This window comes from Barbatula barbatula (assembly GCF_947034865.1).
Source record: "Barbatula barbatula genome assembly, chromosome: 20".
Lineage (NCBI taxonomy): Eukaryota > Metazoa > Chordata > Actinopteri > Cypriniformes > Nemacheilidae > Barbatula > Barbatula barbatula.
This window is the reverse complement of record NC_136783.1, coordinates 6,438,311-6,582,489: the sequence shown is the minus strand read 5'-3', so window position 1 is coordinate 6,582,489 and position 144,179 is coordinate 6,438,311. Positions and strand designations below refer to the sequence as shown.

At 38.6% G+C, this 144,179-nt stretch overlaps 1 protein-coding gene across 1 annotated transcript; it reads left to right on the top strand.

Moving 5' to 3' along the window:
• Positions 1-48,840: 48,840 nt before the first annotated feature.
• Positions 48,841-126,148, top strand: adgrl2a (adhesion G protein-coupled receptor L2a). The gene is made up of 21 exons (XM_079483455.1): positions 48,841-48,948; positions 69,353-69,566; positions 76,231-76,340; positions 83,430-84,230; positions 93,863-94,156; positions 94,773-94,876; positions 95,372-95,557; positions 99,101-99,139; positions 101,168-101,351; positions 101,576-101,698; positions 102,782-102,987; positions 103,694-103,867; positions 104,828-105,037; positions 105,723-105,943; positions 107,420-107,486; positions 112,224-112,315; positions 117,001-117,169; positions 117,252-117,380; positions 118,633-118,729; positions 119,918-120,046; positions 123,911-126,148. The coding sequence occupies exons 1-21, from the start codon at positions 48,873-48,875 to the stop codon at positions 124,669-124,671; spliced, it is 4,386 nt and encodes a 1,461-aa protein (XP_079339581.1). The 5' UTR covers positions 48,841-48,872; the 3' UTR covers positions 124,672-126,148.
• The last annotated feature ends 18,031 nt before the right edge of the window (positions 126,149-144,179 follow it).

Below are 144,179 nucleotides of genomic sequence, written 5' to 3'. Positions count from 1 at the left end.
ATGCGCCTTTGCGGTGACAGACTCTCATTGAAATTCAGTGTTTCTTTGTCTTGTTCAATCATTTATTATTAATTCAATTATATTTCTTATTCAGACCGTGAGTGGCTCTAATCTGGGATATTATTGAGATTTTGAATTATTGAGAATACCATTAGATATCGCTCACCTTGGGGAAAGAATTTATCATCTTTGTGAGTTTTATGTTCATCCATTAAAAGTTCGTCATATTTGGAGATTTGGAAGCATTTACCCGGGGTAATGAAATCTTTATGCGGTCACAGTTTTGCGAAAAACGCATTTCAAGTTTTGCGGCTGGCGTGGAATTGGCAAGCGACACTTTTGAAAGTCTCGGGTGAAGGACAAAGAACGGCGACACGCAATGGACAAAATTTACTTCGGGAACCTGAAAAATAGCCTCTCCAGCCCCCAAAAGAAGTCCTCAGACGGCCCTTGTCTAAGCGGATTTGGACAATGATATCAGTTCTTTGAGTGCATTCTTGCTGACAGCCGTCTCCCCCTTTCCAAAACCACTTTTGTTCTCATTTTGGCACCCATGGCTGCTCTAAAGCCCTGGAGAAACATACTTATTTTATACCGTTCAGTCAAAAACCACATGTACAGCAAAGTAAGAATTGCACTGATGCTCAGACCTGCAGTGTTAGTGTGTTTTCCAAAACTCAACATTATCTCACAATGAACCCTCTTTACATTATTTTTCGTAATTTGGAAAATCCTTCAAACCTGCAGCTTCTGAAACAACTTTTTCGTCTGGTACAGCCCACCAACCACCTGCTTCCATTCTGGTTTGTAGCGGTAGAGTCATTTCCCGATGGATGAACCAAACAATCCAAACCAATTTTTCTCCCTGAAGATCATTTCACTCATCATATGATGAAATTAAAATGGCTTGTTATGATTGTTTCACGCTGACTTCAGTCTTACCTTCTCCGAAGATCATTTGACCTTCCCCTGATGTTGTGATGCATTCAGTTTCGTCGGAAAGATATTTAACAATCCGACGGCCTTAAACAAGTTTCAAAGACGAGTTGTTTAAGCGATATTATCAAGACGTTTTAAAATTCTTGGCACTCTCGCGTGTTTTCTCAGAGAGCGAGGTGAGATTTGGGACACTCATACTAATTTTCCCTCGCTGCAGATGAAAAGTGCGATTAGCTGGAGTAAAATGAAAATATTTCTCATCAACATTAAAAGAAGAGGAATAATTCAGGGATTTTGATATGGGCCAGAAAAGAATTAGAGCCGTGTCTGTCAGCGTGACTGATTTCGGCGTGTGCAAGAGGTCATCTTTCATTTCCAACCCAAAGAGATAAAGTTGGGAATATGACAGTCTCAATGGCGTTTAAATCAGGGATATATCTGTAATGGTGAAACGAATCACTGGAAGCAACACATTTGTCTCGGATGATGCGCTCCGGTGTCTTATTAATGAGATGTCTGCATTGGATGCCCATATTTATAATCGTCCTGCATGTGAATTATTATTGAATTCAATTCTATACAGGTGACATTGAAGAATACAAGAACAAAAACGTGATTTGTTTTATTGAAGCAATACAATATCACGAAATGAAGGGCTGTTTAAATATGAACCAGAAGAGCAAGCTTAAGGTTAAAAGATACACTGAAAGTACTCGGCCCATCCCTGCGCCCTGTGGCTTACAGTGTTCGTTAATATTGGTTCAGCTGGAGACTGCAGAACTGCAGAGAGCGCAGCCCAGCCCGCGTCCCGGAGCTCCAGCAATCCAGCGCTGCCTGTCACCACGGTGACTTCCTCCGGGCATGAAGACATGAGCTAATGGAGAAAGAGCGAGCTTACACTGTCTCAGGGGCCCTGTACACACACAGGGTGAAATAGAGGTTATGAAGCTTCTTAAATTTTTAACCGTGCAACCCCTCCAACGCTGTCATTAGGCAGATAACCTGTTAGGCTCGCGCCGATGAGTTAAAACGGGTAGAAGTTAGGAGCGAAGACAACTCCAATTTTTTGTTGCCTAGGCAATAAGGAATCTTCATTGAATGGGTACATAAAGGGCTATGGAAAAGAAATACCTTCCCACGTGAAGAAGAAAACGATGAATATTTTACATTGGTCGAATACAAAAGGGTTTGGTAAAACATTAAGTTGCCTCGTGGCCGTATCAAAGCTGGGCAAGGTGATCGCCTTTTGCTTAATTCACATGTAAGGAGGTGTAAATTGCTTAGAACAATATTGAGTTTACAATTTTCATAGTTGTTCTTTAATCAGATTTTTTCAAATGTGGGTGAAATGCATTCAAAACATGCAAAGCAGATTGATGGTTACGCAGAAATATGCATCTGTTAAAGAGAAATCTTCATTTATTGGATCACAAAATAAATGTCTGTCCATACAAGGACCGTCAATGGGGCCCAATGTTGTTTGGTCACCTTATTCTGCGGAAGAAAGAAAGTCATACAGGTTTGAAATGACGTTTGGGCTAATAAATGATATATATACTGTATACATATATTATTTGGTGAAGAATCCCTGTAAACAATATTTTAAAAAAGTATCTTAGGATGAAATTTATTTTATTTGAAAAATCCTTCAAGTGTGTGTCTGTAGCCGCACTGTAGCTCAGGTGTAACTGCATGCCGTAGGAATGATGACAGTCGCCGTCCGTGTGGTATATCTCCTGTCCTATTTCCTCAGACAGTCAACAGGAACAGCAGGAGACGAGCTCTTGTGTGAGCTCTTCCTGTACCGTGAACAGCCCGAGTTAATGCGATTTGAGCCATGTGAACTGTGTGTCCGCTTGTCTGCAGTTCTCTGGGTGTCGGCTAATGATGTGCTTTCGTTTCAGCTCGCATACGGAAACTGTAAAAAAGACAGAAACATTCTCACGGAAATAACAAGCCCTTAACATGACCGCACAAATGGTGTTCTTACTAACCAAAAAGTATAGGAATAAATTGCGACCATTTTGTTTAGTTGTGCAGTAGTATTATTAATAGTAGTAGTATTTGTATATAATAGGCTAGTAGTAATAGTAGTCATAAAAGTGCTCATTTTGCAATGTATTGATTGGATTACTGCACATTGTTTTTTCCTACGTGATCCTATTAGTGTTTGCATGGACAATCTTAACTCGTACATTGTTGAATGTTTACATAGACACCAATGCATACATAATACAATGTGATAAAAAACGGCACTGTATGTGCAAATGCTTTTCCTTCATGAATCACTTGAGGTTCATGGAATATTACATTTGAGGTTTATTGTAGTTAAAATAAATGAGAATAATTAGGTTTAACTGCATCACATTTATTTAACACTGTTAAGTGTTAAACATCAGGATGCTTTTATTTTGTTTCATATGATTTCTCAAGTATGATCAGGACTGTTGTGACACACACACACAGTCGGTTAATGAGTGAAACACACAATCACGTTACACATCAACAGTGTTTTAACTGATGTTTTTGCTTGTTGAGCTTTGATAGTATTAAATTCAACCATACAAAGAGAGAAAATGACTTTAATTAGTCCCATCTGGATTTCATTTATAAATAAATAAATTTGGTCTTTCGTAGAGAAAGATTCTCCATCATTTACTGATGAATGTGAGTGTGATATGGGATTGTGTCTGAGTCACCTTCAGCTCCAACAAATGACAATACGTAAAACTGAAATGTTTCCACAATATTAGGAAAGTCTGCGTTCACATTCGGTCCATCAACGGCAGCATCTCAACTCCAGTTCTAACCTTTTTTAAAGTTTTCACATACAGTACGTTTTCGATGGCTCAACGTTTTGCGTCGGTCCAAAAATCGACATGACGAATGAGATCACACCGGTTTCTCGGTCACCTCACGAAATTTACGCGATGACTCGAAGCGCAAAAGCCAACAGTCGGGTACCAGATCCGCTGTAACTTTCAGCTATTTAAAGTAACACCTGACAGCGAGTTGGAAAGTTTGTCGTCCTTGGTAGTCGCTTGGTTTCAAGGACTCGTTGTACATTAAACAGCAATGCCTGTGGGACTCTTTCTACGGCGTTCAGCGTGTGAACCTGCCTCCTCTTCGCTCCTTTAGTGTTTCTAATTAACGCTGATCACTCTTATACTTGCATACAAATACAGACTTAGATCGCTACCAAGACACGCACAAGCTGCTGCCATATGGCGCTGTCTGTCGTCCAGAAACGAGGCCAGCGGTCCTGTCTGAGTTTTCAAACTGGCCACAGATTGTTCGCAGCACCACTCTGCCCTGATCTACTCACTTACCCGTACCCGTGTGTCACCTTTCTCCGTTCATTTTCTTCTTCATTCAAGTTACTTGCATCAGACACGTGAACTTTGGTTGTTTTAGTTGTTTGTGATGTTGTCGTTCGGGGCCGACCACGCCGGACGCGTTCTTGCGATCCATCTGTGATGTTGTGTAACTGTCGGGGGTACCGTGTCTTGCTAATAACAATTTAGCTTTAAAAAAAATTGTCAAAATGCGTTCTGTTCATTTCCTTCATTTTTCTTCCTGCACTGTTAAAAAAACGTGTAAAAAACACATTTTCTGGCAGCTTGGGCACCGGAAAAATATTGTAAAAATTACACGTTTTTCATGTGGTGTTGTACATTTGCAGTCTTTTTCTGCAATTGAACATTTTCTGGAACTTTCTGGCAGCTGGGGCATCTGAAAAAAACCGTAAAAGAAATATTTTCACAGAAAATTACATGTTTCTCTTGAACATTTGTAGTCTTTTTCTGTTTTTGATAGTTATTTTACCGTATTACAGATATGGGAAAAAATCTGTATAAAAACAGTACAAATCTGTAAAATTACAGTTTTTAACATTACCTGTGAAACATCTGTTAACAAATAACAGTACATTTTAATAAAATAAATTTGTAATTGTTCTGACAAAAATTGGCACTCTAGGCCACTAAAGAGCATGTGTGACGAGAGCAAACTAACAAAGTGCCCAAATTAATTTGGTTTCATGGTCAACCTCTGCATCTCAAATCCCAATTCTTCCAGAGAGGGAGTTCTGCCGTCTACTGAGAGCGATACACATGTGCCCGATTCCCTATTTAACGGCATGGCGGACCACTGAGGTTTATTAATTGAATCAATGACAAATGAATAGATTTGTGTCGAGCAGAAGGACGAGAACCTGCGCTCAAGCCGATGGCCGGTCTTTTGTGGCTGGTTGAAGTAAGGTTGGTTTGGTCCACGGTTGTGAATTATTAATTCCTCTCCACAGCAAAAATGTTTGCTAAACAGCAAGGTCTCCTGCAGTTCAGTTCTTCTGCCTCACTGCTGTGGGACCCACGGGATACGTCGGACGTACATTTTCCAGCCGCGGACCGTGCTTCGAAACAGAGCCGATGCAAGCTGTGAGGATGCTCTTGGCTAAACTTAACTCTAGAAAGAAACTCAGACTGACAAAAAGACACCTTTGCTAAAAAATGGGCGAGACAAGTTGATAATTTGTTACATTTTAACATGTTTAGTGTCTAAATGTTTTTGGAAACATTTTACAACAAGGTTTTATTTGTTAATGCAGTAGCTAACATGAACTAACATATAAACAGCATTTATTCATCTTTTTGAAATAAATAAATGTCAGTATTTACTGATACAATTGTTTTTAAATCAGGAGTTATATCTGTTTACATTAGTTCATCAACCATGACTTAACATGCGGAAAACTATATTGTAGCAAATGCATTTACTAATGTTTACAAATGCAACCTTATTGTAAAAATAAATTGACAATATTTTCTAACCTGTGTGCTGTTTTATTTTTTGTTCGTGGGACAGTATGAAGGAATTCTACTTACATTTACTCTCTACTATTTTTATTACAATGACAGTTTATATTGGCCGGTTTGTCAAGCACCCGAGGGACATAAAGCCCCATAAGCAATGCTCTATAAAAGTTGACCAGATGATTTCTGTGTTCAATATATATATTGTACATACAGTACGGCTATGGTGCATATACCCCTTGCTAGATCTGCTGGATGTTCATCATTTAAACAAAAATAGATGATAAAAATTTAATTTTCCTTTTCATCTGCTGTACTGTCATAATATATTTTCAGAAAAAAAAGTAGACTCACATGCTCCACAAGACTAATAACAGGATTTACACAAATGGTGCTGAAGTTTACACCCCCAGGCTTTTATTACGGTCTGCAGCTTGACTGTTTTGTGATCAGTTGGTCATCAGTCCCTGTTTGTCCCGAGTTGTGTAGCTTGCCGTCAAAAAATCCATGTCTTTGCTCTCTTTTGCATGATATTGAGATTCAGTTTTTAACATCGATGAAAAAGAAGAGACTCATACACAAAGTTAAACTGAGACATGCATTGATGCTCAAGATGCAACACACTAAGAATATATCTATATATAAATAAATAAATGTCTGTAAGCTTTTTTTATCGCAGAATGGTTTGTATAAATACTTTTGTCTTGTGAGAAATATGTTATGTTTCTGAAGGGCAGCGCTAAATAATATGTTTCCCATAAGACATAATATTAACAATTTACCATATAACAACAATAAAAAAATTCACATTTTGTCTGTCATATATTTTTTTGACTCATCGATTTTCTCGCTGTGACTCAACAGCGTGTGTACGCAAATAGGGAGCGAGACACTCGGTTAACCCTCATTTACATCGTCCCACAAAGTCACGCCTTTTGCTCGTGAAAAATTTCGGCATTCGACTGAATCCAGGTCATGTGTAAAAATGTAAAAAATTCTGTCTTGCCTCCGTGCCCCCCCGAACCCCCACATGCTTTAATCATGAATTGTGGGATAGCGTTCAGTGGGGGAGACGTCACCGCGCCTCTCTCCGCTAGAGTCATGTGACGGCAACTTTGATCTGCTGGAGAAACGGGTGAAAGCTTGAGGAAAAAAATTACCAATGAGAGTGAGCGAGGGAAAAGAAAACATTGCCCCAGCCAATTATCAAGAGTTATGTTTTATTCAGGACCTGAGTTGGGCACCGTGAATCTCCTGTACATTTATGGCTGAAAAAATGAAATGCCTCTTTCATGCCGTCGAGTTCTTTTTCATTTATATTACACATTTTTACCGTTTTATAGTGAGAGGACGAGAACGGACGCTTTAATGTAGCTTCTGTTTTACGTGCTCTCAGAAATTCGCTACGTGGGATGCCGGATACATGTACGGAAGATGTTAATGTTGGAGAATATTATGAGAGCTACTTCATCAGAGATATTGTGTTTTGTGACTCATGGGCGTGGCCCGTCCGTCATTCACACTATGAATGATGGACAAGGTGAGCCCCCTCAACATACCGTACAAGCCCCCCTGCACCGGCTCTCTGCTCAATACTGTAATGATGAGTATCACACCGACAGATTTAATACAACATCATTCACTTTGTTTTTAAGAGACAGCCAATGCATCAAAGCAAACAGCCGAATGTAGTATAAAACTACAGGTGTGCTTTCTGTGAGAAACTATTGTCTCTTGAGTGCATTCAGTTCATTATCACCGCAGAGAAGGACAATCCATGACGTTTAAGCAATCCCGTCCAGATGTTTTCATATGTTGGATAATAGCTTGACCGAAATGTGTTTTTTTAATGCAATGTCTAGAGAGCAGTGTGGCCAATGGACCTATAAAATGCTGACTTTAAATATTTAACAGATAACACCTACATTTATGCATTTGATAGACTTACAGCGGATTGAATTATACTTTTTATCAGTATGCGTGTTCTCTGGGAATCAGACCTGTGAGTGTGCCAACATGCTCTGCCATTTCACGTTCAGGAACAAATCAGATGGTAATATGGTTGTATTTGTTAACATTAGTTAATACTTTAGCTAACATGAACTAAAAATGAAAGTTACAGCATTTATTAATTTCAGCACTTTCACTACATTTTTTAAATCAAAAGTTGTGAACCATATTTAATGCACCATTAACTAACATGATCAATTGTATTTGTATTAACTGACATTAACAAAGATTATTAGATGAAGTACTGCTCATTGTTAGCTAATGCATTTACTAATAATAAATAGTAGCGTTACCAATAAGACACACAACATAGTTTTTTTGTACATTTTGTCAAAAGGGTGTTCATTGGCCAAGTAGACATTACCATCAGTCAGCGCTGATAATAACAAAATACTCAAATATTGTGCAAAATTCCAGCCCTTATATCAGTGTATTATGTATGCGTGTTGTGGTGCAAAACATCAAATAATTTGTTTGTGTAATTATTTAAAAAAGCAATTTGACCAGTCTATTTCAAGTGCACGCAGGAACCACAAACAAATAGATAAAAGGCTGAACATGAAGTGTGAATGTGGGAGTTTTGTAACGGTAGCACAGCACTGAGATCATAGGTCTGGCATAAAGGTGGTGCTGCAACACTGCTTTCACATATGTGTGTGTGTCCAATACACACACACACACACTTCACACACTGGCTTCCACATGAATCCACACCCGCACATTCACTCGCTCACAGTGTGCTGCTAATGTCTTAATTTGGGAAATATTTAGTAAATGTTTCTGATTCATCTCTATTTCTATCGTTCTCTCTCCCTCTCATACACACAAGGGCGAGCTCAATGTACCATTGCAATAAAGCAGAAGAAGGAATTTGATCCGTGCGCTTAGTTTCATATGGAGCTCGCCCCTTAATGTGAGAATTGTCCGAATGTTTGGGATTGAATAACATCCGGGGTTTTTTATTTATAGTTAACCGATAAGTTGTTTAGACAAAGAAAAAGACATTCAGATAATCACATGACTTCACTGACTGTGAAAGAAAAAACCTCCAGCAGGGATTCTTTAACTTTTGAAAGGGTTGAGGATATAGAGCTCTCTGTGTGTAAACAAAACAAATCCACGTGAAAGAGCGGAGCAGGAATCCCTGTGTGATGAAGGCAACAGAATGATGAATGTGCAGTTCAGGTAGTGAGAAGATTGAGCGATCCTGTCAGCGCGCCATATGCTTACAATTTATTCCTGCAAACAGAGCGGCCGGTTGACACGAGCTCTCACAGAAGCTCCGTCGACTCACAGCCCCGCTGAAGCACTGTGACTGTGAAAATACTTCTGTGTTCATCAGGCAAAGTGATTCATGGTATTATATAAACAAATAACCTCTCTCGTAATGAACTGTGTATGAAAAGACTTCCCGAAGAAGGAAAAATAGCTCAAAAACTCGACAACAGTTTGAAGGGTAATCTGATTTATTTCCCTTAAAGATTAATTATTCATTAATTATGAATTAAGATATAATTATGAATGTAGCAGAGTAATTAATAAAACCAATATGGCTGCTTTGATGTTAATCTGTAATTAGAAAATACAATTGTTATGTTCATTATTTTTGTTTTTTTATCATGCTGTATGAAAATAGTTTAAATGAGGTATAAATGATGAAAATAATGATATTAACAGGGACCCTCCTCCTGTAACTTTTCTCCTGCTTGTCTGGTCAGAAAAATCATTGCAAGTGGAGGAAATATTTTACAAGGTTAGACAAACAGTGTGGTGTAATTTACGACGTCTTAGAAAGTCCCACATACATTTTTCCTCCTCAAAACCGACGCGTTGAACATAAATTCACAGTCCTTCCTATTCATGAAATACTCAGAGCCTATTTGCACAGACGCTGTGCGCAGCCGACTGTATTGAGCACAGAACTTAGATTTGCATAAAAACGTATTGTTCTGATTGTGAGATGTGCTCCACTTAAACCTGGCTTCAACATCTCAGAGGAGGAACATTCTTCTTCATAAGAGACACAAACACCATATTGCAAGTAAATCTGTTCGGTGTGGGCCGATATTGCCGCGCTCTGTTCAGAGCTGCACGGGACGCTGAAGTGAGGGAGAAGCAGCTGCGAGCTTTTGCCCTGATGTATCTGTTAGCATGTCCAATCGGGCTGAAAGCTTTAATTCTCCATGTCTTGAGATCCATCCGTTAACACTTTTCCTGCTGTCTGTGCCAGTGAATACAGATTTACGGACGGACAGACTGGCGTTTGCTTAAATCACGCTTGGACACCAGTTTCAAAAGACTTTTCGCTCGGTTTGTCATGTTGAAGTTTGGTTGCTCTGGCTATGACACTTTAAAAGCTGTTGACCTTGTCAGGGGTCATATCTCTGATTTGGCTAGCTTTTGTTTAATGGGTTTAAAAGTTGGTTCATTTGTTTGTTAGTCATAGTTTTGCCGACTTCTATTTGAAGAAAAATTTTCTGTCGAAAATATCTTCGGAGACAAATGTCACAAAAAAGTTAAAAACTATCGAAGTGTAAGCTAACAAACAAGAAGAAAGAGAAATGCTCGACGCAACGCATACATGCATTCAACAAGCCGCTATTTTTCTAAAGCTGCAATGCATTCTGGGAGTTGCAATACACTGACATTGTTGGCTATAATAGTATCCGTGTTAGACGAACGTGTTAGCGTGAATTAGCTAACATTTAAAATGATATTATGAGTTTGATCAATTTTATGTACTTTCAATGTATTTTGTTGACATCTGAAAAAGGCCTTGATGCCACACAAAAATGTAATTGCTTTATTTACGGTGTGTTGCTAAATTAAAAGGCCATTAGCGTACGCAGGTAGCAGCTCCTCTGAGAAAAGCACCAGCCCTAAATAACTGTGAGATTATTATTGTGATATTAGCGCAACGTTGCCGGGAACAGACAGCATAACCATTAACCAGAACCATCTTCAATTTTCACCACGCTTGCTTTAAGAATCACTGGATTGTTCAAGCATGAATTGTTAAAGACTGACGTTTCTTATCTAAAATCCACACAGTGGGGAAGCTCCTTTTTTAAATCTCATGCCTTGAACGCATCTACGGCGACAGATTTTATAGCGTATGAGGAAGAGTAGAAACAGATTAAGAAATGTTCCTCACCATTTGCTACTTTTCCAAGTTGTTAACTCTCTTGTCCCCGCAGGCCAGTATGACCAGCGAAGATAAACCTCTTTACAGGCCAAACTCAATTGGTTTTTATTATCGAAGATGTGATTTTAGTTTTTAAAGAGTCCAAGAAATCCAAGACCAATCTCTCTTTCTGTCTCTCTCTCTCTCTCTTCGTGTTATTGACAAAAAAAAAACACCTTTACTCAGTTAAAACTCACTTTATATTGTTATCCTATAGAATCTTCATATAAAATGTAATGGTTAGATGTTTTATTCTTTATTAAACTACAATTATGTCCTTCACTCTAGGAACAATTGATTTATTGAAATTAAATGTAGACGTTTGATTAAACGTGTCTATTCTTTATAACAGAGTTTTCATACCCGAAAAAATATGATTTGTATTTGTGCAATTCCAACCTTGCATATGTGAAATCTATAGCAAAATGTGAAATTTGATTGACGGCTAATATTACAGAGTAATATTAAAGCCGATTAAAAAACGAACACTATTATTACAAATCTGTCGGGTATCACAGTTTTAAAGTTGTATTCACATGACACGGTCACTCACAATAAACATTGAAACCTTAAACCAATGTACAGTTCCCTGTACAGTATTAATTCCAGTGACACCCTCACTCATTATTGACTGTTTATAAGTGTGGTAATCTCCAGCAAACAGCTCAATGACCTCATCTCCATTGTTTCTGAATTAAAATGCTTTGGTAATGACAGCTAATAAAGCTTCTCATCATGTAAAACAGTCCCTTTGCTGCGGTGCAAGAAATGGGCTTCCCTGTCACTTCTCTTCTCCATCACAACCTGGAAAAAACTTTTTATATCCTCCAAAAAATACATGACAGCAGCAATGGATACATAGATTGTTATTTCGTATTTACTTGTAACGTTAATGTTAATGTAGTCTCAGTACATGTTTTAATAAACTGAAGTTCTTTTGTTATTTTATAATTAAAAAAATACAATGTACACAATGCAAAGTTAAATCTAAAAGTCAAAGTTAAAAGCTTTTAATTTGTTATGGGTAAAAATGAGGCAGATAAAAAAGCTCTGATATAAAAAACAGTTAAGAAAAGTAGATGTGTGAAGTCCAGACATATTTTAAAATCCAAACAAACATATGATTGCAAATGTATGAAAAATCTAATTTCATTACCATAAAATAAAACTATCAAGATCTATAAATTGTTGTTTTGATTTGCTTTTTATTATGTGTTTATTTTGGATTCAGATGCGTCTCTCACATGGGAAACAAACACAGGCATTGAAACTGCTCACATTGAGCTTCTGGTGAATTTCTTTTGGTGTTAGCACTACAGTTGATTCTGTCACTTGATCATTTTACTGTGTATTTGACTGCTCGATACCTTTGAAAATCATCATCTTGCTGTTTTTGGGCCATTGTGCTCAATGCCTTTACAAAGACTTGTGTTCGCCTCCTAAATAAATAAATGCAAGCAACGTCAAGCGTTTCAGGAAAAAGGCTCGTAACTATTACATCTTGCTTTCTATAAGGGAAGAGATCTTAAGTTGGTGATTCCTCAAATTTAAAACCCAAGTCTTTCTAGTTGGAGACTTTTTCAGTGTATTCGAGGTGTCTAAGTGTGATCTTTTACGCGTAATGCACACATTTTTGTTGTTTCAGTCACCATCTACACCTGCTTCATGCATGTCAGGCTAGATCAGGCAATCCCAGAGGCAAAATAACCTTCCAAAACGTCCTCATAACTTTGTCATTGACTTTTAAGAGTTTACAATACATCATAAAACCAACAAAAACATCAGACAATATCATTACGACTCCATGCAAACGCTTGCATTTGTGGTTTTCTAAACGAACATTCTGACCTGTAGTCCCTGTAGTCCTCTTATTACAGAAAACACACACAGACACATGTTGTGATTTATATTAACACTTCGCACCCCGGCACCTGTCCATCCTCTGCTCCCGTAGCGTTAAGAAAGCCGTTTATCACGGCCGGTATAGAGGTCAGCCGGCGGGCCGCCCGCGAGAACTTCTCTCATCGGCAGGCTGCAATTAACACCTCGCTGTTCTCAAAGGTGCCACGGGCTGCGAGCGGAGAGCTGATGCTACTGTGGCTCTGAACCGGAGATACTGGCTTCAGTCCAGATCCTTTTTAACTGCTCTCCTAATGCTCTCAATGAAACCCGAGAGGTGAGGCAAAAATGAATTTCAGTCAGCTGGTCCATATCGCAGGAAAGAGCTTCTGGGCCAGGTCGTGTTGAGCGTATGATCTCGCTCTGTATAATATTAGTCATCGCTGACATCGTCCCAGATGTCGGGAGACCACCGCGGTGGGCATCTCACTGAAGAATTTGCTTCTGTCAATGATGCCAAGATATTTTTTGTTAACCGTTTCAGTCGTATCTATAAGTTCTTTGAAGGAGAGTGAGAGAGAGAAACTCATTAAGCCACAATAAATGAAAAGTAAAGGAAATTGGCATAATTTCCTTTAATCCCAGAAGTCCTCCATGCGTTTGGCTCATTATTAAATAATAATAAAAAAACACGAAAAGAAATATTGTGGCCCCTTTAAAAGAAATCAAGAATCGCAAGTCTACAGAGTGTGTTAATTTACTCTCACCCAGACGGCTGACCAATTGAATAGACGGTTAAATTATCTCCAGTGCCCGCCGCCCTCTCCCTTTCATCCAAATAATTGGTCATTTGAATAAACCAGAGAGACTTCACTAATTCACAACACGCTTCATCTTCATTGTGCGCTCTTCATATTCTACCTGAGTGGCTTTAGCCTCTTTTCTGGTAGATGGCAAAGTATTTAGTGCGGCTGAAGCCACAATTTAGACCACAAAATAGGTCGTAATGACTTTAAATATTTCCTGTTTTATTACACCGTGCAGGCCAAAGGCAACAACGCAGTTTACACCACTGTTAAAAAGCATCCCGTAAAAAAACGGTAATATTCTGACAGCTGGGGTGGTAAGAAAATATCGTAAAATAATATTAGTTGTTTTTCATGTTGTTATACACGCGACTTTTGGCTGTCTATTTCTGTAATTTGACATTTTTTACCATTTTTCTTCGAAAATACCAGAAAATGTTGTAAAATGAAACAGTGCATTGCTGTTAAATGACAGTTTTACAGTGAATGCTCACACATTCAATGTTGTAAAACTAGAAACACAAGCCGAGAACAAGCGAAATGTGTACTCCCTGCAAGAAATACGGCAACTAGCCTGAAGAAAAAACACAACATCTTTAGTCACCTCTAGTGAAATCTTCTTTGATTTATCTGGAGCCTTAAGCGCAGTTAGAGAAGGGAAACAGTCCAGCAAAATAGAGGAAAGATTCTTCCATTACACATTTTTTTTGCATTTTTAGTACTCGCAGTGCAAGCCAATGCTCTGTGCGTGGAGCTGCTTGCAGTCCACACAGAGCCCAGTGAAATGAGACTGGTCAGGTCTTAATGTAACCAACAAAAGCCGGATAAAAATCCATACAAACTCAATTAGGAATCAATTTGAGTTTGTGTCAGACAGTCTGGTGCCAACAGAGAGGCTTTTCTATTAGCTTATGCACTAGAAAAAAACTCCTTTCATTTAAATATTTCACATGGGTTGCCTAAGAGTATCTGATGCAAGGCACTTCTACCCCGCTTCCTCTGCCTGCCTCACGGGCCGACTCAAATACGGGGTATTTATAGAACAGGATGAGGACTATAATCAATTCCTTTCTTTATTTTTAAGAGTAGAGCCATTTCATCATGTTGCTACTACCATTTAAGTGATGCGGCCCCTGTCGACATGCACCTATTATATAGGGATAAGATGTTTCGTGACCTGCTGGAAAAGTCATAAAGAGATGGAGCCATTAGCAGAGAGCCGCAGTGCCGGGAGGTCGTGCCTGAGAGGTCTCCGGAACGAGGCCTAATCCGATTGGTCGGAGCCCTGAGCGACGGCGGTAAGTCCCCCCCCGCCGGAAGGCTCTCGCATGGCCCGCGAACTGATGTAAGACGCCGCTCGGGCTTAGAATAAAGAATGGCACGCTGATGAGCGTGTTATTTTAGTTGTTAACACATTCCTATGACTATGACGAATTGAAAGCAATCAGTAACGACGACAACAACACAACAGCCACCGAACTTTTCTCTCTCCAGATTAATGGGGCGAAAGAGCCGTGGGGAAAGCAGATAGAAACGTTAATTACGTTCTCTGTCTGGTGTGTGGAGTTGATTTCACAAATCTTGTTTGGGGGGTTATTTAGAAGCAGGTCTGGCAATCTGTTAAAGGGATAGTTCACACAAAAAAGGGCTTTCATAATTCACTCGCACGTAAACTGGTGCGCTGGTAGTTTTTTTGGAACACAAAAGAAGAGGTCTTTTGGGGAATTGTTACGCAGCTCTTGCCATGGAAAGACAGTTCATAGTCTCATCTCTGGTAATATCTTCAAAGGACAAAAACAAGCTTATAGCCATTGTAATAGGTGGTGATTTTATATGAATTCGGATGATGTGAATCGTACCTTCTTTAAAATGATTTTTGTGTTTTTTTTGTTTGAAAGAAGCCATAAATGTATACCATACAGTATGACTTGTGTAATCTGAAACTTCTTAGGTCAACTTTGACCCAACATGCTCAATTTTAGTGTATCTAGCACATACGTCATGATTTAAAAATGGTGTCAATCTCAATTTAAGGAATTTAGCTATTTGAATGTGTCATTTGTTCGTAAAAACTCAGGAATTTTAAAGACCTTGAATATAGTGCACAAGTCATTACAAACTAATTTCTATTTAATTTTGTGTGAACTTTTTGTCTTTTTAAAAGCATTTTGTGAGACAGGTACTGTGTAGAAATTCCGAAAAAATATATATAAACTTGCCGTTCTTTAAAGTGGCAGGTTTGTTGTCACATCAGCATAAGAGAGTTTTTGGTGAGTCACGTTCAGCAGTGGCTTGATTTCTTATCCCTTAAACATCCAACAGTGTGCTGACCTTTTATTTCTCCTTAATGTCTCACAAACCTTTACACCATTATTCTTCCAAGATTTCTCACCTGTTACGTTTTTCCTTCATTTATTTAATGCACTCAAGCATGCAGGAGGATCTTAAAAAACCCTCACTCTCAAAGGTCTGTTGTTGTTCTGTAGCGGGCTGTAATACAATATAACTGAGATCAGAAAGTGCTTGATGTTTATTGTACAGTTATGAGAAAAATTATGTTGATCTAAGGAGATTTAACAGTGGGCAAGGGCTACATAATGCAATGACAGAACGACAAAATGTCCTACTACTTGATGGTTTTTGGTGACAGTTGAATAGGACTGAAATACTGAATATATGGATAAGATCTTTTGTATCACTTGTAACATCACACTTGCATGGTACATTTATATTTATACTTATAAATTGGCAGACACTTTGTCCAAAGCAACCTACAGTGCATTCAAGCCATTCAATTTATCGCAATGCATGTTTCCTGGGAATCCAACCTGTGACCTTGGCGTACGAAGCTCCAAGCTATACAACCTACAGACAACCTATGACATTTTGTTACTTGTATGACAAGATCAGGTTCTTTATGATATGTGACTGCCACCAAGGACTTCATCATAACTCTATGTGGGCTAGCCGGCATAAAGTAAATAATCAAGTCGATTTTTTTTAAATAAGACCTGACTCGTGTTTGAAACGCTACACTAGGTGAGTGTTTCGTTTTAGCAGTGCTGGTTATTAATTTGCCATTCTGGTTCTTCTCCACAAACATCTCCCTTAGTCAACATCTACACAAGCTTCCTGCTCGCGCTCTGACAGTGATTGTTATAGACGTCCATTTCTCATTTTTCTGTATCACAAGGTCGGCTGTCACAGATCAGGTACTTTATCATTCGCTGACAGCCGCTTGTTATATCCGTTGAGTTATTTCAGTTTAGGAGGAGATGTGGCGCGTGCTTGTGTGCTTTACTGTAGAGTGTCATAACTGGGTTTCGCCATCTGGTATGGTGGCATTGAAGCTAGGGACGGGGGGATTTTTCAAACGGCCCGGAGAAATCACAAACTTATCATTCATTGATTAGATCTGTATAGATTGCAGCTGCAGTTTAACCTGTGGTATATGAAAGAATCCAGACTATTCTGCCTGTTCAGATAGAGCCAAAGTAGCATTACAGCAAGCAATGTGCAAACTCGCCTGCATGTTGTAGTATTGCATATTTACATTTTTGCATTTGGCAGAAGCTTTTATCCAAAATGACTAACATTGCATTGTTTAATACATTTGTTTCTGACTATGTGCAATCCCCTGGGATCGAACCCGTGACTTTGTCGTTGCTAGCACCAAGTATATTTTAATCATATGCTTCAGTTATCACTCTTGTGTTACTTTAAAAACATCCTGTAAACAAAGCATTTACAGTACGTTTCACTTTTGTGTAATGCCATCTAATACCATTAGTACGTAATGCTATAACAAAAGGATTAGTGTATTAACAACAGACAGATTAAATGTTGAGAGATCATCTTGGCTAATTATGTTAATATCAGTGTACAGAATACAGAGAGAGTCAGTATGTGGGAGTCTGCCTCAACTGAGTGTGTGAGATCATGATAGATCGATAAAAAAACAGGGTGAGTATAATGAGATTGCATTATGAGTGAATTTGGTGAGATCAGTTTGTTGAGATCAGAGTGACTTTGACATCACAGTGGTTATGGTCAAATCTGGATGTGTGTGTTTGGTTAGTATGGTGAGATTAGAGTGAGTATGGGATGCCGGAGAGAGTTTAGTAAAGTCAGGGGGACTATGGTGAGATGAGAGTGAGTTTGGTCAGGGTGATTGATGTGATGAGGAAAACGAAGGGGTTATAAAATTATGGCACCTTTTTCGTCACTTGACACAACAGTTTTGGCCGTTTTCTAGTTTGATAGCATTAATGTCAGTTTCTGCATGCTTTAGATTGCATTTTAGGAGATGGAATATTAACTTACTTGCAGTTATTCTTTAGCAGCTGAGCACGAGTTAAGTTTTACTTTCACAGCTTTAGTTTTGTGGTACTTGCAGCAACATCCCTACAACTTTGTCTGTACATTAAAACATCTGTGTCTTTTCTCCACATGATAATGCAGAAAGACCCTAAATTAACGGCTAACAGAAATGACAGATGCTGACATGTCTTACATGTGCACAGTACCTGGATGTAAGCGTTTTCAGACGTTTCAGTGTGGATGGTCAGCGTTTGGAAAAATATTGAAAACTGAGTTTGGCACATCAGACTGAGTTTGGGGAAATCAGATTTGGTCGAATCAGAGTGAGTTTGGTCGGATCAGAGTGATTTGGTCGGATCGGAGTGATTTGGTCAGATCAGTGTGAGTTTGGCGAGATCAGAGTGAGTTTGGTTGGATCAGAGTGAGTTTGGCAGGGTCAGAGTGAGTTTAGTCAGATCAGAGTGAGTTTGGTTGGATCAGAGTGAGTTTTGCAGGGTCAGAGTGAGTTTGGTCGAATCAGAGTGAGTTTGGTCAGATCAGAGTGAGTTTGGTTGGATCAGAGTGAGTTTGGTCGAATCAGAGTGAGTTTGGTCAGATCAGAGTGAGTTTGGTCAGATCAGAGTGAGTTTGGTCAGATCAGAGTGAGTTTGGTCAGATCAGAGTGAGTTTGGTCAGATCAGAGTGAGTTTGACGAGATCAGAGTGAGTTTAGTCAGATCAGAGTGAGTTTGGTCGAATCAGAGTGAGTTTGGTCAGATCAGAGTGAGTTTGGTTGGATCAGAGTGAGTTTGGGCGAATCAGAGTGAGTTTGGTAGGATCTGAGTGATTTTGGTCAGATCAGTGTGAGTTTGGCAAGGTCAGAGTGAGTTTGATGAGATCAGAGGGAGTTTGGTCGAATCAGAGTGAGTTTGGTCAGATCAGAGTGAGTTTGGTCGGATCAGAGTGAGTTTGGTCGGATCTGAGTGAGTTTGGTTGGATCAGAGTGAGTTTGGTCGGATCTGAGTGAGTTTGGCGAGATCAGAGTGAGTTTGGCAAGGTCAGAGTGAGTTTGATGAGATCAGAGGGAGTTTGGTCGAATCAGAGTGAGTTTGGTCAGATCAGAGTGAGTTTGGTCGGATCAGAGTGAGTTTGGTCGGATCTGAGTGATTTTGGCGAGATCAAATTGATTTTGGTCGGCTCAGAGTGAGTTTGGTCGGATCTGAGTGATTTTGGCGAGATCATATTGATTTTGGTCGGATCAGAGTGAGTTTGGTCGGATCAGAGTGAGTTTTGCAAGGTCATACTGATTTTGGTCGGATCAGAGTGAGTTTGGCGAGATCAGAGTGAGTTTTGCAAGGTCAGAGTGAGTTTTGCAAGGTCAGAGTGAGTTTGGTCAGATTATTAAAAAAAAGATTAGTTTTGTGAGTTCAGAGTGAGTGTGGTGAGCTCATAGTAAAAATGAAGAGATCAGAGCAGAGAATGGTGCATGAAGAAATCAGCTGAAGAATGGTGAGAGATCAGTTGGCATATGCAGGTAGTCATGGCACAAATAAAGAGAGATCAGCATGCATATGGGGAGATTAGTGTAAGTAATTATAAGAAAATTGCATTCAACGATCAGTCTGAGAATACAAAGATCAGTGTGGGTGTGGAAGAATCAATTCACACTGCCGCTAATCGGTTTCCTGATTCCTGAATCGTAGCTGCATATTGATCATGTCTTCAGCACGCTGAGACAGAATGTTGTATGCGAGTCTTTGATTACATTCAATAGACCATATGGCATTGCTTACACTGCTCCAAAGAACAGCCACTATTCCACGAGAGAGATAAAGAATCATAATACATTTAATTTGAAAGGTCCTTCAAGAGCTGTCAAGCGTGCACATAATTACGGCCATCGAGCAATTCCCAAAAATTATTTTTAATGAACAAGTCTTGAAATCAGGGCAATAATCTGTCACTTAATGCCCAAACCTTCGTAGAGCCGATCGCAAAATACGTAAGGCGTTGTGCTGAATGAGAGATAAAGAGAGCCGTGGATGAAATGCTTCCGAGCTGAGTGATGGTAAGGAAATGCAGCCGGGCTCCAGGGACCCTCTGCAAGACTTCATGATGGTTCGGGCTCCCAGTCACCTGAGCTCGGCTTCTGTCTGATACTAGAGAACTCTGCTGACAAGCAGTCACTCAGAGGTGCAACCAAGCCTTTCAACAGCTGCCCGACGGCAAGCCATAGAGAGAATATCTAGCCCGAAAGGGCCCCGATGCTTTTGTCAATAGACCAATTATTGTAACCCAATACGGATGTGAGTTTAATAATGGCTTCGTTGCTAATTGTGGCAGGCTGAAGTTTTCTGGAAAAGAAAGAGGGAAGCGGCTTTCATAGGATTTCTGTAAAATTAGTTAAATCATTTTCGGGCTTTCTGCTTCCTGGCATGTATAGGGGAGCCGTAACTGACAGAAATGAAAATCCTCTGAAATATGTACAGTGTCAAAGGAGTGACATTTCTTGGCTCCCGGCTTCACGTACAGCAGTTTCACATATCTGCAATATGACATTCTTTGGAAATACTATAGCAATGGTGCTCTACGTCAAAGACACGGGCGAATCTGTGAGAGCTAATTTATTCTGCGGGAATGACAATATGTTCCCTCAGATTTCTTATATTAACGTTGATAGCATTTCAGATTTCTATGGAACCCTGAAAAACCACCAGCGCAGCAATAGGTTTACCATTAGACGACGGTTCGAGTGAAACTGTGGGACTGGAGAGTGATGAGATTGGTTGTGTCGTTCGCCGAGTCCATTTCCTGACTTCGTTACCAATTGTAAACTAATTTATTCCCAGTAAAATAACTGCTGACTGCATGTGTTATTGAAACTAGTTTTTTCATTTACTTTATGCACAGGAGAATCTGCGCGGGCTTCAGTTTTAAAGATCGTCTAAGGTTATCTTCTGAAGGCCAGGCAAACACCTTCTCATGTAGAAATCCGTACTCTGAAACTATGACACTCAAAACCCAATTCCAACAAATCCCACCTAAGTAAATGAAGTAGAAAATAGCTTCTTATTCAATTTAAGCCAAATGAAGCAAAATTACTGAATGTTTAAACATAAAGTGCATTTCTGAGTGAAATAATACACAGTTCGTCACGCTGAATGAGAAGTGAACACGTACTGTTTTTCTGTACCGTGTGATGGGCTAACAAAGTTTGACTGGGACTCGGGCTCAGACGTGATTGGATGATTCTTTCTGTGGCGAAAAGTAGTCGGCCACCTCACTACGCTGTTTGGGATTTTGTTGACAGGGATAGCTCTCGCTCTTTCAGGCCATTGTATTGCCAAAGACACTCTGCAGTGGTAAATTAACATTAAAATCAACCCCAGCGAGGGCAGACTCCACGGTGCACTCGGCTCTTCCAATAATCCAATATATTCCAATGGAGTCGCTCGGCAGCTGTGAAGTCCAAGCAGCAGGGATGTCTTTCATGGAAAAATGAAGGTCTGTGTGATTTGGAGCTCTGAGGCGTACAGAGGTCATACTCTTTTGCTGAAGTTATATCCTCTGGCTGTGTGTACAACTGTCCTATGGTAGGTGGCAAATCTTCAAATGAGTTAAAGGCCACGGAGCCTTCTCACTGCAAATGTTTTTTCTCTTTGTTAACGGTTTAAATAAATCTCTGGTCTGGTTCCCGGACAACCGCAGGACGCCGGTTTCAGTACTCGCTGATATATGGTGACACAGCGCACATCGTTTTTATGCATCGTTTTTTAACCTTTGTTGTAATCGTAACGTCACTTTCAGGGCTGAAATATAATGACATTACAAACATTTGGACAAAATCTTAATTTGAATATATTTTAAATTTTGATGCACAACTTGTCCAGCGCAGTTTGTGTTAGGGAGATGAAAAATATCTCAAATTGTGTGGCTTGTTGAGAAGAGGTGTGCTATTACTCTTCTAAGCAAACAGTTTTATGATTTTTGCCTGCTGGGCAAAGAGATCTCATAGACTTACATTGTGAAGGGACCCATATCTAGAGACCGTAATATCTTGGGGGTGGGCTTTGTTGCCTTGGCCAATAAGCAACCAACCAGAACACCATAGCAACTGCATAGCAACACCCTGGCGACCACTCATTTTACATCAGCAAGCATCACTCACAATAAACCACTCAACCACTTTAATGGATACTTCACCCAAAAATAAAATTCTGTCATCATTTACTCACCCTCAAATTGTTCCAAATCTGTATAAATTAATTTGCAGCGATTTTAAGTTCTGGGATGTCATTGATTACCATAGTAGGAACAATTTAAAAGGTAGTCAAAGGTGCCACAGAACTTTCTACATTCTTCAAAATATAAAATTTTGTGTTCAATAGAACAGAAAAAAAACAATATACATTTTTTATACCATGGTAGTAAATGATGTCACGGATCTGAAAATTGAGAACTTTTTCCAAATATCTTTCTTTGTGTTCAGCAAAACAATAAGATTTGGAACATCTTGAAGAGGAGTAAATTATGACAAAATATGAATTTTTGGGCGAACTGTCCCTTTAAAATGTCTTTGTTCTCTGGAAATTTCAGCTTTTGTAAACTTGTGGAAAATTGTAAATGTGTTAAATGTCCCTTTTTTAAACTAAAAAGTGTAACATTTGAAAGAGATGCAGTCTTTATCGTATTAAATTTATTATCAGCATCACTTTCTTGCTTTAACTGTATTTGGGTTTATGCACTTTCAATTATATGACCTGAAACTTTAGCGCTATTGTTTTGCAGCTGGCCATGCAATGATATTTCTGTAAGGAAATTCAAAATGTAGTGTATTTTATTGAAACTTTAATATATTCAATAGTTCAAGTCTACTACAAACAGGCAAAAAGAAAGCTGCTTACACACGATTCAAATCAGACTGCATTTGCATGAACTTTCGGTCAACCGAACCTAACCAGACTCCAATTTTCTTTTAAATCAGGCCTTTGTTATGAATCATTCTGAATTCAGTCAAATTCACCCTTAAAATATAAAATATTTATATAAATTGTATAAAAATCACAGATACCCACCAAAATATTGACTCCCGGACAGCAATATTGACATTACAGAATTATCTGAAGCTATTTAAAATAATATCAAGACCATCCGAATTGTCAATCCCAGTACACTGTTTTGTGAAAAGTGTATTAGTGAATGTAAATAGGAAATTCTATTTTTATGCCACCCTGCTTCACTGTCCCGCGAGCTTCATGGGGTTACGTTGTTGGTAGGTAGTTAAGATGAGTTTAAACATTCATTTTATCCAATTTATGCATAACTGAGCACTCAAGGAATACATTTAGGACAATAATGTTTTATGGAAATAGGCTGTATGTGTTCAAAAAGTTTTATAATTATCATCTTTTATATGAGAAGTTCTCTTTAAATGAATGGAATTAATCAAGGGTACACAGCTGAACAGGGGATTGAGCATTTACAATTATGTATGATTATAAAACATTTTCCATCTTCTCTCAATTAAACATTCAGGCAATTATTTCTGAAGATTATTGACCTCAGAGGAGACCCGTAGTGTCACATTCACTTTGGACGACTAGCTTTCTTGAACTGGTCTCTCAGTTTGCAACAAAGGAACTGACCATGTTAACAAACAGAACATAACACAGTTATTTTTTACTGTAAATAGGTATTTAGTTTGTTTATTAATTAAATTAATTACTTGTATTTATACTTAATCAATTATACATTAAATGTTTGTTGGTTTGTTAAACTATCAAATTTGTGTGTAACAAAAATTGCTAGGAGTCTGTTTAGGGTGCAATTCTGACATATGTTAAACAATACATTTGTGTTTTAATAAGATATTGGACTGTATACAATGCATGAATATTACAGATTTATTACGGTTCTTTATCGAGTAACAAATTACTATACAAATGATAACTGTCTATATATATGTATATATACATTAGGGATGTAACAATATCAAAATCTCACCTTGCGATTATACCTCGGTATAAAGCCCATGGGATATTTTTTGCTATGTTTCTAATAACAAATGATGACTTGGAAATGTGCCGTAAGCATCCTCTTTTCTTTATCCTCTAATCATAACTGTAGCTAAGGGGTATGAGTTATAATGGGTCAATTGACCTAAAAATCAGTTTTATAAAATAAAACAATTGCACAGCGTGGACCTCTTTTATTTTTTTCTAACATTTTCTATGTTAGGCCCGGAAGACCTATCGATTCATACCCCGATAATATTGAGACAATTTTCTTTTCCGATAAAATGATGTCGATAGTATTGTTACAACCCTAATATATATATATATAAATATATATATATACAGTATATATAAATATATATATACACACACAGTATGTATAAATATATATACACACAGTATGTATATGTATATATATATATATATATATATATATATATATATATATATATATATATATTCTTATTACGCGCCTTCACCCTCTGGGGCTGAAACTGGCTTCCGTTCATTGCCAATTAAATGTACGAAACACGTTTTAATCTAAGTGTGTGGAGAGCTTACAATAACAGCAAATATTCAGAACAAAAGCAAATAGGTATATTATTAAATAAATTATGCTCATTTAGAGTTTCTATTGCATGGTTCTGGGACATTCCGGTCTATATTCATTCTAAAGATGAAATCTCGATTGTATAAACTTCAGATAATTATACAGTTTGGATAAGACGCAAAGTCCCTCCCAGCTTCCTAATGGGTTAGGGACAACGTTATTGCAGAATGTGGTTTTTGGCCTCTTGTGTAAATAGTATGAATTGGAGTCTCAGAGGTCATCGTACGGCAGTTGTATATGCTAATGTCTGGGCTATATTAATCTTAACTAGCGGACCTCAGAGAAGGGCCGAGCTGGATGTGCCTTTACTCCACATCTGTTTCTACTTGGCTGTGGATGTCTTCGCATGAAGCCCTCCAGTTCAGACGTAACACTGACTTTAAATTACAGTGACCTTAATAACAGTTGCTAAACCATTCAGCACTAGTTAGATTTGTTTCACAGATATTTATTTTAGCAGATATCGTGTTTCTGAGCGAGAGGCGGAGGGTTTGAGAGAAAATACAAAATCACAGTGTAATATAGTGACGAAGCTGTTGAAGGTTGTGTCAGCGTTACATGTGGGAGTCTGGCATTTGTTTGTATAAGTCGTCCTCTTTACAGGTCAGTTATTTGACATTTGTGTAATCCAGAAAGCCATGTGCTCATAAAATGAAGTACAATGTGAACGTCTTTTGAGGCCTGGGAGTTTTCTACTGTCTCTCCTGAGTAAACAGTGAAATTGGTAATGGCGATGAGATATTCGGGGGAGAGGACAGGAGGGGCTGCTTGATAGAGGTCTGAATGGATTAGACCGCTTTATTAAAAATATTTTTCTGCACGCTTTTATTTTTTGGTGTTACGTTTCTACTAAATATAGTTGAGGTCTCCATTTGTGTCTAAGGGGGACAAAATTTATAAAAAATGATTGTTGCGATTTTTCTTTTCTTTTATGCGGTTTAATGTTTTCATATTTTAGCATAAATCTTTTCCTCAACGTGTCAAAAATATTCTATTGAAAAATTAAAAGCAAATAAAAGAGGCAACAACACATGACACCGTAACCTAACACAACAAAAAATATTTTTAGATTGCTTGAGTGTCAAATAAATAAATGGATTTGAAATGGTTGTTTCAAAATAATAAAAGTAGAGGAAATAGAGTAAAATACAGAAACAAATACATATAAAAATCATATGTGTCTACTATTACATATCTATCTAAATAAGAACATTCCATAGACTTCTGTTTTTTATACACATCTTATGAATAATAGGACCTAACCCTCTGTATTGTTGATGATTGAGACCTTTTAGAAAACAGTTAAAGGGATCCTTCACACAATTGACTGATATAGTAGGAAAAATGCAATGGTAGTCAAAAGTGCCCTAGAACGGTTTGCTGTCACACATTCTTCAAAATATCTTCTTTTGTGTTCAGCAGAACAAAAGAAATGACAATGTATTTTTTTCTACTATGGGAGGGCAAAATCTATCTGGTTATAAGCATTCTTCCAAATATATTTCTCTGTGTTCATCAGAACAAAGACATTTATACAGATTTGGAACAACACGGAGGTGAGTAAATGATGACAGAATTTTCATTTTTGAGTGAAGTATCCCTTTAAATAAAAAAAGGAGGTACACATGCTAAAATAATTGATAAAGTTTAGGAGAAGGTGAACTGTCGCCATATAACGTCCTGTGAGCAGCCAGTAGTTGCTTTCTGCCGGTGCTCAGAATGTGAAATGAAGCACAATACTTAGTGTGACTGACAGCCACATTTACACCAGCAGCCCCTCATGTTTACTGCAATAAAATCAGTCCGGGGATGAAAAATCTGCTTCCCATATACAAAAATGTATAAACCATAGATTACAAAAACATGGAAATGTTTTTGAAGAAATGAAAAATCACACACATACAGACCAATGTAAATAAAACATGACAATATGTGTGGGTTGTTTTTATTTTTTCATGGGAATGTTTTTTATTTATTATTTTTTTTGCAGGGATATTTTATGTGCCTCTTCAACGTCAGAGAAACCAGGACCACTTCCTGATAATAATTAGAAAAGAATAGATTAGAATAATGTTACACAGCTTATACCTGCACACTAATCCTTATTTGTGCTACAATCCTATGATGTAGAAAGCAACTTAAATCAACCCGATTTCATTCTGAACGGATGAAATGTTGTTTTCATTATGTCAATCCTATTAGAAAACATCACAGTTCAGCTCAATTCATATTGATGCAAAATTGTAAGTCAGAAGTACAGATGACCTTTATTTTACATGTATTTCTTATTTCTGCACCGTACACAGAGGGATACTTACTTGTCTGCTCTGTTTAATATTATTGTAATTAGTGGTTATTATTATTATTATTATTATTTGTATTAGTAGTAGTGGTGGTGTTGGTGATAGTAAGAGTATTGTTGTTGTTTGCAGCAGCAGCCAGGTAAATATTTCAAGGTTCTCTGTTTTTGAAAGTGTATCTATTTATATCTATTTTTAAGACAGGAGAAACTCTTTCTATAGATTTTGTTGACGAATGCACCGTCCTTGTGTGGAGTCTATTGATTCTTTTAAACTGCACGTCGTTCATTTTCCTTATTTTTAAAGGTTGTTTTTAAGGTGATTTACTTCGGAATACATGTAATATTAATAGCAAAGCCCTAGCATTTAGTTTTCTTTTTGTGGAGACGCTACACTGCAGCATAATTCGATTAAAGCGGTGGTTTGTAACAGAAACTGTGTGCTTCTTGTGCGTGCATGCGCTCCAGCTTCATTGACTGCAATAATGCAACACACATGTGGGTTTACTCGGGCAAAACTAATGCATAAACATCAGAAAAATATCAGGATGACCTTTAGCACATCTGTTTTCTCTTTTGTTCCCCAAAATGGATCCATTACTATGTAAAGTTATGCGTATGAAAATACAAATGCGCGCTTTTACGCGGTAAGCTTCACCTGCTCCACGAGTGAACTGGAGAAATGTGCCCTGCTGTATTTGACAGAAATTTCTCTGGAAGGCTTTATTAAAGCCAGGTGTGGAGTGAAGGGTTTTCGTGTATTTTTTTTCTCCCGATCATATCCGAGGGAAAGTCCAACTGCGCGTTTCTCCTTTTCAACTCATCATTTTACTGCGCGTTGCGTTTCAGGGTCATACGCGCGTTCAGTCATTGGAAATTGCCTTTTGTTCTGAGGATTATCGGCACGGTTGCAACAGTCGCTCTTTCTGGTGCAGGCCAAGTTGAGGAGGAAAGGAAAATCTGCGCTTCTCTGCCTTTTCTTTTTGATGCGAGCTTGAATTACAGTGAGCAGATATCTGCAGTCATTGGCTGAGAGGCCGGCCTGCCCACAGCATGAGGGATCCACTCTGTCTTTGCTCAGTGTCCCAATAAGGGCCATGTAGCAGTTCAAATACAATGGAAAACGGCCAAAAGTGGTATACACTAAATAAATAATCCGATTTAAAGCTCTGCGTAATCGTCTTCCGCAAAAACCTTTGCTTAGGTCGGACTGATGATAATATGTTTACGTGATTATTTTCTCCGTGACTCCGGATCCGTTTAATCCATAGCTCCGGCTCCGGGATTTCCGCGCAGCCGCTTTCTCGTAGCTCAGCTCAGCGCGCACGGAGCCGCGGGCCGCTCTCTCTCCGGCTGGAGCGGAACTCAGCAACCCCAGCGAAGACGCGCACGGGACTGAGATAAATCAAGGGGACTGCCTTTGTGCATTTGTTCTTTCTTGCTTTGTTTTCGCTTGGTCTTTTTTTACCCAGCTGTCTTTCGCACAGGCCGCGTCCCCTCTTTCTCCTTCAGCAGGACGGACAGACTCTCTCTCTCTCTCTCTCTCTATCCCCGCATCCCTCCATCCAGGCGCGGCGGAGAGCAGAAGTGTGCGCTCGTCTGCGGGAATGTGACCGCTCGCTCTCAGATAAAGGCTCAGACGCGTCCCGTATGAGCGGAGCATGTGTGCGGCGTGCGCCGAGACGCGCTGCTCCCGAGCTTCTTATAATTAAAGTTTTCATCTGATTTTTGTTCAACCTCAATCCGTTCACTCACAAAAGGTAAGATGCTTTTTGTTGTTAACGATCATATTGCGCGTTTATACTCGTAAATCCTGTTGCTCCGAAGTGGGGGATTTTATTAAGTTTAGGATGGTTACGCTCAAACTTTTTTACGCGAAAGATTAACGAGCAATAAATTACAAGAGTCGTGTCATGTCACGCATGTTTGTAAGATTATACTGTTGATAGACTGCAGATATTGTGCGCATGTGTATTTCTTTAAATATTTTCCATTTTTTACATTGATGCATTTCTTTCATGCATGAATGAAATTGTTCGTTCGGGCATTTCCCTTCAATTTTCCCAGTCAGAAAAGTATTAGAAGAGTTAGATTTCAGCTAAATGAGTCCAAAAGAACAAAACTGCTCTGTTCAGAGTAATTAAAATGATGGAAAGGGGGACCATGGCTAATTGAGAAATGGTTAATCAAAACACAACCAGATGTGGATTGATTTGGTCGGCTGCCATTTCTCTCTTTGTCTTGCACTCTTTCTCTCTCTCCTTCTCTCTCTTTGAATGGAAACTATTAGTCTGGGAAGGGGGAGATTCGGGGGTCTCCAAATAAATCCCATCGAGATATTTCATTCCATTGGAAATTCTTTAAAGGTGTCGTTGAAGTCTGCACACTTGAATTTATTGTCAGTGCCTTTTGCTTCTTATAACAAGCGTGCGGTGACCTACATCAACTGTTGAACTCACTAAAGCTTGACTTGGGCTGTTAAATTGAGGTCTTGTGTCTATAATTAAAAGCAATTTTGGTCTCCTTTTGCTCGTTTTTAACTCCTCAGGATGATTAATGTGAAAAGAATGGCTCAGGGTGCACAGCAGTGATGGAGAGCTAACTGGGGAACCGAAAGAACCCAGTGCTGTTTAAATCGTCTGAACTTGACTTTTCTAAATCCAATGATGGGCACTTGTGAGCAGTCGCTGTAAAATTAGATCCTTTAACCCCACATTCATAATTAATCCGTGCCCGGGCCCCCCGTGCCAACACAGAGACAAACGCAATCCGGTCTGTGGCACTTCTTCGCCCGAACACACTCTGATCAGCTCTGGAACAAGCATCACGCTGGAGTATAAAGAAACCGAGCTTTCTATACTTGCACTGCAAGTTATGTTGTAATTACATATGTGTAATAATGTAATTAGCGTGTAATTACGTATGACAATGATAATCATCCTTTTTCATTGTTATTATTGTAGTAATGAACTATAATAGCATGTGCTATTTTAAAGGACACTTGTAATATAGAGTGTTACCAAAACATTGCACGATTCATGCATGTTTTTAGACCAGTGTCGCTGTGGCACGTTAAAAAGGGTCTGTGTGTGTGTGTGTTCGGGTTTGTTTGAAATGTGGTGCATGACGTGAGAGAGTCCAAAAAACCCCCACACTGAGTTGCCTGAATGAAAATTGTGCTTGATTTCGGGACAGTGTGGAGCTAAAGGTGCAGCTGATATTGCCGGGAATTGAAGTGTTTTGTAAGTCTGAATTTATGATTATGTCTAGTGTAATATATTTTGATATAAACAATGAAATAGAATCATGGCTTTAAAAATACAATTGTGCACTTTTGATTTGGTAAACCTACAAAATATTGAATGTAACACGTATGGTTTTGTAGCGATATCTCAAATTTAAGAGTTTTCGTATGCACATGTGCAGTTTACACCATATGTGGCGTCTGGTTTACGGCCTGGTTTGGTACATGTTACTGTCCGTTCTTTAAATAGACACTCTCCGGACAATTTTTTTTAGAATTTGTATAAGTGTGAATGAACTCTGTTTGAAGCCGTTCCATTAGCATTTCAAAGTGGCGTGAGCTCTTTCTGAGCCCTGTGCTCTATTAGCTTCAGTACAGGCCCTGAGATCAGAAGGGGTGAGAGGGGACCAGGGCTTGTACTTCATTTCTCTCTGTCTTTTTGTTTGTGTGTGAAAACACTATCCCATCCCTTTCATTTTAAAGGCATATTTTCCTTGGCTCTGTTTCTTTCTGGCTCATCTATTCCGGCGTCCCAGAAATGAGCGAGATTATGAGATCCACCAGAGAACTTGCTTAGGTTTTTATAGTCTGGAGGGAAAAATTGTGTTTTTCTGCATCCGCGGAAACGTGGAGATGAATGAAACACCTAAACATGAATTTTGTTGTTGTGTTTGTGAGAGATTGTCCGTTGTAACCCCAGAATTTAGACATTTTACAGTGTGAATATTTGTAATTCGCTTTGTCTACAATATTTTTTGGATTGGTTTGAAATTTAGTTTAAATGTCAGATTTTTGTGTTTTGAACCATCCTTTGTCGTCTGCCTTTGTTTTCTATTGATGCGTATATTTATTCTCTTTTGTTCTCAGAAAACGATATTAATCATTTTTAGTATTTTGAAAATGTGATTTGTGGCCCTGAACTCAGATTTAAATGTTATCACCATATGGGGATTATAAGAGACATGTGGAGAGCATTTCACGTTCTGCGTACAGTAATGTGTAAAATACGAGCATTATTTCACCTGACACAAAGACAGAGCGTCCTTAAATCACACTACAGTCCTAAAACATTAACAAGGCATAGCTTTAAAAAAAAACACAGACAAACTTTTATCAAACGACGAATGTGTTGTTTTTCTGTTCGTGTGTGTTATGCCATCGACCAGCTATTGTTCTCTGAACATCAGAGCGTTAGAATCACATAATTGGACTTACTGATCACAAGATCCATCAATCTGTGTCTGTAAACTGCCCCATCATTTCCAGCTATGCTTTAGAGAACGTAAATAACAAATTCTCATATGTTCTTTGGTGTATAAAGGTGGTCAGTTCAGCACGCACATGATATTCAGTACATAAAGCATAACTGTTCCTTTAAAATGGGTGTGCTGGATAATGGGCCCTATGCAGTGGTTACCAAGCAGACAAAATAAAACTACTTTCAGTCGTGTAAGAATCTAAAATCGGATTGTTTCTATCCCTGTTTTTGGTTCCGTAGTGTTCACAGAGTGTCGTGCTGGGCTGATAAACGCTCACCAATTTAGGGGAGAATAAACAGCCCTGTAAAACGTGGAGTTTTATGTAAAGTGCTCACACCGCCTTTGGTGGGTCAAATACCTTTGCGTTTTACGTTGGTTTTTATTTTACGATCGGTAATCAGCAGAAAGCAGGATGCCTTCTCTGCCATTTTGTCAGGCGTTTGTTTCCGCACGCGAAAGGTTGGTGTGACAGTGGGACAACAGACTTTATACACAGGCTGCCATTTTAATCAGCTACAGGCGGTGGGCAGCGCAGCACACAACACATCGGCACACACACACACACACACACACACACACACACACACACACACACACACACATCGCTTTCTGCACTTGTAAACAAACAAAAAAGTCCACCACTTTCAATAATATTTACAATACAATCTCAAAACATAATATTCAGTCATTTTAAGGTACAAATGATATGAATTATTTTTATTTGTATTGTTGTTGTTATTTTATTGCATTGTTAGCTAGCATTGTAGTTTGCTGATTCTGTGTTAGTAAACGATTACTGAACTCAGATTTAAATGTTAATGTGGGTTACATTTATTTAGCATGTATCGACGCATGCTTATTTTTATTTAGATGTAAATGAAGTCAGCAGAGCGATTTTATTTTCCAGTTCAGAACTGCACACACTTTCCGTTCTGTGTACACGCAGGGGGCATGACTTAGCGATCCCAGGGTACATTGCTATTCACACAAAAAGAAAAATAGAAAAAATAGGAAAAAATCAATTTCTCCATCACAGAGGAGAATGCAGGGACCCAGGTAAACTGTATCTGTGAACACACACACGGAGAGGGAGAGGGAGAGAGAGAGAGAGAGAGACAGCAGCCGTCTGGTTGCAGTAGGGTTGTGTCTCGGCTGGCTTACAGGGGGACGCTTGAAAGGCCCAATTTCAAGCAGACACACCTGTTATTTGGGGACTCTAGAAAGAGATGTTCAGTGGCGACAGTGTCATTTTCTCTTTCTGTAACTCAGCGGTGAGAAATTCTGGAAATGTCAAAAATTAGGAACACAAACTTTGGAAGGTTTTAATTTGATTTTCTTTTTTATGCAATTTATAGAAACAAAGTATTATTATTATTAATAATAAATAAAACAATTCTATAAATTACATAATAAAATTAGATTCTTACACGACTGGAAGTAGTTTTATTATTATTATCTATAATAACAGCTATTAAAAATATTACTTATATTTATAGATATTTAAACATGTATTTATTTAAAGAGCTTATTTCCAAAATGAGATAACTCCAAAATCATGTTTTTTTGTGCATTCGAATTAATAAAAATCAAACTGCAGTTTAAGCCATAATAACTCAAAAAATACAGCAAACTAACACCATTAAACACAATAAAAACATGATTTTTGAAAAATATTTAAAACAGGGTTATCTCATTCTGGAAACAAACTCTTCATTTACCACCCCTATATTTGATATATTTAAAAAAAAAAAAAATCCAAGAGACATCAAAGTATGAAATAACACAAATAGAAATATGGGAATAATGTAGTTTAAAACAAGTTAAACAAAAGCAAATTCAATTTGCATTGCCTGCTGTGCACACTCTGGACAATCTCTAAACCAATTTCCGAAATTCATGCCCAGGCACAATTTGTATTTAAAGTAAATTTGTGTTAGCATTTCATTTGAAATGTTTATACGATCATAAACATAAAATCAGTCAAGTGTGTCTACATTTTTGACTGGTAGTACTCATTACTATCTCAAAAAAGACAAAAATAAGTAATTTCCTGCAGACTCTGCTAATCCTCAGCAAACTAATCTAATCTAATCTGGAGTTAAACAGGAAGTGGAATGTTTGAAACATTTAGTGGTCAGAGGTTAGACCGATCATGTGCAGTTCATGTGGTAGTTTATCAAAGCAGTTGCAGCTTGTCATCAGGAGCTTTATGTTTGTGGATCACCTGACGTCCTGTTATAGATAACACCTCTTAAAAATGATCTCTCCATGTGTTCAACTGGACCAGGTGCAGATTCAGCACACGCGCTGACTTAAAATCAATATATCAACCCTGTAACATCGAATGACTTGATTGTTTAATGAAAGAATATGAAAGAATTCATTTTGAAAAGTTGATTATATAGATTATATAGAAAGAAAACTGTGGGTGTTGAAGAGGAATATTTAGTTATATAACTGTAGAAAAAAAAGTTACCTAAAGAAGCTGTTGCAACACAATGTGACCCTTAAAGGAATAGTAAAGACAAATATAAAAATTCTGTCTTGAGTTATTCACTCGTATGTGATTATTTCTTCTGTGTAACACAAAAGAAGATATTTTGAGAAATGTCTCAAGTGGTTTTGTGTCCATGCAATGGAAGTCAATGGGGGTCAATGTGTGGTTACCAAACGTTTTTCAAAATATCATTCTTTTGTGTTCTTCGGAAGAAACATAGTTGTTGATGTTTAGACTGACATAAGGATGACATTTCATTTGACTCTGGGATTAACTATCGATTTAACAATGATTTAAATGTGGACTTTTGGAATTGGGAAAATAAAGAATGTGCAACATAAGAACAGATAATGGAACTATTATGTAAATCTTTTGTATTTTTGTTTTTAAATCGGAACAAAAGACATTCTGTGTTTGTAATAATAGTGTTTGTTGTTGAAGTGTTGAAGCTTAAATCTGGTGACAATAGAGCATGTCTCAGATGTTTTGGATCTGCAAACAAAGGACACCACATGATTTTTCTGTGATTGACTTGATGCTGACCGCCGAGGGTTGATCTTTGACCATTACTTTCCTCCTCTTGTTCTGATTAAACTGAGGATTTCAAACATGATTCTGTTCATAGATCAGCAGTACGGGGTTCTTCCACATCACACTCTTCATTAGAGCTTGAGCAATGCTGGTACTTCACTACCTTCATCCAAGTTCAGATTGGGAGTTTATTTTAGACGTGAGGCCTTTGACACGCTGTTTGCTTAGGTCAGCGCTGCACACCCATTGGATAATCAGTCTGCGACTGACACCCGACAGCTCCGCCCCCACGGCCGTGTTTCACAAGATGATGCGTTATGAACAAGGCAAGGTTGCAGAGCCGATTAAATTACTTTAAGATACCGTCATTAGTCTTTACTCTAGTTCTTATGTGCTCAATACAAACAGCCTTCCAGTGTCTCTGACAACGCTCACCTGACCGCTCGCCTCAAATGCGGCTTGTCAGCCACAAGGTGTAGTGTGTGCCCATTTACCCAATGCATCAACCGTGGAGAGCTGAGAAATGACAGCTGTAATATTAACTGCCCGAACAAACCAGATTTATGCGTATAAATCCTTATTTTTCTGCCATGGCTTACGTATCAGCGTGGGAGTCCGGGATAGATCGTTCGGGGCAAATCTCCTGCCGAATGCGATTTTCATCCTACCTGCAATCTGAGGTTTGTGTGACACCTCATTCCTCGCAGTGAAGAAAGAAACAGCAATTTACTTCATTCGCTTCTTAAATATGTGCTTCTGCTCTTACTGTCAAAGATTTTTCAGTGTACGTTATTACGAAGAAACTCATCTTTCATCAAACTCGGAAACCGAAAATATGCGGATTCCCCTTGGCTATTGGTTATTGAGTTGCAAACGCCGCCGTATGTTGACTTTAACAAATTAACGCTACGAGAGCCGTTACCTTTGAGGGATTAACTCCAGAATATGGAAAACGTGTTTTAACCAAGACAAATAGAGCATTGAGTTGAGATTTGGTCTTGTTTGATGTGCGATTCCTTATGTGCAGGGTTTTCAATGGAAATGATGCAGAAATGAATGAGATCGGTACATGACACAGCCGTACGTGACTGGAGCAGACGTGTCGTCCCGCAGGCCGCGGCTCTGACTGTAAAGTGCTGGGTTAATCGGCAGATGACATAAGCCGAGTTCTCAAAACATCGCGCTGGATATAATGACCACAGTGCATGTCCAGTCTGAACCGCTTCGGGATGGGCCACAGGTCTCTGCTTGATACATGCGCCGCATGACAAGTCAAGCCGGATAGTTGCAACAAAAGCATTGAGATGGAGATTTATTTGATATGCATGATCATTTTGCATAACACTAAAGATCAGACTCGTGTTTAAATCCTGACGATTGTTACTCATGAATCACATTTGATCCAAAGGAGTGTTTCAGCCACATGGCGGTTTTGATATCTTTGGTTTGTGGCACCTGCTGAAATGCCTCTGATCGCCAAAAAACTGTGAAGTGTCAAACACTTCCTAATGGCATTTGCATAACTCGCACATGTCTGGTGTGAATTTCGCCACTGTTAACACAAACAGTGGTAGGGCGGCTCGTCTCTCGCCACGCGCCGGAGCCAGGAGAGCTTTAATACTCGCCACAGACCTCACTGGATTTCTGCTTAAATTATTCATTAGATTCGCGATTTGATACTAAAAATCCTTAGAAATGTACAAATCTACATCTTAACCTTAAATTCAATCCTTTTTTAGCAAATCTGCGCGACTTTCTGGCTCGTGTGAGATATTTGGAAGAGTGAAAGTGAATGGGGACTGAAGCTGTCAGTCAGTAATATTCTGCCTAACATCCCGCACACATTTGAAACAACAAATGAGGGTGAGTAAATAAAGATCAATCCCTTTTACAAAATGATGTGATCATATACAGAAAATTAAGGGAAAGTGACAGAATCAAAGCTATCTAAGCAAAATCTATGGCTCTCTATTGGCTCTATAATTAAATGGCATATTTCTAACCGCTATTGGCTCCAGTGATGGACGGCTTTATCTTTATCTGGATGATGTCTTTTTGACACACATGACTTTCCAAGCGGAGGGTTATGAGCCCGGGGGCTAAATAGCCCCCCAGCCGAGGACCCATCCCCCCCGCAACACCGCCGCGGCTCCAGCGGTCTTCTTTGTTGTGTCCTGATAAGATCTGCTCACTGTTTGCTTCACCAACCTCCAGCGGTGTGTCTGGTTACTTCACTGCAATTAGGAGAAGAGAAAACATGCCCGGCCAAGGCACAGACGCATCTTTTGTGTGTGCGCGAGTGGGTGCGTGGGCTTTCATTCACAGACTTTAATGCGATTCATACATTGAGTCTCAGAATACATACGGAAAGCAGAACCCCTTTGTTGCGCGGTTGTTTCTCCTGTTGGACTTTCCGTCCGGCGGCACGTGCGAATCACGGGTTCCATCCAAGCAATTGCCTTTGCTAAAGCCATACTAGGCTTATAATTGGATAATCTTGTATTGCTTTGGCTTAATTCATTCTGTTGGACCAAATGGTTTCCTGTCCTGAATAACATTTTAGGAGCTCAGGTTCTTAAAGAGAAACTCTCATATTATATCGTATGCTTTCCTGAGGCGAGCTTCACACGCATAGGAATGTACCAGTGACTTTTCAGAAGCTTTGGTTCTGGAAGTTGTTTTACTCTTAAAATAAGAAAAAAGGCACCTGGTCCAGTTGAACACATGGAGAGATCATTTTTAAGAGGTGTTATCTACAACAGGACGTCAGGTGATCCACAAACAAAAAGCTCCTGATGACAAGTTTAAGTACACACTGTATATTGAATATATACAATTATATATAAATATGCAAAATAATCAAATAGTTTATGTTGTATATGTTTTTGTGAGTGTCCGAATATTGTCTTATTATGTGAAGATTTGGGAGTTATGATGGAAGTCAAGATTTTCTGTGAATATTAAATGAACTTTTGGGCTAAAAGACACAACAAAGATAAAAAAATAACAGCATATGGCTTTGGGTAAATCATTTTTTATAAAATTGAACTCACACTGACTTACCACTTTGACAGAAGAATATAAAATCGCTTGCTGTCTAAACCCGTGATCGGCCTGTCTATAAATGTTTATTTATTTTCCCCACAAATCAATTTTTATACGGAGAAAGCAATTGTGATTTTACACTTCGTCTCGGTTGAAGTGAAATCTGCGATTATATTTCCCTCATGTTTCTAAAGACACACTTGCACAAAGATGATCGCAACATCTACACTTAAATCCCAGTTCATCTAAAAATTCTGTCTTCATTTGCTCATCTTCATGTCATTCCACACCTGTATGGCTTTCTTTCATCTGCAGAACACAAAAACAAAACCAAGTCAATGGTTGCCGCCACTCTTCAAAATACCTTCTTTTGTCTCCTGCAGATGAACAGAAGTCGTACGGGTTTGAAATGACATGAGGAAGACTAAATGCAGACAGAATTTTCATTTTTGGATGAAATGTTTCTTTAAGTTAATGAATAATTTAAAAGAATGATTAGCATACTGTGTGGTCAGCCTTTATTAAAGCTTAGCCTAAGCTGTGATCAGGAGGAGCCGCTCCTTGTTATATTTGACCTGGATGTGAAGCGTGATTCCTGAATTGATCGCTGCTTTCAAGACGGTTGCGCTGTCACCCCCGAGTCTGCTTATGATATCCAGCTCTGGACTCAGATTGTGGAAAATTACACTGAACGGCAGAGATCCCCACAACATTCCAGAGCCGAAAGAAGAGGTACGGTCGAGAGAGAGAGAGAAAAGAGAGAGGCCAAGAAAGATTTTTCTGTACCTGCAAACCCATGCTGAGGATGGCAGAAGACAGTTGAAACGCTGGTAATCTATTTATATCGGGAAGAATCCTCAGGACACGGCAGGCTTTGATTTCTGGACAGGTTGTGCGTCCGTGGCTGGGAGGTTGTTGACGTGGACGCGGGTCATTTTTTATGACACCGCTCCCAAAAGCATTCCGGCACCAGCAGCCATTTGAAGATCCATGAAAATCGGTGGAAAAACTTATATGACAGCAAACCCATCAACATCACATCTTTGGGCCCGAGTGCAGCCGCCTCCCCGAGCATCCCATCTCATTTCTGAGGGATATTGTTGCTTAGACCATATCAACGTACAGATATGAATCGTAACTGAGGGAAATTTGAACGACTCGCTCGACGTTTTATGAACAAAACATCATTCAGCCGAAATGAGCTCGCTTTCCCGCCGGTTTTGAATGTCCATCATTATTTCAAACAGTTTGTTGTTATTTTCTGCAGGCGAGAGATACGTTTGCTGCTCGTATTTTGACGCTTCCTTTGTCGATTCCAATATGGATGACATAACACCTCTACGACAGTGAATTTGTCACAGTCAAACAATAAATTAACAGAACGATGCTGAGATGTCTTTCTGCGACGGTTTCGAAACCTTTCCTAAGGACATTTCAGCAAAAGGCTGGGGGCCCTCCAGCAAACCACTGATCCCAATCCCATCATGCATTTATTACACTATAAAAAAAAACATGGTATCGAGCTGTCACACATTATCTGCGTGATGGTTGCCAGGCCAGAGTTGCACGTGGGCTTGTTAACAGTGATGGAGCGTGAGGCTATGAAGATGCGTTCGGTCAGGCTAATTCAGTCACTCCATGCCGAGTCCGTTTGACTGCTGCGCTCTCGTGCCATTTCAGCCTGTGCGACAAACATGACTAGCATAACTGTTGTTTACATTCTCTTATGTTTAAAACAGCTAACTAGCAGCAAGTTTTGTGAGACAAACCGCCCCAAAACCACAAGTCGCAGAAATTACTTAATGGGTGTATGAGTTTTAGAAATAGGTTTTTGATAATGAGGTAAAAAGTGATTTATTTATATTAGTTGGCTTGGATGATAGAGCAGTTGTCAATGCGAGGGCAAAAGCTAACCGTGCTAATCTGTGATGTCACTGTAAATTTATATTGTAATATCTTTAACAATTCACCACCAGTGGTTTTGACACAAAAATAAAAAAAACATACAAATTGAAGATGATTGTGGCCAGTAGATTTATTAACATTTTAACAAATATAGTTATTGGGAATTGGTTTGGCCAATACTTTTGTGTAGTAAAAATTGGATGTTGTGACAGCCCTAGTCAATACATTATATAAAATAAAATAAAACGTGGTTAATTTTTATAAATTGTACACATTGAAAGCCTACAATTGTAAAAGAGACATCATGCTTGACCTCAAATACAAAAAAAAATAAGAATCTGACCCGGTCTGTGAAATCCAGACCAAAATTCTAATTATGAAATAACAAGCATCAACGTTTGATATTAACCTTTAGTTTCACTATGAATTCTATTAACATGCCATTACTCAGATAATGTTATCAAGGTAATGTTCTTTACACTGTGTAGGATGATGTTATTTAGAAAACAAAAATACTTAAGCTGGGTTTTGACAGACTAGGTCACATTAAGTCATTTAGTTATTTATTGAAGTATGATTTTTATTAGCATGAAACTATGGTAACAGCATGATCATCATTGCATGATTTTGATACCCAACTGTTATAGCCATTTATAAACAGAACCGACATTCAGTATCAGTGGCTTTCCGTTGGTGACTTGACCACTACTTAAGGTGTGAATTGGCCTTTTGTGCTCTTCATCTGGAATGTGTAGGACTGAAATTTAGTCCTTCAGCTTCCTCAAAAAGTTTGAAAAGTGTCAGGGGTCAAAGGGGTTCGGTCTCAATCTGGTGCGGGGACAGCTGTGTCTCACTTCCACTGCTGACAGCGTTAGTTAACACATGTAAATGAGGCTAACCATCCAGACACAATCTCTCCTGGCTCTCTTCACTGGAATCTTGAGTCTAAACAGATCAGAATAAGAGATCCCCATCAAATCACCACACAAACAAACTGAAGACATCTGAGAGCCTAGGCATTTGTGGATCCTGTTTTTGTCAAGATTTTGTTCCATTCGGTGGCTGTGAAATCTTTGAAACCGTTCACATTTGCCCTTAAAGAAAATGATTACAAATATTTTTAATATGCAGATAGAGTTCTAGGTTGCTAATAACTCATTATGAATTGACTGACCAATAGCAGTGTTTGAGGAACTTGTCATCATTTATGCAATGTTTTGTAATGGATTTTTTAGTAATGGTACTAGCTCAGAAATGTCAACTTTTACAGTCTCTTACCAGTTCCAAAATCATTGCAAAGCTTATAAATCCAAGCAGAGCCTTATTACATATTAGAACATTTCCCATGTTTAGTGTCTGGTCAAGAATTCAACATGTGCGACTCAAAATCTTTAGATTTTCTGCATGGCCATATAAAAACATCTCAAACCAAAAAAACATTTTTTTGTGTGCTTTGGGAGGAGTAGGGATGTTAGAAGTAAATTATAATCCATATTGTAATAAAACATTAAGATAAGCGGACGGGACAGTGGAATGTCTTAATGAGGGCCATTGCAGGACCACAATTTGTCCTGTTTAACCACAGAAGCGGTCGAGTGGAGACCCACGGGGACATTTTGCCAAGCATCCATCTGTTATGGTGAGCTGATGTGAGGGTTCACTTCCTTTGCTAACGTTAAACTGTTTACTTTTTCTTTCTCTTACCAAATAAACACATCAGTCCAACGCATAAACCCAGATAAAGCCACATGAAGCGGCTGCTATAAGACTTCATTACAGGGTTAATTGTTTTGCATTCAATGTTAGCAAGAATAATAAACAAGTGTAAGATGTCATTTATCAATAGCCAAAACATTTTTTATTTCATATTTTTATTTACTGCTAAATACTGAAATGACTAAAAACATTTGACAAAGCTCAAAACTTATTTTTTGCAATATGTACAGATGTAATTAGACGAAAGTCCAATTATAAACAGTTAACTAAACGCCTTGGGTTAGAATGATGCTATTAGTCATATGTCACTGTTTCAATTATCGCTCCTTTGTTACAAACTCCATCCATTTTAGAGCTCATCCAATCCTTCTATAGAGAGCACAGACTTTTGGACAGGACAAAAATAAAATGATTGAAATCCTAAAGTCTAATAAACAATTAGATGCTTTTCCCAATGCAAATAGATGCTGTCATAGTCTGCCAGAGAAGCACAGAGTCCAGGTGGGACCCACAATGACATGTTTAGACGTCTGTTGTCCAATGAACATCAATCTTAGCTCCATTGAAATCAAAGCTACAGATACATGCCACAGGCCCCCAGCGAGGCACGGGGGGCTCCACGGGCAAAGTGCCCGATGACTCTTATGAAACTTTTATTTATTATCATTGGTTGTACGGGGCAGTATTTTTGTATGCAAAGGCGTATATTTCCAATCATTAAAGAATGAATGGCCTTGGAGTTTTGATCGTGTCTTTGGAAAAAGGTCAATATGGTAGCATCAGGTTTAGCGTGAGGCTTTAACTGCTGGTTGCGTTGTCAGGAGAGATTTAGACCTGACAGTTGATTTCTCTCTGGGAGCGAACTCCGCCCTCTTTATCTGCCTGCCGATTTTAAACGATTTACTGTTCTCAGCTTCTTCTCAGCCTCACGGACACTTGAAAAATGCATTCACGCCTTTAAGTTCGATTTTCAAACATTCCGTTTTCAGCCTGTGCTGGAGTAAGTGAATAAAAAAGATATTTTTCCAAACAAATTTGTTGTCCTGAATCATCACAGCTAGCGTGTGAACTGTCACAGCTCGACTCGTCTCCAAACTGTTTCCTCTCGTAGGAAATCAATCAATCACGCCGCCCAAATCAATCATGGGTTTTCTGTGCCACCCCGCTCCTAATGTCACCCATTCAAGAGGTTCTTTTAATGCCCCTCACTTTATGTTTTGTGTTCCCTTCTGCCATCTTAAAAATTAATCATCCTGTTGAATAATGGCTCACGATGGTGCTGAATAATTGATGATCTGGTGCTTAATAGAGGGACGGAGGAGGCGTTACGCTCATACAACTGCCCTTGTCTGAGAGACACTGTCTATCTGCACACATAGGTGTTGCATTGTGTGTGTGTGTGTGTGTGTGTGTGTGTGTGTGTGTGTGTGAATTAGATGTTGTTCAATAACCAAATGGTAAAGAAAGAACTATGAATCTTTAAAGGATAGTTAATCCAAAATGAACATTTGCTTATAACTTAAGCTTTTATGTATAGTTCAGATCAAATTTCAGTAATTTTTCCACTAATATTCTTCCTTAAAAGTCGTGGTCACATTTATGTTGATTGCTTATTTGATGTAAAGTTAAGTGAACACATTTTACCCGAACTATTCCTTTAATACACATTCTTGGTGTTCTTGTGCATGATTCATCCGTGGAAAATGTAATCTTTCCAAATGTAATTTTGCTCCCCCTCAGAAACCTGAAACAACTTTTATTTTCGGCTGACGTCACCAGTCTTTTCAACCACTTGTCATATATAGAGCACTTAGACAGTCAATCAATTGATATTTTGTTATTCATTTATTGTTTTCCATTTTTAGTTTCTACTTATTTTCTCATTTGGTAATCAATTGTTTTACCTCTTAGATGGAAGCAGGAGTATAAATATATAGGAACATATAACACACCATGAAGGAGCACGTTTGGGACCGTCTCTCGTGTACACGCAGGCATTTTCACCTGTGCTTCTTCGCTCCTGTGCTTTTATTGCTTTTGAGGGAATTAAAAATGGATGCATTTTGTTGAAACTGAGACGATTAGCCTTGCAACGTTTTGTCAGGAAGACTGAGCAAACCCCATTCTCCCTCTCTCTCCGTGTATTTCCTGACCTCTTGCATCCTGCGGCTTTCTTAACTTGACGTAGAGACTGATGCTGTGCCCCCATTCGCTCCCCTCATACGGGCCGTATGATGCAAAGACGCAGTAAGTGCCGCATTTTCCTGCCAATAGAAGTCTCTTTGCCGTGCCTTGCCGAGTCCCGACTGAAGGGGAATCTCGAAGTGTCAAGGACTTTCTGCTGATTGGCAGGTGCTATCCGTGTAAGATACCCATATAATGGTGGTCCTCAGAATTTTTTATGACCTTCTTATACTTCTCCCCGTATTAATGTCACTCCATTACTGTTAAAAAGCAGGCACCTCGGGAAAACACGACGGGACCGAATCTTCCTTATCGTGCGCAACCTTAAAGAAGGAATTTGCCGCTATCAGTTAATGGGAATGACATTTTTTTACATTTCATTTCAGATAATCCACTCCTTGTCCACGAAAACATCAAAATTACTGTTAACAATATGTGAGACGGTATTAAAAGTTACTTACTCATTGCAGTCGAGTGCCATTATAATCATCTCGGAGAGACGGCGTGCCATTTTAATAGGATTTCTGATGCGTTCCACACGTTATTACGCCGGTGTGTATGTCATTTACTACCAGAATTAGAAAGCTGTGTATCGGAATACTGAAGAGAGGTGTAAACTACCCCCTTCCTGTATATAGACGTGGCACTCTGTAATCTCTACTGAAGAGTGTCTTTTCTATAGCAACTTCACCAGGATTCAAGCAGCCAGTTTCAAAAGCTTTGCTTTATAGAAATTCAGTACCGCTTTGGTTTTGCCTTTTTACTGGACGTGTTCCTTTTACTTGCTCATGTGGTGAATTGATATGCAAAATGTGATTCCTTTGATTGATAAATCTTCATAAGAGAAAGATGAAAAGAATCTGAAAAGAAGTCGAAAGGATTGACGTTTGATTCAAATGCCGCATCTTCTCAGCACTTAGATGAAGTCATATATGGCTTAATATTGTATCTACATGCTTTCATTTGTGCAGTTGTGTTTGTTGCCACATTTGAATAGTCGTGTATCTTTTCCAGATCTTTTTTGGAAGCTAAATGGACAGTTAAACTAATATCTTTGCAATAGTGCTTGGTTGTAAACTGACTCGGTTAAATGACTCGCCTTTGAAATAATGCACTAAAATGCCATTAAAAACAGCGGAAGTCCCTCTGAACAGAGCATCTGATTCGATTTGGGTTTGCTTACCACGTCCATGTCGATTTGGTTTGCATGTTTTCCCAGCCGTACTTTAATAGCAGCGTTTGGAGAGTCTTTAGTTGTTCGTTCCTGAGTCTTTGACAGTGATATTCTTATTTATTCATTTATTTTTTATTTTTAGGGATCACTGGTATAGTTTTCGAGGGCATCTTTATGAGGGCGTAAGGTTAAATCACATTAACAACACTTTGTTTGGAGAATTTCTCGGTTGAAACAATGCATTAAAATAATATATAAACATATTTATTTATAATAATAATCATAATAACAAAACAAAAATATGTAATATTTATGTATTCATTCAAACAAACATTTGTTTAATTATTTATTGTTTATTATATTATTTATAATTTTGAGCATTATTGTTTTTAAATTATTTATTTAATCTTAAAGTTAATACACAAATTTGGCCATTAACCCAACCTTAACAAATTATATTGTAAAGACTGTAAAGATCTATAAAAGGAACATTTTTTAAATGCTTTGAAACCGAGGGCATATTTGTGGCTTCAGCATGTCATATTTTAGCGAAGCCGCGATTAATCACTCAGCGTGCGTCTACATGGCCCAAACGCATCCATCACGTGAAGTCACATCAATACGTTCTCTCTTCGTTCTTTTCGTGATGCACAAAACCGTCAATGTCCGGATGGCAAAGGTGAAATGCATGACAGCAGAATCAGATGGGCCGCGTTCTGGACGACTCGTGTGGTGTTGTGCATTAAGCGGCCCACCCCTAGACCACCGATCGATTTCCTCTAGCGTTTCGGCCTCAACGGGACACTGTCATCTGATCGCTGACCTGATATTTCAGCAGAGATACAGAAACATCACAAACAAACCCTTCACGGCAGATTTCCACGATGGTGTGCATTTCTAATGGCGTATTATGAATATTAAGCCTGTCAGTTGTCTGCATTGTCCCGGCGTAGTGTGTGCGTGCTATTGTGGGAGTGTGCGTCCGTGTTTATGAGCCCATTTTTTATACACTTGTCATATTCTTTGAGCATCAATCTCACGGCTCTTTTTGTAGTTCATTGAAAGCTTGGGGGTTAATTCAGAGGTCAAGCGAGACTTGCAAGCTGTCAATCTCGCATTGTAAAGTTTGTAAACTCCCCCCCGCCTCCCTCTGCCTCCCCTCTTGTGCATTATTCCAGCGCCCATCCCTCTGAATGGAAGGCTCCTCCTCTTTTCTCCGGTAGGTCTGACTGCCTCTCGGGGGAAAGACGGGCGCATAATTACACATCTGCCCTTTGTTTCTGGGTTTCCACATTAACATCTCAAACTGGCCTTTCAGACCTGATTTGAACGGCTTTCCTCTCGCTCGGAGAACTGGAATGTTCTTCAACAGTTCCTCTTTTATTTCGCTCCACTGTTTTGTTGAGGAACCCCGAGTGCTGTTGGTCTATTGGAGCAGATGTACACAGCTGTGAAAAAGCCCTTCGGGTCTGGACCTTCCCATCCATCACAGTCCTTATCCATAGGGAAGAAGAATCACTCAGATGGTTTCTTTAATATCTCAATTGTTTCTTCTAGACAGCAGTGAGATTACACCGAGCGCATATGGAGATCCGGGTAATCTCACATGTCTCCTCTGGAGTTTCAGAAGAGATCTTAACAGCGTCTCAAACTGTGCACGGCTTTTCCAAGTCCACAATATAAGTCAGAGATTTGGAATGTGAACTCAAACCTTTTCATCAAACTCTTCCGAATGATCTGAACTGTCCTATTTACATCAATTTTACACTTCCGCTCTCTCACTGTGTTGTTTCGTTTGTACTCGAATTCCTCTGGGACAACGTTTATATTCAATACAATCCATAACTGAGACCTCCCTTTCGTTTCAAAAGCTTTGGGTAAATATACCTGGTTGTTGTTTTCTTTCACAAGCAGCAAATTCAGTCATTCTTTCGTCCTAAAACATCCGCTCCGTAAATCAAAGGACGTGCGGGGATCAAACATCACCGTCTGAATCCTTTCTAGATGAATGCAAGCCATCCTAATTTGTCATGATTAGAGTTCTTAATTTCATTCGCGAATGCAAAACACACAGAGCGGCGACTACAGGCCTCCCCGCTGTGTCGTGTCGGCGTTCGTGCAGCGGTATTTGTTTGAAGCACTTAACAGGTGTTGATCGGCGGTCTTTGCCTCAGCTTAGGGAGATAAGGCCTCCAGCGGAGGGGAGAGACCTCGACGCGTTTAATGAGGGGCGCGGGAGTCAGACGCGCCGCCTTCGGCCGCAACTCCATTTCTGGAGACTGATCAGCATGTTAACCGCTCACAGCGTGAGACGGTGATATGAAAGTAGGGAGCTGTTGTCGCTGATTTAGTCGAACACCCCTCATCTGTGTTAGGGGATCAACCTTCACCCTTTTATTTATTTTCCTCACAGCTAACCTGCTGTGCACCGCCCCTTCAACGGCTTCAATCGCTTTTTTTACCTCGGCAAAACTCGTACGAGCACTCAAACTATAAGGTGAAAGGAAAATTAAGATTCAGGGGTGTTAAGCACAGTTGGTTTGGAATTTTGTTTTCGTTGGCGCCGCTATTTTGATAGTGCTAATTACGCCATGCCCTTCAGTCAGTCTTGGTGTACATTTATGTAAAACAGGCTCCTAATGTTTTCTTTCTCACCTCATAAACACACCTAATGGTGGTATATAAAGCTAAAAGGTTGCTCTAACAAATTCAATGTGGTTTTATTGTAGTAAAAGTGTCGTAAACATGGTTTTTGGTGGATCGATTGCCACACCTGTATTACTCCAAATATCTTTTATATTCAGTAAATAGATTTAGGCATTTAAAAGACGCTTTCATTCAGAACGATTCATCTTAAAGTGGTGAAAACATGAGATGGCTTACAGTATCATGTGTAAACAAGGGTTACTGCAGTGAGACAATGGTTCATTTAGGGTACTACAAATAAACAAATGGTGTCTATATTTAAGCCATTGTTAAATATCTTTATTAGTATACTGCAAAATATATGTTATTTTGGATACTGTTTATACTAAATGTGAAATATTATCACTCAGTCACTTTATTCAGCTATGGTCACTTATTTCTCTTCAATCTGTTACTGCTGTGCAACCCTGTATCTCCAAAACTGTCACTTAATGCACATGAAAAAACACTACATTTTTGAAAATTTTTAAATATTGTCAAAGGTGACAAGGTCTTTTCAGTTCTTTTGTAATGATTAAATATTTTCTAAATCTACACACAAACATGAAGGGAGACCAATAGTAATGATTAACAAAAGAAGATGGAGATTCGAGGTTTCAGTCCAACAGAATAGTTTATATTCCTTCATAATTTTATCTTAAAATTGTATTTTTCTACACTTTAAAAGCTGTAATTCTGCTGTTTATTTGACAAAATTTCTCATATAATTAAAACACACGTGAAAACATTTAAATTAAATATATAGACATCAAATTTAGACATGAACTAAAATATATATTTGTTTTATTGTTGTTGCCCCATTTGCCGGAATTTTCACTGTACATAATACTCTCTACTCTATCTTAAAATGATTATCTGTTTGCCCATTGTGGAGTACCATTTGTTATATTTGTTCAATACTAAAAGATTGGCTATGAAAAACAAGATTAGCTTTCAAAGTCATTTTCATAAGGTTAGCTCAGATGACATCATTCCTATTTATCTTTCACCAACGTTTCAATTTTACCTTTGCTGTTTCTTCTCAAATTCCTTCAAAAGAAATGCACATTCCAGTGCTTTTTAGCAGCAGACATTGCCTCGTAATGCAATGATGTATTCAAGGGTGGTGAGATATATTTAGTGTATCTTCAACAAACTATGGGGACGTGCACACTGTTTTTAATGGGCTCCTAAGTGGCTCGTTACCGCAGTGACGATGTTTCCCATGAGGCCGTGAGTGTGTTTTATGGGAGACTGGTGGAGGGTGTAAACATGCAGAGAAGGAAAACATTTAAAAGATGAGGTACTGTGTATGACCGAGTCATCTTCGGCTCTCAGGCGGAGGATACGTGGCTTCAGTGGACAGTCCGAGGGCCAAACAAACCAGTTTCAGGATGCTTGAAGAACAGGTTTGGGGGGAGAGGGTCAGATAAACAGTGAGGACGAGCAGGCTTTGAGATAAATGGTTTCTTCTCCACCTTGTTTGTAATGCGGGAGGTGGTGATTCAGGTCTCAATCACCCTCCGACAGAGGGTTTCCGCTCCCGGGAGTAAATCTGTGTGAATTTGCCGCCCCTTTCTAGCGACAAACAGAAATCCTGAGGTGGGACCTCGGGCGAGAGAGACTGCAGAAGTTTGACAGAGGAAGTCTGCATGCCCGAGGAGGTATTCATCGACTGCTGAACATTGACAGTCTGCTGTGGTTTTCTTCCAGGCTTGGAGGTCAATGATGGTTATCTGTGAGAGTGACTACCCTGGATCGTTGTGACTACAGTGATTTCAACACAAAAATGTGGAAGGCGGCCAGACCGGTCAAAGCTAGGATGGGATGCGCAGAATGGAGGTCTTTGGCCCTCTGCGGCCTAGTGTTCGTCTTGACGGTGGTGCAGAGTTCTGACGGTAAGACTTTTTATTTATATGAAGTATTTGGACACGGAAATGTGATTGCATTAGGTTTCATTTATACAAATACTTTTGACTAACTGGTGTTGAGGTGAACTTAAGTTGACGTATATCAACAGAAGTGTTTGACAACCCAAAAGTGTCCAAATGGTTTTTGCCATTTTGAGCGTTTGTGAAGTCTTGCATCCTTTTGTTAATGTAACGGTTGTTATTTTGTTACATAGCACTGTATATTCTAAATGCAATATCTGTGTTTCCACACCGAGTTTATGGAGTTGAAGTTTCTCTCCTTGTGCTCGGTTCAAAGCAGACACTATTTCGGATAGCTGGGATAAATAATGACTGTTTCTTCTCCGACACACACAGCCCGAGGTTCACGGAAAGCCGTGCGCATTAACGCTAAGCCCGCCTTATTTTTCTTTCCCGTTAAATTAAAAGAAAGACCACACAGTGTTGCCGCCTCTGTATTTGTCAGAGTTTTCCCTCATCTCCTCCGCGTCAGTTTACTCGTATGTCCTGTTCTAACTATAGGCCTAATCCCAACAACTGCTCATTATAAACAATATCCTCAAGTAAACACGCCTCATTACACTCTGTCCCCGCCGTAATATCTTTTTAATGCATTTTTATAATTGAATTAAATGGGTTACTGCCATAGCCATAAATGGCAGGAAGTTTTCGCTTGTGCAGAAACTTGGAAAGATTGATTGCTCGAGGCTTGATTTCCTGTCCCTCTCGAGTATATCCTAGAAACTTCACATCTCATCTTTCTCTGATTTCATTTTGTGGGCCGAACGCTGTCTATAAGTTTGGATGTAGCTCATTTGTATTCTGTGCATCTTCTCCAGCTGCCTACTTTTTGGTATTTTATGAAGCTGAAATGCAAAGCGCTGATAAAATATCGCGGAGCCGTTTTATTGATGGTACGTCTGCCGTCATATGAAATGTGGCATTGTGCTGTTTTATAAATGAATCAGGCCTATATATGCTGAACGCTATATTAGCCGGAGCCTCTAATGCTTATTTGATAATCCTAGTGATATTTCTGCTTCGCAACAGTGATTCATCTCTCAGGACTTTATGATAAATGTTAAAAGCGCAAACGTTGTCCTGATATTGAGGCATGGAATGTTAAATGGCTGAAAACAGACAGAAACGATGTGTAATGTGTTTGTTTTTATTAAGTTACACTTAAAATGGTCAGTTATATTAATACTCTTAATAAATTATTATCTGATTTAAAAAGCATAAGGGTCGAAACTATACACGTAAAACAGCGTAGGTACGCAAACTCAGTTTCAATTGGATCAGCCAATGGACTGAGTTTAAAGGGACATTTCACTCAAATAATTCAGTTCTTTCATCATTTATTCACCCTCGTGTATCAGAACACAAAAGAAGATATTTTGAAACATGTTGATAATCAAACAACATTGAACACCACTCATACATTTCTCACAATATCTTCTTTTGTGTTCCATAGAAGATAGAGTCATACAGGTTCCTGGTGAATCAATGATGCCAGAATTTAATATTTTGGCAGAAGTATCTTTTTAAGACTGGACTTTCTGTTTGGCGACCAACTTACGCGAAAGAGTGTGTTCTGGAAATCAATTGTCAATGTTTCTCCTATTTTACATTTAGTTTGACAGTGCTAGCCGTGCAGAAATGGCACACTTCCCGAAAGGACTGCACGCTTACAGTACACACTGGCGTACTGTAGTGTGCGTGTCAAGTCTTACTGAGAATATTTCCACAACAAAACATTTCAGGCTTTTGTGCTCAGGATTACTGGCTATGAAAGTCAACAGGACTCTTATTGACTCATTTCGTATTACCATAATGAGGTGCAGGTTTATTGTCTGAAAAATTAACATCATCATTTACCAGCAATTACAGTTTTGCTTTGAACACACTCTCACTGGATTATTTCAGGAGGTGGCTAAGTACTTTTGAAAGAAACCTTTGCTGCATACGTCTGGCCAATTTGCCGCCAAAGGACTGTGAGTAATACGAGCTGTTCTTTTTTTTTAATTATGGAAAGGACCGAATAATATCCGACTGTGTCCTTCTGCCACGAGCTCATTCAGAACAAATGGCGGGGAACCGTGACCCGAACCGCCAGCCGCCCGCCTGTATTCATAAAAACACTTCATCTCCATTTTAATTCATTTGAGACCAGCTTCCGTGCGACTTTTAGACGGTCAAATCACATGTCTTAGTATTAGCATCGCTCTCGTCGCTGTAGCCTTTTGACAAAACAGAATTAAAGGTTGAACTTTTGCTTTAGGAAGAGCTAACTTTCACCTGCTTCACTTATTAGCCGAATATATTACCCAGTTTCAGCGTGTGAATAGCTTTTCATGATGTTTCTGTGGCTGTGAAAGCCGATTGCAATCTTGACCTGTGACGCCTCCATTTCAAATGTGGTTTTACCTCAGAGCTGGAGATTTGGTCAATCTTTCAAGATATTTAAAGGTCATGCCCATTGAATTTTGGATGGTGAACATGATATGCATAAATGCTTTAGGTCAAGTGTATGGAAATCCTGGGCTTTGGGTGAATATTTCCATCTTCTGATGAAATACAGTTGATGTGTTTATGACTATTTTACACCGGCTTTCTAAATAATGTAAGAAGATAATCAAGTAAAGTAGACACACTTACATAACTCTCCATACCATCCAGTTGGGTTACTTTAGATAACCTTTAAAATCATCTTTTCTGTCCTAAATGGGCCTCTTATTTGGACAGATTCTGTCCCTTATGCCTTCAGACTCCGTCTGAAATGAGCTGTCTTTTCGTCGAAAACAAGCCGTCTTTCTTTCTGTCGGAAATGAGCCATCTGTCTCTCTGACTGAAATGAGCTGTCTGTCTATTCTTTAAACACCTCAGTTGAATGTCGGCTGATTAACTGTAAAAATATGTCACACGCACGTCTAGAGTGGCAGATCTATATATATCCGGGCTTGTTTTAGTTCAGAAATGTACGTTTTGTGTATCAAATAAAATGAAGGTGTACAATATAACATGGATTGCTCTTGGCCTGAGTAGACGTCAATGTGAAATCTGTTAGGTTGTTGTTTCCTCCTCTGTCATAGTTGTCTCTTTCTCTCTCTCTCTCTCTTTCTCTCTCTCTCTCTCTCTCTCTCTCTCTCTCTCTCTCTCTCTCTCTCTCTCTCTCTCTCTCTCTCTCTCTCTCGTGTCTTTTCCAGTGTTTCTGGATTGTTTTGCAGTCTAAGCTCACACACAGACAGAATCAGAACGAGTCCTCTTGCTTTCTGTGATTGACAGTGTTGTGCATGTGATTGGCGAATCTTTCTATTTAATGATATTCATTTATTAAATTGTAATTCATTTGCAGAAATGTAAAGCATTGAAAGGAAACAGCATGGCTTTATAAATCCATCTATTTTTTTAACATGAACATATACAGTAAATGGCCTTCAGCTGAAAGTTAAAAGTAGACATTTTAAAAGTTTAAAGTTGGAAGTAAAACCATTTGCATTCTGCCTTGGGAAAATGTAGAGGTTGTTCACACGTAACGTTAGAACTGCTTAAGTAATAAAGCTTTAAACTGACATTCGTAATAATAATAACCCACTTCTGATTATTTGTTTATTTCTGAGCTAATACTAAAACACGAGATTCTTTTGCCGAAGGCTCTGGTTAAATGACGTGGATCCTGGTGTGAAAACGCGTCGTTCCCTTTAGAGATAAACAAGTGTGGACAAGCCTTTCGCATGCCTCAAAATCCCATCTGTGCAGTTACACTTTGTAGGGAAACATTTAAACTAGCGAAACTGATTATCTTTGAGTGGCCAAAGCCAATTTCCATCAGCCTCGATTCTGTGGCTTTGTGTTCATATCGACGTTCCGTCAATATCAATATATCTGAATTCTCTAAACCCGTATTTTGCCTCCCCGTACGCTCCTTTATTAAAGATCACGGATTCAGATCTCGGATTCCTTTTTGTTTTATAATACAGACGACACGGCGCTCTTTGTGCCTTTCTTCTCCTTGTCTTCTGTTTTTTTTGTTTTCCCTCTTACAGGGATTTTCTATCAGGCCCAGGGATCAGACTTCCCATAATGCCGAGCGGCTGGGGGGTCAATACGCCCGCATTCGTCTTCCCTGTCTTTCATCAGCCCTCCTCTCTGATGCGAGCGATAAGAGAGGAGAACAGTGGGTCGGGGGCAGACCGCTCAGCAAGGTGTGTCTGTTGTCCGACGGCCCCCCGCGGCCGAGCTCTTTAAATCCTCATTAGGATTTAACCGGGAGGAGATGCTGGGTTTAATGGATTAAGCCTCATCACATCTGTCTCATGATTGGTGTTTGTCATGCACGAAATCAGACCGGGACAGTCACGTGTTAGTTATTGTGTTATCCGGTTCTTTCCAAGTGGTTTGGTTGATACTAAACGTTGACGGTTCTGCTAGAGATTTTTGTTTCTTGCAGCCTGTAAAGAGAGAGTGAGCATGCAAAAGAGGTTTGGGTGTATGTGGTGATGAGAGGATGATTGAAACTCATTCACCTATCGCTTGTTTTTCATTCAGCCCTCATTAGAGCACAATAAAGGAGATTAGCACACTACAGGACTATTTTGAACAGAACACTATTCATGTGACTGCGGCTACTTTGCATGAAAGTCAATCGGCTATGTTAAAAACGGCTTTTTCCAATCACTGAAAAAATAAGATCTGAGATACTTTAGAAATTGAAGGGGTTTGACAACGTTTAAAATGTGTGAATTTAAATGTAGACATTTATATTTACTGTACATTGATAGACATTGGTTATTATGTACCGTTTATCAAATGTTGCAGCTGCCCTTTTGTTTGGTTTTGTTTTATTGATTTTTTAATAGGAATCATTTTTATAAATTACCAGATTGTTTTATTGTGGTTACCAAAATTATGCATTGGTCCAAAAACCGCAGGTGCTTATGTAAATTGCACATCATATTTTGGTTAGCAATTATTTTATTTTTAATTAACTTTAATTTCCATAATTTTATTTTAAATAAATAATTCATAATTTATTTTTGGTGATCTTTACGATTCATTTTTAAAATCATAATAAAGGCATGAAATCTCGAAAACAACAGAATTATTATACAGCAAACTATTTTACTTTCCTTACATTGTCCAATAAAGCTTTTATTTTCCAAACAATCTTATGTTAGTTTGTTACAGTATATGTGCAGCTTAAAGTTCTTTCTAAAAGACTGTAGTCGAACAGAATAGTTGAACAGGCAAGCTGAAGTTCGCAAGGAGTTTCTCCAGCACCGCTGGCATAAGTGGGAAATGTGTTTCGTTCAGGTGAGAAGACAACTATGGCCAGCTTAAATTGACAGTGATGAAGGCCATCTCGCGTTCCAGATTCCAGATTGTTTGCAGGTAGGAGTCGGTGAGGATATGTCTGTTAACCCACATGAGTCTCTGTGTTGTGTCTGCGGCTCTCGGCTCCCTCTTATCTTGTTTGGTGTCAAGCTGGTTTATGGAAGGATGGCCAGAGCAGCGGGAGCTCACAGCAGACCTCCCGAATTCAGACCTTCCAGCTTATCGCCTTGTTAAAGCGCATCTCAAATCTAACCAGAATTGTGTTGTGGAATATTTATGATTTGGTTTCTGGCGTTCGGGAAGGGTTTTCTGTAATGTGGTTGTTTAGGAGATCTTCGGGGGTGATATTGCTTGGAGATACAGGCCCCCTTCATAACAATCTTTTTGTCACTTGTCTTGTTTTTGTTTCGAGTCTGAAAGACTCGATCAGACTGATGGATGGTGCCGAGAGATGAGGTCACGGATCTGCTTCAATACGTTCCAGTCTCCAAACTTAGAAAACAAAGATGAAAAGATGCGTCGCTGTTGCTTGTCTTGTCTTCTCTTTAATTTTGTTTCTTTCCCAAATCTCCTACCATCGCTGTTCTAGATGACTAAAATCAAGATGATGGAAGTGTAGAGACTCGGGTGGAAATGAAATAACAATTCGAACAGTTTACCCAACATAAAAATGATGTTGTGATTTAAATAAACGACCATTCAGATGTTTTGGGATACTTAACTCTAATGTTTTTCATAATCTTGAACATCTTTTGAATGTTGGAAATGAGTTGTGTATAAAAATAATTCATCCAACGTAATCATTTCAATTATTATAGAATTTTTTTTTCAAATATTAAATGGATTCCTTGGGCTAGATAAAGAGGAAAAATATTATTAAGAGAATATGAATATCTTCAACTATGTATGTTATATTTAGCTTTTGACATAATTATCAGATACATTCATGATATTCAATAGTGTTTATGAGTTTACTTTTATGTAGAAAATAAATATTATAAATATGATATATTAATAATAAAAGTGAAAAAAATAAACACGACTGTTTGTAAATAAATATCTTCCAAATGTGTGGAGCAATGACATTTTGCTAAACTCAGGTACAAACTCTGTATACTGTGTATGATGATAGAATTGTAGTTTTAAGGTGAACTGCTCCTCTAACAGCTAAATACCAGTCACGGGTGATTTTGTCATTAAATAGCTTACGGTTTTAGAAGCGGATACGAGAGCAGCTCACCGCCCGGTTTCCTGCTACATAAATTACGACAGTTCTCATTTGTGCGGCCGTCACGACAGATGTTGCAGTCGTACTTCAGCGTCGAGTGTATCAGTGATGTCATCTGTAAGATCGATGGCACATAATGTGCAGCAGGTTCTGCTTCTCACAGGGAGGTTTGTTCACGGCGGCCCGGCTAAATGAACTGTGTCCTGTTGTAGTTTAAAAAATGCTCCGTGGCTTAGACACCGGCAAAGAAACATTCCCGAGAACAAGACGAGAGTAAAGGTCAGAGGGTTGCTGTTGTTGAGTCTACCATTCGTGCCGTTGGATTGAGCTTTTTAAACACGGGGTCCTCGCAGATATTTGGGTCGGTTTACAAAATGGGGCTGTTTTCTTCATTAACATAAGTGCAAGTAATTGCTTTAATAATGAGTAGCTGATGCCAGCTTTTACTTGTGTTGTCGTGGACTTATCTCTGAACACATCAACATTGTTTTTGGCCTGTTTCCATCTCTTGTTTTCTATCTATTCCTTGCTGTGTTTGCAAAAATGTGTTTTTTTATTGTGAGAAATGAATGCGGCTGTGTATTTCAACCCTGTTAACATGAACTATTCCTTATTAAAATGATTAAAAGGCTGTTCGAATGCTCATTATAATCCTTTAAAGTATTTAGGTTTGCAGGGACAATTGAAAGTCTCCATTTTATTTCTTTTATTTTTGTATCTATTTATTTTTGTAGGTTCGTCAGTAAGAAATTGTCAACACTTTTACTACATTAGGAAGATATCATGTCACATATTTTATTAACAGAGAAACCAATATGAAATTAACTTTTTTAATATTCGCCTTAAATTGTTGTGATGTTGTTTACTATCTTCAAGAAGCTCAAACTGGAATGGTACAGTTTGATCCTCTTTATATATATATATATATATATATATATATATATGTGTGCAATGATTTACACAGGCTATTTTGTGTGCTATACTTTACTTTATTCGCCCGATGTAGCGCAGCTCAGAGAACTACACACGTACTATTGGCTTTTCTCCCCAAACACTTTCGTGAATGAGCGAGCAAAATGTTTACCTCAGACAATCTTAAGAGGTTTCTGTCATGTAGACGAGAGCCCATTGAAAGAGACAGCTCTAAAGATTTTTGGTTACGATGCGTTCCAGCAAGGTTCTGTTTTGCTTCATTTAAAGCCCAAAATTGGTGCTCAAATTCCACAGCGGAGTTCAAACCCCCTTTCTGGGTTTTTTTTCTCAAGGAGGCACCTTGAATCTGTTGTGTGTCTCCATGATTGGAACAGCAGCTCCATTGATTTCCTGATAATCACGGTTTCTCCTCTCTAAAAGAAAACCTATTGGACGTGACATTTTAATGTGGAAAGCCTCCCCAGTTTACATAAGATTCCACAATTGTATATATACAAAAATGGGAATAATCTGGTGTTTAGTCTTGTATTCATGTGAGATTTCTTTCTACTGTAGCTCCTCAAGCGTTTTGGGCCATCTGTGCCCCGTCTCGTGCAGTCGGAGTGACTGACTACGTTCTGATATTTTTCAGACAGCCTCAGACACGTTTTCAAACACACTCATTCTTTTAGCCGGACAGCAGCAGGGGCCTGTTATGCGCTGAAGAGTCCAAATGCCTGTGATTTTAAAACAACCCGGCCCAGAAGTTCAACACCTCACATTCATGCACTTTAAACGGTGTTACAAAAGCCAATTCCCATGGACCTTATAAAACAGAGGCACCAAAGAGCTTTCCTGCTCCGTTCACACAGCAAAAGCCGAGTTCTCAAAGGGTTTAAGGGAGACCTTATTTATCAAACAAAAGGAACGTTTCATTGCTTAGTGTTTTATAACCGTTCTGCCTTTTATCTGCATTTGGAGCAGCTTTGAGATATTGAGCTTGAAAGGTTTTGCATTTCATTGCTCACCTTTTTGTTTTGAAATGAATCCCAAAATGTACTCAATGCAAAGAAAACAAACATCACATGGTGTAAAGTCATAGAATAATCGTATGTTAACAAAAATCTGATGGAACCTTATAATTCACAGGTGATGGTTTGTTGACATAATGTAAAAGTTAAACGCTATGAAATTCATGGGCATATCATTGCTCTGCATTTTATTTATATTTTGGTGTTTTGGCTGTGAACCATTTGAGCCATATTCATTGATAGTACTTTGTCTAGAATTGCTGTCTTGGAGGACGAGACTATACGAGAGATCTAATTTATACTTTTCTGAACCCTATACAGCAGGTATTCAAAACATGGAATTAGATTTTCCCATGATCTTTTATGACACAAAAAACGTAATTTAAAATACACGTTACAGTATCATAGTGCTCGTGTAATGCATCATTCCAACAGGTTCCACCAGGAGGGCTGAACAAACATTACGTTGCATAAAGTATATTTATGTTCAAACGGGGTTAAATATGTGTCAGATGGCCCCGAAAATCAACTGTTTGAAATTCCACATCCACAGATGAGACCATCAGAGTTGATAGAAAACTGCAAAAATACTAAACAAATAAATAACATGAACAACAAATGCAGTATTTTATTACTGCAATATTTGCATTTGATATAAAACAACTGTTCATTGTTTATTATTGTCAGATTGTTGTGCATTAGGCAGATACAGTGTTCGGTTTTATAATGTATATTAGTAAAAGTTCAAATGAGAGTAATGTGTGTTTCACTGTCATGTTTACTAATGCAGTTATCTAGTTGTAAATTGTGACTATAACGTTTCTGCATTAGGGTCAAATATCTTTTTTCCATCACACTTTTCCTCTTTCTAGACATTCAGAGTCACAATTATTACATTCAACCAGGAACACACACACACACACACACAGCGTGTGACAAACCCTAAAACCTTTTGCAGATTGCCGCCTGGATATTCTTATTAGTCAACAAGCGTTTGTTAACACAAATACTGCACATTATTCACCACAATCTTCTTTTGCTTGCTAACATTTATCTATTTATTCATTGTAACCTTGAACGTTTTTTTGAAGGTGTCTCGTATCCAAGGGATTTTTGTGTTTAAAAATATCAGCAGTAGATCCGTAACCTCTCTATGTCTGTTAAAGTTTCAAGCCTGCGTTTGTCAAATACGTCTTTAGAAAAGTTTTAACCGCATCCAGAGAGATTGGAGTCTATAGCCTGCTAGAGTTTACTGCTTCCGTACTTATTTGTGACATAAAAATAACAGCTGTGTATTAAACACTGTAATTAAAGACATAAAATGCTTATTATATTGTAGTTGTTAGATTTTTACGTTTATTGAAGAAAACATAAGTGCTGGTTTCTTTCCCGTGGAGAATTTACTAATGCTAGTGTGTTGGAGGTTGTTGCTAGGGTGTTGCTATATGGTTGCTAAGGGTACTGATTTTAAGCACCTCGCTATGTGCTTACTAAAGCGTGGCATGATCACTCAAGTATTAACTGTATATGACCTTCTGATATTGGAATATGGCTCAGGTCCCTCCCCAAATATAGTATTATTAGGATTAGTAATAGTGATGCTTGCCTGAGCAAACACCTCTTTTATAATTAGTGAGGTTTTATATTTAAGGCATCTGTGAGCCACCATGGGTGCAGACATTTGTTTTCCCATTCGAACAGAATGGGCTTAAACCCAGTCAATTCCTCAACACATGTGGACTGCAGTGCTAGTCTGAACGAAATGAAACGGTTTATTGGAATGTCGAATTGTCACAGATCATTAACAGATTGTAAAATCATAATTGTTATTCAGTTCTACATATTGCTGTAAATGTCTACATTTCTCCACACTAGGTCTGCGATTTCAGTTGTATTAATTAAGTCAGAATTTAGTCGCTAAGTACTCATTTCTTTCAGTGGAAACATTTTAATGCTAGCCGACAGATCCAGAGGTGGAATTATCTCTCACATATATCTCGCTAATGAATGCTCATTGTGTGTGAACTGAAATCCACATAACACAGGTGTCGTAAGGGCCTTTTTGTTCCAGCGTGTCCTTGCATTCTAAGGGCCCCTCGAGGGTTTTCACATCTGAAGCGGGTTGCGAAAACTATATGCCGGCGGTGCAGTTGATGCTCCCTAAGTAGACGACTATAAAGGCAGGTTTCATGACCTTGATGTGGCCCATTGCGCTTAATTAAGTGTAAAGGTTGATTTACATGTGCGAGCGTCGAGCATGTCTGTGAAGGAGTCGGCGTGGAGGTTGGCGGGCTAGCTTGCGACACTGAATGACATTGAAAAACAAAGACATCCCAACGTATAGTCGCTCCTTATCTGATGGCTTGACAGCCGCTGATAGCGCCTCATTTTTTGATCGTAAATCATAGAGAGACAGGAATTGTTGTAAATTTGAGGGTGATCACACCACGTAGGTAATTTTCGCTGTAACTAGCATACAGTATGCTAACGCTTCAGGATGTAGATTTTTTTGGGGGGGTCGGGATACATCAATTACTGTACGTCCATTATGTTGAACGCCACAATGTGATATTGCGTTATGCTAAGAAGTCAGGGGCTGTACCGTATGTAAATGTCAACCAATTCCCAGCCAAGTTTTTACAAAAGACTCGTCTTAATAATGCAAGCACCAGCGGGGTATATTTCATACATTTACCCCGAGCTAAATTACATTGTGTTTTTTTAACCAGCATGTAGGCTACCTATATCAAAGATCCTCCTGATAGCCCTCCTGCTGTTGCTATGGAGGAGAAACATGCAAATGAATTAGGGCAAATAGTGGTGCTGAATACCAATGAAGCCAGAAGCTGAAAGCTGAGCAACGGTTTTATGTTTTATGCTTTTTTCTCTAAACCGCCGAGTGATTCTGCAGTGTCTGATTTCAGTGTACTGTAGTGTGTGCTGAGGCCCAGTGATCCATCAGGGCAATGTGAGTGGCTGCTAACAGTGGCCGCATCACTAAAGCCCCCCTGCTCTCTTTCTTTTTTCTCTATGTGCCAGATAATATCGGGTTTAAACACAGTATTCAATTCAATTCAATTTTATTTATATAGCACTTTTCACAATGTGCATTGTTCCAAAGCAGCTTTACAGGGGAAAATAAGAAAAAACACAAAAGAGGTAAAACACATTGCATGGTGTTAATATAACAAGTTAAATTATTCTAGTAAATAATATCTAATGTCAGCAGTCTCCCGGTTGTTTATTTTGCATATTTGCATTAATTGAATGCTTGGCTGAAAAGATGTGTCTTTAATCTAGATTTAATTTGGGCGAGTGTGTCTGATCCTCAAATAGCGCCGGGAAGACAATTCCAGAGTTTAGGTGCTACGTATGAGAAAGCTCGACCCCCTTTGGTGGATTTAGTTATTCTAGGTATTATCAAAAGTCCTGCGTTTTGAGATCTTAGAGAGCGTGATGGGTTGTAGTGTGATAGAAGCTCTGTTAGGTAGGTAGGGGCTAAACCCTTTAAGGCTTTATAAGTGATTAAAAGAACTTTAAAGTCAATACGATACTTAATGGGTAGCAAGTGAAGGGATGATAACATTGGGGTTATGTGATGGTATTTTCTGGACCTGGTTAAAACTCTGGCAGCTGAATTCTGAACTAACTGTAGTTTGTTTATTGATGATGCAGGACAACCACTAAGTAGTGCATTACAGTAGTAAAGTCTTGAGGTCATAAATGCATGAATAAGCTTCTCTGCGTCATCAACACAAAGAATATTACGTAATTTGGAAACATTTCTTAGGTGGAAAAAGGCTGTTTTTGTGACATTTGAGATGTGATTTCGAAATGACAGGTTGCTGTCTAATATAACGCCTAGATCTCTTACTGTATTTTTTGGGGTAACTGTACATCCTTCAATTTGCAGGTTATAATTCGAAATATTCGGTTTACTTGTCTTTGGTCCGATAAGTAATATTTCAGTTTTATTAGAATTTAAAAGAAGGAAATTACAGGTCATACAATGTTTTAAATCATCGATGCACTCTGCCAATTTGGATAGCTGGGAGGAATCATCTGGTCTTGATGAAATATATAGCTGGGTATCATCTGCATAACAGTGGAAGCTAATACCATGTTTTCTAATAATGTATTCGAGGGGCAGCATGTATATTGAGAATAGCAGGGGTCCTAGAACCGATCCCTGTGTTAATCCATAATTTACTTGCGTTAGATTGGATGATTCCCCATTTAAATGCACAAACTGATGTCTGTCTGATAAGTAAGATCTGAACCATTGTAGTGCCTGCCCCTCAGTACCGGTATAATTATGTAAGCGATCTAGAAGTATGTTATGGTCTACAGTATCGAACGCAGCGCTAAGGTCAAGCAGGACTAGGAGTGAGATGTTACCTTTATCTGATGCTATTAGCAGGTCGTTTGTAATTTTTTACGAGCGCAATTTCAGTACTATGATGCGATCTAAAGCCTGACTGAAATTTTTCATATATGTCATTATTTTGTAAGAAACTGAGTGGACACTACTTTTTCTAGTATTTTAGACCGGAATGGGAGATTTGAAATCGGTCTATAGTTTTCTAGTTCGTTTGGGTCCAAGTTAGTCATAATGCTGAGATCTAGCCGTGGAATGCTGAAGATATTCGCGTGGACCAATGCTGAGGGTTAAGTCCTTAATCACGGCTTACAGGGGTTCAATGAAACGTCCTGTTTCCCCTTGCGAATCAAGTTCAGCCCGCGAGCATCTCCCCCTGTCGTGGGTATTTGCATTGCCCTGTTGTCATCCCCCGGTGAGACGTGACTTCTAAAGACATCATACCCTTGAAAAGGATATTGCCGGATTACGGTGAGAGTAAGAGTCGCCTCCTCATTGGCGTCTTCGCCTTCTGTAGATTTCTGTAGTATTCGCGCAGGCGGGGGACAAGAAAGCAACAAAAAATTTCCGGTATCAAGCTGCGTCTCCAGTGGCCGCAAGCTGATTCAGGGTATTACGGGTCCCTCTCTTGCTCTTAAGCTTCCCCAGTAAGCAACGTCGTCGACCACAAGTGTGTAATAATGCCGGCCGGCTTTGAAAGGGTGAGCTCATTTACAAACAGCTGTAGCCATTGACAGGACAAAGCACAGTGCAAAGTACATTAACAGGGCTTGGCAGGCATGATGAGGTCCTTCTCTTGGTTCTCAGTGGGACGGCGTGCAGTGTCAGGCTTGAATAACCATATTAAAACTCTTTGCTGTCAGCCCGGTGGCCGTTCCCGCAAGACCATCAAAGCAGTTTCCCATCTCACCTCAACTTTATTACAAACACAGAAACGGCCGCTTTATATTATCCTACACGAGGAGCAAGAGGGACTCTTCCGAGGGCTGTTTTCTTGAGTCCGGTAATATTTCTTTATTAGGTCACACGGCGACATGAGTCATCTGTTTGTCATCTGGCTCCTCGGCGGTCCGAGCGAGGGAGCTTACGGCGGGGCCGATGATGGTGATCTTTATCACTCGGGTTGTGTTCATTAGCCCGCCGCACTGACACTCGCATCCAGGCAGATGGTCACTTTCCGATTGATTTGCCACGTTGGGGAGATTAAAATATTATGGGTCCGAAGAGACTGCTTGCTGCGCTCGTCAAATTATAATTTTTGCCTGGCTGTTGCTCGCCGAACGGGTCAATGTCACCCCAAAGGTGATGACGGAATTATAGAAGGATCATGGGAATTGGGCATTGGACGTGACTTACAGTCATGGGGAAATGTTGATCCTGACACTCCCGCTGAGGATGCTGGGAAAAAAGGCCGGAAGCTTACAAGCGCTTACAAAAGACATCAAAAAGCGTCAAGCTGTGTGTTTTAAACAAGCGTGTAATAAGATCGAAATCATGATGCATTTAAAACAAGTTCATAGCACTCATTTGATGGGCTGCTAGCAGCGGCACTTTCTCAAGGATTGGACTCAAAAGCCAGCCTTCAGACGTGGTGTAATAAGATGCTTCATCGAAACCTCTGTGCCCCGACATCAGACATCATCTCGTGTAATTAAAAACATATGTATCGCTTTACCGCCACGAATCTCTGCGGTACAAAAGCACCTTGTGTGTTTAAAAACATTTACAAGGTAACAGAACTCGGCGAGGTTAAATGGGAGGTGTATTCGAGCCGTGATTAAAAGGCTCTCCCAGCAGTGGCACTGAGCAGATCTGGGGAGTCATGTACAGCAGTGCTGCTGATAAGGCCGAGCTCTGAAAGGACTCCATTGTGTGTCGGCGTGGGGCCCGTTCGCCCCGAGTTCAGAGTTGGCTACCTATCTACCTGAAAGGAATTGAAAAGCGACCCTTGTGGTGACTGACCAGAATGACTGATACGTCTCAGGGGGAGATTATAGCGATTATGGCACTGCTGGAGAGGTTGCCATGGCAATGAAATCGAGCATTCTCTTTAATATATTATTTACTGCCTCTGTTTGGGTCCGCGTCATTTAATCAGGAGAGCGCCGGAGAGCCGTTCGCTTTTAAAAGCATGAGTTCACATACGGGAGCGAGAGCCTGTGTTCTTGGCGTCTCCGCATACTGATGTGAGAAAAGGTTGAACAGGTTGAGCATGAAGTATAGATGAAAACAGGCCGAACAGACGCTTGTTTTTGGATCGCCACAGGAAAGGTGTGAGGCAATCCACTGGCTTTTTTGGAAAACCAAAAGAAACACTAAAATCAGGTTTGAATTTCACCGAGGATGTTTCTGTTCAGCTTTTATACACATCTCATCCTGAGCTCTACAAATATTTTATGACCAGAATATTTTGAAATCAGATCAGGTTGAAATCACATTACACCATGGTGTTTTATTACCATATCAAAACTATTGATCATTAACCCTTTTTAATACATGCTCAAGAACATGCAAAGTGTCACCAAAATACAAATATAATCTAGCTATACAGTAAAATACAGTTATTCAAACATTCCCACCATGTCTTCCATTGGTCAGACGGACAGACACGGCATGTTTTGTGTCTATTTTTACATAAAAAATACACACCCCACATTCGAATCATAAATGTATGAACAGTTAATTGACATTTCAATTCGTTTGAATATTTCCTTTAAAACAGACAAACGCTTGTCCAAACCATTATTGAAAAACGGCTGACCGTCCCCCAGGTCATGTTACACAAGACTGAACAACTGAAGGTCAAGTAGTTAGTGAACATCTCTAAAGGAACATTGGGTCTGTGTCATTGAGGTGCAAATGTCTTTAAAATGGACTTTGTACATCCTGCGGTCTGGCCACGACTGCTAATTGACATGGACCGACCAAAAGCAGACCGGAAATGATTCAAATGCTCAGCTTTGAGACAAAAGGAGCAGTGAATCCTCAACTTTATTGAGATCATAAAGGAAATTAAGCAAGAAATGAGAATCTGCCGTCCTAATCTCCCCATGCGACACCAATAAGTAGAAAGAGTCTCATTCCCTTGAGAAATTTGTATTCAGTTCAGAAACGTTACTGTGTACTAATCTAAATGAGTTTCCTTTCTGACCTGATGTTGTTTGTTACTTTTAAAAGAGTTTAGCCAAAATAAAAATTATTCATTATTCATCCTTAACTTGTATTTCAGTAACGTCTCGGTGGTTTTGTTTTTCATACAATGGAAGTCAAAGGGGGTCAATGTTCTTTAAAATATCTTATTTTGTGTTCTGTAGAAGAAAGAAAACCATTCAGGTTTGAATAAAGGATAAATGAATTTTGTTATTGAGTGAACTTTCCCTTTAAAAGAGAAAATGGTGTCGTCTCTGTATGGTTTCTAACCACTTTGTTACATGTATTTAAAACGGTTATGTAGTATGAAGTTACTTTTAAAAAGGTTCCTGATGCTTTTAGCTGTCATAGGTGATCGCCGCAATACTTGTAGAGTTTTGTGATGCGGTTGCTAGGGTGTTGTGTTTAGTGCTTGTTAGGGCATTGTTAGGCAGTTGCTAGGGTGTTTGGGTGGTTGCTGCTATATGTAGTTATTAACAGACCCTGTATCTTTATGATGTACTAGCACATAGAATCGACTCTCGTCTTTAATGTAAATCTATTGAATTGGCTTTTTTGCAAGCCTTGTAACTTTTGCCGGTTTTGTCAAAAAGTAATAGCACACTTCTATTTAACAAGCTGCATGATTTGAGCTTTCATTCACGTCTGGTGCGCAGTTCTACAGCAGGGTCTGGCGTTCATCTTTGTTTCTACCTTTTATGTACACTAACCTTATACATAAAATACGTGTTCATGATGTTATCTACGCTATAGTTCCTCTTGTAACCGCGCTTCTGTCAATTCTCTTGAGTATTCCGCCTGAAAATTAAGAAGGTCGTGAAGGGTAGATTTATCTACACTGTTTGAATGATCATTGACCTTTAGACTTTATCTGATGGTTTAATAGACTGTTAGTGGGCGTTCGGCTTGCACATCTAGAGTAATGCGTCCTATTTCCTACACAAAGAACCGCAGCGGTTCATTAGTTAATAACAAAGTAAACACATGATCAATCATAATCATTATAAGCTTACAAAAGACCAGCAGGAACCTTCCTCACAGTCATTTAATATGCGTTACCTTATACACCTGTTTGCCTGACGTGCCATTTTTAAGTTAATTACATAGAAAGGTAAAGTGTTGTATCTAAAACCATTCTGTTTGGTAGTCTGTCCTCTGTATAGATTTGACCCTGTCCTGTAATATCAATCCATAACAGTGTGAGTCAGCAGCGACTCGAGGCCCAATCAATTGTCCTGCTTTCTGAGAGTCGGGCTCCGGCAGACAGCTTGTAGCAGCTGTGGGCGTTCCAGGGACTCCAGCGAGGAGAACGTGTTTCCAAATGCGATTCCCAGACGCTTGATAAGCGCCGCGCGTTGTAAGCTCAACGTGCCAGGCCGCAGAAACACGTCGAAGTTTCTTATTAACATCCCCTCCACGCCCTCGACATGCTCTGGTTTCCTGCTGTTCTGGTCAAATGAAAGAATAGAGCACGGTCGAGGAGATCAAATCTGCAGCCGTGCGGCGGAACCGCAGCTCAAAGAAATGCAAGAGCCTGGATGAGGTGAACGAGGGTGGGGGAAGGTTGGATTTAGCTGTGCTATTCCTGTTTGGTTGGAGTCAAAAAGGAAAAGGGCAGAGTGAGATAATGCGGCCCGGTCGGATGGACACCGCCGCAGCCCGATTGATCTGCTCAAACACCGTTGTGACCTCCCGATAGAGTCGCATTAGAGTACAGTGGAATGTAGGCCAGTGGAATAGGGCCAATGATTTTAAATGTTAAAGCAATCGAGTGAAAAGACCTGGACGGGGCGGAGAGTAAATCAAGATAAAGCTTACACTTAACCTCATCGTTTTTCTCCACTTGAATATCCATGAGCTCTGTTCAGGCTCATTTTAAATTATATTTTAATATAAAGCATGATTTTATGATAGCTCACAACGGTTGAGGAATCGACTTTCGTGGGGTTGACTAGCGAGTGTTGTGGTGCTTTAATGACTGCAGGGGTGGTGACTTTTTATAGGTTCGAGTTAGAAACTCAATTTAAAGGGCCAGTTCACCCCAAAATAAACCATCTGGTATCATGTATTGGCGTTCAAAACCTGTTTTTGACTCTTTCGTCTGTTGAACACAAAAGAAGATATTTTGAGAATGTCCATGCAGTGAAAGTCAATGGGGGCCAATGTTATTTGGTGACCGCAACGTTCTTCAAAATATCTTCTTTTGTGTCCTGCTGAAGAAAGAAAGTTTGAAATAACACGATACGTGATCAATCATTTGTTTGTGTGTGACATTTTTTTCCCTTAACCGCGATGAAAGCACTATACCACACCGCTATGACTGGTCTCTATCTTTTTTTTAATTGACATGTCATCTCCACGGATAGTTTTACTGTGTCACGTTGAATGTCGTTCAATTTTTCCCCGTCGAATTGAATGTTTAGCAACACGTGCTTCGGAATGAAACGGTTTAGACAGCGGCACCTGTCATCAGTCAAAACTTTCAGCCGCGTTTTATTTCTAATGGTCGCAGGACTGACGAAAGATTTGAAAAAGCCCTACAATAATTCTCCTGGTTCAACAACCTGAGATTTGATTTCCACTGAATGGACTTTTAAAAGTCATTTGAATCCATTTGGCTGTCAGTGTCTTTGAAAAATCTCAGCATGTCAAAGTCAGAGGGGAAATGCAGTGGATAAAACGCACCAAGACTGCATTCTGACTGAATAATTACAGGAGAAGCTTCTCAGCGGACAGATTAGTTTCCTCTTCATTTGAAAACATGAGTCAAGCAAATGCAAAGGCGAGATGTTGACTTTTTAATTCCGCTTACTTGGATAAATCATTTATATAGTTTTACTTAATGTGGACACATTGCTGTAGGACATGTAGATTAAAGAGCAGTCTTTCTCTCAGATGATGAATCCGTCTTATATATTATGTATTATTTTAAAGAGACACATTTTAACAGCATTTACAGGTGTACGGACGCAGCAAGCAAATAAAAAATTATGATGATCAAAATTCGAAGCATTAATATCTCGTTCGGGTTGTTTAGGTTTGTGGTGTCTGTATGGCGATGTAATTATAACAAATGCCAATGGGATTTTGCCCGGTTACTTTTCTTACTTTAAATATACAACTGGCAAGATGAATAAATGTTATTTTCAGTTATAGCATATAATTGATCATTTCTCCTGTAGTTTGCGCATCTGTGTTTTGCCGGTGAGATTAATTTCTAAATATAGAGATGCGTTCGGCTGCGATTGGCTGAAAGTGAATTATCTGTGTTTGACATTACGGCGATGGGGGAAATGCCCTTTACCTGCTGTTCTGAGCACAGTCCCACATTTCACTCCATGCACAGACATCTGATGCTCCGCACATTAGCCGAACACAACTGAAGTATTGATTTCCTCAAAGACTGGATCTGTCTCTTTTTGCCTGGTTTCTTCTACTCTGTCATAAAACAGAAAAAATACTTTCGTCAGTATTTTTTAACTCTGCACGGATTGTTTCATGCACCTAAATAATTATCTTCTTCCTGCTATATGGACTTCTTTTTGCTTCATTTTGGTGAACTGAATATCTAAGTGTGTGCTTGTATAAGAACCCCTCGACAATATCAATTCAAGACAAAATGTTTTGATTTCTAGGTGTATCTGAGGAAAAATACACCCCGTCAAATCACACCTCTTGAATCAAAAGAAGAAAATGTACAGTATACTTAAAATAATGGGAATTTTTCAACGAGATATTATTTACATGGACAGAGAGGACTTTTTCTCGTTCAGATTATCATTACTACAAAAGCAGTCCAGACTTTACTGTAGATTTTGTTTGTAATTTTCATTATTCTTACTCCCGAATCTCATTAGACTCTCACTGCTGTAATACAGTAATATTCCTATGTATTACAGTAAAAAACATATGCAAATAATAACATGATGTATACATACTTTACAATTTAAATGGTGTATATGACGGTAATGAGAATGAGATCATATACGAGTACTGCCAACACTGTAATTCGATTTCTGCTGTCCGTACTTTTAATGAAGGCTTGATGTTAATGTAAATGCTGGTTCAGTCCATCTCCGCTCATATGACAGTAATTTATAATAAATAAAATTTGTTTGATTTTTGAGCCAATACAACAAACACTACCATTATTTATAAATACTCTATGGAATAAACATAATTGTCTTTAACATAGGATTTGGACTCCTTTGTACTTTTCTCTTTGGAAAAAATGACCGGACCTATTCTTGAAAGATTTTGTGAAGTTAACCTTGATGTTGTCTTTATTGTTTGATAAACCTGTGACACTTCTAGACTTTTGTTTGTTGTATTTCTGTCTAAAGTGTCTCTCTCTTTCAGGATTTAGCCGGGCAGCCATGCCATTTGGACTGGTAAGGCGTGAGCTGTCTTGCGAGGGTTACCCCATCGACCTGCGCTGTCCAGGAAGTGACGTCATCATGATCGAGACCGCTAATTACGGCCGCACGGACGACAAGATCTGCGACGCTGACCCCTTTCAAATGGAGAACATCAACTGCTATCTCCCCGACGCGTTCAAGATCATGTCTCAAAGGCAAGTTCAGTCTGAACGCGTTTGTCCTTCCCTTTCCAAAACTCTCTTTTCAACCCTCATCCCCTCTCTCATTTGCTCCTCTCTGATTACACGGCCCATGAATACAAGCATCTTCAGTGCCACGCACGCAGAATCTGAGCAACCAAACCAAACAAATCCGAACGTGCGCGCATCCGCTTCCTTTTGATTTTTAGACCGCGCGGTGCATCTGCAGGCTCGCGCTAAAAAACAGGAAGTGATGCGCGAGCTGGGATTTGATGAATCGCGCTGCCGGGATTGGCATCGAGTTCCGCTGGGCTTTTTCTGCGAGGTTGTTGGAGGAATAGGTTTGAAAGTGTAGCGTCTCAATTAGTCCATTCAGCTGGAGGCAATTAGAGATCTCAAGTGGGTGCTAATCTACACAGGAACTCCAGGCTGGGATTTGCCTCCTCAGGTCTGCGCAAGTCCAGATGTGAAACTGCATTGTTGTGCTCTTTTCATCTTGTTAGTTTTCTGGTCAAATAATGAATTACCACCGGCCTCGCAATCTTTCATTGCCAGAGTCGCATTAATAATAGATTCAAGCCCTCACTCAACGCTAGCTCATTTCGACGAAAACTAATTTTTTTTATTATTGATTTATGTGGAGGGTTTATATAGAATGAATTGATGCAAACGCCTCGCGTCGTGTCTCCCAGGCTTTCGTTGAGGCCTATTCTCGCATCAATGTGTGTTGGCCCTTTCTTGTACCTTTGCATTTACAGTTATAGCCCGAAGAGGTTTCCAACTTTTACTCACATTTGGTGCTCCTTTAAATGTCGTTTTGAAGCCTTTCAAAAAGTACCAAAGTCAGGAATGTTATCAGAAAGAATTGCAGACTGGATTCCAACCTGCATCACCCACACAACCTTCAAAGTCTATCATAGGTCAGAATCGCATCTCTTAAGGTCTTTTCACATACAGTCCGAAATCTTCGCATGCGTTTTTCGTACTTGCCACTCATTTGCACGGTGTCTTTGAACTTTTAAAAAAGGCCTCTCAAAATGCTTGCTACGAATGCGAAAACGCAGAAAATCAAACCCAATCCGAATTATTTTGTGACGGACGAAAATATTGGAGGCGGTGTGTGTCAATGTAATTGACACAACGTGAGGTCATATTTATTTTTTAACGTGTGGAATTTTCGGACGTAAATGTGCAATGGGCAAGGGATACTCAAGGGGTAGATCATCCAGAAATGACAATTCTTTCATCATTTGAAGAGTTTGGTTCAGGATTTTTTCATTGTGCATTCCGATTAATTTCAATCAAACTGCAGTTGGTTTGATTTGATTCAAGCCATAAAAACAAAACAAGAATACAACTAACACAATAAAACTAAGATTTTTGAAAAACTGAGTTCTCTCTTTTTGGAACCAAACCCTTACAAACCTGTATGACTTTCTTTCTTCTGGAGAACACAAAAGAACGTTAATAACCAAACCACATTGACCTTCATTGAGTGTAGACACAAAACCCCTGAGACATTTCTCAAAATATCTTCATTTGTGTTTACATGACGGAATTATGGTTATGTTTGGGTGAACTACCTCAGTTCACAGTTCTTTCAGCTAATAACCATATTGAGCACAGCTTTCGATGTTCTTGAACCCGTCCCTTAGCAACAGATCTGAAACGAATCAAAGAAAAGTTTCATTGCAGTAACTCTCCCTCTCCCGCCGTCCTTGCTCTGCTAAGTACCCTGATTCAGGGAACACGTGGGAACGGCCGCAGAGCTGTATGGGGGAAATTTGTTCTGTATTCACACCATTAATATCCGTGACAGAGGCGTCCGCATGGCTCTCAGTAGACCGGCGTGAGCACACACACCGCGTCCGCCGCTCTCACTGTACATATGGTATTAGCGAATACTTCAAGCGTTGCAGATTAAGCTTTCATAAGTCACCATAAATACGGGCTTCCAGAAACAACAGCTACACCTGTTTAAGAATTCAGTGCTGGGGGAATTTTGCTGGCCTGGTAATAAAGTATTAAATAATGCCCATGATGGCTGATTTAATTAGATATGTGAGGTTTGGGTTGCTGGCTTCTGGAGCGGATCGAGGAAATATGGCTTCATTCAGAGCAGACATTGAAGATGGTGTTTGCTCTCGTACGAGGAGTGCCAATGTTCAGCTGTAAGGTCTTGCTTTCCAATAACGGTTCGATGTGAATGTATCTTTGTTTTGGATGACTGGATGAGCGGCTGGTTCAGTGGAGCTCTGCCCTTTTCAATGTGATCAACTCGGCTCTGTTTAATGGAATTACCCAGAGCATATGACAGCAATGAGCGATCAAAGCTAATCCGTTTCTTCTTAAACTGAAAATCCAGACAACAATTGCTTGTTTTGACTGCGTCTGCCGAGGACTCCCTTACAACCTCCATACCATTACTTTTCACTTATCAAATGTTTCTTCTTTGGCAACTTAGATGTTTTTTTAAATACAAAAAGCAGGCATTGTAACGTCTTAGAAGCGCTTTATGATATATGTCCCTTTGTTTTACTTCATGTGATGTTTTTATAGATAAATTATTTGACTATATTATTAATTGAACCATCAAAGCCAAGCAGTTTTCATTCTTAGATGATTTTTTGTCTTGATCTGCAATTTCCGAAATTTACATACATAATGTGATCACACAAACGTTAAAGGGTTCACCCGTTTTAAAGCTTGCTCTTTGAGATCATAAATAATAACCAGATGAAAGATAACAAGAGTAAAACATTTTAATATAAAATTGAGTCAAATATCTTTAGATACATTTAACATTTCCTCAAACTCAAGTTACGACAAAAATTGACATATTGTACATTAAATGTAAAAATAAAATCTAACATTATAAGGTGCATTAAAAGTACATTAAACCACTTTTATAAATGCTTTAATACAATTTTGACCGAAATGTCTAAAAAGTTTCTTTAATCTATCTACATTGTCCGTGTCTTTTATCCATTATGTTGGTCCATTATACTTCCAATCGTTTATGTTCTCTTCCTTATCATTTATGTTTCATTACCGTCTTAACACTGTTTAAAATATTTCTACTAAAGTCCAATATGTGAAAGTGATTGACGTGCAGTAAGAGTACAGAGTTGTACAATGTTTGCGGAAAGAATATCTCAGATCAATTGGCCTTTGGAGGAATAACTTCTTTCACATCTTTGTACATTTGTACGCTTGCACTATAACATAACTCTTTTTCTCAGGAGATAAAATATAATATAATAGTCACGCCATCGCCCCTCCATTTAATCTCAGTTCCGTCGCGGAGAAATCACTAAGACATCGTATTGGTCTCATTTGTGAATTGTGTGTTCCTGCTGGCATTTTTAATCATCTCTCATCGATACGCCATCTTGCCTATCGGTGAGGAGCAGATCACCTCTCTCCATCTTCCCGCACTATTGTTTTCATTTAATGAGTGAGATTTGTGCTGTAAATGTTGTCGTATCCAGAGAGCCTGAGTTCAGTGAGTGTGCAGCGTTTGTGAGCGAGCCGTCGGTCTAATGAGGGGCATCCTGTGAAAGCACTTCATGTGTGAACGCGGTGTGAAGAGCAAACACCAACTTTCGGCTAACAGGAACATTATGAGGACGAGAATTTTGCATACAGTGGCCCTAAGCATTTGGAGCATTAATGATTCGTTTTGAGTGTCGATGCAGTACATAACAAAACATCGAACTATTTCTACAGACGGATCGCACATGCAACGTATTCATTTGTAACTCTTTAAAGCTGAAGATGAGCCAGCTGAAGCAGTTTAATATTAATATCAATTTTTCAATAAAATCATAATCACGGTCAGAAATATGAATGATTTGATCAGCTGGTTTCTGGAGCATTTTTGAAACAAGAAAGCGTTATTAGTCTCCCGTGACATTATTTTCACTCTACAGGTTATTTGTTAATTTTTCCCTTTCTTTTAAGGTAATTTGTGGTCATAATTTATTCACATGGCACATTATGTAAATGAACAGCACAGTGCGACTGAATGAAATATGAATCACTATTATACAACTACAAATTACCAAACAGCCAATCGCCACATTACGGCTCCGGCTTTGGCTGTGTGTTATAATTTTAGATCCATTATTCATTTCTATGGGTAAACATGCTGATATTCTCATCTGTTATTATCACATACACGAGATCGTTAATAAAGAAAGTCCCACGTGAGGGACAGGTTTTTTCACCAAAGCCTGTGTCTTCAAACATGTCCAGTGGGAATTCACAGCTGCGCTCTGTTTCGTGCGCCACATTCCCCAAAAAATAAAAGCGAATCTCTGTTCGTGTATTAGCAGATAGAATGCAAGACAAATGAATTTGTCATATTTACATGCTGAGGTAAAGCGAAATAAGTGCAGAGAGAGGCACTGCCCTAAAGCCAGGGCGGAAAAACGCCAGCAGGCTGATTCAGTCCCTGCACAAGCTTTAAAATCTCGAACCCAACACCTTCCATGCTGTTTGCACATCCCTTCCTCTCGGTTGAGATGGTTAACTGATACTGGATTCTCAGAAACTGCAAGACAACGCAGATTTCCTGATGTAGATCTTTGCATATGATTAACGGTGTGAATGGAAATTGTCTCTGACAAGCCGCACATAAGAGAAGAGTCCTAAAAGGTAGAGTTTTCCATTTTCATGAAAAAAGAGTTCTGCTTGCCTGTGCAAAAGCTTTCTTTGTGATGGCAGGGTGTTGCGGGTTATTGGGTTGAGAACACACGTCTTTAGTCTATATATAGACTATTATTTATAAGGAAATAATAACTGCTAAAATTTTATTCGATGTTTGCAATCTATCCATATTCCCTGAAATCCTGTTGCTCTTTTGTTGGGATGCACCAAGACCATTTTTTAAAGACCAAGTACAAGAATGGACATTTCTTCTGGTACTCGCCAAGGCCGATACCTGTACCTGTCACAAACTTTCAGAGCATACATTTCAGTCAGTTCTGCCAGTTACGTCACATGACGTATCGGCTTTTGGTATCGGTGCCTTTTGTAAGTGTACAAGTAGATTAGCTTAGTATCGGGCCCGATATCAATACCAGTCTTGGTATTTGGCAAAAAGTTGGGATGCACCGATACCATAACAAATTTTTCATTTTACTGCATTTTAAAGAGATGTTTTTTCGTAGTTCCTTAACTTATCAAGTTTATGACAGTACCAGGTTTGAGAAGACTATTATGATTGTTTAAATATGATTACATAAAATTCCTGTTATGACATTAGTCTAGAAGATCTTTAGGTCAAGTTTTATCAAGATTGATCTCTGTTTGTAAACCATACATCATTTTCTAAGCAACTAAAAGAATTAAACGCCCACCCCCAAAAAAACAAAATCTCCAGGGACATCAGATCTTTTTTTTTGTGAAATCCTTGGTTCAGGTTGAAACCCTTTATTTTAAAGAGAGAGATCGGCCGACCGTGTGCGTCCAGTGAACTTAACAGGTTTAGACGGCGGATGACACAGAGACAGATTGATGGCCAGCATCGCTTCTATACCTTTCCAACTCCTCCCTCTGTATACTATATATCCTATAAATATCCTTTCTGTGCTTTATCTTTTATTGATGTGCTTAATTTTAGTTCCTCGGGCCCACATAAACCGCCTTCTGCATGACTTCCTGTTAAACAGGCAGTGGAGAGACGTTTAGTTCAGTCAGTGAAATGGCGATACAGGGAAAGTGAATCCATCATTGGCACAATGAGCCCGGCCCCGGGGGGGATTCATAGAGATGTATAACTCATGTTCTGGCAGGTATGAATGTTCATAGATGAGGTTGTTTATCTTTGTCGTTGAGTTGAAAAGGGCCACTCTGGCATCAATTCGCTCTGCTAATTCTCAGCCTCTTTCATGTGGTTTGTGCTTTGGGCTGCCGCTGGTTCATCCGTCAGCTCTCTGTACGTCTGAGATGGTCCGGTCACTTTTGGGCAGATGGATAACATCTGACTGGTTAAACAATGTTCTGGCTTTGAAACAAGCTTTATCGATGGTATTTGTGGTGCACAAAGAAGGACTTTTTGGTTATAGTACTTTTTTAATTATTCAATAAAACGGTTATTTTATTATTCTGTATGCAAAGTTGTCTTTTTGTAGATCAAAGAATGCCTAGTTATGTATACAAGTAATCCACATATGTTGAGTTTGATGCTTGTAAGCATTGTTTTACAGACATATTTGTTTCATAACAAAATGAAAAGATTAAGATTATAACTTTGCACAGAGAGGATAAGAAATTGATTTAAATGTAGTATACATTATGTTTAAATCTTTATGTAACCATAAGAGGAAAAGAAATGCAAATTATTTAAAGACAAATGACATATTTTCCAAATTTGGACACAGATTTTGTTTTTACAAAATTTACAGTGAGAAAAAACCCATTTTTACTCAACAAGTGAACAATCATTTTAACAATCAAGATTTTTTTGTATAAAATAACAGTTAACATCATTTGGCCATAAATGCTTTCTATTGAACTTGTTTTGAACCATAGAATTCCTTTTAAAATGAATTTATTCTTTGTGTTTCACTCACACAATCTTATTCTCTCTCTCTCTCTCTCTCTCTCTCTCTCTCTCTCTCTCTCTCTCTCTCTCTCTCTCTCTCTCTCTCTCTCTCTCTGTGTGTGTGTGCAGGTGTAACAACAGAACGCAGTGCATCGTCATCACTGGACCAGATGTCTTTCCTGACCCCTGCCCAGGAACGTATAAGTACCTTGAAGTCCAGTATGAATGTGTTCCCTACAGTAAGTATAAACCATTTTTAATCCATTCTCATATTTATGAAAAACAATGTATTTTTCTCTGAATCTAGATTTTGTCCTTGATAATAATACATTGGCAATATAAAGTTATTGACCCTTTTTTATGGTATAGAATTACTGGGGATGTAATTCATCTTTTTTGCCAACAAAAAAGATTCAAGAAAAGATGTCTTTACTTCTCTCGACTTGTAAAGCATTGTGCTAGCAATAAAAAGGTCACGAGTTGGAATCCCATGGAGCACATGGACTGATAAAAATGTATGTCACTTTGGACAAAAGATCCATAAATGCAAATGTAAATCATTTGTTTGTAGTCGAGGGGTTTTAATTGATTCTCATACAAATCGTCTAAATTCTGGTGAGTCAGTATTGAGCTTAGACTGTGATGAAAAGTCTGAAGCATAGGGCATGTTATGGATACAAGAAGATTTCCAAGTCATTGAATATCCATTGAGTACAGTCAAATCAATAGTTAAGAAGTGGAACAGCAATAAAGCTGTAAATCAATCTACAGCAGCTGTCTTCAGAAACCAAGTGACCGTGCTAGAAGGTCTCACATCGGTCAAAGCTCTGTGAGAGAGAAGCTGCTGTTACAGAAATGTGACGTGACCTCGACAGCTTTGGTTTGCCAGAGGACACATGACAGATACAGCATCCTACAGAGACACTTGACCATCCCATTAGAGTTACTTTCTGTTTATTTACTGTGTTTTTCTTCTCAGTACCAGTAAATCTGAAGGCATACAGTAAAGGGTCTTAATACTTTCAAAGCCACTGTATTATTATTATCATTGTTAGTGCTTGCAAGGCAGCGCTACACTCTTAAAAAAAAAGTGCTTGAAAGTGCTTCACAGCGATGCCATAGAAGAACCATGTTTGGTTCCACAAAGAACCATCAGTCTCTTTCTTACTTTTTTATCATCTGAAGAATCTTTTTTCACCACAAAGAACCTTTTGTGAAACAGGAAGGTTCTTCAGATGATAAAGGTTCTTTATGGAACCAAAACGTTCTTCTATGACAACGAAGACTCATTTGAAGCACCTTTTTTTAAGAGGGTAAATTGAAATTGGTTTCCTTATGCTTCTCATTTTCACGTATTCTGCAATTGATCTTTGAAAATGCACTACATTCAAACCTTCATGGGAAATGTCAGGCATCGGTCTTGTGTTGTATACTATTCATTTTAAAACTAAACCTTGAAAAACTCCCCATTCACAATGGAACCAACATCATTATAATATTTCCATAGTAATTTGATCTTTCTAGAGAGTGTTGTTTCACATGCTGAACGGTGTTTGATCTTTTCATCCATCTAATTGTACAATCTTTAAAAGCAAGACACGTGCTGAGTGATACGACAAAGTGCCTCTTTAATTTCCACACAACCAAAGACTGAACTCTAAACCTGCCTCAAACTTTTCTCAACATTTTGCTGCCTTGCAATCGCATTTTTTTGATGATGTAATGCTTCATTATAATGATACACACAGTCTTTTATTCACATGCAGAAACCTTACGCAGGGGACAGAATGTTCATTTGTTTCCTTGGTTGTTTTTGACTACGTTTTAAGAGCTAAATCACAGTAGTTCAATATATAACCCCAGTGTTTTTCTCCCTGTGGAAAGTGGGAATGTTTCTCTGTAGTGGACCACCAGCAACAGACTGTCATACACACGACACAAAGCAACATTCACCATCGATCATTCTTGTAAATGGCAAAGAGAGTATGTTGTAATCGTATAGAAAAATGGTAAGCGCTGTATCTTTAAGCTCTTAAAAATGATTTGGCCAGAAAACATTTACGCCAACGTCATGCCAACTGATAAGCAACGAGAAGTTTCACCTTAGTGCTCGATCCTCGCGTTGGCTCGGAAAGAAACCAGCCTACGACGTGACTGTCAGAAAAGACAAATGACAAAACTCCAAACAAACTCCAAACAAACAGCCTCCTACTATTCTCATATTTCCCATTACATTAAGAGTATGGATTGTTTTGGACCATTAAACAATTAGATAGTTATATTATTCTTTGATTGAATTGCCTCGTCGTCTCCGAGAACGTTTCCAGAGATTCAAGTACAGACAAACATTCCCCACCAAGACTCCCTGAACCAAGGCCTGCCGGAGCTTGATGTTTTATATTAGTTTAATTTAAGTTTGCATCTATTGGTTATTGAAGTTAAAATCCCAGAAGAAACCATGAAGACAGCTATAGATTTATAAGGTTGTGTGATTTTCAGCTTTCCCACTGCAATTTTAATCACCTCTTCTCTTCGGATCCGAGCACCGTCGCCGAACGACTTGCTGCTGTTATTGTTTTTTGTCTTAATGTCTTAATGCCTTAACATTACCTCCTCCAGGCATTTCCAGACGGGATGGTAACAGTCATATTTACTAATCACACTTTGATTCTCCAGGACTGCGGACCCTTTTCTTGTGACCCTCGGGCTGGTGCTTTTTTAACTTGGCGACATTTGAAGCTTGAAGTTATTTTCTTATTTTGCTCTTGTTTGGTGGCAACAGTGGAATGTGCTCGATGTTCTTTGGCCGACGGCATGTCAGACAACCGGATTTACCGCGGTATTAACTGTACTGAATACTCAGCCAGAGATTCGGGCAGATCGTTGTCGAGATTTTCCTCATGGACGGATGTCACCAAAATGGCATCTTTCTTTTATCTACCTCACTAATACCAATACAAGTATAGATGCAATCTTATTATAAGTATCTATATAGACACGAGTGCTTTTCTCATATTTATATGTTATAAAACAATTCACATACATTTTAAACATTCTTTTGTTAGCTTTTATAGCCGCTCTTTGTTCTACAGTCAACCTGAATTCAGATCTTTTTGGTCCGTTGGTGCAAACTAATGCAATGCTGTACGCACACTTGCACCATTTCTTTCGTTATGTATCTACTGTATATGGGTGAATCTCATAAAAACATGTCTGGGTTAATACTGGATCAATAACACCACTGGATCAAGAGAATACAATAAATGCTTGATCTTGGACGAATTTGGGTTATAGGACTATTAAACACCCCAATATTTTATTACCATAATGTGTCCAGATGTTATATTATTTTAGAGGCATCTTTTCATAACACAATATTGTAATTTGAAATAATGTATTTTTTATAAATATTGAATAGTTTGCCATCTGTTAATAAATGAATACTTTACAGTATTTTGTAAAGGCGGTGGGGTGCTGCCTAATGTCATAAAAAATGAACTCGTGTCCAATAAAGCTCCTAATGAAATTCCTGTTGTATAGAACAATAGATTTTGGGATAAATTATGACCCAAGTATGTTCTTGATCCACCCATATGCTAAACAGAGCACTACAGAACAGTGACAGACAATGCTTAAAACGCTGTTAGTAGATCGATCCTCCAAGGAAAGAAGCTATAGTTTGCTTGCTAAATGTTGAATGTCAGAAAAAAGCCCTTCATGAGATATGTGATATGACGACTGCCGACAGTCTGTCTGTATGTTCGTCTGTTGTTCTTTATGTTGCTGTTGGTACTGTGGAGTGATGTATAAGGACAGTGTATTGGTCCCTACGGATATTAATGAGACTTTTTGTAGACAACCCAAAGAAAAAACAATAGCTAAAGTATACATACACGATCGGCCGATTGGTCTTTAATAACCAAAACTGAAATCAAGAGTACAGGGCGACAGATGGGCGACATGATAAACACGATACCATGTGCGCAATACTGATCTCTTTGATGAAACATAACATTAAGTATTTGTTTATGAAATTCCTTTTATCGTCTTTTATGTTGAAAAAATGGTGACCGAATAAGACCCACTTCGGCTTCCAGAAACCCTAGAAATGACATGATTTCCTTGCTGCAACTGATGAAATGAAAAGAAAACACAGGCCTGTTCTATTATTTTTGTCAAACGTTATGAATTGGAAATTGAAACTGCACGCTGCAGTCCAGACTATTTAAGTATTCGCACGAAGCCCAGAAGGGACAACAGGAATCGGATGCTCGGAGAAGATCCGTAGACTAGAGGAACAGTTTTATTTTCCTGGTTTTGAGTTTCCCTCCAGCGCCGACTTACCATCTGTCCACCTGGAATTCAGATTTCTCTGGTCGATGTCCCCGAGTTCTTATGAAAATCTATACGGCTCTATCTAGGATGCTGCACTTGCGTCTCCCCCCCAGCTTATCCTCGATAACGGCAGATTGATTCGTCTTCAATGCCACATACGCTGTCCTTTTGTAGCGTGACGGAAGACCCTTTAACCTGTCTCTCTTTCATGTGTTGAAGGTGTCTAACTGCGTTTTCTTCCTCCTCTGACAGCTGTAGCTCTGTGCATAATGCCCGTAACCTCATGACATGTTAACTGCATGTGATCATGGACATGATGGTTAATTCATTTTAATCTCTTTTTCCCCCTGCACTCCTTTATTCTCTCTTCCAACGCTTAAAATAGAAGTGGAGCAAAAAGGTAAATCACTGACACAATCAGCTCCTTATTTTTCTTTCTGTAATATATATTTTTTGTGGATGTAAAACCTTCCTGTGCCCACTCTTGCTGTTCTGAAAGCAGGCAGTAGCAGAAAGAGTCTTGTATTTTAGTGCACGAGCAGCCATTGGAGGGAAGCTTGAAAGAACATAATGAAGCATACACAAAAGGGACACTGTACAAAAACACTGAAATGATGGTGTTGTTTACTCATCCTTGTGTCTTTTCAATTCTGTATAACTTAATTTCTTCTGTGGGACACAACTGAGAATGTTATTCAAACAGCAGTTATTAATGCTTCAACGTTTTTAAAAAGAGACCATATAAGCATCAAGTAAAAGTAGTTCTTACTACACAAACTGTGTTCGCTGAAACCAAATGATACTTGGTTTGTAAAACACATTAACATTATTTTTTACTGATAACATTCTTTCCGATAAGCAAGAATAAGAACCTAGTCAAGTTATTTATTGAATAGATTAAAATTTAAAACTAATTCTCTCATGAATGATCTAACACTTGTGTTCTTCTAAAGCAAGGTTATTTTAGTTCAATAAAATTAAAACTTTGAAAACATTTGTGTTTATTGAAATCAAATCAAATAAGTCACTTTAACAAAATAAAAATAAGTGTATCATATATAGCGGCATAAAATAAACAAATAAATAATAAGATGACAAAAGCATATAACAAAAAAGCCAAAATAATGAATTCATTTAAAATATTAAGAATACTAAATAAAACGAAAAACAAAACTATAATCACTCTTTTAATCAAACTTGACAAAACAATGCAGTAAAACACAGAAAAATGTTTCACATATAGCATTGTCAAAGTAATCTCTGTTTACAGAGAACATTAAAACTATGAACGTTGAAGCAAGCATGCCAGACCAGTAGTTTGCAATGTCACTTTGTAAAGAAACACTATGCACACAGGTGTAACCAAAAAGTGCTTTTAAATATCCTTAAATATATATTAATGCAGGTCATGACTTTTATCCTTTTTATATTTTATGTAATTGTTTTTCTAATGCCAGCATGATCTCTTCCCTGCGTCAAAAACATGAGAAGACACGCGCTGTCTCAGCCGACGACATCTTTTTGTGCTGTGGTGGCCACCGTCGTGATTTGAGAGGGAGGGATGTGGACTGTGAGATTGGTTGCAATTTTCAAACTCTAGACTTTTAAAATCTGCGTCCGAAACAGACACCAAAAAATGACCAATTTGTTGTTATTTATTACAGTGTATAGACTTGTGCGTATGCATGCGTGTAATGTAATCGCTTTACACAGAAAACAAATAACAGTATGTAAATCAATTGTTTTCAATTGTTTGTGTTTTCAGGCCCCTAAAATCTGCTGTGTAAACTGTCAAACTGCATAAAATGTTTACTGTTTACAGTAAAAAAAAGTTGTTGTGTAATCATTCCCTAAGACATGAAAGCCTTAGGGGCGATTCAAATTTCGCGTCTGAAACCACGAGTCGTGCCACTCTCTCTAGTCAAATGACTGGCACTCTGAAAAGTCGAACTATTTCCATCTCGATGCGCCGACACGCCTAGAAAAGTGTTTGCGCTGCACCGTATGTGTTTCACGACCATGTCGCTCGCTATTTGCACTACATGTCGCTCCCTAATGTGAATCGCCCCTTAATCTCCATTCATCGTATTTGTGTAAAAACTGTGATACCTTTATGTTTTACTGAAGAAAGAAAGTAAGAAGGAGTTTGCAATGACACGAGGATGAGTGAATGATGACAATTGTTATTTGTGTGTGAACTATCCCTTTAAATATTAGTGATTATGCAGAGGGTACGAATGCCCCGTTCCCCTCTCCTTTACCTGTCCTCCACACTCTTTTATTGCCTGTTTCCCCCCTCGCCCCCTCTCCCCACCCAGCATGCTCTGGTAACAGGTTTCCTCTAGATTAACTAGATTTACACTGCCTCTACTTTATCTCGCTCTCTCATTGTCTGCCTTTCTCTTTCTCGCGCTGTCTCACTTTACCCTCTCTACATTTGGATTATCATGTCTTTGTAAGAAGAAAGGAAACACTTTATGCTTTGACATGATTGTGACACTAGGCCCGTAGGAAAGACTCTCTCAGGTAAAGCGTAAAAAACACACAATGGAAAAAGGACACAGACTGCCTGTATGCTGCTTTCCTCTGCGTCTTTCTCAAGCCTTATTTAGTCGTCTGCTTTTATTTGCAGGGCAGATTTGTCGTTTTCTTACCTTTATTCCTTTGTGTTTGGTTGTGGTTTAATTTCTCCATCACTCCCTTCAGTATGTCCAAGCGGCAGTGAGCCGAAACTGTTTGCTTACGGACACATAAAACTGTTTTTTGCTTCCGTTTAAGCTTGAATAACTTTCAGATCCAGATTCTTCACACCCTTTACTGCTTGTGAATGTGGGTAGCTGTTAGATTTCTTAGTGTGTGTTTCTGTCTTCACCAACTACCCAGTTAGCAGAGCGATGTAGAGCCAGACGGGCACTTTGCCCTCTGCTTTCATCTGCCGTGAGCTTAGTTCGCTTATGTTTGACTGTTCTCTGCTCTGTTCTTCCCACCACTAGTATTTGTTTGTCCCGGAACTCTGAAAGCCGTGGGAGATCCGTCGTTTCTGTATGAGGCGGAGCAGCAAGCGGGGTCGTGGTGCAAAGACCCCCTGCAGGCGGGAGACAAGGTTTATTTTATGCCCTGGACCCCTTACAGAACAGATACGCTTATCGAATACAATTCGCTCGACGACTTTCAAAACTCTCGGCAGACCACGACCTACAAACTCCCTCATCGGGTTGACGGCACAGGATTTGTGGTTTACGACGGGGCGGTGTTTTTCAACAAGGAGAGGACACGTAACATTGTCAAATTTGACCTGCGGACTAGAATTAAAAGCGGGGAGGCCATTATCAATAACGCCAATTATCACGACACCTCGCCGTACAAGTGGGGAGGGAAAACGGACATCGACCTGGCCGTGGATGAGAACGGCCTTTGGGTGATCTACGCCACTGAGCAGAACAATGGCATGATGGTCATCAGTCAACTCAACCCCTACACCCTTCGCTTCGAAGCCACCTGGGAGACCACCTATGACAAGCGGTCGGCCTCCAACGCATTCATGATCTGCGGCGTGCTATACGTGGTGCGGTCCACCTACGAAGACAATGAAAGCGAGGTCAGCAAGAGCTTAATCGACTACATGTACAACACCAAACAGAACCGAGGCGAGTATGTGGACATCCACTTCCCCAACCAGTACCAGTACATCGCCGCTGTGGAATACAACCCTCGAGACAACCAGCTGTACGTGTGGAATAACTTCTACATCCTGCGCTACAATCTGGTGTTCGGACCTCCCGATCCAGCTCACGGTAAGTCCTGTTTCTCATCCTTATACACAGTCCCTGTAAGTGGTGTAGTCTAGTTTTCTGTAGTAAGTACTCAGATTTTTCCAGCCAGCCTACTCACCTGTCCCAGATCGACAGCCCATGAACACCACCACACTCACAAATGCATAGAGTATGCCTCTATATGTAATCAAGAACATTCTGAAAGATTTATTGCAAGCAATATTTCAATAGCCAGTGACAGCTGAGGGACTTGCTGGTTTTGTTAATCACTGCCTAACTCAGCCAGTTAAGAGTTACATTTAGCCTTAGATGGCATTCGTATACAATCACTAAAGCACAGGTTTTGTCAGCTGGCAAACTTTCAATGCACATTTGTGATCCATGTGAAACCCAGCTATAAAGTCATTTATTTTGTGACATAGATTACTATTTCTACATAAACCCACCCTGCTAAAAAATAAAATCTAGTGGTTTCCATTAAAATACCATTATGAACCACATTTATTTTCTATTACAAAGTTTAAATAAAATGTCTTCTATTGATTCCCATCGGCATCTGTTTTTTTTGGGCAGGGTTCTATAATTTCTTTTCAGCAGGGCAACTAACAAAATAAAGATTATCCTTAGAAAGTATAATCTTTAGATTTTGTTTGATTTTGACTGACTGGCAATGGCGAAGATTTACAGTAATTCATATTGAAATAAATGATTAAAATCAAACTCTGGTGCTCGTCACTAAACTAATAACTTAATAACACTAGGTCACACAATGAGTCAATAAGGCCTATTATTAACATTGATAGTTAACTATTAGCAGTAATAGTTAACCAACAATCCCCTTACGGGTATGCTAATGATAACAAACATGCTCATTTTATTAAAGAATACGCCGTGGTTTTAAAAGTGGGAGTGAATTTTCAGCAGAAAGTATAATACACTGCCGAACAGAGAAACGCGGTTGTGATTCCGAGAAGTTATCGCAACGAATGGGGACCCCGTGTATAGCGTCAACCGAAGCGGCAGTAGCTTCAGGGGCAGGCTAACAAATAGTTGAAATGCTTGCCTTTCATGATCTCTTTTTGTTTCATATCTCCTGTTTGCACCAATTGTCCAAAAGTCTGCCCGTCGCACTTTTCTGACACAAAACGATATTGTTATGTATACTCATGCGTTTTCAAGTGGTTATACTGAAATTCTTGATGTTTTCTATTGGGAATACGGCGTATACCTGCGTATCACGTAGACTACACCACTGGTCCCTGTGGATATCTGTGTAAGCGGTCTTGCGATTTCAGCCGCTGGAGTTGCTATTCCTTCGGCTCCCGAGTCTGTGTGTCAAATGTCACAGCTGACTGGGTTTTAATTTCAGATTTAATATGTGTTTGATGTATTCCGGAAACCTTTCTAGAGTCAAAGCGACATCTCGGAGTGAAGTGGTGGGTCTCAGCAGTAAACAACATCATAGCAGTGTTAGCATATAATAAGAGACGTGTCCCGCGGGGGTTTCAAAAGGCAAAGCCACCCTTCCCTAGTGTGTAGACCGGCCCTCGGAGAGGTAAACCGCTATTCTCATTGGTAGAGGGTTACCTGTCTGAACAGGTACGTCGGCAGCCTTGCGGCAACAGTGGATCGCCCCGATAGGGAAGATCTCATTCCCTTACCGCCTCTAAACAAACAGCAAAAGCGTTTGCTTGCAGGCCTCCGAATGTGTCTGTTCTGAGAGATGGTGCTCCTGCAGGATCAGATCGCTCCCAAAGGTCACGTCAGCGCTGACTGTTTTTAATTTAGCTGTCAGGAGCAGGGACGAGATGCCCAGACTTTGTGTCAGATCATCTTTACATTGAAAAATATAATCACAATGATCCCAGCTCAGCCTTCAGACTCACTCCAGTAAGACTTGTGTAAGTGTAGAGGTCAAACACTTTACGCAGATTAGTGGAGCTTAAGTATTTTCTAAATGTCTCAGCAGCAGAAATCTACCTTGCTAAGAAAAATGCTCCCATTAAAGGATATATCTTTCTTTGACCTCGGGCTGTCACAATATCATATTTTCATAACATGAGTACCATGACCAAAATCCTTCACAAAAATAATTGTATCTATTACATTTAAATGATTTAATAATGCTAAAGTTAATTTAAGCCTGTCACAATGTCACTACACAAGTATCATGTACCAATATAATTCACAATAGCGACATTTAAGAATTGTTTCAATGTATTAATATGGTTTTCAAAATAAATAATGCTAGCAGTCAAATTCATGTTTAATTTTGTTTTAAGCGTGTTACACAAATGTTCGTTTGTAACCATTTTCTTTCATGGCCATATGAGTTACGAAATTATCATGTGTTGTATCGAACGAGTATTGATCATCGGCATTTTGACACCCCTAGTGGAGCAGCAGAGAGAGAGTTTGTTTCCATTGGGGCAACATTCTTTGTTGCAATGTCATCCAGATACTATATCACAAAATTATTCTATCAAATATTCAGTGAAGTCATATGTGTAGTTTTAACAATATCAATAAGCGCAGCTGTTAAAATCACGGTTATTGTCAGTACCGGTTTATTGTGACACCTCTCTTTCCAAATATAGTCATTTAATCAAATAATGTATAAATACATAAATAATGTAATAAAACAAATGTTATAATCTTCCAAGATGTCTTACAAGTACAAGAAAACCATTGATAAATTCATGTCATTACATTTCAGTCAACACAAAAACTATTCATACAAGTTGAAATCTAAATTTTGCATGATACAGTTTTTACTCTTTATTAAAGTCTATTGTTTACTGCTTATTAGCATTATCTTATTTTGAGAAATCGACCCATTTCACTCTGTGTTGCTGCCTATGAAACGAATTTCAAAGTTACGATTCTGTCTTTGAAGGTAACCGCCAACCTTCAACTCAATAGGTTTTGAAACAGAGCCATAACCCATCCAGAGGCGGCGTATGGTATTCATAACCACTATATTCACCAAGACTTCCTTTTCAGATCACAGCAAAACCACCTAAGTCATTCCTTTCGCCCGTAGTGATTACTGGTTCGGATTCAAAACCTGTACCAATTCACCCCTGCACAAGCAAGCAATTAAATGAGAAATATCAACTCAATATCGCTTCAAATGCAAAGTATTAGGACTTAGATATGAAATTCATTGAACATTCCTCTTGGGGGTTTCATTAAGAAAATGTTCAAAGTGCTACCACTCTTGTACTATGAGGCTGATTGAATATGCCAATATATGTACAGCCTCTCCTTAAGCTGAGCTAAGGGAAGCAATTAGGTGTACAATCAGTACTGATGAAGGACAAAAACATGCTAATTTCACTAGCATTAGCTGCCGCGCCACGGAAGCCGAACGGCACAGCCCCCCCCCCCCCACTTGAATCTAATCTGCCGTCATTTTGATACTGATGTGTTTTCTCTATTTTAGATGTGGTGATTATCTCATCATCATCTCAATAATCAGCTTACTCTTACAGCCGCCGGAGTTCTCTGTAGAGTTGATGTTTGCTCCACTTTAGCTCGATAGCCATGACATTACCTTGATTTTGAGATGCTGATGCAACTCGCCACTAGAGATGGATAAAACATAGGAGGGGGAAATAAGACCCTCACCTTTAGGGTAGGATAGAGAAGATAACTCCGCCCCTTCAGGGGGGAGATTATAAGATTAATTGTTTGAGAAAATCCTGTTCCCGAAATTTTCTTCCCGACAAAAGTCTCTCCAGACCTTTCAACATTTTAAAACTCAGACAGGAAGCGGAGAGGCAACCAACCACAGTTTGTTTGTTTTAATGTAACATTGACACATTTACTGTAATGTGTCCAAAATGAACACTTGTATGTCATAATTTATCAAAATGCATTAGAAAAAACAAGACAAATATAAAATCCTCTTTGGAATATCCATTACAAACATTTGCCATGTTTTTATTATAGTTAAAGCTTAGTAACCATGTTTTTTGGCAGAATGGTTTTAATACTAATAATTTAAGTTCCAGGGTTAAACCATGTGGTTACCATGTTGGAATTTATTTGTATTATTATTTTCAAATTTATAGTAAAACCATGTTTTAGTTTTTTTTATAAAATGTCAAATCCTAAACAAAATATCATTTTGATTTTAAGCCACTAAACAGGACTGTTTTTGTGTTCTGCCGAAGAAAGAAAGTCATAGGAGGTTTGAAGTGACATGAGGGTGAATAAATGATTTTATTTATTCGTCCTCACTGTCCCTTTAATGTGCATGTAAATACATGTTTGTGTAGATTGGTTTACTCTTGCATGTATTATGTAGAATCAGATTAAAACTCTTGATATTCTGCTAAAGCTGATAACAATTCTTTGTTGTTAGCCCCAAAAAACAGGCCGTCTTTCCCAAACAACACACATTGTGCTGCAGTGTACAGTATGTCATCTGCGGCCAGTCAAACTCCACTCCCCCGCTACAGTAGATCAATGTAGTGTATCAATAGCCAAAGGGACCTTTTATCCAACCACAGCAATAATGTTGCTGTACAGAACATGGTTATTCTGGATGTTTTACTGTAACACAAGCAGACTATTAATATCTAACGCAACGATACCACAATGAGCGGTGCATGATTGTTATAAGGATCATATAGAGTACCATATGTATTTGCATTCATGACTGCAGTAGGTCCGAACTAACACTGGCTGATTCCTTTATAGAAATGATACCTTAATTGTGTTTTAGACCTGTGAACGCAGTTATTATGTTCAATTGGCCAATTTGGTAAATCGTCTGACTGCGATGTTGTGCAATAGAAAAAATACAACCATAGAGAGGACATAAATATTACACTATATGGACACTCACCAATATACACGGCATGAATAAAAAAACGCACTCCCGACAAAGCTCTCATTTAGAATTGTGTATTTTTATATTACATGATTGATTTATTCAGGCATTACAGATCATCAGATATAAATACTAAATAGCACCATACTGTGGATTTCATGAAAGAGAACGATTAAAGGTAGCATATTTATACAGGATCTTTGATGGGAAAATAGCAGACAGCATTTTTCCAGCCATCTGAATGGCAGTGGAAAACACATTAAGCCGCTCGCTGCTTAATCTTATTTTTCCTTGTCATTAATGGAATTAGTTTTGACACTGGTTGTGATAATTGGCAGTTTAGCCATCTGACATTACACCGCTGACGCTTAGAGAAAAATCCAGAGGCTTCTTGCTTTGTAAAGTACTGTTTTAGACCGCTAATGGATTTGACTTTATTTTAGCCACATGGATAGATTTTTCTCAGCAGCCTCTATTTTTGTTAAAGACCGCTCTTGAAATATAATTTTTACACTACGGCTGTTTCCTGCCTGCTAGATAAACGTTCTTTCTTTGCCAGCCGCTCTAAATCTCTTTCTGTCTGCTTTTCTTTGCCAGTCTCACTCACATTGGCTCTTTCCTCCAACCCCACCCACCTCTACCTACCACCTAGATTGCAGGATCCAGTCAACGGTTTCCAAATAGCTTAATGAAACTGTAAGAATGCAAGTTTGTGCAGCGGGTACGGCAAAGAACATTAGCTCAGACCATTAGCGAAGAAAAACAATACAATGGAAAGTCAATGGAAAGTTCCCACAATGATAGAAAAACAAAAGCGTATGTGATTCTGACTCACGAGTATGTTTGTGTGTTTATCACCACAATATTTGGTTTGAAATTGTTCCTTGGCGTAAAGATAATATTTCTCATTTTCTGACAGCGCGCACTGAAGGCTCCTTTGAGCTTAATGCGAGTCGGGCTTAAGAGAAACAGCCTTTGTTACACCAAAGCAAAAATTAATACAGCTATACCCATAAATCTGATTGAAGGCTTTATGTAAAATAATAACATACACCTAGAAACTATGAGACTGCTGACTGACTGAAGTGTCCATTTACCGCCTGTAGTCTATATTCAGAAATGAAGGACACGTCTACTAACACTAAAGCACAGTGTTTTTCCAGACAGCACTTGCATATTTTGCCATGACAGTACCACAGTTGTAAATTATTATGATGGTGCATTGGCACTCATATCATAGACTGTAGGATGTATATCACATGGGTACATACAGCTATGCAAAATAGAGACCATTCCAAATGTTCATGTATTCAGCATTTCTAGATGTATTGCGGTCATTCCAGTCCAGTGTTTGTTGACTTTCAACAAAATCAAACCTCAGGAGGGACGTAATGTCAGTATTGTGTATATCCAACAGTATTGTGAAAGACTGACAGCACATGTAGATGTATTCATTTTTGTATTGCTTAAAAGTTAATGTGAACTTGTTTTCTTTGTAGTATTTGAAGTCTGAAGCATCCTTTCGATTATTTTCACTTTCTGCAAAAAGTCACCTGGGTCACCCGAAACCGTCTTATCGCTACGTCGTTCTCAAGTTATCGCTTATGCTGTACCTTATTGTTAATATGCGTTTCCTGGAACGCTCTTAGTTAATTATACCGTCTGCAAGTCATACGTTGGGAAGGTTGGTCGGTAGCACTCTTATCTATACCTTATCACTGTTAAGAGTTCACCCTGCTCGTGGCCACTGTGAAAAAAAACATTGCTTCTTTACATCGCAGTCTATACAAATAAAATTAAATACACCAGTATACGTGTTTTCATGCAAAGAATATTATTTTCTTTACGCTGACGGTCGCCAGCTTTTTAATGATATTATCTAAATAAGATGCATCAGCTGGCAACCCAAAGAATTTGGAGTATATTTAAAGAGAAAGATTGTGATATGGAGTTTGGTCAAACCAAAATCTAAATCAAAGATGGCGCCATCCGCGGAGCATTTTAGTGCATTTAATCTGTGAAAATCTTGCTACAATTTATGCTTCAATTATAATTATAGAAAAGATATCCTGCCACGGCAGCAAATGCAGCAGCTTTTGGATCTTGTTGGTCTAAGACAAACTCAACGGGTCGGCCCCTAAATTCAGCTCTATGTTTTTCCTGCTATAGCTGTTGATTATATGTTCCACGTCCTTGGCTTTTATTAAGTAAATAAAGACACTATAGTAACATATATTATGATAATATAAATAAAGAATGGCACACTTTTGAAATAGAAAATAGGGAAAAACACACAGTCACTCCCTTCACTTTTTATTTTTCTTGTCATGAATGAATAAGTTTAATTGCTAAATCAAAATACATTGTTTTAAGGCTGCGCAATCATGGCATACTTATTTACATTATTCCCCTTGATATTGTAAGTGTGATTAATAAAGTTTATGATATTTCAATGTTTTAATAAACGCGGCCATAAGCTACATGCCTCACGCTGTAAATGCGCCACTTGCACATACAGTGTCCGAGCACAATAAACGCGTGAACTATACAAGTCTAATTTTTAGTTGCTGGATTAAATGTTTTTAATGCACCGCAACAGCTGAGTGGTCCTTATGACCCAAAGTTTGAGAACCTTATATATAAATGACCATACTGTTAGCGCAGCGGGAAATGCAGCCGTGACCTTATTTGAAGTTTTTGATTTTTTTTGCAGAATTAAACAAAATTGATAATTTTACATAAACATATACCTATGAAATTCAGGAAAACTTTCCTTAAAATGTTAATTGTCTTTTCTCTCGCTATATATATATATATATATTTACATTTACATTTAGTCATTTATACATGCTTATGATATTGATTTATAAGTTAAGCTGTGTGGTCCAGGTTTGTGGAAGACGTCATTTGACTTCAACCCATGTTAAAATAACTGACTAACGTAAACTGCAATATAAAATAAAATTGATCAGTAGGCCAATTTTTGAATGCATGCATGTTTTACTCCACAATACAAGGCCAACGAAAGTAAAAATCAATTGCATGTTCGCTTTGACTTTACCAAGCTTCGCTGCGAGGAACGCTGAAGCTTAAACTTGTTTTACACCCATCATGTCAAACAGTCAGAATCTGGAGTTAAAAGCCGAGTTCGCCAGCACAGCAGTCACGCCAACCATGTCAAATCTCACACACATGGGTGAAACCTGTAAAGATCAAGGTGTGCAGGTAACAACTCTGCACTGGTTTTTGCTCAGTTTTCTTCTGAAGCCGAGCTCTGACTGGTCAGTTGACTCTAATTCACAGTAGGTCACGTCTAACCTCAGAAAGAAAGCTTTTGCTTTCACTTGATCGCTCTCTTTCTCTCGCAGAGGTACATGGAGACGGTCTCACACACACACACACTGCACTCAGATCTCTCACACTTCTATGGTCCGCTTCATCAATGGCTTTCTTCGATGCATGCTGTCAGTCACTGACTCTGCTTAGCCGATAAAAGCAGCAGGTGCGGTTCAGAGGGGTTTCTTTACTGTCGAACATGCTGCTGGTTCAGTCGCAGATGTGTCGGGCCGTGCGAGGTCAGCTGGGTCGAGTTTTACTCTGTAAATGAAGAAATCCACACTAAACGGTATGGCCTCTGGTAATAACTAGTTCAATTCAAGTCCTGGTGATATAAATCTGACGCCATAAAACTGCAAGAGTTTGGAGTTGCACACAAACCAAATTCCTTTTCTTTAAGGAGAACAGTTTTTTATGATGTATCTTGAGGCTGAGACTTTTCAAATGCCTTTTATCCAGATATTTGATATATATACAGTATGGATACAGGATAAGCATATTTCAATTCTTAAATATGCAAATTCATTATAAAGGTTTTATATCTTTGACATTCTACACAACAGCAAATTAAAAATAATACATTTTACTTCATTTCATTAACTTCATTTTTGTTTCCCAATTTTGCCATTATTTTCACTACTAAAGTCTGAATAGACTATTGATCCAGGCCAAAAATGATGTATGTACTATACATCGAGGGACATCGTAGGAAATTAATTTAAATGGAATTTCAACCTGTATGACTTTGTCTCATCCCCAGAACGTAAAAGAAGCTATTTTGAATAATGTTGGTAACCCCATTGATTTCCATTATATGGACAACAAAAACATTTCTCAAAATATCTTCTCATATACATGTTTAAAACAACATGAGGGCGAGTAAATGATGACCACATTTTTATTTTGGGATGATGTTTTTTATGATAATGAAGTTTTTTGAAAGTCAACAGGGCCGAAAAAAACATTATTCTGTTCCCAGTTCCAATCATCGCATAACTTTTGAACTATGTTAAACAACGTAAATATGATTCAATTTTAGAAATAGGATGCGCATAAAATGTGACCTGCAAACTTTATTCGATGTATGCTGATACATGTACCCGACAAATAGGCCTTTGTATTTCCAGCCTGCGGCGGTTACATTAGTTATATATTAAAATTATGAAATATAGTGACAGAGAAACTGAGGGCGGGAGACCGTATACGTTAACACAACCATGCAACTCCGTCAGTGAATAAACTTTAGAGATAATATAAAGCTTGAAGGTCTTATAGGTGTGCCGAAATATTTTCTATAGGCTAGTAATTATTTTATTTTATTAAGCACTATGTGGTGAGAATTATATCTCTGGATGAACAAAAAGAAAGTTTATTGCATTTGTCTTCAGGCATCTCAGATGAGAAAGGGACTTGCAATAACAAAACCCAAAATAGAACGTTGCGCTTTTACCTGATGTACTCCTATTTTATTTTCCAGCTCCAGCTATCTCAGAAGCATCCACGACACCCAAGTTACTAAAACCCACAACCACTACGACGACGGCCGTTCAGCAGAGAGGTCAGGTGACTACGGTTACCACTGTAGGGACCAAAGCTGTTAACAAGACGCCCAAATCACCAGCCGCACCTCCCCAGACCACCACACCACCCCCGCTGGAGTCTTTTCCTCCTCCGGAGCGCTTCTGCGAGAGCGTGGAGCTCAGGGACATTCTGTGGCCTCAGATGCAGAGAGGCATGCTGGTGGAACGGCCCTGTCCCAAAGGAACTCGAGGTGGGTATACGTACCAGTTAAAGCAGATTTCCACTTACCGCTCTTCGATTTATTATCAGTCTGTCTGTTATTTTTGGGGAAAGAGACTTACAGCTATTCTCTGTGAAGATTGTTGATAAAAATGACGATAAGCAACTCTTCCTCAATGTAATCTAGTTCATTAGCGTAACTGTTAGATGTAAGATTCGTTTGCCAAGCATGTTCACCATTTTGTGTGTTTCGAAGATTTTATCCAAAGCGATTTGCGGGTGCGCTCAAGCTATACATTTTATCAGCACGTGTGTTCCCAGGGATTTAAACCCATGACATTGGGGTTTCTAGCTTCTTGCTCTACTAGCCAAGCCAAGATCTAAGATAATTCAATCAAAAGTAAAACTTCCTGGCAAATTTCGATAATCTTCTCCATCTGTTTCATCATAAACTAAGCTACTGTAAATTCAGTCCAGTTGCTTGCGAATCGTCCAGTTTAAAATAGCAAGGGATGCGTTACAAACAGAATTTAAATTATGTTTTTTCAATTGAATGTGGATTTGTTCAAATGTCTCAAATATGAGCGATGAGATTTTAAGGCTTGCTTCAGCAAGCCCCGCTAATAATGATGTACTTTTCTGAACAGGCACTGCCTCCTACCTGTGTGTTCTGTCCACTGGGACCTGGAACCCGAAAGGTCCGGATCTGAGCAACTGCACGTCCCACTGGGTGAATCAAGTCGCTCAGAAGGTTTGCAGTTTCAAAACATTTCCATCTCCCAGAATGAGCTGCGAAAATGTGTCAGTTTACCGACCACACGGTCGTAAAAGTAAAACACTCTCCTGTGCCATATTTTGCAGCTCATTCTTTCTATTATCACTGTTTAAGATGAAGACACACAGCCTTCAAACATCCAAATGGGATCTCATGAATTGATCCGGTGCTCTCTTGAGCGTGCGCTTTGGTGTTAATGCGAGATGTTGCCTGTAAATAGAATAGATTGAGCGCAATGGGACGCCCAGCGTCCTGCGCGAAATGTTCGGAATCGCCTCGGCCGTTGAACTCGGAAAGTGTTTCCAAATGCACTTCGAAACTGTTACCGGTTTCTAATGATAGCTGTAATTGCTGGGAGGGGGCCGCCGCTGAATCAGCGTGATGATGTCATAATGGGAGCCAAGAGCCTCGTAGATACAAAATTATATTTTTCGGAGCCATACTGTGAGGTTAATTTGTGTAATCTCTCAGATCCGGAGCGGGGAAAACGCAGCCAACCTGGCGAACGAGCTGGCCAAACACACCAAAGGAGCCATCTTCGCCGGTGACATAAGCTCTACCATGAGGCTCATGGAACAGCTGGTGGACATTCTCGACGCTCAGTTACAGGAACTGCGACCAAGCGAGAAAGACTCGACCGGCCGCAGCTTCAATAAGGTATAAACAGTACGCAGGGACGTGAACAGAACTTTTGAGGGGCATGTGCTGAAACTAAAAAAGGGCACCCTCCCCACTTTTATTGGTCAAATGTTAATGACAAATGAAATCAGACAAAATAATAGTCTCAAAAGATTTATTAACAATTAATAACAGGTAGGACATATACAGAAATTGAATTGAATTGAAGTTCTCAAACACCTAACAGTCTTTTCCTGCTTAATTCAAAATTTTATACAAAAGAATTGTCATTAAAGCTACGAAACACTTTAATTTCTTCAGTCTTTTGTTTAGATTAACATTGGTGACAGGAGTCACAGCAGTAGGTGTAAGAATGCGGCCCATTTAAGAACTGACGCTCTGCGCAGATCTGACACGTTCCCCATTTTGATTTGAGCTCACGACAATACTAAACAAAATGTGCTTAAGGCATAATCTTGTGTGTTTTTGGTCATTCAAGCACGAAAGAGAACGTAATACTGTTGCGCTGTCTGAAACATTCTGAGAGATTGATTGACGTAACCCTTGTATACGCTAGACGTGACCGCTTTAGCCATGTGCAACATCACGCAGCTAGAAGCTGTCTCTATGCTGCACGTATTCAAAGCAACTGTTTAAAATCAGGTGTTTAAAGGACTTCACATGATTACGAGTGTGATCGCATAATGTAACGCTAGACAAAGGAGAACAGAAATTTGCAATAAATATATTTTAACACGTTATTCTGAAAAAGTGATGCCATCTGGAAAACCCATCACATGGTTAAACTTCACGTATTACAGGTTTTGATATCATCTGGATCCAAGCCCTTTCCAAATCAGTTTATACAGAATAAACATGAATTAACCATGTGACCATACAATACGATTGATAAATAAGTGTACCATCACTTATTAATCGACCAAGAAATTTCGTAGATATATATTTTACCTACTTGACATAAGTCACGAGTGTCAAACTCAAATGCAGTTAACGTTGGGGAGTTTTTGACCAGCAAATGTGTGCAAATTTGTCATTAAAATGGCAACATCACTGTGTTAATCAACAGGTTACTGCATTTTTGTAGCTATATGGGTGCTCAGTTTTCCTGTTGTACAATACATTTGGCCAACATCTTATTTATAAGAGATGAAATGCTACTGAGTGCACAGACTATTAAGCGCAGGCAAATGCTAGCCCCTTGGTCCCAAATGTCTCAAATACATAAACTATGAACATTTTAGACATAATGTTTCTTGCGTAAAGAAAACGCAGTACTTGTACAACAAAATCTTTATTTAACTCTTGCAAGACATTCAGCTGCTGTGAAAGGAACTGCAGTTCATTCAGTCAAGAGGGGGGTGGAGTCACGAGGTTTTATTGAAAATGTATGCTTATTTCATTGGCTAAATATTTCTAAAATAGGCAGATAGACGTAAAGGGTGACCAATAGCATTAATTTAATGAAAAGAAAAACACGATAAAAGGGGCACTAAGAGTGTAAGGTCCAAAAGGCAGGTTGAGCCCTATCTGTGCAGATGCCTGACAAGATGGGATTTTTTTATATGGAGCAGTGCCTTGCTCAAGAGAAAGTATTGCATTCATCTCAATGTGTCACACCCCAACTTTAGTGTAAGCACGCAGGCCAACATAAATCACTCAACGGACGTTCTTTGCGAAGTATGCAAGATTATAACTACCAAATCATAATGCATAGAGTATGCTTAATGTGCTCAGAATATAAACTTTGTCACATTGATTTTCCAATCCAGTGCTAGTACAGATATGGGAATTGTGACAATAGACAAACAAATTTATTTTCATTTCAGAAACAAATTGTTAGCCACCTGCTTTATTGGTTTTATACTTGTGCAATGCATTATAATATATGTATATATGAACCTGTTTTTCACCGCTATTTCGGTCACTGTTTAAAATTAGTTGTTAAGCCATAGAGTCTGGCAGTTATAGCAAGTGTGTTTGAAGAAGCATTTTTTTAATACAGGAATCAGAAAAAGAAGAAGTCACAAAAAAGGTCCACACTCAATTTCTTGATTTTACATTCTGCAACACAGACAATACAGAGTTTAATACAGAGATAACCGAAATCTCTTTTATACAGTAAATGTGTTTGCTTGTATTGCTTTCCCTGCATTTCATTGGCTAGTATCGTAGAAGTGGGTGGAGCCGAGAACATATCTGGAAACTCTTTTTGGATCAAGGATTGTACTCACCAAGAGAATGTAAACGCAGTATATTTCAGCATCAGTTAGTTGGTATTGCTTTTCCTACTACATTATATCCGAGGTCAGAGAGAGATGGTCACTAATCTGAGTGAGGTCACACCCGCAGCCCACTGGCAAGACTATCGTTTGATTCTCGCCGGAGACACGTGGCCCTCAGCCAACATAATTTACACAAGCATAGTGCATATTCCTGGGACAGTGTATCCATCCATCAGTTACAGCCCTGCCCTTCACCTTTAACCCTTATGTTCTTCATACCATGATCCACAAACTCCACCCTTTAATCCTGTTTCTGACGCCAACCCCTATTGGTAATTTTTATTTTGAACATTTCACTTAACCAGACACAATGCATCGAAGCAACAAACAATAAACCAACAAGCAACGCAACATTTAGTCTTTTGATTTAGTGTGCGCTGCGTCACACTGGGTAGCCCCGAGATAATAAAATCTCAATGTATGTCAATTCGGCTTCTCTGTTAAGAGCACCCATCCATGTGTTCTCAGTTCGACAATCTTCAACTGCGCTGTGCATTGTGTAGAAATATAAAAACCTGCCCACCGTTATGATTGGCTGTGATATATGATGCTATAATTCATATAGCATTTTCGCTATCAGCGTGGACAGAAATATTGCTTGTTGCTGAAATCTTGTAATGTTGAGCCTGTTCACACCAAGAATGATAACAATAACTATAAAGACAAATGTTACTTCTAAGAGAAAACCACACCCCAACTATAACAACACGAATACAGATAAACAATATTATAGTGATTGCGACGAATGCTAAAATATTGAAAACCAATTAAAAACAAATTGGATTTAAAGGCCTCGCACATTTAAAATATGAAACTGAAGCACACAATATTGGAATAAACAATTCTGTTGTATTTGGGTGTGGACGCAATAGTTTGCGTTATCTTGTTTTCTTTATAGTTATCGTTCCTAGGTCATTCTAGTCCTAGCACCCAAATCAGGGCAGTGATTCGATTTCAGTGTCGTCACAGGAATATGTGCTATCACCTCCTACTGTAAACGTGGCTGATTCAATCCCTTTTAAATGTTGGATTGCATATGTCTCATATGCATATTGTGAGTTAGCGGTACAGTTTTCAAAGAAAGAGCAGCTGTGGAATAAATATGCCTGTTTTTTTAACTCAAAGCCACCGTGTAGAGTGTACACCCTAACATTCATCTTTAACATGTGTTGCTGAAGTGCTTGTGGATTGGAAACCCCATCGGTGTACCATCAACCTTTCTAAGTGTGTTTCTTTGGTCTGTTTTGTTCTTGTTTGTGTCCTATCTCAAACCGAAAAGCTTCAAAAACGAGAAAGAACATGCAGGGCGTATATGAAGGTATGTCTGTGCTATTCTTCTTTGTCATTTCTGTCCTCTCTCGTTCTTTTCTTGCCATTGTTTCTCAGCATGATTCTTTCATTCACACTGTCCCCTGTTGAAAGGAGCAGCTCGGTTGGTCATAGACGTGTGATGTATTTTGGACGCTGGTATGGTGGTATCTTCACCGGGCTTTTCAACTGTCTTAAAGCTGCAATCCATAACGTTTGCCTCTCTATCGCCATCTCTGTTTGAAACATAAAATTGCAGGTTACTTTGCGTATGTATTTTTACTGACTCTTCACTCGGAATCCGGCACAACTATCATTCTAAATTCTCATAAAATGACAATTTCTTTCTTACTTTTTCATAATCGACGAAATGACAATTTATTTCGTAGACCAGTATAAACCAACCTTGCGGGTCTTTTAAGCAGGCTTGACACAGCATTTCATCCCAGTGGAGCTCCCGTATTTTAGTAGATTGGAAATTGTGTGGCCGCATTTTTATTCCTATTTCTTATCTTTGTGTATGTGTGTTTCTGTGTATTTTCATTTTCAATGTTTAAGTCATGATATATTGTGACATGCTTGATTCGCAGCTTGGCGATGCATGCATTGTTGTTGCGCTCTGATGTGATTGGTTGTAAAGGGCAGATGTCAGTTCGTGGCGTTTGAAATCTATTTGTTTGCTACATTGGATTTGGTGAAGCTTTTATAGCTGCTTAAAGATCTTTGATGTACCAATGCAGAGGTGATTTAGAGATGAACATTTCCGATGTTGCAAGATTTGTAGATTATGTGAAATGCAGGATGCTGTTTTGGAAAGGCATAGCAGGGTAAATAAATGAGCTAATGTGTGTTCCGGTGAAACCTTAGACTGTGGAGAAACATATATTAGATGTTATATTTTTGTTTGGTGTGGACCGAGTGGTTTAAAATGAAAAATATAAAAATGTAATTAAAGCAGAAATATTAGAATCAATGTTTATGTGAGGCAAAGGTGCAAAACCAATGGACATTAATTATCAGAGCGATATGAATCAATATTTTACCAGCCCGTAGACTCTGTGTGTTTGTGTATAAGTGTGTGAGAGAAAATATACTCGGTATCATTCACTTAAACCCGAGGACACTATTGTCTCTCAATGGAGTTCACCGTTCAGCATTAAACTGTTGCCTGGAAGATAATTATTGAGCTTTCAGGTTTAAAGAAAAGTGTGTAACAGTTAGTGTCACCGAACTCTCTTTAAACAAGGTGAAACTATCCCTCACCTTTCATTGTTCAGGCCTAATGCCGAGACCTATCACTTAACATTTCATCCATCTGAATGGCAGTTGCTTGGCTTACACAAGTCCTCCTGGAAGTACACAATACAAGCGCTGTCATCTTTCTTTACATCTTTGTTTAGATGTCAATGTCACACTGGACAACATCAATTCCTTAGTGGTTTTGTCTTGATTCTCAGTACAAATATCGAAATATTCCTAAATCAAGCTAGGTTTATTCCAGAAGTGAAATTACTTCATACTTTAAGTCTTGTTTTATAGACAAATGTACAAAATGAAGGAAACAATTTAATTATATTTCTATTGTTCCAAAGCAGTTTTACAGGAGATAATACGAATGACGGAAAAACGCAGAAAAGGCTACCAAGTGTTTCCACGATGAAAGCTGGATCATAACCAGTGATCTATGAAAACAGCGGCCTGTGATCTTAAATCTGATGACACGCAACAAATACGTCTTTATCTTAAAGGAAGGTCCTCATTTATAATGCGTCGCGACTGGCTGTCTCTCTTTACCTTAAATGCGTTGGCCCCAGGAGCCTTTGACATTCAATACGGCACTCTTGAAACAGACAGAGCATGTCGGGCTCATTTCTGCCGCCTGTTTTTATGTGTGTCACCTGATAACAACCTATAACAATGTGTGCATGTTTGCTTTCATTGGAGCACGGGCTCAGACAGCTGCTGATAAAGTCAAGACTTTGACATTTGACCTCACTACAGTGGTTTGTGCTGACACAAGCATCTTGTTGGGCCGTAGGCTATCGTGGATACAGTCGACAACCTACTCAGACCGGAGGCTTTAAAATCCTGGCGCGATATGAACACCACGGAACAGACGCATGCCGCAACCATGTTACTGGACACCCTGGAGGAAGGAGCCTTCGTCCTCGCTGATAATTTAATGGAGCCGGCCATCGTGAAAGTACCGGCGAGTAATATAAGTAAGTGCGGGCAACAGCCTATGCAAAATAAACGGAACTGACAAGTGTGTAAACAGCTTATTTTGTCTGTTTGCGCGCTTGCGGCTGCTCGGTTCGGACCTGAAGTGGTTTCACCGTGAAATGACATAAAACATGCACTGTATTACACGTCTGTAAACCTCACGTTTTTCTCATCTGTTTCCGCTTGATGAACTAACATTATGAAACATGATTTCTCTCTGCAGTTCTTGATGTTTACGTGCTGAGCACAGATGGGCAGGTTCAAGATTTCAAGTTTCCCCAGAGCGGCAGGGCTGGTATTTCTATCCAGTTATCTTCCAATACAGTGAAACTCAACAGTCGTAATGGTACGGTCCAACCCACGCACAAACCCTCACACTGTACCGCATTAGTATCTGTTGAGAATGAGAACTTATTAGTTCCAACTGCTTCCATCACTATGGAGATAGCCGTGCACTCATGGTCAGAGAAAGAGTTGAACATGAATGTGAACATACTGTCAGCATATGTTGTTTTCCTCAAACTTAACCAACCTGCTGCTGGGTCACTTTGAGGAAAACTATCATTCCACTTACTAAAGTTGGAAACTTGAAAATGTGCGTGGAGGGATTGTAATGTTTACTGTATGTACTATATGTACTCTGTATAATAAACATTAATGGCATTTCCTGTAGCTCAGTGGTAACCATGCCAATGTTGTGGGTTCAATCCCAGGGATTGCACATACTTAGATACAAATGTAAAGGAAAAAGCAACGTAAGTCGCTTTGGATAAACATTAATATAACAAACATAATATAATATTTTAATTTAATATAATATAATTAGCTATTAAAATAAGAAATATTATTTTGCATTAAGCCAATTATTGTTTTTTTTAAATTAATCAAATAAATCCATTCTGTACTACGAAATATTATCGTCATTACTCTAATGCAATAGCAAAGCAAAAAAATTATGTTTTGAAACCATTTTCTTGCCATTTGCAATTAAAATAAGAAATATTTTTTTGCATTAAGAAAACTATCGTATTTATAAACAATTAGCAAATAAATCTATTGTGTACTACGAAATGTATTATCGTCATTACTCTAATGCAACAGCAAAGCAAAAAACAATGTTTTGAAACAATGTTTTAGGATTTAGCATTTTTATATTTACCTTCTTGGAGATTATTATTTATTATCAATAAATTAAACTGAAATGAAACGCAATAAAGGTCTTGTTGTGATGTGATGAATAATTATAATAATGTTATTCATGATTAATTACTTTAAGGTGTAACTATTATTTTGTCACCTTGAATTATGCTTTATTACTGAAAACTGTGAATTTTGTTGTCATTTTTGACAGTTTTTTTGCTCTCTGTTTTAGTAAAGCCACCAAAATAACGTTTGACGTGGAGCTTCTTTTATCATTTTCTCTGTACAGGTGTTGCCAAGTTGGTATTTGCCCTTTACAAGAACCTGGGGCAATTTCTGAGCACGGAGAACGCGACCATCAAGCTCGGCCACGAGGGGAACGGACGCAACCTTTCGGTGGCGGTGAATTCAGACGTCATCGCCGCATCCATAAACAAGGAGTCAAGTCGCGTGTTTATATCGGAACCTGTGATTTTCACCCTGGAGCACATCGACGTGAGTTCAAGCAATAAACAAACAAAGCGATCGTAAAAACAGCAGGATAACGCAGATGAAGCCAAAGAAAGAGCGGAAATAAAAGCAGTCTGGATTCAAACAGCCTATAAGGTCACAGTGGGTTTGTTTAAGCCATCGAACACGAAATTAACAAAGTCTGAACCAATGATTATTACCAGCCTAGACAAAATTCTTAATGAAAACTAATTCGTTTGTCGACATTAGGATGTAAACGATGCAATTTCCTTTTTTTGGAGTGGAAAATTAGCTCCCAGATTAGCTATACAATGCAGGATGAAATTACCAGAGGACCAATTATCCTCCGGCTCTCTTTTAAAGTGTCAGGAGTATTCCCAGAGGAGAACCGGCTTGATTTTTGCTTTCTATCAAAGTAATTGTGTGATTTCCACAGACATGCCTTCAAACCATTCTGCCCCCTGTTAGCACCTCATATAATCAATGGTCCCATGCTAGATTTTGCACTCATTTAACCTTATTAGATTCTTTAGTCGTTTATGTGCGAACACACACTGTGCATTCAAAAGAGTGTTTGATTTGGCCGCCGTGTCTTGAGAAAGATGGAATGGCAAACCAACCGCTCGTGTTATTCTGTGAATTACGATCCTGTTTCTGACTTCGTTCCTCTGCATGCGCCGTTATCAAATAGACAGGCTCTTAAATGTCAGTTCATAACTCTTGATTTCAGATGCAACATTACTACAACTCCAACTGCTCTTTCTGGAACTACTCTGAGAGGACGATGATGGGATACTGGTCCACTCAGGGCTGCAAGCTCGTCCACTCCAATAAAAGTCACACCACCTGCTCCTGTAGCCATCTCACTAACTTTGCGGTGCTCATGGCTCATCAAGAGCTGCTGGTAAGCTGTGATCTTTATAAATATTTCAGTTTGGTCTGTGTGTTACTGTGAAGCCCAGCTGTGATAATACAGTACACACCAACAGCACTCGGCACTCAGCCGCCTTCCAGGGTCACATTATAACTCGCTGGATCCCAAACAAACTCAAAAATAGGGAATAATTAAGAGGACATGGACTGCGTTTAGTTCGGTTTTTATTTTATTTAACTTTTTTTAGTTAACTGAAAGTTTAGTTTAGTGTTGAGTTGAGTTGAGTTTTTGTTGTTTAGTTTACTTTTATGTTTTTTGGTGTTTGTTTAGTTTTGTCTTTTTGTTTAATTTAGGTTTATTTCTGTTGTTCTGTTCTGTTTATATTATATTATATTTCTCGTTTAGTTTAGCTTTTGTTTGGTGTAGTTTATCGTTTTTAGAGTTTGTTTAGCTTATATTTATTTATATTGTACTGTTTAGTTTAGATTCTGTTGTTTAGTTTAGTTTAATGTATTTTAGTTTCTTTTTGTACTGCACAGAAAGGACAGTTTATCTTTTCATTGTTTTTTGTTCAGTTTTGTTTTTGCAATCAAAATCTATTTCATGTGTGCGAAGTTTCTACTGTGACCATGAAAATCGACACACAACCAAATATTTTGTCACTTGGTTTAAATTGATGTTGTGTAATGCTGGTAAGCCCCGCCCACTGTCAAATATAATTGGTCTAGAAGCCCACTTCACAATACGAGTATTCGATTTCTTTCATTGTGAACAGACAGATTATTTTATAGAAACGTAAATGTTACACCTAGTTTGGAAAAAATGTGACATCAGACTTATTGGTAGAGCATTGCACTGAAAAAATGATACCCTTGATGAATGATACGCTCTGGTTGAAAGCATCTGCCAAATGCGTAAATGTTGAAATATGTTTTCTGAAATGTGACCTGTGTCACATTCCATCTCTCCCTCTCTGTTGTTCTTTATCAGGGTGCAGATAAGGTCCAGGAGCTCCTGTTGAGCATCATCAGTCGCGTGGGTATTGTGGTGTCCCTCATCTGTCTGGCCATGAGCATCTTCACATTCTGTTTCTTCCGTGGCCTCCAGAGTGACAGGAACACCATTCACAAGAACTTTTGCATCAGCCTCTTCATCGCAGAGCTCATCTTCCTCATTGGCATCGACATGACGGAGCCTAGGGTAACGTTATTTTGATAAATGTGATGTCTCGTCTGCTCTCATAGAAATGTCTTTCCCGTGGAGACTTGCAGGCGAACTCTTTTCTTTTGATTCTTTTATTTATTGTTTTTAGACTTACTGAACATTTGTGACAGACATTTTTTGCCCAGACATATTAATAAAAAACATCAAAAGGGCAATTCAGGCTGGCAATGACACGACTACACCTTGTACGTTAGATGTGATTTACATCTCTGAGATTATTTTGATATTTGTGGTTGTTTAAAATGTCAAGAAGGTGTACTGTAAGTTTCATGTTATGGCTGAAAAATGTAAAAATCATGAAAAGGGAAATTACATCACAAAGAGAACCCCTGAAGTCCCTCATAGCTGTTTTATGAAATGGCCAAATTAATTCAGACTGTCAAACTGTAAAAACAAAACAACTTAAAATTGAATAATATATTTGAAATTATGTGTACACTCATGCAAACATTTACGGTGTATCAAGGGAAATATTTTACTTGGTTGTGCCACTTGACAAATTTTGTGTGAATAAATCAAAACCTTTGTAATGAAAAGTCTTTCAAAACTGTATAAAACCAGCATGAATATTGCATTTCTGAGCCACTACATGTGTTTTAAACCCCGTTATAAAAGCTTCCTTTAAACGCATTTGTTCTTGACCCTCGCATTTCTTCCTCAGATGGCCTGCTCCATAATCGCAGGAATTCTCCATTACTTTTTCTTGGCGTCTTTCGCTTGGATGTGTTTGGAGGGGATTCAGCTCTATCTGATGCTAGTGGAGGTCTTTGAGAGCGAATATTCACGCAGGAGGTATTTCTATATGGCGGGATATCTCCTCCCCGCTGTGGTCGTGGGTGTGTCTGCCGCGGTCGACTACAGGAGCTACGGGACCAAGAAGGCGTAAGCGACTTTGAATGTTTTCTTTGATTTTCTTTTTCCAGATGCAATGCTGTCTGCGGGAGCCGACACAGGCCTCCATAGGTACCACACACACACACACACGAGTCTTCAGAGACTGCCTTACAGTACAAAATGCGGTTTCCAGGCAGGGCTGCATGTGTTAGTGTCTTTTGTTCAAATAGCCTCTGGTGACCTGTTGTTTGTAAATGCTCTCTAAAGGAGACGAGGGCCGCATGAGAAAGAGGCTTTTATGCAGATTAATGGCAGTGCTTCAGCCCTGCACTGGCTATTGGGTTCCTCCTTATAACACAGAAAACAGGTGGAAGTGTCCTGGCCCCGCTCGCCACGTCGCTCCGTGTTAATGCCGAACTCAGAGGTTTGTCATCATTTACGGGCGTATTTTAAAGCTGTGCTTGTACGACTGCATTAGTCTCCGATGTCTCTACGGTTTCTTACAGATCTTTTAACATTGACATAATTGATGTGTTTCCTGCCGGAGGTCACGGACTAGAAGAACTTGATCTGTTACGGGAAATCTGCGCCTTTGTGCGGCGTTTAACAGACTAATGCCGAATCAACCCGTAAAAAAAACATTGTAACTTAACCCACGCGAGCCTGTTTCGGTAACAGACACCGTCCTAGATGTGCATATTTATTAGGGGTGTTTGCAAAGGCAAGCATCTAAATTACAGTTGCTCATATTCAGGAATGGGGATTTTCTTTGCCCTGGCGGATGATAAAGTTAGAAAAAAATCCCCTGCATTGAGGGATGAACCCGAGCCATATCTGGGAACCTGAATGTTATGGAGACTTTGGGGCTGAGCGTGTTTGACTTGAGCAACACCACAGCAACCACATGACAACATGCTAAAAGAACATTAAGGACAACCTAAAGTTCAAATAACATCTCAGCTCCTGCATGGCAAAATGCAAAAACATTTTTGCTTAGCTACACCCTAGCAACCACCCAGAGCCCCAAAGCAACCACATGACAACAAGCTAAAAGAACCTTCAGGGCACCCTGGAATTCAGATAAAATCTCAGCACCCGCATGTTAATGTGTGAAAAAGGTAAATTGCTTAGCAACACCCTATAAACTACCCAGAACATCAAATCAACCACATGAATACATGCTAAAAGAACATTCAGGATACACTGGAGTTCAATTACATATCAGCATCCGCTTTGTAACAGGCTAAAAGAGATCACTTGCCTAGCAACACCCTAACAACCACCCAGAACACCATAGCACCTACATGACAACATGCTAAAAGAATAGCAAATCCTCAGATCCTCAACATCACTTGCCTAGCAACCACCCCCGATGTCGTATTAACACTAAAACCATTTAGAATGCCTAAGTAACATCATAGCAACGCCCTTTCAACCACTCTTGCTCATTGGTTGTAGTTTTTCATATGCAAACCTTGCTGTTCAAAACAAACAATTTAAATTTGTTTATTTTTTGTCTTGCAGATGCTGGCTCAGAATGGACAATCACTTCATCTGGAGTTTCATTGGACCGGTCACCTTCATTATCATGGTACGTTCACCTCCTGACAACCATTGTGCCGTTGAAGGCTGAATGCATGTGTCAAGTGCGAAGCAGATAGAGAATAATATTTCCCTGCAGTTCGGTTTAAAGAGGAATTGACGAAATCCTCCGGTGCGAAAACATCTAGCTGTCTTTGTTTCCTCAGTCTTATTCAACAGATTGCAGCCCATCGATTTCAGCTTAGATCGGTTGAGTCTCGACAGACCAAGTCGATGCCTCCCGCGGAGAGGTTCGGAAGCGCTGCTCTTAATGGTTTTTTATGACTGAGATCATTTTGATACAATGCGACTTTTAAGAGCACGACGTGTTCTTCGAAAGTTACTCCACGTGACACGTCATGGTGACCCCGAGGGGACGAGAACGAAACGAGAAAAGAGTGGCCAAAAATACAAAACAAAAGCATTTATTATCCAGACTGAACCTTTTAAGAAACCATCCAATAACTGGAAGCGCACAGTTTGTTTGCGGTGAGATTGCGGTGTCACGGACTGACACAGCTGTGGTCCAGAGTTGCTGTTATTTGCTAGCTGAGAGATTACAGCCCCAGTCTAGATTGAGGAGGTCGAGAAAGGAGGCCGGAGGGAGCTGGAGATACATTGAGAGAGAAAGACTGCGGCAGGTGGCATTCACTTCTGTCTGACTGTCTGTTTGCCCTTTAATCTCTGCGGATAAAAAAATCTTTGATTTCCTGTAAATGGAGGGAAGAGCAGAGATGTTTGTGAAGGCTTGACTTTATAATATCAATTATGGTTGTATAGACACAGCAGCTGACCTGGATGCTGTGTTTGTTCAATGGTTATGAAGTGCTATTTGTTGGAAAGAGTGTAGGATCAAATCGATTTAAAGACAGATAAAATAATATGTGGTTTAATAGGAAGAAATATAGTTATATAAAGATATAATATAATATATAAAAAGAGAAAAATATATATACATATAACAATAAGTATAAGTATAAACATATATACAGTATATAAAGTTTTATATAAAATAATAATATAAATAATGTAAAAAAAATGTTTTGCATTTGTTCGAATATTGTGAAATACTTAGACATATTAAGGGTTAATTGAATAAATGATTAAAAATAATATTTAAAATATGAAATAAAATATTTTTAATAATAACTTTTTATAAATAAAGGTAGGGACTTGTTTTTTATGCTTTTTTACGCTTATTAAAATGGGCATTGGCAAGACTGTGAGTTAATTTGAAACTGAAAGTTTGAGGAATGACACACTTCTGTTAATTGGCCAATCGGTGCACTCTCCAGGCAAATGTCATCCGATTCCATTACACTTCCTCTCGCCAGCCTCATTTGCATAAAGCCTCAAACTACTATAATGATGCTAACAGGCTGTGTTATGTGCTGGGAGAACCGTTCCTGTACCTTCTCTAGACAGAAGGCCTACAAACTCAGCGATGGAAGCTGCATTGATGCATGTGTTGCGATGTAGCCGATAATCCGTTCCATTCCAGTCTTCAAACTCCGAGCCTCATGACCCTTTATGAAGCTGATTTATTGTCGCGCAGTCCGCTCGGACAGCAGGCAGGACTCTCGGTCCTCGGGCTGCTTGACAATGCTAGATAAAGCACAAAGCCTGCAGTCTCTCAGGGGAATGCGAGACCAAGGTTTACCCCAACCTCCGACCCCTGATTCTCAGCAGTTCGGCTTTGTCCTTGTCAATGAGAGAGCCAGAGCGAGTCTCATTATTCAGAGTTTCACCCATTTCGCCGTGCAGAGGGTAAGAACGCCGTGATCCTGTTCAATTAGCTCTAGCCCATTGCGGTTCTCATTATGCCACTTCTATTTTCAGCATCCTCTCGCTCGATGCTGAAAGAGCGGTGCGCAGCTCCTTGAAGTTCTCAGTTAGTTGAGTCCATTTTCTGTCTCGCTGAAATACGAGCGATTTGAATGCTTGTGTTAGCATAAGCATGCTTGACTAGGTTCATAGACAGAAATTCATTGGTCGTGGAGTGGATGGCCTAGTGAGCGACAAACGTAGCTCCAATCTTTTGGTCCTTTACCGGTCCCATTCCATTATCGTCGCCCTCTACCGTCCAGTCCTACAATGGCACAGAGTGGCCCCAAGACTAACTTCCTTGGTCAACCAATATCACCGGTTGAAATTGAGCTTTTCAACTTGGCTGACACCAGACCTGCATAAACCAGAATAGGCCAGCATGTTGGTCTGAAATGGTTTTTACAACAGTGTTAGTGTGACTGTGTTATCGAAATTATTCTACACAACCTAAAACACCCACACGCTGAATCACTGATTTGGATGTTATGTATATACGTATACCAATATATTGAATAAATGAAGTCTGCGATGTGCTACATTTATTTATAGGCGGTTTAGATTGTAGTCATTCAGATCACTGGCAGATGCCCGGGCAACCAGCCCTGCTTAGCAGCAAACACATGACAGCGGTTTCTCTCAGACACCAGGCGTATGAGCTCTATGAAAACCAGGACATCGAGCTAATGAGCATTGGGGAACCATTAGCTCGTGCCGGTGATGTTAAAACACGTGTGTCTGCATCATGCAGACAGTTCCATCTGCACCTTTAATATTTCATCAGGTTCAACCAGAGTTCAAGAAACACATACACGCACGAACACACATATGCGGCTTTCTCCAGTGTCCCCGAGTGAAGTTCAGAATCTTCTGCTTGGCTAGCGGTGACGTTTCGGAGATGGAGGGGTTTGTTCAGGAAAAGCTTTCTGAGGGAAAGGAAGCCCATGGGACGCCCAGGAACATGGAGCTTCAGTAGTATAGTGGCTGCTCTGCTAGGTTACCTCTCCCTCGGTTGAGCGTCCTTACATCCCCCCGTCCCATCAGATCATTGTCAGCAGTCCAGCGACGTGAGAGACCTTTTATAGCCACATAACCAGCTGTAACCCTCCCATGGGTATGAATTGGGTACCATTTTTAAAGCGTTTCCTTGTATTGTCAAACAACCTGTACATGGATACTTCTAAATAAACCATAAATGTGTCCAAACTTTTAAAATTATCTTTTATATTATTATATAATAAAATAAAGGAATAATTATAGTTTGTTTTCTAAATTCTGGCTGTCACACCACAGGACACATTTACGGTTTATTTGTCCACTACCCATATATGAAATAATGTATAATATGTTAAATAAATAATTGAAATGTTAATGGTTTGCATTCTGCCATGTCTATGGGAAGTAATACATCTGTTATATTTGTTAGAATGAAATAATTGGCTTTCGCAGAATAATTTGATATTTCAACGTTCGTGCTCAAGGGTGTGAATCTAGGCGCTTCTTGGAAAAAGTGGTTACTAATGCTGTATTTCTACAATTATCTTTATCATCAAAATCGTTTCGAGACGAACATAAAACGGAAAGTGTCCTTGAAGAATTCTTGAAATGTCATTACGGCTGTTATTTTCCCTTTGGACTATTTATGGAATCGTTTCCTATTATTTAAAAAAAAGAAAAGAAACATGCTAACAAGGTTGACATAACCTTGACGACAGCATTTTTAATAAAACATACTAAATACAGCACTAAAAATATATACTGGATGGGAAAAAATGGCATCATGCTAGCTGCTCCCACCATACATTATATTTGCATGGAGCATGTTGATCGAGATAGGCCGAACAAGCCTTGTTAAAAATCCAAATAAAGTCACTGTTTTTCTTAACACGTTTCAAGATTGGTTTTGTAAACACGTAGCAAAATCCAGTATTAGCTTTTATTCCAAAAGTAATTTTTTACACATAGGCATAGAAAGGACACAAATGGCACCCGTCCTGTGAAGCGATCAGTCTATAGGTGGCAGGTCTGTGAAGCGCTGGCGGTTGATTGCGCGAGCGGCGCGTTATTGATCGCCATCACTGTTTTGATGGTGGAATGATGAGCTCGCGCGGCTGAACGAGGAGCTGAAGTGAAGAGCTCGTTTGAGCTCCGTGACACCGCCACTTACAGCAGCCGCCGCAAATGATAGACTGCTGCGTCCTCGCCTGTCTGTGCTCCACAAAATGGATTAGACCAGAAAATGTGCCGTTACCGCACCGGCGTACGATGAGTGTGGATTTTGGGAAGTTATGTTATACAGTGTGCCATGAAACTTGCATGAGGACCAAAACATTTTGCAAACATTTTGAGAACGTCGAAAAACAAAATTGCATTTGCGTTTTGTGGCGATTTATCCGAAAAAGATGACAAAGAATTAATGTAAACATGTTTCATGCTACAATCGGTATTCAAATGGTAAATTATATGTCAATGATTGTAGTATTGAAAGTACAAAAATGAATAAAAATGAGATTCTCTTGTAACTAACATGAACCACAGGCGTGGTTCATAAGTCTGCAGATGAGATGTATGATGCTGAATTGTTCCTTAGGCTCATATATAAGTTTTTTCTGAAGGAAATCTCGAATATCCGTTTCGAAATGTGTGGTCCCTGAGCCTCTCTGAACTATTTGTGTTGTCATTCTGCGGTGAAACGGTTTTATTGCCTTTTTTTTGCTTTCCAGCATTGATTTGGAATGACACTGTATTTGGCGCCAGTCATCTCTGCTTCGCCCTCCAATATGCCAGATGGTTATTGTATTAGGCGCTAGCTGAAGGGACCCTTAGATGGCCGTTTTCAATTAATGCTCCCAATAAAACTTCACTTATCTCATCTCCTAACTTTGCTTGAATTTATTAACAGAGGCCTTTTGCTTTCCCGCAGCTGAATCTGGTGTTCCTACTCATCACGATGTACAAAATGATGAAACACTCCACGTCGCTGAAACCCGATTCCAGTCGCCTGGAGCACATCAAGTAAGTCACGATTTTTCCTGCGACATTTCCTGCGAATGCGTGCTGCTGCTAATCGGTAAGGCAAAGCAGGAACGAACCCCTTTTCTTCATCACAAAGTACATAAAGCCTCGTCGCTTTCGCTCGGCTGAATTTAAGTGCATCCACTAAATTGAGATGGTGTCCAGACAGATGTTATTCTCTTCAGGTGCACGGTATCCATTAATGCGAGCGACAGCCAGAGAAGCACGTAATGATGGAGACAGCCTCTGCGCTGGGCTTCCTTTACAGTGACCACATAACACTCTTTTGGATCTGCTCCCTGTATTCAGAGGCTGCCTGCAGCGGGATTCAGATGTGTGTGTGAAAGCACTTCCATGTGTTTCCTTTCACAAAGAGACAAATCTCAGTCTGTGGCAGAGAACACAGTACGGAGAAACAGCGTTGGTTGACCACACACATCTTTCTTGGTTTCTTTCTGCTGGCGTGTCAATGCATGTCAGAATACTAGTGTTTGATAATATGTGACATTGTTTGTGTATTGTTTTTAATCATGCAATTATGCAATTTTCTTTCTTATGCTTTGGCTAATGTGAGGTTTATGGGTTTATTCGATTTGATTTATTTTTCGAGAATGTTATGATGCACGTCGTTCAGAAGGCGCTTTACATGTCACATGGACAGTGAACACTTCCAGTGTGATTTAAAGTATATTTAGTTGTGACGTTTATTTAATGTTTATCGTTTGAATATTATTTAATAGGAGTTTCATAACAGCATTGCAAAAATATAAGCTGGTTGATGTAATATTTAGCCTCATTTGGTTAACAGGAAATTTAAACACCTCCTCTCTCACATTGCGAGTTTGGATTTTGTTCCTTGCCTTAAAAGAAGTATGCTTAAAGTTTTATGAATTATATTTTATTTTATTAAGTAGATCTTAAGTATACTTTATGCATTTACATTCAGTCATTGAGAAGACGCTTTTATCCAAAGTGACTTACAGAGATTTCAGGGAACGATAAAGCGATATGTCATACAGGAGCAATAATACAATAGGTGCTAATACAAAGTGACTTGTTTCAACAAAAGCCAGAAGAATACCTGCTGAGAGAAAGAGAGAGGGGTAGTTCTTTTCATTTTTTTCATTTGTCTGTCAAGTATTCACAGAAGAGATGGTTTTAAGTAGTTTTTGAATGTTGTAATTATACTTATTTCAGTTTACTATTGACAACTTTGGCCTACATTTTAGCTCATAAAAGTATACTTTTAGTTTAATGGATACTTCAATTCCAGTGCATACAAGTTTAAGTGAATATCTTGTTTTTGTGCACTTTATAGTAGCATATTTTGTACGTTTATTAAAGTATAATTTGAAGTATACTCTCAGTAAAGTAATTGTTAAGCAGTTTTCATACTGTGCATAAGTATTATACATATTATTTTATGCTAGTAAATCTTAGTATCTTGATTAAATCATTGAGGACAACAATAAGCCCGATATACTTACACTTTTCTGACAGTATACGTCAAGTACAGTCAAGTGTAATTTAAAGTATATTTCTGAGAAGTTTGAAGTATTTCACACACCGATAGTATACTTTCATATTTGAGTACACTAAAAAGTACACTAGCACACAAAAATACATTAGTGCTCTATGGGGTGGGCGGAATGACCAAAAATCAATTCAACAAAACGAGTCATATTATTTTACGGTAACAGTCTCCCATTATAACTCTATATCTTCAACCCTTAGTTTTCTTAGATTTATTTAATTGATTTATTTATTACAGTTAAATAGTTAAAATGTAGGCAAGTTATGATAATGTACTAAGGATATCAGATTAAGTTTGATCGTAAGATTTTGGATTTATTTATATCCATCATCTGGCTATATCATATGTATACAGTATGTAGAACGATGGAAGTGTGACTTTATGTACAAACAATGAGAGTACAGTATATGACTGCGGCTTTAAACTGTTGTTTATGGGGTCTGTACTGTAGTTCTTCATCTCTTTTGTTTAGGTTTGTTTATTCTCGCGCTTGTCTTTGCACTGCGAGTCTGCGCGCCGAGTTAAGCATTGCTACTTATTCACTTATTCCGTCATACGGCCCAGCCCTAATGCTGTAGCACACTTGAGTGCCCTTTTACGTAAGGGATGTTTTTGTAAAGTATGAATCTTGCATGTGATGTGTTAAAGTAGTTGCATTTTATTCAACCTTTTAAACATAACACACAGCCGTTGGGTAAAAGTGTGTATTTAATTATATTTAACTATGATGCAAACATGAAGAGCAAACATGACAAATCTGTTGCTCATGGGGCATTGTGCTGGCCATATGTTGTGTAAATTTCTCTCCACCCATCACCACGGGGCAACATGAAACGGTCCTCTAAGCTCTGGGCTTATTGCGGCATGTTGCGTGCATGCTAATTTTCATTTTTCTCTGTTTCCCATTTCTCCTTGTTATTTCTCTGTCCTTTTCTCTCTTTCTCTGTCCTCTGTCTGTTCTCTTACCCAAACCAGTAATTATCGGGTCTGTGATGGCTATTATAATTCTGATTTGCCGGGGTAAGATTCAGTGTACATCGCACCTTACAGGGCAGCTCATAAAACATTACTGCCACCTTAAATATTGTAAAGAGACAAAGTACTGGAACATTTGACCTTAGAGAAACCCCTTTAGTGGAGCAGGCCCCAAAAGCGCACAATGGTGCAGATAAATCAAAGTTTTATACGGCTGTAGCGTAGAGAAAGAAAGAAAAATGTGGTGGTAACGTTTTATGATGAATCTTGACACGCAGTCATGAAATGTTTTAAAGACGGCATGAAATCAAATTTGCTAGTCATTTTTCTAGAAACAATAATATATATTTTTTTATTATTTGCTTTTCACTCAAATGTAATTTACTGTTATTGTCTATGCTTCTCAACCAAGCAAACCGATGTGTTCCCAGCTTAATTGGACCAATGAGCATTTGCTATGCAAGAAAGTGGGTGGGGCTAGCCAATGCAATTCTGCAGATTAAAACAAATTTACCGACTAAATTTAAAGTAAAACATTTGACACAAAGCAGTGAACGATAAAAGCACATTGTTCTGTATCTAGAAAAAAATATTTCTTAATGTAAAATTCTTAAATCAAGATTCATTTACTTGACAAGGAAAGTCACCGAAGATTTTTTTCTTGTTTTATGAAAGAAAATATAAGAATTAGTTAGACAAATAAAACAAGACATAACGTCACATTCACAAATATCCGGTTTCAAAAATCAAAATTCCAGAAGTGCGTTGAATTGCGATCGTCATTTCATGTTGTCTTTAAGAATCCATAACCTGGACAAGTACGTTAATTCATCACATTTTGTTTTTTCTCACCCAGAAATCAAATTCAAAATGTAACTCTTTTTGTCCAGCTTTATTTGCTTATTTCCGTCTTTAGAATTCTTACTTTTGGACCTCTATGCTAACCCAACTGATTTGCCTGATATAATGTTGTCTCTCTCCTCTGCTGGCCGCTCTCTCTAGCTATGAAGATAATAAACCATTTATCAAGTAAGAGCGTTAGCTAGACGTCTGTGCAACAGCCTCATGGTCCCCCCCTTCATTTTACTGTACTGTCTGTTTGTTGGGTTCTTCCAGAAGTGTGTTTCTCTGTGCTGCCCATGTGCGCTGTCTGTTTGGCTTTACTGGTTTCCTAACGTTAATGCCGCTTCGGGCCTTCATACATTGTCCCCCCACTGTGTTTTGAGCTTTATACTCTCATTCTTCTCATATTCTACATACCTACCAGGGCCGGTACTAGGCCGGCTCGACTGGGGGGAGCAATCATATTTCCTGGTTGGGCAGATATTTAATCATAGTTCTTTTATTTTTTATTTCTGACAAATCATTATTTCATAGATTATACAAATAAGCGTTTATTCAATATTTAATAATTTTTTTATATTTTATTTGTCAGCTGGATATTTTTGGAGGGCCCAAGAACATCTGGCGGGGGTTGTGCTCCCCTAGTCCACCCTAGACCCAGCCCTGATACTCCTCATTTGACATCAGCGTTATGCCTTTTTACCCTTTAACACTTATATCCCAATGCTCCCATACTCTCATATCCCACACCCATCCTACCCCATACCTTTATACCATAAACTTTCCAACATGCCATCATCCCAATCCCTTCTTACACCCTGATATCCTTATATCCCCTAACCATTTTCATATCCTCACATTCCTCATGCCTTCACATCATCTTTTCTCATTTAATCTCTCATCTCTCTTCTGATTAAAGCAAGCTCTCTTTGGTTCCTTTGCCAGCCGAGATCTGTTGTCAGTGCCGCCTTCACTAAAACGGACCAATCAGAGATGATTACGGTTTCTTTCTCCCCTCTGTCTGAATGCAGCCTAGTACCATGCGTCTTTTACCCAGTAGTGTGGCATGCAAGACAAGTCTCCACACTCCACTGCCTCAATACTGATTAAAACCTTCTTTATGATAATCCCCCTTTCATACGGGATTGATTAAATTTCCAGCGATGTCTTCCACTGCATTTCCCATCTACTTGTGCCTAACATGTCAGTACAAATTATTTTCAGGACCTGTATTTGACCGTATGACTAATATTGTACTTGCAATGCATTTTTGTTTGAGAAAACGTCCCTCCCTCCCTCACGCCGTTTGTTTGTCTCTCGTTTGCTCTTTAAGGTCGTGGGTCATGGGCGGCTTTGCTCTCCTCTGTCTCCTGGGCCTGACCTGGACGTTTGGGCTGTTCTTCATCAGCGAGTCATCTGTGGTGCTGGCATACCTCTTCACCATCTTTAACACCTTCCAGGGCATGTTTATCTTCACCTTCCACTGTCTCCTTCAGAAGAAAGTGAGTAGTTCTCGATATACACAGACTTTAACGAGACGTGCGCTAAAAAGCTCATGCAAAAACACGTCGCTTTGAACCGCAGGTTCGGAGAGAGTACAGCAAATGCCTCCGTCACACGTACTGCTGCACCGGGATACCGGCAGAGAGCTCTCACAGCTCCACAAAGACATCGACGACGCGGACAAGCGCTCGCTATTCCTCCGGTACTCAGGTACAAACATTCCTGACCCAGTTTCACTGTTTTAGTTTCCACAGGTTTGATGTGACTTTCAGCTATGAGAGAGGTTGCATAGCGGAAGAAAAATTGAGAGCGTCTGCTAGGGGGCATCCTTTATGGGTTTTGTTTGTTTCTCAGCTGCTACGTGATGCTAGTTGTTTACTCGCAATGTTTTACATTTTAGATTTTGTTTGAGTGTAACTTTCGCTTTGCATGTCGTAGTGTATCGTATCATGTGCTGAGCGTTCAGGTACGCTATAACACATGCCATTTCCACACAATTTAAACTATTTCCACGATATAGCAACCTTAATTAACTTAATGCTTGAATGCTTCATTGCTGTATGAAGTGATTTCTAATAATGTAAAATGTACGAATGCATTTTTATAGAAATATTAATTAAGCAGGCAAATGTATTAAGGTGGAGCGATTTATAAGAAACGCTGTCGAAACGGAATGAAACAGAAATTGTATAGTGATTATCTTCTTTTCCGGTTAGTGGCCAACATACGAATGAGATCGCTTCTGAACTTAGAAAAAAATGTTGGGCGGGAGTTGATTTCGCCAATCGAGAACTGATTGGATCATCGACCAATCATCAAGAAATGAATCATTGTTTGCCCCGCCCCCTCACCTTTATTTCTGACAGGAAGTGAAGAGAGGTTGTTTTGAAGGGGGAGGACCTTAGCTTTTTTTAATTAAAGATTGTGAGGGAACATGAATTTAAAAAAAATTAAGTGCACTGAAAAGGTATTTATAAAAAAACATTCATTTCAGTTTAACGGTGACTTTACCAGCCAACGGTGACTTTACCTTTTTTGTAAATATCTTCAACACGTCAATTCTGTTTATGTCTTGAAAAAACAAATGTGTTTGCACTTTTGTTATTTTAGGGGCGGAGCTATAAAGGCAGTGGTGTGTTTGTTAACCTCTTTTATATATCGACATTGTTTCTCATAAATAACTTACTGCGCCTTTAAGTTCAAGATATCCAGTTGTGCTTATTATGAACAGCCTGCTTCATACCGGGGTTAATGGATGGCCTCCGTGTGTGCCGTGCTGTAATACACTATGTCGTTTTTATTGACCAATCGGCACACGGGACCAGTCAGTTATGTAATTTAATCAACGTTGTAATGCAATTGTCAAAATACTCAAATTGCAAAAGCGAAACTCTGGCCCCAAACAAAACACAACAATTATCTTTGAGTAATTGTGTTTCACGGGCGTTTGTTCATTTAACAGAGTCGAATCAGAAGAATGTGGAACGATACAGTGAGGAAACAGTCTGAATCTTCTTTCATCTCAGGAGATATCAACAGCACATCAACACTGAATCAAGGTCAGTCCCGAATCACCAACAGTTCAAGTAGATTTCATGGAAAAGAACAGGACGAGAGACAATGATATGCATTCATTCGGCAATGTTTAATTGAATCACTTTGGTCATAATAATGTTGGAGTATGTTATTTAGTGCATATTTAATCATGGCAATGTACAGACAACAATACTGGAGCCATTAACTGTCATTGTGCAAAAATGAACTATTTGTATGGAATATGGATGCTCATCTTTTTGTGCCATGTTCACTAAAGAAATTTAGCAAATCTGTAAACAGGGCAAACGCAATTCCTGATCTGATGTAAATTTTTGTTAGTGAATTTCCCCCTGAAAGTCTAGTCACAGAAGATCAGACAAGCCCATATTGGGTCTGTTTTACACACTCCCAATAATGAATCAGTAAAAAACATGTTGTTTCAAGGATTTAGGAGAAAAAACTGTCATTTATTATTTAGCCAGGGCCGAAATGCATGTGATGAGAAGATGATGCTCAACTCTAGATGACCTGCGGTAAGGTTGTATTATTCAGAGCCGTTTGCTTTGGCTTGCTCTAAACCACTCAGCTGCCTTCATGCATGCATTTTGTTCACCAAAACGGCCAAACAAACAAAATAACGCTGGTATCTCTATTTCTGCGCTTCAATGTCCTCGCACACAAACAAGAAGGGAGAAAAAGTGTAGTTTTAATTTAGATGGCCGAACTCTTTTGCCAAAAGGCTGGAATATAAAAACCTAGTACGCTGATCCCATTTTCAACCACTTCTACTATTTATGCTTCGCGCTAACTTGTGTAATGTGATTTAAATGTAATTCTGTGTTTGCAGGATTGTAAATGCCTGATAAAAGAGTAAAACACAGTTTAACATTGTATTTACTGTATGTCGTATAAGGTTGTTGAATACATTTTGTGGAGTCGAAGTATTTGACGGACCTCTTAACAACTAAAGGAGTCTTAGGCTGAATTTCATAGGCTATTTTTGCTTTTAAACGGCCGACGTTCATTTCTTAAAAAACAACAATTAATTGAACAAGTCGAGTTGCTTTAGTTAAAATCCTAATATTTATGTAGCTGGCGTACGTGTTTGCTCAGTTTCAGAAACACATCCTCAGCGTATTTTGTACGTGACATTTTTTAATGGACGTCTCAGGTCATGATATTGTTTGTCGTCTTGTGTTTTGTCGCTTCAGGAATGACGGGCAATTATCTTCTTACTAACCCTCTGCTGAGACCGCAGGGCACTAATAACCCCTACAACACATTACTGGCTGAAACTATCGTATGTAACACGCCGACGGTACCGGTCTTTCACTCACCAGGTGTGACTACTAATCGCTACACTGTCTCTTGCTCTTTCTGATCCGAAGCATGTGCTGCTATGAAGTCTTATAAAGACTGTGTAATAGCAGCTCCTCTATGCTGAGAAATCACCCCGACGAATCAGAGACGGTTCTGGACGTTTGGCAGAAATTGCCTGTGATGATTCGATTGGCTGCTCAGAGCTCAATGGGGGATTTAACAGCATTGGGGATGTTTCAATGCATGGTGCTTTTGTGATGTACATGAAAGTATGTGGAGATATGAATGTCATTGCATTATGATGTTTTGCTGTCTGATGCCATGACATTGAAACTTAAATGTATCTTAAAGCTGCAATCCGTAACTTTTTTGGTTAAAAAATAAATTGCTTTTCAGCAGGTAGAGTACATAAAATCGACTTGCCTTACGATATTTATTTTAAATTCATGTAAAAGTGAATTTGATTCATCAAACATAAAGAAACAGAGATGGCGATAGAGAGGCAAAAGTAATGAATAAGCAGCTTTAAGTGACCAAAAACATTCAAAGAAAAAATGATATATGGTATAATATCCTCCTTATAATTGTGTTTAATGAATTCAATTGTAAGTAGCGTATGTGGTGTAACCTGGGTTTGCATGACACTGACTCTCATCTTTTCTCTTCCCTTCCTGCACTCACTCAGTGACCTACAGAGAGACAAGTATGCCATCACTTTTACATTTGCCTGTACGCTGTAATGATTTTAGCAGCAGTCTCGGCTCGCGCACACTCCGTTCTCATCAACAGATCATTCACATACTGTTAGCACATGATTCAAAGATCATTAGAATGAGCAAATGTTAGCGACCATGCGCCGATATTCTCATCATCGCTGCATTTCTCCGGGGTGCTGGCACGATGCATGCACGTCGCAACCATTTTCCTGAAGTTTAAATGCACATGCATCATTTTCAATGAAGATTTTTACTAAAAGCGGCCGCGGAGTGCCTTCTCTCTTTGTTTGGTTAAAATTCAAAACAGAAAATTGGACGTCGAGTTGAATTCATCCAAAGAGTTTCTGCGCATTTGAATGGCTGCAGATGTTGAGACGAATGTCTTCAACATAAAAAGATTTCTTGTTGAATTCTTCTCTGTACTTTGGAATTAAGCAATAACACACAAGAGGCCACGTGTTACAGTGATTTACCGTGGTACACTGTGTTCTGCAGCACAAGGCTTAGTGACGTTTGTAAGAGAAAATGCTTTTCTTTTAACCGTGGTAAAGGTTTATCACTGTAATGTGCGCCATTTTGCGGAAGCATTGATAAAAGTATTACACTGCATATGATCAAAAATACACTTTTTTTGGCTGTAATTACAATTACAAATTCTTTATCATCGCAACATTTTGTATACGCTGAAGCAACTAAAGAAACATCATTTAGTTTTGGTTTTCTTTATAAGATCATTCTACATTATGTAAAGAACATTCTGTGAAAATATTCCCTTGATGTCCTTAGTATTCACATCTGTATTTAATATTTATATATTTAATATTCAGTAAGAGTACACAAACATTTTTGTTATTTTTTTGTGCAAAATAAAACCTGTCAATAAAATAATTCATTTGAATAATTATCATATTATGAATAGAAACACGAGTAATGTATCTCCTCGTGTGTCATGTAATCTATCCCTTATAGTAATGAAGCTAATTCGCGACAATTTCCCACTTTTCTCGTGTCAGTCAGCCCCACCTAGTTAGCCACCACTTTAAATATGCACGACTTCATTTGATATCAGGTTATAAATATATAAATGTACATACACACGTGGCCTGTGTATTAAAGTCGTGTTGAGTGACACGAAAAAGCGCACACGAGTCAATAGATTCCAAATTTCCTCTGGGTTGAATAAACACACATAACCCATTTTCGTCATTACATTTAATTTGATGCTTTTTATGGTGAGACTTTGGCCTGAATTTAACAGACAGGGTCACATATATTTCCAAATATAATTTATAAACGGGTATACCACAGTCAAGAAACAACACAAGCTTTGTTTAATTTAATATAGCGTATATTCTACCATTGAATATTGCAGCATTTATTTAAATACATAACAAATACATTTCATAGCAGTTTTATGTTTCTATAAATGGAAATGTTGTGCCACACAGGAACAGGTTTACACATTTAACATAAACTCATATCCAAGTAATCTTACCTATACACATACCTTAGATTATAACTGCGTCTCAAACAGCTTGGATTTGGCGACATCTAAAACAATTTACAAAAGTCGTTCGACCCAAATGGACAGTCAAGAGTATCATTTTTTTCCTAAAGATGTATATTTACTGTAAAAGCATGTTATTGGTTTATTTTTATGTATTCGTTTTCTTCTGGCACCCTCTTTTCTTTAATCTGCCTCAATGTTTCCCGTTTAACACATCTGTCTGTCTCTTTATGAGTTGTCTTTGGTAAAGTACCCTGTCACTAAAAGCCCCCCTGTTCCCTCAGTCCTCGATATCCTGATTCCTCAAATGACCGTCCCTCTTTTCATCTGCCGTCTGCTTTCTTTCTCTCTTCTCATTTCTTTGGAGAGCCTCTGAAAACCGTCCGCGTCCCGAGCTCTCTTCAGACGCAGTTTAACATTATCGCATATCTCACGTAGACCACCGGCGTCCTCCAGCGCGCAAACCAGCTGAAATGACCACGTGACGAAAAACCCACACCCGTGACATTTAACTGAGGGAAAAGGCCTTAATTGTGATGTTAATTTCGTTTGCTGAACCCCTTTGCTTGCGCTAACGTTGTAATTTTGCTTTCCTTCCGTGAGTGACGGCTCATCATGTTGTACAATAAATCATTCTTTTTGTTTTGTGTTCTTTTCGTTCATCAGCAGCGCTCAGGTCTGCTGGCCTGAACAGACAGACTTGATGTGAGTTGCAGAGTGAGTTTTCTCTCTCCTGTCTGTTGGATGCTCTCGCTTCTGTCGGCTCCCTGTAGTGTGAGAAATGGCTGTTTGTGTTTTCTCTAATTTGGCTTTTTACCGTTTCTTTTCCCCCTCCTCCCCCCACCTTCTATCCGCCTCAAACGAAAGTTGATCGTGATGAATTCTGTGAGCGTCGCCACTCTCCCATCTGTGAATACACATCTGTGTCTCTGTATCGTCTGTGTGTGTGTGTGATGTTGCGAGTCATTTTTAATGCTGTTTGGGATGCAGATGAAATCAGCTTTTCGAAATTGTTCAGAATCGTTTGATTGAGAATAATTTGGAACCACAAATTCCAGGGGGAGTTCGCGAGGAATCGGTTGCGCTCATTTGTTTTTGCGTGCGCCGTCGACGTCATTTCAGCACCTGTATCGCAAATAGATTATACGACGATATAAACAAGGCCAAAAAATCGGTGCCGATCAGCGTCCCCAGATTTTTCATCCTGCAAAGTGCTCAATTGTAGAGAATAAAGCAGATTTCAACATACTTTACTAGGAATATTACTTCTCCATTGCGATCCAGACGCCTGAATTGGATATGTGCCCAGTTTTAACACTGATGTCTGCCAATTTTGCTTGCCATAATCATTAGATGTACACAGATTTTCTTTCGTTGTTTCCAAATACCTCCTGCCTTATTTTTGTAATAGCGCAAGGTGAATTAACGTTAATCTAAAGCAATATTAACCTCATTTGTTATCGCCGACCCTGAAAATAATGACAATTGTTTGGTAAATGTTCTGACAATAGGTTAGTTAACTGTTGTGAATTCCCCCCGAATTGTCAGATTTCATAGTTATAATAGAAAACGTGGGCTCTAAACAGCATTAAAAAAATGTAGATTTCGTTTTTACGCAAGCAAACGTGACTAAAGTCGTTCTTCTCGTTGTGTTTTTACAGGACACTCGGTGATCAGCGGCAGAGACATGAACACCTTCGGTACTCTTCCACTCAACGGGAACTTTAATAACAGCTACTCACTTCATAACTACGGCGACGGCGTGCAGGTGGTGGATTGCGGGCTCAGTCTCAACGACACGGCCTTCGAAAAGATGATCATCTCTGAGCTTGTGCACAACAACCTCAGGGCCGCCGAGTCGCGAATCAGCACCAAAAGGGGAGGCGGGATCGGCAGAGGGGAGCAGCCCGTCATCGCCGAGACGTCGTCCCTGGTGCAGGTGGGCGGAGACAGCGAAATGGGGGGTCTGGGGCTGCACCACACGCACCCTCGCACGCTAGAAGCCCCCCTCATCCCCCAGCGAACTCACTCGCTCCTGTACCACACGCAGGAGAGAGCGAGGCCCGCCACGGACGTTCCGCAAACCCACGGCTTCATCAGCCAACTACCGCCTCCCGCCGAGACCGCCCTGCCCTCCCCCAACAGAGACTCAGTGTACACCAGCATGCCAAACCTCAGAGACTCGCCGTTCTCGGAGAGCAGCCCGGATGTTGGGCAGGACCTGTCGCCCTCCAAACACAGTCCGAGCGAGGACATTTACTATAAAAGCATGCCCAACCTGGGGTCCGGCCAGAATCTGCACGCGTATTACCATATGAGCAGAGACAGTAGCGAGGGCCTCATCGTCCCCGTCTCGATAGACGACTGTGTCCCCGAGGGGGACGTACGGGAGGGACAAATGCAGCTGGTCACAAGCCTTTAAAGCTGGTCATTTTCAAACGAACTGCAAGCACCGCCCACTATGTACACAGCCCCGCCCATCCACCGACAGCCAAGAGATCTTCCTGTTTTTAGCCTCCCACATAACTGCACATATGCTGGAGATGAACTGCTGCAGTCGGATGAGTTATAGCCGGCCCAGATGGAATCTTTTTTTTGGGGCGGGTGGAATTCTGTGCAATGTATTAAACAGAGTAAAAATTCATTTCTTAATCAGTATTGTTGTCCTGTTTTCCAGTTCACGATAACTTGAAAGGCTATTTTGTGATTTTATTTGGATCCATCTCACCCATTGGCAACTATATAAAAAAAACAATTGAGTAGAAAAAATAAACCAAATTGATGTTTTGTGAAAGAAAACGCACACAATATTCTATCTTATGTAAATTGAAATTCTTTTAGATATTTATACTGGAAGCAAGACAGAAATGCTGTTCAAGGAAATGATATTTTTGCAGTCGCTTGTCGGTAGATGAATAAATGATCGAATTACCAAGAATATTTAATAAACAAAACACTCAAGGGGTGGGGAATGTGTTCAACTTTGTGACAACGTTCCAGTTCTGTGGAAATCTTAGAAGCTGTCAGCGTGCACAGATTCCGTGTGGGCCGGGTTATAAGAATTCCTTTTCACAAAAAAACATAAAAGCCAACCAAAAAAATGATACAGAGTTCTTGTTCCGGTGCATACTTGCATACATAAAGGTTGTACATATGTTCACATTTCTCTTTAAAATGCATTTTTTTATTATTATAATTATTATTCAAAAATCCAAACCCTAAAGACATGCAGAGATTGCCCTGCTTGAATAAAATTTTGCTGGCCGGATCTTTATCACAACCATCAACAAATCTCACATGACCACTAGCGATCAAACCCCAGGCCTTATATTTTCTCAGTCTTAATTGAAAGCATAGGGGGTTATGATATAGCAAAGAAAAAAAATATATATTTTGTTGTATGGATTGTGTAAAATACAAATAAATAATGGCAAGCCTAAATGTAAAGAGTTTTTGAAAAGATGACTGTACAAAGTTTTGAAGAGCGTTTAATGGATTTTACCAAATGCACGAAAAGCAATGGCGACGCCAGGTGCTGATCCCTTCCTGAAAAATATTTTTTGCTGCTTTTGATTCATTTAGATGTAGATTCCCAAGATCTTGTGCCTTGCACAAATTTATTTTGTGCAAATCTGTGCAACGCATGAAATATGTAGCGATCGGAGGCCGCAGCGTGGGACGACGCATCACCGCAGCTGGGGTTGGATATTTATTTATTAAATTATTCTGCGAAAAATGATAGTTTGAGAATCTTTTTGTGAATATTTTACAGCACTGGTTGACGTATTTCATTCTCATAAGCATTGTTAAGGAACCCATCATGATAAACATGTTAAGGAGCCCGTTATCGAAAGGATGTAAAGTTCAACACTTGTTTAACAATAAATAAATGTGAATTTTTGTCTAATGAAGGTTAAATGGCGTTTTTATTTATGCACTGGTGATGTGTCTGTGTGTGACAGAATGTTTACCTGATGTTGCGTCTCGGCGGTTTGCTCTGTTTATTCTCTTTAGATCAGTGATGCACGTGAAAGTGAAACGCAATGTAAGCTGATACATGTGCTGCAATATAAACCCTCATCATGAGCCCGTGAACAGTGTGCTCCAGCGAGAGGCCAGCGCATGAGGGATGGCGAGAACTTATACTGCACTACACTGCAGTTTGTAAAGTTCTGCGCTTGTCTCTCTTCACTTTAAAAGAAGTTTCAAAAGCTATGTAACTAACATTTCAGAAGTTTCTCTATGAAAGAAAGCCAAAGTACTTTGTGTCACATCACATACAAAACAATGAAAATTAGGATTCATGGGCTGCTCATGGGTGTGATGTGCACGGATAGTTTTGTATTGCATTTTAATTGAAGGTTATATTACGAACATGAAATCAAAATTGAAGACACAATGAACAGAGAAATGACATTTCTTTGGCAGATGTTTAATAACTTAGATGTCCTTATTTGTCACCGATGCTCAAACCTTCCCTCCAAGAGATTTTATAACCCATAATATCTCGTAGGACAGAAACTGCTGCCTCTTTTGTTTCACTCTGAGCAATGTGATGCAAATTAGCATGTTTTTTGAATATTTCAGGTTCAGGCTTTGAAAAACCATTCAGGGACACAACACGTTGTCTTCAATGAATCAGGTTTGGAGCACAACCTTGAATGCAGGTGAGTATTGATCGGATATTGCCTTGCTGGTGGCGAGAGGGCGCCATGTGACCGGGCGAGCAGGTGATCACGGCAAATAATCTCTCTGTGGTTTTCTTTGGCCTTATTGAGTTTCAGGCTGAGTGTTAGAAGTCGCTTATTATACGGCATTGATACAAGGCAGCTGGGATTCATCAATGCGACTTGAAAAAAATCTGCTTGCATTTGAACGATCTGTTGATGGTTATTAGAAAAGAGTCAAAGAATGAAAATGACTTCAGGGTACATTGAATATTTTATAGGAGCAAGAAGGATTACAGAGTTTTCGCTTTTCAACATTTGGCAAATGAGTCACTTTCTGTTTGTTTGAACATTGACTGAAGTTTGCTGATTAAAGGCGACTGTATGTTAACAACACAAAACACAAAATCTGCACCCTTCTGCAGGTGTGTCGAGCAAGTTACCTTTTTAAGTGCTCACTCAGATATCATCGCACTGAGATGAAATAAAAGTGATCATTTATTAGGCAAACGTTTCTCTTTTAGACAGAAATCAAATTTAAAATACATTTCAATAGAAACATTTACTCAATGTGACACAAAATTTTTAAATAACAGACTATAAGTTATGTATTGAAATGTTGGTCTGAAGGATGTATTGGCCAAACGTGTTGTACAATGGTTGCCTTTAATGCCCCCTTAGGTTCGATTAGAAGTATTTGAAAGAGTGTGTCGCAAGGCATATCATTAAAATAAAATAGCTTCTGAAACATCAAAGTTAAAGAGATATTTCACCTTCATGTCATTCCAAACAAACATGACTTTATGTCTTCTGCAGAACACAAAAGAAGCCAAACAACACTGAACCCCATTGACTTCAACATATCTCAATATATCGTCTTTTGTGTTCCACAGAAGAAAGAGTCACATACAGTACAGGTTTTGATCAACATGAACATGAATAAATGATGAAAGAATTTGTATTTTAAATACTTTAATAGTTTAATAACAACTCGCTCCATAAAGTCTACAGAGAATTGAGCTGTGAGCAGGGCCGCATAAAGATTGTAATGAGACCCTGGGCTTCACCTCTTGAGAGGCCCTACATCCACCAGAAGTACAGCCATCACTCCCCCAAAATTTTAATAACCACATATATTTTGCAGAAATAAATGCCATTAACAACATATCGAAGTCATGTTAAATGTACAAAAATATCACTGCATTAACTATAATAATAGTCCTATAATATTATTAATATTATCATATTAAAGTTTTTTGGAAACATGATTTTAAAGAGTTTAAATAGCAGTAGGTTCTGTTACACTAAGTGAAAATAGCAGCATTTTTTGCGATTTTGGGGCAGGGATTAGCGAAGTCTGCAGCAGGAGAGAGAGTTGGAAGATGAGCGGTGAGGGTCAAGTGCAAATAACACACACCTGTTCTGTTGCAGTGAGTGGCTTCGGGAGCTCGGAGGAGAAGAGCAGCCAAAAAGCGGAAAGCTGAGAGAGAGGGAAACTCTGGGTTTCCGTTTCAGAATGTAAGGTTTGTCAAACCCTAGAAAGCGGGGTAACTCAAGACCGTTTCTAAAAGAGAGGTCACTTATATTCACTTATATTCAGTAGCCATAGTAACTTACTTTTTTAACCTTTGGTAAACCCAGAGTTTCTTTCCATCTTCTCTCCATTTTAAAGCCCAAAACCCCTATAATATGTCATATTTGCTTTTATAGAGAATTCAGTACATGAAGAGGCTGCATTCATTCATAGGGATGCGCTTTGATTTCAGGAGAGCAATTTAGTACCCGAGGACCCGAGTCAAAATATATCTCATCCATCCTTACATCAATAATGTCAGTCCTCGTACGGGTATTACATCAGAGCATAAATACAAACATATATGCAGAAATGAAGGGATAAAGGTAATAAACAATTCATTTTGACATTCAGCCATTCCAACTCAAATCTGATCAGAGCAGAGATCGAACCGGCGGTCAGTCTAACTCGAGATTCGGATGCCCTACAGGTGTCCTGTACATCATGACGTCTCATTTGCAAAACTCGAGCACTGATCACGAGAAAAACTTATTTTTTATTATTTCTTTTGTTTCATTTGTTTTATTATTAATGTATCTATTTATTCATGTATACTTTAGCACATTTTCAGCACATCAGTAAATCCACTGTGTGCAGAGTGGAAAGTGCGCCTCGCTCTCAAGCGCTTTCTGCTGCCATGCTGCTTTTTTCCCGTTACCATTGTGAATCGTATAATATCGGAGCTCCATTGATGATGGCTTTTTATAGTCGTGGTGCACACATATAACCCAGAGTCAATCGAACTACTCAAATCAGCTGTTCTGAAACCACTTTCTCATTTCTAAGTAAACCAACTCTGAGTTAGTTGAACCTGCGGTGTGAAAGGGACGACTCTGAAATTACCTTCCCAATAAATGTCATGTTGTGCGCTCGACTCGTGTCTGTCTCCCACTATGATGTCACAACACAGCTGTAAATTGTCACTTTAATTGACTGCACTCATTTGCTGAGATTTGTTCACGATTATCGTGAGTTGGATGTCGGCGGTGCCCTTTCGCTGATGCTTCAAAAGCCGCAGTAAAAAGAATTATGGCTTATTTATGTAAAGAATGACATTCTGAGCATCCAAGAATAGCAAATGGCTCCAGTATCATACAGCATCATGCTCTTTGCATTACAATACGAGTTCTCCACACATGCTACAATGACACTTGCTAAACATCTGATGTCTGATGTCATCTTTTCTTCTGATTTACATTTGTGTTAAAGGGACAGTTCACCCAAAACATTTTAGGAAAGTTTAGGAAATGTCTTTTTTCTGATGAACACAAAGAAAGATATTTGGAGGAATGTTAGCAACTGACATTTCTGGGAAACCACTGACTACCATTGTAAGAAAAATATTGTATGTTTTTTTGTCCTGTTGAACTCAACAAATTTTGGGTTGTCAATATTTGTTTAAACTACAGGGCGTGACATTATCAAGTGAAATGATATTTAGGATTGTTGATAAATTGTATACGAAAGATTTAATAAAGTAAATGTGCTTTTGCCCTGAAACTTTATAAACATTGATCTTCCTTAATTCCGACTCCTAGCAAATGCAGCTTATAAGTAAAAGCTGATTTTTATTAAACAGATTTATACCTTTATTGACTTTAAAAACTTTACTTTAAGAAATACTCTATGCCCCCCAGCAGTCAATAGAAAACAGCGTGTATGTATTTGCTTGAAGTTTAAAGCATGTGTGAATTTTTACAAGTTTGAATATGAATTGAAAAATGAATAAGCAAACAAAACAACAAACATAGGACTAATAAATAAGTACACAAATGAACGTAGGCAGAATAAGACAAACAGAAGAGGCAAATTCAAGCACTTCATATTTTGTTTTGTTAAATATGTGAAGGATTTTTGCAGTTTTACCTGCACTTGATACCAATTTTATGAGACAGATGTCTGTTCACTTTAACAGCTCTACTGAGGTCTGTAAGAGCAATTAATTGATGTTCATTAACATTTAAAGACATCAGAATATTTTACAGGAGTGAAAGAGCTTGGCGTCGCCCTGTACCATTAGACTGAGTTATTTCCCTTCGATACAGAACCATCTATTCAAAGGATCTGATGCTATTTCTTTTATTCCACGAAGAACAAGACTCCAATCAGCCTTCAAATAATATCTCAATGTACAGTCATTGAAGTGGCGCTAAAATATATTGAAACTGAATCAATCGAAAATTAAGGCAGATGAAAAAACAACAAGGCTAATATGCTCTAATGGAAGCCATTACCCTGCTGAATGTGTCTCCAAGCCTAATGGTTTCATTTCATTCAGGGACCGTTTCATTGTGTTTTACGGAGAGCCAAGGCATATTTTAACCTGTTACACACCATTTCACTCCATTTAAGAGTGTTGTGTCTAATTTCTCATTTATTCTGACGTTAAACACGTGGAAGAGGTCACTGCCTTCGTACCGGATGAAGTGAAATTGTATTAGAAGTGAGCTTACAAATCTATTATATAAATGTCGTTTTATACAAGCAGAAAATAACAGCGACATTAGGATGTTTCGACTGAGAAAACAAAAAAAAGATGTTTAAATAAACTCATAAACGGCTAGGACACTATTGCTTTCTGATGGAGCACGTCTACACAGCAATACTTTACAAATGATTTATTTTCACCTGAACAATTTTGTTATAATTATTAGTTTTTTGTGCATACAGTATTTAGTTAGGTTGATTAAGTTTGACTGGATTTAATAGACACACAGAGAGAGAGCGAGAGAGAGAGAGAGAGATGTACACATGATTATTACTTTAAATATTTTCTTTTGTTAAATGTAAAACTCTGACACTCTTAAAACAATTGGCTCGCTGGTAAAATATGTTTGGAAACAGAACAATAATAAAATAGGGCATTAAATGCCAACACAGAAACATGATTCGTTTAATGAGAAACTATATTTAGATTATCTACCATGTGATGTATTATAAACATACAGTCTAATGGTACAAAACTTTCATATGTATTTTGTATCTGGACTTCAAAGTCACACTTCAATAAACGTCTCAATGTCTTCTATAACTATAACAGAATATCAAAGCAAATAGTGCTCATAAACACACATTTCAAGCACAAATTAATAAAAGTTCACGAATAAAATGTGTTTTAGTTTATTAACAAGCTCAATAATTGTAACTGTGATCTCTTGGCAAAATGGAGGGAACATGTAAAACAGTACAGTTCAAAACAAAGACTAAAAGAATTTAGACCTCTCCTGGTTTTTACAGAAGTTTTGTTTATAAAAGATTAATTTGCTTTAATTATAAAACATTTCCAAACTGTACACTTGTATATGCATATACAGAACAAAAGAAATGTGGTACATTATCCATTATCATACATCAAACACAAGGGAAAAGGAGATTGTTGTGTTTTTGTTAGATTGATTTAGGTGAATAATAATGTTTCCTGTGAAAAGACCTAAAGCTACTCCAGTTACATTTTATTTGAATCAATGCAATTAAATGAAATATAACAATAAACACAATACAAAAGCAGCTTTTCAGGCAAGAGTGCTTTATTAAACCCCCCGAAGGGGAAGCCACAGGCGATGGCAACACCCAAAATGAAGATGTCGACTTAAAACCTTAGAAAACTCGAAATTTACCTGGAAATCATACATGCGTCGATCTCATAAGATTCCATTCAGCCCAATAATAATAATATAAATAAAGATATTTGAATATGCATAACAATATTATTGTATAGTTAAATGGTTATCATGACTTCTACTGACACATGACTCCATGCAATAGTGAAACTTTTCTCCCCTGTACCGGTGAAATTGTCAATCACTTATTGATGAGCTCTAACAGCTACAGTAAGAAGCGAGGCGGGCGTGCGACAGCCGCTTTGAGCTGTCACTCAATGGGGGGCGGAGCTAAATCTGACTCACTTTAGATTCATAGGCAGCAATGGAGGCAGACGCGCCGGTGAAGCGTGACAGCAGAAAGGTGGAGAGCAGGAGTCGAGAGAAAGGAATGATGGGACAGCAGGAGCTCATCTCTCCTCAGGAGATTATTTTCAACAAGTTCACAAGCTCCTGCAGATATGCTGGAGAAGTGCATGTGCATGGGTGGATGGGGTTACTTTTTGGCAACAGAAGTTTGTTAACGCTGACAAAACCTCATTTCGATGATGTCCTCAAATGTAAGAAAATATTTAGAAACTATGTATATTTTTATTCTAAGGTCTAGGTTAAGGTTATCAGCAGTTGTTTGTGTTATGATTATAATTTGTGTTAGCTACAGTATACATATTTTTTATACTTTTATACTTATATAATTGTATTATACAAAATGCCCCTTTAAAATTGTTAAAGATAAAATAATAAAAAAAAACATTTAAAGGTGGATATTACAGAAGTTTTATTACATGATCAAAGTTACAGGATAATAATAATAATAATGACGTAGTAATAATAATTATGGCTGCACTATACCATTTTTTAATGACCGAGTACGGGTACCAATATTTTTTACGGTACTCACCGATGCCTGTGCCTTTTCACAACACAGTGAGACTAATGAAACGGAATAGATTCATTACACACAACCACCTTAAAAACATTAGGAAAAAATACTTTTGTGAGCTTTTCGCAAAATTTTTAAGCAAATTTCACAACAAATTTCAGTCAGTTCTGTAAGTTACGTTCACGAGTACTGTAAGTACTGATACTGGTAAAGGTGCATCACTAAAAATAACAATAGCACTAATATTAATGATAATTGTTGCTATTAATACTATTTATTTCTCTAATTGAAGTGTTTTAAACTAAACATGTTCTATTGATTCCTATGTTTTCCATATCACTTTTATAAGATCCCTTTCAGTTTTTGGCTCCAATCAGATTTTTCACATTTTATTATCTGAGAACAGTAGAGTTATTAGGAATAGATGTATGACTGCATTACAGTTAGAGTAATAAAACAGCTCACCAATGAGTGTCATATTGGCAACAGCACCCCTGCGGTTTAGAGATGACTTTACAAACTCAAAGCCCTGCATGCTCACCAGCACACTCTTATGTCTTACGTCTTGCCGTACTTCACTTACATTTGACAAATCAAATGCAAACATGTGTGAAATATTAAACATAAAATCTCTCCAACAACACGCATGGAATTAAATCTCAAATCTTGTGTCTGATACATCGTAGAGGTCATGAAAAATATGAAATGGATATTATTATTCCTACCCGCACACATGAGCAGCTTACCGTCATTACTGGCTTGATGTTCCATCGCTCTGTCTACAAGCGAAGTGACTGCCCCAGAAGATTTGTGGGCTGTGAGCTCCAATAAAATGAAAGAGAAGGGTACAAGAAATGAATATACCACATCCTTAAATTGAAAAAAGTATGGGAGAGCTATAGAATAGCAAAACAAGACAGGAATATAATAAAAATAAAAGATTTAATTTATTCAATATAAAACTGAGTGCAAGATAAGAAGACAATTCTGAACATATATTTTATTTTAATTTTTACAGAAAAGTAACAAAACACTGACTTTGCATTTATTGTTTTAAAACAGCAACAGTTTGGCAGCACGTAGATGCTCATTTGTATAGAAATATATTTTGATTTAAAGCTGCAATCCATAACTTGTGCCTCTCTATCGCCATCTTTGTTTAAAACATAAATTTGCAGCTACATTTCAGTTTCAGCTCAACGTACAAATCAATATTATAGCCTTACAGTTATGAATCAGAGCCAAGATCTAAAAACTGATCTTCGTTATTTTGTTTATTTTTAGATATTTATACATAGTTCCGGGGCATTTTTTTTGACAGAGGTCATTTAAATGTATAATGACAAAAATGAAAAGCAATCAATGCAGGTTTGCTGATTATAATAGAAGCGATTTCGTTTGGATGCGTCATAACATCACTCACGTCCTGCGCAGACACAGTGTGACATTTCCTCTTCTGTGCAACATGTCATGTTCACAGACAACAGCAAACTCATTGAAAGAAAAAATAATACATTGTTTCCTCTTAAATGGATGCTTCAAAAACAGTTAAAAATCAGTAGCCTGTGTCATATCTGTTTTGAAAGCATGGAAATGGCTCAACCCGCTCCCCACAAACTAAATCTGTCTTTATATACTTACCCTCGGGTCTTTTACAACTCATATAACGTTTGGAGTTTATTTTACATTTACATATAGACATTTAGCAGACGCTTTCATCCAGAGTATTTTACAATGGCAATTCATATTAGATTCATTTAGGCAATTCACAGATTTAGAGCAATGTTTTGTTGACATTTCTGTAAACAATTATTTCATATTTAATCTGCACTTCACAGAGCTACACTGTAAGAAAAACAATAAGAAGTCTGGCAGCAGTTTTCAGACCGATTCTGTAAAATTACGGCAAATAAGCATTTCACTAAATTACCTGAAATAAACTGTAAAAATGCAGGTGAGGTTTTACAGTTACATGAATTAAATTTGTTGATAGATAGTAATTAACTAGTGAAAACAGATCAATTATGTTAAGAGTAAGAAATTCCTGCATCCACAAATACTGGTATTAAGATTATGGAAAATTACATTAAAAATACAGGTCAGATTTTACAGTTAACATGTCTTCAGTTACGGCATACTGGATTGATTAATTGTAGCCAAATAGTGAAACAAATTACAAACGATGTTAAAATACAATAAAAAATATATACAATATATTATATGGTTTCGGCATTAAACTCTTTGATATTCCACAAGAGAAACGGTTGATTAAATAATGAAATCATCTGTACGTTTAACAATGTCATATTCTGTGCTACCATGAAAGATACCCTGAACTTTTAATAGTCTCTGGAACCTTTTTTATTAGATAGATTTAGTTGTACATAAAGGTTCCGTGTATGTTAAAGTTTCTTCCCATATATCCCGACAAAGAACTTTTTAGGAAATGTCCTGTTGAAAGTATCCCATCACAGCAGATATACAGAGCGTCTGATTCTACACCGAAGACAGATGATTCAGAGGAAGTGCGCTGGATCTCAGCAGACGTGAAGAAAAATGACATGTGTGCTTCCGTTAGACAAAGACCTGTCGCTCTTCTTAAACATGATATAGGTGGCACCCGTAGCCTGAGGGCATGAGGTTTTAATATTTAAAATGTAATTTTATAACATGGGTCAAACCCGCCATGTGTCCTTGAAGGCAGCGAAGGACGCTTGCTCTCGGCACATTCTCGTGATGTGTGGGTTGAAACAGTTTCATATTTATGCTTGCTTTCTGTCTTCACGTTTATCAATCGTTGGGAACACATGATGCACCAGCGGGTTTGTTGAACTCCTTGCGTATTTAGGATGGTGACTTGTTTACAGGTTTGTGTCATGAAGCAACATTTACTGATACTGCCATTTACTGATTTATACACACCTTGACAGTCTACATAAAATCATGTTTCGAATTTCCAATATCATTTTTTATTTAGGTTGAATTATAAATGCAGCTTTTTTTAGATTGTCACCAGTTTTGCAATTGGTATTTATGATAAATATATGAAGTGTATGTTTAAATTGATCGTACATACTTGACCATAGTCGATAAAAACACGATACATTCAAGCCTTAAAATACATGGCGGTTGTTCCCGCGTTCAAGAGGTTTGTGTACAGGCCGCTGGTCTCTGACAGTGAGTGGTGTTTGCTTCCAGCCCGGCAGTGATGTGAGAAATCGATGGATGTGCTGATCACTTCGGCCTCACCAGAGCAGTCTGTTCAATCGATGCGTTTGATGTCAGGACTGAGCTGAACTGAATCAAGTGGAGAGTGGACTTGATCTCATTTCTGTCTCTATTGGGTTACAGGGAGATGGAGGGAGCCGGAGGAAGACAAAGGGAGGTCATCGCCAGAGCTGACTGTGATGAATTACTCCAAAAACAGATGTGGATTTGTGCAAAGTGAGCTTGAATTGTTTGCTCACTGGCCGTGAATATGTCTAAATAACAGCGCTTGAGCTGTGAAACATTGGTTTAAAAGTGCTTTCGATCATCTTTTCCTGAGCAAGATACACACAGCATACGTCAAATAAATAGGTTTTACATTTCTTCATGTTTAACATGATACACACTGAAGATTCACAGGTTTAAGATACAAAATATATCAAATTAAATGATTAAAACAGAATCAAGAAAATAACAGTGACACTTTCTGTCGTGTTTATAGTATATTAAAAGGGCATTTGTAATGCATTATAATGCAAGCATAATATCCTAAAATGTTGTATTGTCATTTATTAATAGGTTATAACAACTTTTAACATTAATAACAACAGTTACATTAGAATACACTGTCCAAGAAAGCACGAAATGGTACATTTCATCCCACGGACCTAATGTGTATCTTTAAAGGTACAGTTTAACGTAAGGGGTACAACATCTTGGATGAAAAGAGCACATGAAAAAAGAGTGCGTCCAACATAGCAGTAGTCAATAAAATAACTTTATGCCTCCAGGCCACTAGGGGTTACTATGAAGTCCAAGACCACCGGGACCAAAAAACAATAAATAACAGTGGGCTGCTTTAAAACAACACGGCCAACTTTAACGCCTTCTGAGACGTCCGATTCTCTCCGCTGCGCGAAAAATAATCCTCCGTCCAAATAAAAGAGACCGTTTCATCAGTTCCGACCTCATTAACCTCTCGTAATTAAGAACCGCTGACACCGTGCACTCTTACAGTATGAATGCAATGAATCTTTATTAAGTTTCATAAAGTGTGAAATGCCACAGTGTTAACCTCTTCGGGACAGTTTTAAAAGTATACGCGAGCGATCTAACACGCTAACAAACAAAGACACCATGCAGCGATGTGGACGATAAACAAAATAACCCGAAACCTGTTTACCGGCTGTCCCCGGGGCACCAGGAGAGATTGCTATTAAATGGAATGGGATTAGTTCATCCTTCATCAGAGGCCTATTAAAAGAGTTCACCGTGGGTTTATGGGCTTACACCTGCACAACACCACTGTTTCACCATGTATTTAACCCTCATCGTTTCTCTGAGCTTGAAATCTGCTTATTAGGTTGGAGATGGAACCACAGACAGAAAGCTTAACTCTCAGACAGACTTAAAATGTAATATGTCATGCAAACAGTCGCAGTATTCAATAAAATAAAGGCAGACTGTTCAGCTAAACGGGACTCGCACTAACACACAGAGAGGTGATATTGAAATGAAAGCTCAGTTGACTCTGGAGTGGATAGGAAGGTCAAAGCTTTTCTTATCACGCAAAAGTTGAAAATCAAAAGGTTTCCAACTGATGTTTCTGGAAGACCTGCATTGGCTGGAGACAGGACTGAAACTAGCATTAAAATGAAGAGAGACATGCTCACACCTAATATTCTTAAAAATCAATATGGATTTTTCAACGACTACTTCTTTAACCTTTACAGATGGTTTTCCCTAATCAAGAATAGTTGGTTCCATCCTTGGCTCGAGTCTTTATTAGAGTCCAAACAGAGAAGAAACTCGGCTGAACGTATCATTCAGTGGCGTCAGCTATAAAGAATGTTTATTTCATTGTCCTTAAGGCATACTGTGATGTCAAGAGTCTGTCTGGTCAATTGAATTTAGTGTTCACATTATAGAATGCATTTAGAAGGAATAACAACCTTTCTGTGGCTTTAATTTCACAGAGACACAATAAAACTTTACTATATCAGATCTCCAGAGTTCTTACTGAGGGAACTTATTCTACAGCTTAGATTGAAACACAAAGTGGGTCATGTTGTAACCTGTCATCAGTTTGATCTCAACAAAGAGAATTTGAATTGCATTTTTTGTTCTTGATATAATATAAGTTATTAAAGGGATTTGTTTTAAGTTAGAAATTACAGTTTTACTGGCAGCAGGTTGCCAGTAACTTACTGTAGATTTAAATAGATTTAATATACTGGCAATAGTTTGTTCAGAGATAAGTTAACGTTAAACATTAACAAGTCTAGAAAAATATATAAAATAACAGCCTCATGCACAGAATTGGGATTTATGTCTCCCAGGATGCTTTGCATGAGTTTGTATTTTATAGTTATTTTATGTAAAGATAAATGATTTTTGTTTCATTTCGATTTATCTTCGAACAAACTAGTACTCTATAGTGCTATAAATCAGCTATTCTCTTCTACACTTTAAATACACTTTCATTTGTTGAATTTAATTAAATAATGTAACATTAACAATGAACAATTCTAAAACCACATTTATTTATCATAGTTAATGATCATTAGAACGTTTACTAATACATTGACTAAACACTGAAAAATGTTTATTAACAAACATTAACAACCCCACCACAAAAAAAAATGCTATAAAATATATTGTTTGTTCAAGTTAGATAATGTAGTAAATACTGTTAACGAATGAAATCATATTATTATTTTACCTTTTAAAATGAGTCGATAAGCAGGATGAAAATATACTGGCCATCATTGTAATACATAACAAAACACTTTAAAACTAATGATTTTTAGTTTTTGAATGTTGCAAGGAAATGATAGCAATCCTTATTAATGTATGTTTTTTATAATAATATTTTCACATTATTGCAATTGAAGAGTTCAGATGCGAAAAACTCTAAATCCATCAGACACCTTCTCATTTAAATGTGCATTACAATCAGGCTCCAACATTTACTATCAGCAGATAGTTCAGAACGGTCACATTATAAATGTGGTATAAATGTTTCTTACAATGTATGCAATATATATTTAGTTAATAATGAGCAAGACAGTTTTGAAAATTAAAATGAATTAAATGATGTAAAGAAATAGAATAAAGTTAAGGTCACTCAAGTAAAGGTCAAGTTTATCACATTAATCGTGTTTATTTCTTCTGTTTAAACACACAAGAAAAAAACATGCAAAGATGAATCATCTGATTTTGCAGAGACTCACAACCAACTGCAGCTATTATAACATTTACATAACATTGCATTTAGGCATTTAGCGGATGCTTTTGTCCAAAGCAACTAACAAAATGATAAAGAGGGTTAGCGTGTTCCTGTCAGGTGTTCACGGAAAACATAGGTTTTAGTCGTACAGTAGAACTGTTACTACGAACCATTAAATGTGTTTTTTAAGAAAATTTTAACATTTTCACTACTGGTGTAAGACATATAAACATATGCATGTGTCATCAAACATTAATTCACAAACACTGCTACATTAAGAATTATGCACTGTTTGTTAAGGACTTTATAAAAGTCTAATGCAATGTATCACACGTACCAACATCTACTGTACAAAAAAACATTAGTTGAGACTCATATTATCCTGCTGACTCAGTGCCCCTACGCCCCCTGATCCCAGAACAGTCTTTTCATCTCTGGTATTGACACCAGCAGGGACTAATGGCTGTACGCTGAGGGCCCATGGCCCCCCGTCCATCACGAGGTGTACTAACATCCATAAATGGCTTTCAGAATGACTCCAAACACGGATGAGCGATGTTTAGATAATAGACAGAGATGGATTAGCATGCAGATAAATATTTCAACACTTTGGCTTTGTTTATTGATTGATTCTGTAATTTCCACTTCAATCCAAATGAAGGCGGTTCCAGTCTGTCGAGACCAATGTCTTCCTCATGTCTCGAAGGCTGACAACTCTGGGCTTAAAAATGAACAACTTCTCAATGGAGTTTTATGCTAAAGCAGCAGTAATGTACCTGGTTTGGCTGGTTTCCAATTGTCCTCTGGTACACTGAGAGCAGGATAATGGTGTTTAAACAATAAAACCTCCCCGCTTTGTGCGTTTAGAAGCCAAACTGTGTTTTGCCCGTCTGTTTTGCGTAATTTCATGAATCTTCTTAAAGCAGGGTTTACATTGTGAGACCTCAAAGCCAAATAACTAGATTCCGTCCAAGAGAATAACGCCTGGCTGCACTCAGGGCCAACATGTGAGGTTTTGGGGCCCTCAGGGCGAGATCATGAAAATGAGCACCATCAGCGTAACAACTGTAAACTCCCATAAAAACTTTCATAGAAACACTAGCTGCAACCAAAATGACCAGCGGTTTCTTTCATTTAGAGACAGCACAAAATGTATATACGAAGTTGACAAATAACATAACCGTATATTATAGTTAAATATGCAAGTTGTTGTAACTGGTGACATTTTCCTTTTCGTTATTTTTTATATAATTTTTCCAAACTACAAATAATATCAGGTAAAACCAGAATATGTACATTATATTACTGTGTGTATTGAACAATCATGTATTATTATTACTGAGCTGTTATGTTTGTCACTGGGTTTTGCAAATATCGAACCAATAAAATTGATTAAAAAAGTGCTAGTCAACTTTATCAACACAGTATTTAATCATTTCAAAACCATTGTGTTTTTACATTTCCCGAAAAAGAGCGAGTTTGGATGTACGAGGTTTCAGAAGGACAGCGACGATATAGTATGTTTACCTAACGCCACAGATGTCATTACAAAATTGGGTATAGTGCATTTTTCCAGGTGGTTGGTAACAATTCAAATCGGTCGTGTTGAGCTGTTTGTGTTATGCGTTAAACAATACACGGTAAACCCATCAAAATAATATTTTTCCCGACATGGTTGAACATGAGTATTTTGAGCAATCTTTTGTGGAATATGTGAATAATAATAATATTGTGATAGTGATGCATTGTGATGCACCGGGTGAAAAGAGACCTCACTGATGTGCTATTTATTTGTTGCTTGTATTTATGCTTTTGTTGTAGTGTCCATTATCATTTTCGATTATTTGGAATATTCTTTCGCGGGATTTGCCGTCTTCTTTTTTTCTCTGTTATTGTGGTTTGTGAATGTTGGAATCCACAGGCACTGGGCTGGCAGCATTGTTGTTTAAATATCATGGCGAGAAAGTTTGGTCTAGTTTTGTCCCTTGCTATCAGAACGGACCATCTCGCGAGTGCTCCCTGTATGTGACCATTTAAAGAACAAAACATCCCTGGATCCAGTTATGAGGCTAAATAGGCCTATTTAAATAAAAGCACACTGATTAGTATTGAAACATCAGGCTAATGGTCGCATGTTTATTTGCATTTGCATCCCGTGCGAGTCTCTGTAATAGTGCTGAGACACTCAGAGAGAAGAGGTATCCGCAGACGTGCTAATTAACGCTGAGAGACTTTCCTCTGGCCTGGCGCCTCTCGCGATGTCCACGATGAGACCATCACGCTTATTTCTGAATACCTTAATATCTCCTTAAGTGATCGATACTTTGCATCATCATAAATCACGCCATGGCTGCAAGCTGTTATTCCAAAAGTCAATACCAAACTTGGTAGCAACTAATGGAAGGATTTGGTCTGGTTCCTCTGGGAAAGGCAAGAGAAAAAAAGAAAAAATAACTACAATTATGCAAGTGAGTAATACTGAACAGCTCTCAGGAATGAGAGTCAGAGAGTCTAGATGAAGCCTCCCCGGGTCAGTCTCGTCGTTTGGACAGCGGGGCGACTGGATGGATCTATATCCCATTGAATCTCTCACTTTAAACTACAATTCGTATTCATTTTTTATAATAATTTGTTATTATAGCTGCCACGTGAAAACGTATTAGCGGAATGGCAGGTAGCACTAGATTGTGTTGTGACAAGGTTGTAATAACGTTATAATATGAGTGTTATTATGATGTTGTTACAAAGCGTCATGACATTTCACAAAATGTACTAAAGTTTGCTGGATATTTCTTTGGGTGTCAACAAAATGCTTTTCATCTTTTTCATCTATTCAATGCATAATACATTTCTTTTAATTCTATTAGAACTAACAATGTAGAATACGTCTATACATTTATTACATCTAATACATTTAGGAATCATTTGAATACTAATAATACCAATAATATTAATGAATATTAAAACATTTAGAAAATGTCAATCAAATATATCGCAGAACGAACTTACATGATGGAAAAGTGAATAATTGCATTATTTTATTAGTTTGTGTTTGCTCATGTATTAAGTCACATTGATATAAATAAAACCTTTTCATAAAGTGTAATAAAAATGATGTATTGGATTGTGTCATGTCTGATGTTGTGGCAATTTTTATTTCTCTCTTACAAATAAATCTCTTGAACAAAGGAGCTCTCTGTGCCAATAATTATTATTTATAATTATAATTATATATACATATATAAATATATAGTTTCATTAATATTTTAAAATGATGTACTACTGTAACATCAGCATCTGCGACTAGTGATTTTGTGCTTAGTGAGATATCCCAGGTTTGGCTTTCAAATTCAACATCAGGATTATGTTTAACTTTAACATAAAAAGTATTTCTACATCACATCAAAATATGTCAACGAATTATCTTTAAAAAAAAGCTTGCTTTTATATTCTAAGACTCACTCTTATTTAGTTTAAGTATTAGATGATACGGTTGAAGTAACACTGGATCAGCGCTTTGTTAGATTTATGCTCAGATAAAGTAAAGAACACCTGTTCTCAGATCAGCCTGTGAAATCATGCTTCACAGCATCTGACAGGTGTGGCATACCCAGAAACGAAGCTACAACCTAAGTAATGACTTTAACATTTTTGCCAGTCCATCAGATTAGACACAAAAAGCCCAGGTGTCGAAAATAAAAGATCAGATATGGCAAAAGCATCTTAAATTAATGTCCATGTATTGAGTCTCATTACACAACACCAAATCTCACGTCAGTCACATCTGACAACATCTGAAGAACAATTTAAAATAGAGTGAAGACTTGAAAGGTGTGTGCGTGTGCTAAATAACAGGCTCAGTTTGACAGTCAGAGATGCTACAGGTTGACAGGCATCACACTTCTGACCACAGCTTCATGGGGAGGTGTGTGTGCGTTTGAAGAGGACAGGCTCGGGGTGTTTTGACTAATAGGAATCCAGGGCACAGCGATTTCAGCATCCAGAGCAGACAGCTGAAATCTCTGGGCAGTTAGCACTGTGCACGCTCGCAAAGATTTCCTGTCAGATTAGCTCTATAAAAGCTGAAAGGTTCTCAATAGCCCCCAACAACCCCCCCCCCCCCAAAAAAATAAACAAATAAATAAAAAATCTCAGCAGCTTTACACGCTCCTGTCATGGGAATTTAAATGTTTTCTTTATATGCCGAATCGTCAATGTGCAGAGGATGAAATATAAAAAATACTGACAGTGTAAGTGGCTTCAAATTGTAATAGCTCTGACAATAGCGGTCATAGACTGTAAATATTTAATTATGTTTCATTACTCTATAAAAATTACCATTTAAAATATTTTAATTGTAAAGTAACACTAATACAAGTTTGATTTGGATGTTATTTCTTGCAATAACATTATAAATGACAAGCAAAAAAAAACTTTTAGTCAAACTGTTACATTTTTTAACAGTTTGTTACAATGTAAAAAAATCAACAACTTGACCTGCCTTCATTTTTTAAGTTAAATAAAATTAGCTTCATGAGTCACTGCAACTTGAATTATATTGAACTGACTTAAAAAGTCTAGTTGCATTTTAAAGGGTCTAGTTGAACTCGATTGTTTAAGTCATTTCTATATAATTCAAGTTGAATTGACTCATAGAGCTAATTTAATTTAATTTAATTTAATTTATAAAATGAATGAAGCTGCAACTTTTACATACCTTTTATATTTAATGTTTAAAATTCAAACATGATAGTTTGTATTACTGCGTTCTA

What these genes read in the sequence shown, in the direction of transcription:
- adgrl2a (XM_079483455.1), top strand. Translation starts at nt 48,873, where the DNA reads ATGGGATGCGCAGAATGGAGGTCTTTGGCCCTCTGCGGCCTAGTGTTC. An exon ending in AGCTACGGGACCAAGAAGGC is followed by an intron (nt 105,944 to 107,419) that starts GTAAGCGACTTT and finishes TTTGTCTTGCAG; the next exon opens with ATGCTGGCTCAGAATGGACA. An exon ending in AGTCGCCTGGAGCACATCAA is followed by an intron (nt 112,316 to 117,000) that starts GTAAGTCACGAT and finishes TTGCTCTTTAAG; the next exon opens with GTCGTGGGTCATGGGCGGCT.